At 36.8% G+C, this 144,179-nt stretch overlaps 6 protein-coding genes, 1 long non-coding RNA gene and 3 pseudogenes across 18 annotated transcripts in view; 6 read left to right on the forward strand and 4 right to left on the reverse strand.

The window, feature by feature from the left end:
- LOC137725415 (protein HIRA-like) overlaps positions 1–3,137 on the reverse strand; it is an 8,373-nt gene extending 5,236 nt beyond the window's left edge. Inside the window, exons 1-4 of one of the 9 annotated variants that reach the window (XM_068464080.2) lie at positions 2,924–3,137; positions 1,877–2,075; positions 1,628–1,775; positions 68–346 (exon numbers count right to left, since the gene is read on the reverse strand). In XM_068464080.2, coding sequence (XP_068320181.2) covers positions 68–346; positions 1,628–1,735 — 387 coding nt within the window. In that variant the 5' untranslated portion in view covers positions 1,736–1,775; positions 1,877–2,075; positions 2,924–3,137. Of the gene's footprint in view, positions 1–67; positions 347–1,627; positions 1,800–1,876; positions 2,076–2,923 lie in introns of those variants that run through there. The other 8 variants (XM_068464081.2, XM_088694953.1, XM_088694951.1 and 5 more) reach the window with 8 other exon arrangements.
- Positions 3,138–13,697: 10,560 nt separating this feature from the next.
- Positions 13,698–19,339, forward strand: LOC137725414 (uncharacterized). 2 transcript variants are annotated; one of them, XM_068464078.2, is made up of 7 exons: positions 13,698–13,958; positions 14,065–14,135; positions 14,450–14,582; positions 14,742–14,845; positions 17,462–17,633; positions 17,766–17,906; positions 18,006–19,339. In XM_068464078.2, the coding sequence occupies exons 2-7, from the start codon at positions 14,086–14,088 to the stop codon at positions 19,020–19,022; spliced, it is 1,617 nt and encodes a 538-aa protein (XP_068320179.2). In that variant the 5' UTR covers positions 13,698–13,958; positions 14,065–14,085; the 3' UTR covers positions 19,023–19,339. The 2 variants fall into 2 exon arrangements, with proteins under 2 accessions (XP_068320179.2, XP_088551080.1); XM_088694954.1 differs by having other exon boundaries at positions 13,818–13,942.
- A 9,330-nt stretch (positions 19,340–28,669) lies between these two features.
- On the forward strand, positions 28,670–29,759 carry LOC137726202 (ATP synthase delta chain, chloroplastic). Its single transcript, XM_068465089.2, has one exon. The coding sequence runs from the start codon at positions 28,741–28,743 to the stop codon at positions 29,500–29,502; it is 762 nt and encodes a 253-aa protein (XP_068321190.2). The 5' UTR covers positions 28,670–28,740; the 3' UTR covers positions 29,503–29,759.
- Positions 29,760–30,454: 695 nt separating this feature from the next.
- On the reverse strand, positions 30,455–38,387 carry LOC137725361 (somatic embryogenesis receptor kinase 2). The gene is made up of 11 exons (XM_068464020.2): positions 37,831–38,387; positions 36,877–37,009; positions 36,707–36,778; positions 34,443–34,586; positions 33,632–33,703; positions 33,459–33,530; positions 33,261–33,373; positions 32,592–32,723; positions 32,174–32,515; positions 31,564–31,958; positions 30,455–31,028 (listed from the first exon to the last, which is right to left on the reverse strand). Exons 1-11 carry the CDS (start codon positions 37,919–37,921, stop codon positions 30,714–30,716), a joined length of 1,881 nt encoding a protein of 626 aa, XP_068320121.1. The 5' UTR covers positions 37,922–38,387; the 3' UTR covers positions 30,455–30,713.
- Positions 38,388–43,039: 4,652 nt separating this feature from the next.
- LOC148697145 (uncharacterized) lies at positions 43,040–44,148 on the forward strand (annotated as a pseudogene).
- A 5,407-nt stretch (positions 44,149–49,555) lies between these two features.
- LOC148697146 (somatic embryogenesis receptor kinase 1-like) lies at positions 49,556–100,448 on the reverse strand. 2 transcript variants are annotated; one of them, XM_088694955.1, is made up of 8 exons: positions 99,753–100,448; positions 98,799–98,931; positions 98,629–98,700; positions 96,359–96,502; positions 95,549–95,620; positions 95,376–95,447; positions 95,178–95,290; positions 49,556–49,811 (listed from the first exon to the last, which is right to left on the reverse strand). In XM_088694955.1, exons 1-8 carry the CDS (start codon positions 99,841–99,843, stop codon positions 49,678–49,680), a joined length of 831 nt encoding a protein of 276 aa, XP_088551081.1. In that variant the 5' UTR covers positions 99,844–100,448; the 3' UTR covers positions 49,556–49,677. The 2 variants fall into 2 exon arrangements, with proteins under 2 accessions (XP_088551081.1, XP_088551082.1); XM_088694956.1 differs by lacking the exon at positions 49,556–49,811 and adding an exon at positions 94,527–94,972.
- On the forward strand, positions 70,444–73,469 carry LOC148697147 (uncharacterized). Its single transcript, XR_015963103.1, has 3 exons — positions 70,444–70,651; positions 71,180–71,286; positions 72,492–73,469. It is a non-coding gene; the product is annotated as an uncharacterized LOC148697147 (long non-coding RNA).
- Positions 80,488–81,797, reverse strand: LOC148697148 (uncharacterized; annotated as a pseudogene).
- A 2,005-nt stretch (positions 100,449–102,453) lies between the features above and the next one.
- Positions 102,454–103,876, forward strand: LOC148697149 (uncharacterized; annotated as a pseudogene).
- A 7,486-nt stretch (positions 103,877–111,362) lies between these two features.
- Positions 111,363–112,190, forward strand: LOC148697150 (uncharacterized). Of its 2 annotated transcripts, none has more exons than XM_088693309.1 (2): positions 111,363–111,724; positions 111,832–112,190. In XM_088693309.1, the coding sequence occupies exons 1-2, from the start codon at positions 111,413–111,415 to the stop codon at positions 111,892–111,894; spliced, it is 375 nt and encodes a 124-aa protein (XP_088549435.1). In that variant the 5' UTR covers positions 111,363–111,412; the 3' UTR covers positions 111,895–112,190. The 2 variants fall into 2 exon arrangements, with proteins under 2 accessions (XP_088549435.1, XP_088549434.1); XM_088693308.1 differs by having other exon boundaries at positions 111,365–111,733.
- Positions 112,191–144,179: the final 31,989 nt, after the last annotated feature.

Genomic DNA, 144,179 nt, shown 5'->3' on the forward strand with positions numbered 1-144,179 from the left:
CAAACTATAAGATGAAAGAAATTATTTAGGTGGTCTGACTCCCAAATAGTAAAAGCAATGTCATTACCACATCTGCAGTATGCCCTCTCAAAGTCATTGCAACTTTCCAATTTTCAAGGTCAGGTGGCTCTCCACTGCCAAACTCAGTGGTTCCTGAACCAGGCTTTCTCTCATGAATTAGAATCACTTGGTCATCTGATCCTGACGCAACAAACCGACCATGCTTAGCCCACCTAACGCAATTCACAGAACCAAAGTGATCACGGAGAGTTGCAAGTAGCCTCTGGGCTGATGATTCTTCATCATCCAAATCCCTGCCAAGGGATTTCATGTTCCATACCCGCACCTGTAATTAGTAAAGTGGGGAGGAATAAATCACTTCCATGGTATAACAAATGATATCATGTAAATTTTTGCAACAAATGTCAACATAAAATAAATATAAACGTGACTATGACCAAACTTGTCTAAAACAAGATGTCCGTCGATGACATTATGTTGGTGTTCAAACACCATGTGCAATAAAGAATTATAAAACATAGTTTTATGAAAAATTTGAATGTATGCACACAATGCCCTCAATATTATTGACGCCACCCTTTCAAGTATTTGGAGTGAGTTGTTTTTCTAATTTTTCATGGAAAAGTCTTTTCAATGAATTCTAGTACTAGAATATGATAGCACAAATACAATGACATGATTTACTTCAGGTCCAGAACACTATAAACAATTAAGGAAATAAAAAACAGGAAGTTTATTTTATATTTGTCTAACTTTATGAAAGAAAAACATATATTGTCGGAAATAGCGTCATGGTCTTAAAGAATGCACATAGCATGGACTACAACTAAAGTGGAGATATTACTTTAAAACTATGGTAGACCTTTGCCACACCAGTTTCAGACTTTGAGTAGATGAGTTATGTGCCATACATGAGATTCTACCTCGAACTATTAATGTTTTTCATCTATTGCATTTCAATTTCAATTGCGAATAAATAAGAACTAGTAATGTACAGACAGCACAAGAAGTACTTCAATAACCATTTTTGAAATATGAAAAACTTAGTTAAAAATAATAAAATATATATATAAAAACCCACAAAAGGGTTTCATACTAGTAGACAAGAAACATAAATGAAAACACTCAAATGAAAAATAAAAAATATTCAATAAATATCTGCTGAAACTTTTACCAACACAAACTGGAAAATGATGCAGCCCTACAAACAAGTTATGCTCTAAACCGTTAAAAATTATAATATCCTTAGTTTATGGATTTAAAAGTTAGTCCGCATCCTGCTGCGTAGATTTAGAATGGTGGATTTATATTTGACTACATGGTTTAATTTGTTTTCATCAAACGTTACGTAACATAAAAAATTAGTTTTATCTATCACTGATTCGGAGGAAACCAAAGTGTGATTCAAATAATAAAATTAACCACCGTTTTCCTGCATATTTGAGCTCTGCCCTATTTCAGTTTGTATTTTTTACTAACACAACACAATTCCTAATAAGAACTCAGACCCCTTCTAAAAACACAATCTAAACACATCATTAGATATACATTACAACCTATTTCCTACATTTCCTAAGCAAGAGTAAAAGGAGGAGAGGAATTGAACCTTGTGATCACCCCCACCAGTTGCAAGCCTAAGTCCACCAGGTTGGACATCAATGGAGAAAATTTGCATTCCCTCATGTCTGATCCAACTGGGCTTCTCTGCAATCATCTCTGCTACTTATTTCCAGAACCTAACAAAACAATACCACCTGATGATCCCAAAATTCAGACTACTGGAGGGAAAAAATAAATAAAAGACATATTTCAGTTAACAAACCAAAAATATAAGCCAATAAAACAAAAAAACTACCTCCTTACTTGACATCATATAAAACAGGTATGCAAATTCATGGTTTTTAAACCAACATAAGCCCTATAAAGTGCCTCACAAAGGGCCAGCTGAGACAAAGAAACAAGATCTCGCTCAAGAAAGGATTTTAACTTGTTGCCGTGGCATAGCACCAAGCCAGAAGGTTATGCAAGATTCAGTGGTTTGGAGCTGGAAAACCCTACATTAATGACATATAATAAGCCAAACATTAGTGTTTGGGCTAGAGAAGTAAGGATGAGAAAATCAAGGGATAACTGCTCTTGGAAAATTGCAAACCACGATGAATTTTTTGCATCACAGGAAATATTTTTTGGGTCAATTACTTTTTATTTGCGTAGGAATAGAAGGGATAGAGTTGTTAACATCATAGTTATTTACTCATATGCTTTCTGATTAAAAGAAGATTAAAGAGCACAAAAACACACATCATGCAGGATTCAAAATTTAATAACAAAAGAGTATGTTTGTGAAAGGAAGTAACCCTAGAAGATCCCTTCCTACCAATTTCGCCAATCGCCATAGGATTCTAAACTAAACTGAATCGTGTCACGTGCATGTGCTAACAAGAAGCTTAATACGAATTCAATTGAAAACAAACTTGAGGAAACCAGAGAAGCTTAATTAATAGCAAGGAAATCCTCAGATTTCAATTCCACAGTAAAAAAAAAAACTCCCTGTGCTGCAAAAGGTCGATCACAGGCCAATAAGTAAAAAATACCCATGAAGCATTGTACCTAGAATCCGCAAGAACCCTAAAAATTCAAATTCCAAACCAGTTTGGAAACCCTAGCGTGGGAGTTAGGGTCTGGCATCAAAACAAACGAAATGAGCAGCACCATTGAGCACAAATCGATTAAATTACAAAACCATTGAACCTAAGTTTACAGAACTGAACAAATCACCCAACAAAAAGGAAACGAAAAAACACAGAAAAAAACAAAGGCGTATAAAAAATAAATAAAATAAGGAAGATTGAGAGGATTTGAAACCCTAGAATCGAAAGTTTTGAAGATATTGCTTGCATACCTTTGTGTGGCAGAAGAGGCTGGAGATTTGAGAGAGATTGGGAGATTTGAGAGATTCTGAGAGACTGTTGTGAGAGTGAGGTCCTTTCTTTCTTTCTTTCTCTTAAACGGGTGTTTCTGGTATTTAAACAACGTTTTCAATTTCCATCCAAAATTTCGGGAACGGGATCCCCTACAATTTTGAAATTCAGAACTTTCGGAATCGAAATAATATTGGAAGTTGCGAACATAATTCAAAAGTTTATATATGTTACGAGTGTTTTAATATTCTTAAACTTTTTGGCACATGTGATTTCATGCTTTTATTGATAATTAGTATAGGGTGAAGTATCAATTTAGTTATTGAACTATCACCTCAACGAAAATAAGATTCTGAATTAGTTTTTTTGGTCAAATAAGTCCCTAAACTCATTAAAAATTGTTAATTTCATCTTGACTATTATATTCAAAATTATTTTATCTAATTTTTTGTCAACCTAAGTCACTAGACACAATTTAGAGTGTAATACCGTTCTTTTCTCGCCTATAAGCCCTTAACATTTCATATAGATTGCGAATCTAACGTTTAATTTATCCTCCCAAGTTAACTCCACACACTATTTTTTAATGTAAAATCACTCATCTACTCTCTGATGTGTATCGCATGCAAATAACGTGACTTAAATTCGCGGAAAATTGAGTATAGTAGCTTTGAATATAATATTATGGATGTAATTGGCAGATTTTTATAATTCAATGACTGATTTTTTTGAAGAAAAAAAATAGTTTAAAAATCTAATTTTCACTCAGATGATAATTTAATGACTAAATTGGCAGTTCACTTTTTAGTATATGTTATGCAAATTCATTTTGAGGCATATTAGTGTGCGTTTTACTACTATCTGTTAAAATCGTAATTTACTACGTTTAATTTTTTTCATCTCACTTTTATACTTAGATTTTGATTTTTTCGCCACTTTGATATTTTGTTAACTTAACCATTAACTTTGCTCTGTTAACTAATGACTTGTAAAACTTTAACCCACTAATTCATGTTAGGTGAGCTCACAAGCATGTATGATTCTATCACACAATATGCATGTTGTATATAATAAAATGGCCATGTGGATAATAACAATATTGACTACAAGCATTGCTTATGATGGTTTAGTATATTTATAACATGCAACTTTGCGCGTGGTCATTCACTATTATTTTACAACAGGCGAAATTTATTTGTGGTAAAAAAATTAATTTGTACTTTTTATAAAGTGCTCGTAAGGGCCATGGTAAAATTGTCTGGGTAGATGAGTTGTTGTCTTGTAGTTCATTCTCAAGTGTTGGTAATACTCACCACTTTATTTATCATCGTTAAATGAGTTTAAATTTTGAGATTTATGTTTATTCACTACACAGATCTCAAAGTTTAAATTCAAACAACTGTGATAAATAAAGTAATGAGTATCACATTCACTTAAGAATGGTGAGCAAAAATATTCTCATCCTAATAGTTTAGGTCAGTTGTGCCTTATCTTAAGGATTAAGGGTATGCATTAATTTGAGCTTAAAATTTCCGCACTTATTACAATATGAAAACCAAAAAGTGAATTTTTTTTTTCTTTTTTCTTTTATCACGAAGATAACTTTCATTACATTAAAAACTAGTACATGCCCAAAAAGAACCGGGTAGACAACTACAGAGAAAGTAAAAGGCTCAAGCAAAATGAGAGCGACAACCCCAAGAAACAACAAGAGGCCCACATCAGCTTAGGCTCGAAGGTTGCAAAAACAAACAATAAAAACCCTACTCTCAAGCAACAAAGACCACATCGTCGTCGTTGTCATATCCTTGGAGATAGCCAAACTTAGAATCGAGAAAATAGACACCAGATCCAAGTTCCCTTCACGAACTCCTGCAAATATATACAAACAAAGTAACATATGGATAGAGAGTGAGGTTAAGGGGTATGTAAAATAACCAACACTCGCCCTCGATGGGGATCCAGCATAACAATTGAAGGAGGGGGGGAAGTAAGGGAGGAAAGTGGATCTGATATCCAATATCTAATCGGAGCTCGTCAATCCAGGGACATGGTGGGATGATGATGAAGTATCACAACTAGGGAAAGGGGAGGCCAGAAAAATAAAAGATATAAAGCAGTAAAAGCAGGTAAGGGGCATGAAGCCAGGGATAGTTGAGACTCAGCTAAAGGAAACTGAGATTAAACTCAAGGGAGAACCAAGAATTAAAAAATGAAGGGAGAAAACTGGAAAAGGCGAAGGAAGATAAGGAAGAAAGCTGAAAGGGGAAAAGAAACAAAGGAGATGAAAGGAGAGGAAAAGAGAAAGGGCAAAGGAGAGAGAAATTGAGAAAAACTCAGGAGAAAACAGAGAAGAGAAAGGATAAAAGAAAATAAGGAAGGAAGGAATGAGGGGTGGATGCCTCCGGCACCTAAGCCAAAGGCTAGGGCCAGCGGCAAAAGTTATTGGGATTGTGGTTCACTAAGAGAGTTATAGAGAGAAAATGGGAGACTTTTTTAGAGAGGTGGATTTTTTTTTATGTTGGCTGTATAAGGTCGTGGTTGCCTTGTGTCACAATGTTATGTGGTTATTAAGTGTAAGCTTTAGGGCTTTGTTGTGAAAATAAGTGCAAGCTTTAGGGCTTTCTTGCATTATGAGGTCACCAGTTTGAGGCTTGTTTGAACTTCTTAAAGAAAAGAAATAAGAATCGGTGCCACATAGTATTATGGTGTAGTGGTATTTTTCTCCATTTGTAAGTGTGAGATCTTAGGTTCAATTTTCTACAAAGGCGAATTTGAGCCAAATTATTGTTAGTCATTGCGAGGCCTTAGCCCATTCCTCCACCCCATTGGTGTAGGTAATATCGTCTATTAAAAAAAAATCAGTGACTTAGAAACAAATAATTATGAAATTTTTAATTTTTTTTTTATGGAATATACATATCAATATTCATGGATTTTCAAAGCCTGTTTAAATGCTTCAATCCTTCATTCATATTTCGTCCAAGCTCTCATTGTATTTGTCTTTCTTCTTTCTTTGTTGTACATATGTTTGAGGCTTTTTTGCATTATGAGGTCATCGGTTTGAGGCTTGTTGGAACTCTTTTTTTTTTATTTATAATTTTTATCTTTCCTGATGTATTTTTTATCATACGTTAAGATTTAAGGTGAGAATCTTAATATTTTGGGTAATGTTAGGTAGACTAAATTTGCAAACTAAATGATGTTTTACCACTAAGAAATAAGCACATTAATCAATATTTAAGTAATAATCAAATCATCAGCTTATATGTCATTTAGTTTACAAAATTCAATTTACAAGTTTAATTTATCTAACATTACCCTGTTATTTTATTTTCCAACAAAGAAATGAATTTACTTCATATATGGTCATGGTCTAATCTCATCTAAATAAAAATAATTCACTTCTAATAAAAGCGTTTTCAACCACAATCATTCATGAGTGTTTGACCATGTTTAACATTTTAGCTGTTTTAAAAGGAATTTCAAACAAGCTCCTTAGTACTGGTTTAGTGGTATTCTAATAAAAGCGCTTTCAACCGAAATCACTCATGAGTGTCTAAACTATGTTTAACATTTTAGCTGTTTTAAAAGAAATTTCAAACAAGCTACTTAGTACTGGTTTAGTGGTATTCATGTTCAATTGTAAATGAGGAGTCTTACGTTCAATTCTTATTAAAGACGAATTTGAACTATATTATTGCTACTCATTGTTGTTAGAAGGAAATTCATAATCAACTGAAAACACTTATCTGTATTAGAACCTCTGTTGAGCAATCTTCTGAATGTCTGCATCTCCCCTTGTATCGTTACAACTCTATAGCGTAAACAAATGATCATCTACTCTCTTTCACTCACCTTATCACAACTCTATTCAATAGGGCTAGAAGGGTTATTTCCGTGTGTAGAGTGTGAGAGCAGGGACCTTGTTATATAGTAAAAGAGGTGGAATCCGAGTAGGAAACTTCCCATCATGTAATTCTACTCGAACAAGACTTTTATCACCTAAACTTTAGTATTCATATCTGATTTGGTTTACTAATCGTATCAGGATTACTTTAGCTATAAAATCCTAATAATACACTCTCTTTATTAGCATACAAGTATTATTGAAATCAATCTCTGCAATCCTTAATCTATATGAGATGTTACATACAAGTGTGTAACTCTAATATAGCCTTACGTTCTCCTACTAGAGTCAACACTTGTATACAAAAGACTCAAAATCGAATATTAAAAATTTCCCTTAATAGCCATGAGATCAAAACAATAAAATCCATGATAAACAAACTTCTGTTATGAGCTGATATCCATAAAGAACAAGAAGGAATGACATTTTACAAATTAAACATTATCCCCATGATTACTGTCATGAAATTAACAAACACATGAAGCTACAACAAGATATGAATGAATCAATGTATAATATTAGTCTTATAAGTGCAATCTGTATATCACTAAGCATTTGGTCACCTTAACGACTGAAACCACAGCCAAACTGTAATACTTCTAAAGAAGCCTTTATAATTGCATATCTGCCAGAACACTCAAAAAAGTTGCTGCAAGTATAAACTGACATGACTAAAAGTTGAGAAACTGGGAAATTTTCCATACAACTTAACACAACAACAATCCTTAATAGTTATGATAGACTGTAAAATCCTTATTACATTAAAAACTAAAAAATGAATCAAAAGCGCAATGGCTCCCACGGGTTTCGTAGATTCAAAATCAATTTATAACTCAATTATACACGTGCTTCCTGAAAACTCATATAGCCCTAATTTATGTAAACAAACAAGGACTTCACATGAGCTTAATTAGAAATACTTTAAGCGAACCAGATTATTCCTTAAGATTTTGAAAAGCCAATAAGACATAATGTCCAAATGATAAATTGAATTCAAATTAATGCTCCTGCTAATTTACTAGATCAATAATGAATATATAACTTGCAACATGTTTGCTAAATGATTCATTTTTAAGAGCAATATGAATTGTATCAACTTAGTATGAATGACCTTAATTAAAAGCACATTTATCCATTCCAAACTGTACCAATACACATTCATCTATAAAATTAATATGCATGAACTGAAACACTGAGGTTTGATAAAATCATTATAGCCATTTAAACCAAAGTAATATGCATAGATAGACATTAAGTACTATTATCCTTATTGGCATGGCTTAATTTTTCCCAAGTATGAAACTGAATCTTATCCCAAGGGATTAGGCAATACAAAAGCATTCTTCATCCAAAACTTAAAATTTGAGAAAACAAACTGAAATAAATTTGGTAAAAGACTTCTTCAATATCTATGTTTACAATTGAATCATTAGAAGAAGATAAGCATGTGTCAATAACCTTAAGCTCATTCCTAATGTTCGTACAAAGAAACAAAGAACTGAAGACAGAAAGAAAAAAAAAAATTAGAATATCAGACCTCCTTTTCTCTTAGTAAGACCTTGGTATTAATCAAGTTCCACGTCTATACTTTAGACGAGTTAGACAAAGTTAATTCAAAGTTTGTAAACTATTTACTTTGGAAAAAAAAAAAAAAACATTTTAGATGAAAACTTACTATAAAATTTTAAGTAAAACTTCAATGTAACAAAAATGTGATGTGAGTTTGATCCTCAAAACTTTATGAGCTTGGTCTTATTGGATGAGGCAATTAGTGAGTGTGAAGCTCACATTCTATTAGCAAGATTCAATGAATCAATTGTAATTACTCCACAATTCTCTAGATTAAGTTATGTTTCCGTAAATCATATAGGGAAATGAATCAACTGTAATTAATAGTTTCATCAAATGTATTCTATATATCATATAATTGAAATGAATCGATACAAGGAAATATTCATTCAAATGTATTCTATATATCATGTATTCCTTTTTAATTCTCCCACTTGGACAAATACTCACTAGTCACTATATTTTGTTACTTCAAAATAACTAATACAAAATTGTCGAACAAGGTTTATGCAATGTACTTTAATTTTGTTTACTCTTTCAAGTTCAATTAACCTCAAACAAGTATTTAACAAATTACAAACTTGTCTTTATATATGAAAATAAAACCACTATGAGTCTATCTAATAACTCAAAATGCACCCTAATTGAGGCAGCTAAAGCTACCAACATATAAACTTCTTAGTTAATTAACACATGCAGTCAATAAGAGGACACATAAAAATAAAATTTAGGTTATTTGGTGGTCTTTAAACCTCTTAGTTAATTAACACATGCAGTCAATAAGATTAATCATGGTGGGATTCAAAATACTAGTCAGCTAGTAAAAAGCAAACAAATTGTAGCATATTGGCTAAGGATTGAAAACAGTCATTCGTCCTAACAAATAAGTCTTTAAATTAAAAGCAAGACAACTACACGATTGCACACCACATCAAATTATAATGTATAGCTTTAGTGATATAACTCATGGCACACATGGTGTAACATGTACCATGTTTATGCTATCTGACAATCCAGATAGTAATACCAAAGTGCAAACCCCTTATTATTCCAAAGAATTTATCATGCTTAAAAATACTTCTGCATATTAGTCAATGCATGATATAGATATTGTCTTGGTTAAGAATTCATACCATGCTTTCTCTTCTTAAATCAGTCTCAGTCCATAGTTGTATGAATCTGAATGAGTTCTTGACGAAACTGGAGAACATAAGTACTTATAAAAAGTGTTAACATTTTTAACCCCATAACTATATAGTTTACAGTTTCGACACCTTTGGATGAAGAAATACTGATAACAATTTCTTTTGTTGATAATACTACCATAGCTATGTTTGAATTTCATGTAGCCTTGCTTTCATATCTTTGTGAAAGGAGAAAGCAAAACCTAATTTAAACATATGTATATGATATATTATACCACTAGAATCCAAACCATGAAAAATAAAAATTAAATCAAACCTCCTTTGGAAGGGTTTCTTTCTCCATGTTATGAATTCTAATGCAATTCTAATAATTAGTTCTTTGATCATGTTCAGAAATTACACATAAACAAGAAAGGCTTTAACCAATACATGAATATGCAACATTTAATTTGTTGATCTTGATCAGAGTGATGAAGCTAATAACGAAGCTGATAGGCATCTTCTGGATTTTTGTAGCTTTCCAATGCCTTTTTCCGTCTCTCTACAACTCAATATGATTAGTGTTGAAAAATATCAAGATCAAATTTACCACATTCTTCATTGGAAAATCTTAATAGAATGAGAACAAAAACAAAATAGTATTTTCCCTAATAAGACTTTAGTGAGGACAAAGTAATACACAACCAGTGATGGTTGTTCATGTTTTGTGGCTTCATGATCATAGGTTTTTGAAGACTTCATAAATAACCACTGAACTTCACATTGCAACTTGATTCATGAAAGTATCTCCAAGTATCCATGGGATTAAACAATTCTATTTGTTACAACATTTAGTGGACATTTTACCAAATGAAAGAATCACGAGAATCCAACAAACTTAATTAGATAAACTCATGCTGACGATTTAGTCACTTTCATTGGATTTGAAAATACCGTGTGAACTGAAACTTATTTTCATGCATGTTTTGGAAAATCAATGAATCATGTTATAAGTGACTCAGTCTCATATTTCTTTATTTATAATCAAAATATTAGTGGTGTGCTCTATAGCATGGTGTGGCAAGAAACAAATTTTTTTGCATGTGTTGTTATCAATATCATGCCCAATAAATAAATCAAATTATAGTAGATAACACATACTACTCGAGTTTAATGTTACATATTATCTCAATGATATATACATACAAAAACCTGTGATTCAGTTTGTTGTCTCGAGAGCTCTGTATAATTACCCTATAAATTCTTGAGAGGCATGACAATACTGTAAGCACCCCAAATCTTAATATCAATATTGCCAATAAGCAGTTGTTCATAATCTTTATGGTGTAAGATGCTTGTTGTCATATTTTTTATGTATTGGTATACATTTATGATTCAATTGGCTTACCTTATTGACTGAAGCCAAAACAAAGATTACACAAAACATGTACCACTCACAAAATACCAATAATCTGGTCCATTCTTTAATTTTCAATTTTGTATATATGTCAATCAAGATAACTCTCAATTCTGCTTCTTCCTCCTTTAGTTATCACCACAAGACAGACTAAGAAACTCAAAGATCCCATGCTATAAAGAAAACAGATCGTCCTCTTACTTGTAAAAATCAAATTCTCATTTTTTATTTTCTCTTGGCTTTTACGATGGCAGCATTCATCTTTTATTTTATTTTATATATTTTTAATTTTCTGCTAGTAATTGAAAAGTATTAGGCTTTTGTGATTGTTGGGGAACCTCGATGTGGAAAAACTACATAAATCCCTCAATACCTTTATGAGGTCGGATAACAAAAAACAGAATCTCAACAATGCATATTAGTTTTTGGGCAAATTACACAAAACTACCTTAACTATTGGGTCAGTCACAGTTTCATACTCCATCTTTAAAAAGTGTTAATGGCATACCTCATCTATGAATTTATTACAATTTCATACTTTCCATTAGTTGTCTATTAATTCCTCTATTAAATGCTGACGTGGCTTGAGGCAGGATCCACTTTCTATTAAAAATTAATTAAATATTAACTAAATATTAAAAAATTAAAATAAAAAAAACCAAGCCCACACCTAAATCCCCTTCCCCTCCCCCTTCCCAAAACTTCCCATCACCCTTCTACCTTTTCTCCACTGCGTCTCATCAAACCCTAATTTGATTTTTCTTCATCCGTTACGCCGAGAAATCCGTTGCGGAGATGGACAACGATGACAATTTCAAGCTGCTATTGGCGGAGGCTGCTCTGCCAGTCCACCAAACGAAGCTGAAGCACTTAAAGAAAGCAATTAGGGTTTTCGAAGAACCTCTCGTCGACGAATTGGAGAGCGGCTGAGTGAATCCTTCTGAATTTGAATCTCTAAGCTTAGAGGAATCAAATGAGCCGTCAAGGTTAGGGTTGGGATCAGAAGGTTTGGGCGGCGAAAGGGATTCTAATTACGGATTTGACAGCTTGGGCGGTGGTGAAGGTGAAATGAGTTTTGGTTCTGACGGGTTGGGTGCTGGAGGGGAAATCGATTTTGGTTTTGATGGTTTGGGCGGTGAAGGTGAAATGAATTCGAGTTTTGATGGTTTGGGTGGTGGCGAAGATGGCAATGGAGCTAAGAGGGTTTTGGATTTTGATTATGCGGGAGAGGAATTTGGTGAAGAAGGAGAACATCTAAACCAGGAGATGCCGGAAGAAAGTGGGGATGTGAGTTTTGGGGGGTGGGGAGTGGGGGAACGAGTCAGTGGGGAAGATATGGGTGTGGGTTTGGTTTTTTTGGGTTTTTTTTTAATTTTTTTAATATTTAATTAATTTGATAGAAAGTGGGTCCCTCATCAAGCTACGTCAACATTTAACGGAGAAATTGACAGACAACTGACGAAATGTATGAAATTGTAATAAATTCGTAGATGATGTATGACATTGACATTTTTTAAAGATGGGATATGAAACTGTGATTGGCTCAATAGTTGAAGTAGTTTTGTGTAATTTACCCATAATTTTTTGTTAGTTTTCCTATTCCACATAGATATGAACACAATTTTTAAATAATAGCTAAAGTGTCGATTTCATCATGGCAAGTTGTATCCATTATATGTTTGAAAGCACACAATTTATTTCTTGATTGAAATCTAAAACATGCCATGGACTCTGTTTATAAATTTAAGGGTTTACCGAATAGGTCTTTAGTCGTATTATGAGCAAGGTTTTAAAAAACGTTAAGCGCTAGTCGGGCGGCGGCTAGGTGGGGCTTAGGCGGATTTATGTAAATTTATTATATATCTTGTAAATAAGTGCATATTTACATTTAAAAAAAAAGTTATACTTGTATGGATAATAAAAAGAATGATAAAATGCAAAAATAGGGTAGAATAATACACAAAGCACATCCATCCAATAAGTTCAATATTTAAAAAACAGTAAGCATAAAATCATAATGAGGAGTATTCTTAGATGATAGACTAAATTCTTCTTGTTTATGATCCTTGCATTGGATTAGACATAGTATCTAGTTTATTTCTTTTCTTTGTATGTATCCCCTCAATAGTGCTCTAATTCATTTCACAATTGGATGAACTTATAGTCAATCCATAATTTGCAAATTAGGTACACCATTTCCATAAGTATACCACCATGAAACTAAAAAAGAAAAAAGTACACAATTAATTAAAAAACAACAAAAACAAAACCGCCTAGGCGCCACCTAGGACCACCTAACTCCAGATCGATTTTTCGAAACGATTTGCCCTAAATTTGGGCCGGCCTTCACCACCGAGGTCGATTTTTAGAACACTGATTATGAGTGGCTCTGATACCATATGTTACAAGGAAATTCATAATCAACTAAGAACACTTATTTGAATTAGAAACTCTGTTGAGCAATCTTCTGAACATATGCATCTCTCCTTGTATCATGACAACTCTATAGCGTAAACAAATGATCTTCTACTCTCTTTCACTCTTCTTATCACATCTCTATTCAATGAGGCTAGAAGAGTTATGTCTGTGTGTAGAGTGTGAGAGTAGGGACTCTTGTTATATGGTAGAAGAGGTGGAATCTGAGTAGGAAATTTCCTGTCATGTAATTCTACTCGAACAAGATTTTATCACCTAAACTTTAGTATTCATATCTGATTAGGTTTACTAATCGTATTAGGATTACTTTGGCTATAAAATCCTAATAATACACTCTCTTTATTAGCATACAAGTATTATTGATATGAATCTCTGCAATATGAGATGTTACATGTAAGTGTGGAACTCTAATATATTCTTACAATTGTTAGCTGTGGAATGTTCGGACACAACGCACAGATGGCCCGCGCAAACATAGAGAGGTAAGCGGTACACGCAGGAAGGAAGGGAGTCCTTGTCCATTAAGCAAACTTGTACTTAGCAGGTAGTCGTCTCCTCAGGTACGGATCATAATTCTCAATCATATCCTCGTCATCAAATTCCTTCACTGCAACATCAAAATCCAATTACGCAGAGAAAAGATTTAATCTTTTATTTGGGAACTAGGGATCTGGATTTTCATCGGCCATGTCGATGCTCGATTCCTTCTTCAACAAGGGCTTCAAAGCGGCCAAATGGTACCCCCGTCACTCATCTCTCTCTCTTTCTCAGTTTGTCTCTCTCTTTTTTTTTCTTTTTTTTTTTTTCCCGTTTTGGTTTCGTCTCAATTTTTATTGAGATCGAAATCTTGGATCGATTTGGTACTTCTGTTTGTCTGTTGAGGAAGTGTGAGATTTTACAAAATTTTAATTTCTTAGAAAACCCATTTGAGTATGATATACTGGAGATTTTAAGGACGGGGGTTTGAATTATTTGCGTTCTGTGGATGTGCAATGCAACTTTGAATTTTGTGATTTTGTGATTTTATGTAAGTGTGTATTTCTATGTGCAGCAAAACCATGCTGAAATTGACAATTCCGCGGATAAAATTGTTGAGGAACAGGAGAGAAATTCAGATTAAACAGATGCGCCGCGACATTGCCAAGCTTCTTGAGACTGGCCAAGAGGCTACTGCGAGGATTCGGGTAATACATCTCTTTTCCTTATATTATCTATACTAAGAGATTCTGCTACTTCTGGAGTATATGGGTTGGGTACCCTTATTAGAAACTATGAAGAGAAAGTTTAGTTTGGGTATTTCTAACGATCATTTCGTAATGGTGTTATTGATATTTACATTTCAGGTAGAGCATATTATTAGAGAAGAGAACATGATGGCAGCTCAGGAGATCCTTGAGCTATTTTCTGAGCTTATTGCTGTCCGCCTTCCAATTATTGAATCACAAAGGTTATTCTCTAAACTGATGATTTGCTTGTAAAATGTTCCTGTTCAGTTTCTATTTCTGACTGTTTTTCATAAAAAAAAAAAAAAATTACTTTAACCCAACCTTTTGGTTTAGCATTTCTGTAAGCTTATATTTTCTGTGGTCAGAACCCTAATCTGAAATTGTGTCAATATCTCATATTTCTCTCTAGGGAGGGAACATTTTGAGAACTGTATATATTGTAAGTCTAAAAACTGAGATGATTTGGGGAGCATGGGTTATAGTGCATGCTGCTATGCCTGCTATCTTTTTGAATGGCTAACCGTAGGTTGGTTAACTTGGTTTCACCAAATCAAATTTAATTCAATGTTTGAAAATTTGGAAAATATCTATACATATCTTTTAGTATGGTGAAAGAATGACTGTCAGTGGATTGTATAAAGAAGGCAGATTTAGTTTTAGATTGATGTTTGCTTCCACTTTGTGTAGAATCTCATTCGTAAAAAGCAATTGATATGTTGTAATCCCTTATAAACTTGCAAGCAATTCAGCAATGTGTTAGTGAAAAATCTGGGCTGATCTAGGGTGCATCTCTTGGATTTAGTAACAGGCATGTATTACAGAAATTATGAACCGGTATGATTTAGAAAAAGAAAAAAATTGAAATTTATTGTTTATAATCCTCAGTCCATAGTGTACTCATTGTTTCTTTTCCTTGTGGGGAGAGAGAGATGGCTTTGAAAAAAGACCATTGTTGCTAGAATAAAGAATAAAATTTCTCTTAATCAATTAATCAAATCAAAGGATTTTTTTTAATACTTGAGGGATTGAGCACAGAACCTCTAAAATCCCTTTGCTCCCCCCACCATACATGTTTCCCCACCCATATTTTATCAAAAACTTTTATTGGAGTTTTGTCACTATATGTTATTACTTTAAGATAATCTAAATCAGAAAATAATGCCCATGTCTTTGATTTTGACACCTAACTATATTTTCTGAATAACTTCTTTTCTTTCTTCGTTTCAAGTTTCCTTACAAGACCAAATAAAGCTCTGTTAGTTGTTCCTGTGCGTTAGATTGATGTGACTATTTTTTCTTCACGGCACACCAGACAAACTTAAATCTTCTTGGAGAAGAGCCTTATAAACCACATGTTATAGCAAAAAGGGCAAACAGCCCCTGCATTCCATGTGGGTGTTAACAGAAGCAACCTCTTTAGACTAAGGCAAAAACACACATTCACAAACACACACACATCATTTTGAGATGTACATGGGTGCAGAGGTAAACTCGTTAAGAGAAAATTATAGATGAGAAGAAGAGTCTGCAATGGCATAGCTACATAAATTCTTACATACGAGGCATGGGAGTTTGGATATGATGATATGGTTTCTCATAGCATTTTTTAAGTCAAGAATACATCATTTTATTACCTAATCAGATGTTGCTGTGGCTCATCTGCAAAGCTTGTAATTTGTGGGGTAAAAATTTTAATTTTTAGTGTCTGACTAAGCTTGTAAACTAGCCTATGTTTCTCATGGTAGGCAGAAATTTGACTGCTGCATTTTGGGTTAGATCACAAAAGTTTTTGAAATAATTTGAAAGTGCAATGATCATATTTTCTTTTGCGTCTAATCAATAATATTACATGTTTGATTGGTTAAAGGTCCGAAGTCAAACATTTTTGAGTTTTTGGGAAACCCAAACTTAATCCTTTAATTCACTTGTTTGTTGCCCTGTAAAATAGATGCATGAAAGAGATTCACTTATTTGCAGTTCCATGGAAAACATGCTGCTAACAGGCTTTCTCTCTGTAAGCTTGTTTTGGGTTTCTAGTTTCATATATACTTAATTTGTCTTCTAGAAATAATTGGGGAGAGAAGAGAGAGGAAAAAGAAAATTTGAGAACTAGTGATTGGTTTTTCTTCTTGTGGAATACAAGCACTTTAGCTAAGCTGGACAGATGTATAGGTTTGTACTTTTCTTCCCAAATTGTTACAAATAAAATATCAATACCATCTTTTACCAATATATTCGAGTAACCAAACAGAGTTTGTCATTTAAGGATTGCAATTCAGTCACTGAACCCATCAAAAGCTAGCGGGGAGCACTGAATGCTCTCTAACCGGTGGTTTATTGTTGTGCTTCTGGAATACGGAGTCCAATAGTATCAGTTATAGGAAGTTTGTTTGAGTTTCATATTTACTCTGTCCTTGTTCCTTGATGGAGGATCAGATGAACCTAGTATGAAATTTCCGACTATTAAGACTTTACGAACTGTTGTGGCGATCCAGATGGCATACCACGCATTATACAACCCCAACCCTCATGTATCCCGGGGAATTCCATTAACTCACATTGCACTTCCACATAACCTTCCATGTTATTTTACTGAGGTAGCTTTCGACACGGGCACTTCTAGCATCACATAGCTTATCTGTGTACTTGGTCCTTTACTAGGTTCATATGGTTGATTATTCTCAACCATTTGTCGCATTAAGTGTTGTCTGTGATACTTGATTTACTTTTTTGGCATTAAAGTTTGTTGAAGTCGACACAAAAAAGTTAGTTAAGTTTTGTAATTACTTACATTTTAAAATTCACATACTTTATTTATAACTTTTCGTTTGGTACAGGGAATGCCCCATAGACTTGAAAGAAGCAATATCCAGTGTGTGTTTTGCTGCGCCAAGATGTGCTGATCTGCCAGAGTTGCTGCAAGTTCAAATGCTATTTGCTTCAAAATATGGGAAAGAATTTGTAGCAGCTGCAACAGAGCTCATACCGGATTGTGGTGTCAATCGCCAGGTTTTATGAACTTTCTTTTTGTAGTGTACTCCCTTTTTCTCCCATGATTTTTTAGTCAACTAAACTTGCATGTGTGTTGTGCATGATATTTAGTTTCCTACTATGTGTTTGTGACATTTGGTTTTGGTACAGTTGATAGAACTGCTATCTGTTCGTGCGCCCTCACCTGAGAAAAAACTGAAGCTTCTGAAAGAAATTGCTGAAGAGCATGACCTGGATTGGGATCCTGCTGCATCTGAAGCTGAAATTTACAAACCGCACGAAGATTTGTTGGTAAGCATATATGCCCCTGCTTGGTCTCATTTTTTGCTTGTCCTTTTTCCCTTTTTCTTTTTCACCTATGTCTGCCTAAATCTGTCCTCTCATTGTCAGAGTGGTCCGACACAGTTTGTTAGTGGGTCTAAATTGCCCCTTCCCAAAGAAAAACATGATGAAACATTGCAATACAGCCCGGATCAAGACCAGAAAGAACTGTCTGATTCTGATGATGGTTTGGACTCATTAGACTTTCCTGAAGTACCCAAGCAATCACTACGACCAAGTGCAAATCCAGCCTCAGCACCTGCAATGTCTCCTCCTTTACCAACCCAGCCACACCCTGAAATTGATCATGACTTGTCAAAGAAACTTGGGTCCATTGACAGTCAATCTAAAGAGCCATCCTTTGAGTCTGGAGAAGTGATGGAAGAAAGGTCAGTAGCTAACAATCAGGAACAGTCTCATGTCTCGGTTGGTGCTGTGGAAGATAAGCAGTTTTTGCCATTTATTTCTTCCCCCTCACTTTCTTCTGCGTCATTTTCGACAAGACAAAGCAATCCACCACCAAATCTTTCAAGAACAAGAAGTGAGGTCAATGTTGACTTGCAGGATGTGTTAGCTGCTGCTCAGGCTGCTGCGAACTCTGCAGAACGTGCAGCCACAGCGGCTCGCTCGGCAGCTAGTCTTGCACAGGTCAGAATCAACGAGATTACCAAGAAAAACAGTGAAGAAGTCCCAGAAACTAGCTGTGAAAACCCATTTCATGTGGACGTTCCTAATCAGTCAGATACAAGAGAAAAACCAAACTCCAATCATCTTATCCCTGATGGTGGTTCTGCTGGTGTAATAGATTCTCCGGTACCCCATCAAATCCATTTATATGGCCAGGGATCAGAGATATCAAATGCTTCGTCTATCACTATGGAACCACTTAATGTTGATTTTGATTCCGCACATTCCAATGATCATGCTTCTGAGCATGAACCTGTTCGTCATCAGCCTCAGAGATTGGCTTCAATGGAGGATGACCCCTACTTCTCGTACCCAAACTTATTTACATCGCAAAATTCAAATGTCGGATCTGATGCTCATTCTTCTACAGATAATCCTTTCCCATCCCAAGGGCACTGAGGTTTGAGTATTCATCGTTTTTTCCCACGGCTCAATTTCGCTTTCTTCGATCTTGCTGAGCAGGGGATATGTTTGTACTATCAAACAACTTTTGTTACATGGTGTATTCAATTATTTGTAATTTTGTATAGTAGTGCAGTGTACTTGTTTATGTAAGTTGAATGGTTGTGAGTTTGTGCCTTTGATTCTGATGAGGTGTTCATGGTCGAGAATTCATGGTATGTCGTCTTGGTTACATTTGGGATAGCAATGTACCAATTGTATTGCTGCTCGAAATAATTAGATATATGCAATAAAAAAAGTTTCTTGATATGTTATTTGCTTTGTATAAACGGAAATTTGAACTTGAGTGCAAACAAGCGGCAAACCACGTACATAGAAATAATTATGATATGAACTTATGACGGAAGAAGTCAGGTCCTTTTTCTCTGATAATAGCCTTTATGATGCCAACTATATAGCAGTGCTAGAAGACAATATTTTAAATTACTCAAATTTATAGTATTTCGAAAAAAGAAAAAAGAAAAAATTATAGAGAGTGAGGTTTTAACTTAGATCAAGAGAGCGGATACATTGCTTAGTCAACTAACTTAACTCATACTTGCATATGTGAGCGGCTTTTAAATTTACGAATTTCTTTAGATTTATTTGTACACACATAGAAATATTAAGATTTTAACTATTTAGAAAAACATGCAAGCAAGAAAAAAGTGCAATTTTTTTTTATTAAAGTCCTCATTATATAACTATTTTTCATTTTTTTTGTTTTAGAAAGAGAAAGTACATTGGAGAAATGAGAGACACAAAAGAGAGAAGATGAATAGATGACAATAAATTAATTGTGCTTGTACAATATCGTGTTGGGCTGAATGAGTTCGTTTACCTATTTCATTTAATCGAAAAATACATAGATTTTTTATATTAATTAATTGTTAATTGGGCCATAAATTCCTTCGTAATGAATAATGAAAATGGATTTTCAAATATAAAAGAGTCTGAATTTAAAAAGAAAAAGTTCAATTTCAATAAACTTTGAACCCCACGAATTTAAAATAAGAAAAACTAATGAAAGTGGTTCAAATCTTCGCATTTTAATCAAAATTTTATTTACTAAATTTATTTAATAATAAGAAAATAAATAAATAAATAAAGCAAAAACATAAAAAAAAAAAAAAAAAAACACCACATTAGCTGTGTGCGCATACTCCCAGCCCTTTCCCCTTTCCACTTTTTTTCCTCTATGTTGTCAGCTATCAATAAGAGATATTTTTTTTCTTTTTTTTTTTTCCTTAGAATAAGAGAAAGACTTTAAATTGAATTATATTTTCCAGTTTTGTTTTGTGGTATTGTTTCCCAGTAGTAGTCAAGACGACGAGAAATTTTTCAAGATGCTTGGGACACGAGGTGGTGCACCACGTGTCTCTATATGACACACCCTGACCGAGATCGGAGCGTGCTGGCCGCCACACAACGGTGACGTAGCCATGTGCACGTGCGGAAGCTAATAAAGTAGTAATGTAAAAGTACGAATAAAATAAAACTAGCATACAAAGTACTAAAACAAGTGCTAGTAAGTGAGATACAATTTCAGAGCAGGTCTATAGCAGCCCAAACGAAAACGACAACAATAGTACACCCGAAGGTGACCCTACAATGGTGAGTGTCTGTCAGAAACGCCGGAAAGCCCTCTGGGAAAACCACCGCAACAGCTAAGCAACTAGAACCTGGAGGGGCGCAAAACAAAAGCGTGAGTGGGCAAAAACAAAGCTCTTTGAAAATCATTCGTAAAAATACTTTCTAACCCCTCGCTGTAAAACCTGTATACTTCCCAGAAAATAAACATATACATATATGTATAGGTATGCTAATCATGCTCAAATATATGCCATATACTCTAAAATATGCCATGCCGAAGTCTCATAACAATATGCAAGTGCCCAGGTATAAACATATCAATATCATGTAATCTGGCAGCCGGAGTCACCTAACGTGACCTGTACGGCTGCATATAGAGCTCAAATCTCAATCTCAATATCTGAACCTGCCCACGAGTCGGAACCACCTAAAGTGGTATGTACGACAGGCCTGTGTGTAAATAAGTGCTACGATCACGTGAAGGATGTGCGAATAATCGCGGGTCACCTACGAGTCGGAACCACCTAATGTGGTCTGTATGACAGGCCTGTGCACCTAGCTTGGATCCAAGCTGAGCATAAGGTGTGGGAGGTGAACATCACGTGAAGGACTGTGCCCTGGCCACGGGCGGGAGCACTAACACCGGGGGTGCAGGTTATGAGCTCTCTAACTAACTCAAATTACTGCTGAATGTAAATATGAATACCACTTACCTGGCACTTACCTGTGCGTCCACAACACCCAATATGCATATGTATAAATATATGCAACTACTAATATATCCAACAATGCACGAATAATGATGAAGTAATGCATGGCATAAACTAATAAACATTTATTCAATTTCTGGGAAAATATAGTATATAGGTATATACGGAAAACAAAAGCCCACTCACTGGTACGTGGAAGGGTCGTAGCCCCCCTGCCTCGAGTGACCACGCTTGTCCTCGGGGTACGTGTCACCTGTCCAAAAACTCCAAAACCGGCCAAGCTCGAACCAGGCTATTCTGACGTCCACTTCCGTCCAACGATACACTCCGAGGTTCCTTGGGACCTCACAAACACAACTACAAGCTTCAAAAGTCCAAAAACATGCTAGAATAAGTTTGCATGAATAGTAACTAAAACGGACCTCGTCGAAACGACGTGAAAACGGCCACAACCTTACCTGAAAATGGTACCACTGGACTCCTCTCAGCTCCACGAGCACGAGGGTGGTCTTGGTTCCCTCGATCTGTGATGGTTTGGTGGTTTGTGAGTTTGTCCGTACGTATGGTGAGAACGGGAAGGGAGAGAGAGATGAGAGACAGAGACAGAGAAAGGGTAGAGAGAGACAGTGAATGTGCAGGTGTGTGTGTGGCCCAACACATGCCACAACACACAAAACAACCAACACACGTGACGAAAAACGCACTAGGGGCAAAATTGTAATTTCACACGTACGTTTCGATATTTCCGGGACGGGATGTCACACTATACAAGTGGTGAGATTCTTGTGTTAAAAAATAAAGTTTTCCACCACTTACATAATAACACGTGATGTACCACTTGTATTACGAGCGTAAGGAAAAATTTCTTCAAGATGACACCCAAGCTAAAGAAAATGGATGGAGAGCTACATTTAATTATTGTGTGTATGTAAAAAATGTGAGGGAATTTTAATTTGGTAATTGAAAACAACTTTTTAAATATAATTATTGATGACATAATCTTCTCAAGGTTTTGATCTAAAGTATCATTTATGGGTTCATTTTTTTCGGTGCAATGCGTGCTTTTATAGGACCAAAAAGGGTCTAAGTTACAAACCTTATGAAACTAAACCAAGAATTAGACACTATTTATAAAACTTGACCAATAAGTAGACATTATTTAATAAACTGGACTAATAAGTAGACACTATTTTTGAAACGAAACCAAGAATTAGGCACAATTTCTAAAACTAAACCAATAGGTGGAAATTATTTATGAAACTAAACTATACACTATTTATGAAACTGGACCAAGAACTAGACACTATTTATGAAACATGACCACGAACTAGGCACTATTTATGAAAGTTGACCAATAACTAGACAATATTTATGAAACCAGACCAAGAAAGAGATTATTTATGAAACTGTACCAATTACTATACATTATTTATGAAATTAGACCCAATAACTAGACACTATTTATAAAACATGACCAAGAACTAGGCACAAGAAGTAGACATTATTTATAAAACTAGACCAATAAATAGTGTAGTACCGTTCAGTTTCATAAATAGTGTTCAGTTTCATAACAGTGTCTGTGATAGACGGGCGTCAGGTTATTTTTTTTTAATTTTTTTTATATTAAAATTGTGTCTTTTCATTAAAATTTAAGTTCTTTTATTATTTTTATTAAAATTTAAGGGTTTTTTTAATTAATATTTAATTCTTTTTCATTAAATAAAATTATAGCATGATTTTTGAAAATAAACTTAGTCAAACTCTTTTCATGAAAGGTCCCTTTAAAACAAGAGTGTAGCTACCATAGCAACAGTTGGTAGAACTACTATTTGTAAAATTGGCACATAATTATATTTTTGCTTTGTTTTTGAAAAGGCACATGATTAAAACTAAACAACATTTGATTAAAAATGTAAAACAGGTTAGCCTGGTTCAACTCGACCCATTTAAAAAATTAAAAAATTAAAAACCTAAAAATCTAAAAGCCCCTTCCTCTATTCCGCTTCCTCTTTTCCCCGTCAGATCATTTCTCTCTCGCTTCAAAGCTCCCAACTTCTGAACCACCAACCGCCCAAACTTCAGATCAAAATCAACCCTACCTCACCTGAGCATCATGCACCCGCCTCTCAAAACTATCTCCTTGATTTCCAACCCGCCCCGATTCACACCCAAACCCGTATCTGGATTCACCACATCTGCCTCCACCATCCCGATCGTCATCACTCCCTGCCTTGCTTTCAGCCTCGCCTGCTCTATCGTCGGGAGTTTGTTCCATTCCAACTTCCATGCGCACGACAGCATGATCCCTGTTGTCTCGGTCATCATGTACTCGTGACCCACTACTGACCTCAGGTCTTATCTATGCAAAATATGTACCTTTTTCTCTACAAACGAATTTTTTTTCTATCTGTTTTGGGAATAGAAATAAAAAATAAATAAATTGAATTGTTTTAACTTAAAGAAATCGTATTGGGGTGGTTTAGAGGGAGCAGAATGGGGCGGATATGTGGTTGCTTTTGATGAGGGCTGATGGTTTTAAGAGGGAGTTGCAGATCTTGGAGTTGTGAGGAGAGGGAGAAGCCATGGCTGAGTTTGGGTGTGGTTAATTTTGATCTAGAATTTGGGTGACTGGTGGTTCAGTGGTTGGGAGCTTCGAAGTGAGGGAAATAGAAGAGCTGAGGGGGAATAGAGGAAGGAGTTTGGGTATTTAATTTTTTAATATTCATGTGGGCCATAGGCACATTGCTTATGTAGACGTTATGTTATTAATTAACGAAAATTCATAGAAAAGTTAACAGATGTACGAAAGTGTTTTAGAATTATGATTTTAGGTACTAGATTGAGACAAAAAAAACTTGACGTAGGAAACGTTCAAAACCAAGAAACTTTAAAAGTAATAAATTGAGACTGACCCTTAAGAGTATAACGAGGAATCTAGCGGTGGCTCCTCCAGCTACCTGGATAGCCTCCTAGAGCATTTCCCCGACGAAGTTTGAGGGGAGTCATTTGCCCTTTCTCGTTGATATCCAGCCCCTCTGCCCCTTCTCGTTGCGATCCGACTGGCTCTCAACAGCAACCGGTGCCAGAGAGACCAACAGTGGGATTGGTGGACAGACGGTAATGGTCGGGGGTAGGGGAGAAGCAACGGCAGTGGTGGGTGCCGGAAGGGTGGTAGGGGGTAGCGGAGGAGCAACAGCAGAACCTGATGGCAAAAATAAACATATTGTATGATGTTTAAGTTTCATTTTTTAATTTTCATGAATAATAAACAAGAATATACTCTTTAAGAAATCTGTCACGCAATCAAATTTTCTTCCTTTTCGTTCTTCTTTAACATTAAGGAGAAACAAAATTAAATCAAATAGCTATTTAATTGAAGGTGCATATAAATTGTGATATATATAAAATAATAATACAAAAGAAATACATAGAGGTTGACACAGGGAAGGAGCATGGGTGACTATCAAACTGTTCGATTATTTGACACATAGAGGCTAGCCCGACCTAACATTAAAAATTAGTGTAGAATAATGTATAAGAAAATGCACACAAAATAAAACCGAAACACCAAAAATCTAAAAACTATTTTAAAGTTATCTTCACTTAAACGATTTTATTTTCATTCATTCTTTTTTTGTTTCTTCCCTTCACTCCTACCGTCCTTTTTCATTTCTCTTTTTCCAAAATATCAATTACAAAAAGTTAATACTAAAAAATAAAAAGAATATAGTGATCACGCGGATATTAAAATTCAAACAACATTGAATAGAAATGAGAATATCCAACGCAGGCTACACTAATAATTTGTGATAGGGCCATTCGAAAATGCTTGTCTAACACACACTTATGCTCAAATTGTGCTTTAGCAATTGTATTAAAGCACATCAATATTTTGATAAAAATACAAGTGATGCCTTGACAAACACTAGAAATAACTCGTGCAAAAAGTATATAACAAAAAGCAGTCCAAATACATTTTAAAACCTAAATGCACTTCTAATTTTATCCCAAAAGCGCATTCAAGCACACAAAAAAGAGCAAACACTTTAGTAATCTAAAAAGGATAATTTTATTTGAATCTATGTAACATATTTCCACACTCAGCTTACTTTTTACACCTATATTATTTTTAAAGAAACTTTTAATATCTCTTTAAACCCAAATTTAGTACCTAAACCATCCTCACAAGCCTAGATCAATATGTTTACATTTATCTTTATACCCAAGAGGTTAAAAGAACAAAACAAGAAAGTATGTTAGATTTCATGTCAAGAGTGAACCATTTCATTAAAATAAAGACAAAACTTAGAGAGAGAGAGAAAAAAAAAGGAAAAGAAAAAGATTTTGATTCTGTCAGCCACAAACTTTGAATAATGGTTTGTCCATCACTCTGGAATGGCCAATATGATTCTTGAGTACACATCAAGAACTTTGTGCAATCATAAGATTGATCGAGAAGATCATTGCCATGGTGCCACCACAGCTGCCATGAGGGCTTTAAATCTTGCATCATGCGTTGTGGCTTTCCGACTGAAAAAATAGGGCTCTCGCAAATAAACTAACACTGACTGGACTGGCCAAATGTATCACGAGTTTGTCCAACGCTCATATGAATCTAAGCTTTGGAAGAGGTGTATTGGTTTAAGTCGATTCTTAACTGCATTGAATTTGTTATTGTTTCACCACAAAAAAAAAAAAAAAAAAAAAAAAAAAAAGTGTTATTGGTAATGAGGGTAGAGTTCGTGACAACTAGGCTGTTGAGATCGAACTAAAGTTATCTGCATATTGCTGGTAACCAGCTTGCGTCGAATGACATAAAAAAAAAGTCTCCCTTCAGTTCTTTAGATGTTCTTTTGGTCTTGATACATGGGCTACCACTGCAATTCCAGGTTTGTTAGGTGTGTTGGTGGAAAGCGGTGCAGACAATACCCTTATCTATGAGAGTGTTTTAGGGTTTAGCTATCATGAATACCCTTAGGGGGTGTTTTTTTACCCTCACTAAAGTTCACTGGACTAGACTATACTAAAGATTAGTCTAGTCCCATGTTTGTTTCATGGCTGGACTAGTTTTAATAGGATTAGCCAAGACTCGCTTTCACTAACAACCTCACTAGCTGTTCTTAGCGTGTCCCCTCAAAAACCATCGGACTAGCTAAGAACTTCTTCGTCCTGCTCGAATCACCTCCCCGATGTCGATTTCGACGGCACAAGCTTCGGGCGCAACTTCATCTCCGACAATGACCTCGTCGACTGGGTTATCTCTGCCTTCTTCTCCTTTGCTGCTTTGTTATTGCCTTCGGCTTGCCTCCTCATTGACTGGGTCATCACCACCATGATTGCTTCGCAATCTCAGTAAATCGATATTTGTTTTGGGTTTTTGGGTTTTTTTTTCTCTAGGATTTGCAGGTTTAATTGGTTACTGGAAGGCTCGCCTTTCTTTTTGGAATCTCTGAAGGCTTGGCGAATGGTTAACCAACAAATTCTCTTAATTAAACACAAAAAGTAAGAGATTGATGCATAATTTGATAAAGAGAAAATGATGGAGAAGAGAAACGAGGAAGGGTAAAGGAAGGAAAGGGAAAGAAAATTTTCTTGGGTACATTCATTTCCAGACTTCACTGCCCTTTAATTATTAATTTTTGTTTAATTTTTAAGCCAAAAGTGAATTAGAAATGGCAAAAAAAATATAGTCTATGATTTAGTCCGACACTGCACCAAACGCTTCACTAAGCTAGTCCAGCTTAGTCTAGTCTAAGCCAGTCCAACTTAGTCCCTAAAGTTAGTCCAGTCCGAGACAATGTAGTGCAACAAACGCAACCTTAGCGTCTTAGAGTTCTATACATCCATCCCTTCTTAAGGAACTTCTTTAGACAAAACTCTATTTTTTCCTCTTTTTGGGTGGTAAATATTTCTCAGAACATAAAGTGTGAATCAAACCCATGTGCCTAGGTGATAGGTGTGTGTAACATCCCACATCGACCAACGGAGAAGGAGTGATGTGCCTTATATGTATATGCCCACCTCCATATAGCACGAGACCTTTTGGGGACTCACTGGCTTCGGATTCCATTGGAACTCCGAAGTTAAGCGAGTTAGGGCGAGAACAGTCCTAGATGGGTGACCAAACCGTGAGGGCGTGGCCGGAGCCCAAAGCGAACAATATCGTGTTACGGTGAAGCCGGGATTGGGATGTGACAGGATGGTATCAAAGCCACTCTGTTGTTTGGTGCGAGTGTGCCGACGAGGACGTCGAACCCTCAAGGGGGGTGGATTGTAACATCCCACATCGACCAACGAAGAGGGGTGATGTGCCTTATATGTACATGCCTACCTCCATATAGCATGAGGCCTTTTAGGGACTCACTGGCTTCGGATATTGGAACTCCGAAGTTAAGCGAGTTAGGGCGAGAGCGGTCGTAGGATGGGTGACCCACTGGGAAGTTCTCGTGTGAGTTCCCAGAAACAAAACCGTGAGGGCATGACCAGAGCCCAAAGGGGACAATATCGTGTTATGGCAGAGCTGGGACTGGGATGTGACAGAATGGTATCAGAGCCACTCTACCGTTTGGTGCGAGTGTGCCGACGTAGGGGGGTGGATTGTAACATCCCACATCGACCAACGGAGAGGGGGTGATGTGCCTTATATGTACATGCCCACCTCCATATAGCTCAAGGCATTTTGGGAACTCACTGGCTTCGGATTCTATCGGAACTCCAAAGTTAAGCGAGTTCGGGCGAGAGCGGTCCTAGGATGGGTGACCCACTGGGAGTTTTTGTGTGAATTCCCAAAAACAAAACCTTGAGGGCTTGGCCGGAGCTCAAAGTGGACAATATCGTACTATGGTTGAGTCGGCACTGGGATGTGACATGTGTGTTTATTGATCAATTTTAGTTTTATTATTAATTTTGTCATATACTTGAGGGTAATTATGCAATATGGTAAAAAAACACAATTCATATTTAAAATTTAAGTTGAGTGTAAAAAGAAGTTACATGAATTCAAATAAAATTTTCTATCTAAAAACGCATTATATTATTTTAAAAACACTAACGAATAACAAGAATTAAATTTAACTCGTGTGAACTCTAATAAGAAAGAGTTTCTCCTATAAAACATAGAAAATAAAGGCTATCCTATAAAAGTTATCCACGCGTCAAATCCATATCTCGGTATGTCCTCCTCAAGATATAAGTGGCTATGAACTTCAAATTCCGGATAAAAGCTCATCGCATCTCGATCGTCAATCCCTCTCCTTCTCCACCATCCCAACCGTTCGTCCATCCTCATTTAAATCCCCAAAAGTTTCAAGCCACTTCTTTCCAACAAATCATCAGAAAAAAAAAGAGCGAAGAGAGCCACCCCCATTCCACCTATGGCCGCCCTCCAACACACCCCAATCTCTCTCCAATCCAAAACCACCGCATCCCCACCACTCTCCTCCGCCCTCACCCCGCGAACCACCACTCTCTCTTTCTCCTTCTCCTCCACCTTCTCCCCTATCCACCTCAAACTCTCCGCCTCCGCCCTCACCGCCCGCCGCACCGGCTCCGGGTCCCTCGGCGCTCGCATGAACGCCTCCGCCGCCGCCAGCTACGCCTCCGCGCTAGCCGACGTGGCGAAGTCGAACAACACCCTCGAAGCCACCTGCGGCGACGTGGAAAAGATCGAGAAGTTCTTCGGCGAGCCGTCGGTGTTCGACTTCTTCATCAACCCGACCATCGGCCTGGAGAAGAAGAGGCAGGTACTGGACGACATCGCCAAGTCGTCGGCGCTGCAGCCGCACACGATCAACTTCCTGAACATCCTGGTGGACGCGAAGCGCATCGACCTGATAAAGGAGATCGTGAAGGAGTTCGAGGTGGTGTACAACAAGATTACGGACACGGAGTTGGCGATCGTGAGCTCGGTGGTGAAGCTGGAGTCGCAGCACTTGGCGCAGATAGCGAAGCAGGTGCAGAAGCTGACAGGGGCGAAGAATGTGAGGATTAAGACGGAGATTGATCCGAGTTTGGTGGCGGGGTTCACAGTGAGGTATGGGCAGTCGGGGTCCAAGCTTATTGACTTGAGCGTCAAGAAGCAGCTGGAGGAGATTGCGGCGGAGCTTGATTTGGGTGACATTAAGCTCAATTTATAACTCCACATTTGCTCTTAATATTTTATTTTTTTTATTTTTTATTTTTATTTTTATTTTTTTGGGTTAATGTGTAAAACCATATGTTTTGAGTATATATATATGTCATATGTATGTATGCTTTCTTCTTGGGGAGTTCGACATGGTTTCAGGCAAATTTTGAAGGTTTTTTTGGTGGTTTAGTTAGTTTGAACCTTGAACTCAATGGATTAATTCATTGTATTTGGTGATTTTATATTTAACGTAGTCTGTTGTTTCTATTTGATTATTCAATTTACCGATAAAAATAAAGAGTATGGGTCCCAAACTTTTACGTCTTAGCTCAGTTCTTAAAAGTTACTCCAAGCTAACAAGACTCTTTGCTTTAAGGGTCGAGAAGAAAATGTCTCTCGTACGTAATCTTACTCTTACTTTATAAAAAAAATTATTTCTACAACTCGAACTTACAACATTCAGTCACAAAAGAGCAATTTTCAGTACTCAACCTTGAATTTATAAAAACCTACATGTTTTGGACGAAAATTCGTGAACCTCAGTTACCGAATTTTAAGTTCATAAATTAATTGTAAATTAGGCTGAAGGTTCATGCATCAATTTGTCCAATATCATTAATACTTTTTCTCAAAAGTTCACGGGTCACCATTAATGAACGGTCAGCCACACGCTCCGGCCAGTGGGCCACTTCGGAGCCCCAAAGCTGCTTGTATAGAAAGCCACTATCGCCAGTAACAGCACCATCCTATGAGCATACTACTTTCCCTCCTAAATTTCTGATCGTCAGATCGAATAAACTGAAAAGAATCAAATGACAAAAATTCACAGGAAGTTTGTGAACAACACCATTCTAAATTAATCCAAATCAAATTTCAGCTCCAACTACGGGTCTTGAACTCATTCCGAGATGAGATTGCCGGCGTATAAACGGACACTGGACCGCACGTAAGTACGGAGAGCATAAAGATTAAATCTGCCACAGCTTCTTATATGTATATATAAATGAAGGGCTTTGTCACACTGCAGCAGATGATACAAATTGCACCTAACTAAAGCAACTCATATGCACAAGTGTAATGAATAAAATGCAGAATGGACTTATAAGATACATTAATCGGGATAGCTATCGTCGTTCGGAAAGAAAGAAAAATGTATGTTAAAAAATTAAGTAGAAAATAATTCCTCCCTTCCTCCTTTTACCAGCGTCTACAGCACGAAGGTCACCTTGGACCAGATAACTCCACTGCATGCAAATTTTCGGTTGAGTCAACGATCCAGTCAGAATTTGGGTGAGGAGCTAACTCCACTTCTTGGCGGAGCACTTCGACCTTTTGCCACTCATCCCATCTTTCTGCCAACCCATCACCTTCAAGCATCCTTACAACTTCCGACATCTTAGGCCGGTCCATTGGGGAGCCTTGTGTGCAGAGCAGTGCAACTTGAATTAGCTGCTCTACCTCAGCCTCTACGTAATTACTCTGGAGATCAGGATCAACCAGCATTTCTAGCTTTTTCTCCTTCAGTAATCCTTTCACCTGGAAAAGCACTCATCTCTGTTAGATGTTGTAGAAATTTCGTATGTCTCTCCTAGCAATGCGGAGAAGCCCCTCAAAGATTGTTGATAATTCCTCAATTAAATCAAAAGAGAAGAGAGGAGTCACACAAGGCATGCGCATGAATGGGGAAAATATATGAAACCAGAAAGCAAATAAAAATTGTCATCTGACTCAAAATATACCAAATATGACACTGGATTGAACTTAGACGACACAAATATACGGAAACTAGTCAGACTGCAATTCTCAAGACTCTTTAAAGTTCATGAAGCATTCCTACCCTACCTTAGGCTGATACTCTCTCAATAGCTCTTACTTCCATTCTAAGATTGGATATCATTATCAAGAAATCAGCTTGTTGGTTTCTACAGGTTTACACAAGGGATAAAAAGCTACAATGCAACTTCATAGCTACAGTCCAAGAGAATGTTCAACTGCGGCAGCAGATCACAGCAACAGCGGCAGAAGCAAATTGATATAAAAAGAAAAGAGTAATAATGGAACAGATACATACCCAATCAAGCAACATGACATCATCATCATTTGCAAGGCGAGCAAGATCAAAAGCCCTCTGACCAGTAATAAGCTCCAGAAGCATGATACCGTATCCGAAAACATCAGTTTTCTCAGATGACTTCCCGGTAGACAGGTACTCTGGAGCTATATGTCCAATTGTGCCACGTACAGCAGTAGTGACGTGGGTGTCTTTGTAGTCCATCAGTTTAGCCAACCCAAAGTCTCCAACAACAGCCTCAAACTCCTCATCCAGCAGAATGTTCGCAGCTTTCACATCACGATGAATAATCTTCGGATCACAGTGATCATGCAAATAAGAAAGACCCCTTGCAGATCCCAGTGCAATTCGCTTCCGACTTGGCCAATCAAGAGGCGGTTGGTTTGGAGGGCGTTCTAGAATAATGCACAAATAAAGCATGAATATGACGAGGACATAGAATGGGACAATGTGCATTAAGAAAATAATAAGAAAGTGGAAACCAGGGTTAAGAATTTTTTTTTTTCTTTTTTCAGGTTATAATTAAATAAACAGCACATTGATGTGTCAAAGAAAATTTCCAAAGTAGAGTATCATCCTAAAAGTTTTCTAAAATGCAATGAAGCAATACCTCTTAAACATGAGGCAACACTCCCATTAGCCATGTATGGATAAACAAGTAACCGCTCAGTTGGTGTCATACAGAACCCACGTAACCGAAGAAGATTTCGATGCACAGCCATGCTGATCATCTCTACTTCAGTTTGAAACTGCAACTCCCCACCAGGGGTGCGCTCTTCTTTCAGTCTTTTCACAGCGACTAGCGAACCATCTGCTAGGCGCCCCTTGTAGACCTTACCAAATCCACCTCTCCCCAGAATGTTTTTGTTACTAAAACTATCCGTCGCAACTTGTAATTCTCGTAAAGAAAACCTCTTGAGCTGCCCAAGATGTACTTCAGGATCCTCCTCAGCTGCAAGAGATGAAGTTTAAGTTTTTAAACAAACTATTGAACTGAAAGTGATTCAGATTTCAGTTCAATTACTAACCAGGTACATCAAAGAAAAATTCTTGTGGCTTCCTCCGGCGCCACCATGCAAATGCAATTGCAGGGGCAGCAAATAGTAAAGCAGCACCAGCAGCAACTCCACCAGCTATAGCCCCAGTGGCACTATTACCTCCTGATGTAAGATGAAATAAAGATTAGATGGCAGCTACGCACAATTTTATAAGCCATTAAAAAGGTTACATGCAAACACTTCACCATATTTATAATTTAGAAAGATAGTGCAGTTCATTCAATCTCTGGAAGCCTAGAATGACAAGAACACAAGTAAAATGACGAAATCTAACAACTAAATATGCATTGACCGCCTTTGCAGAGAATGAACGCAATAAAGCCTCCCATAGGTCAGCAATCGCATTCTTAACCAGGGAAAAATATCGAGAAAAAAAAAATAGTACAACAAAAAGAAAACGACAAAAAACTGTCCAAGTAATGTATAAAACTGCAACCACTATAAACAAAACTAGTAACTCCTTGCAAGAGAACTTAACAATAATAACCAAGCTACATGTAGATGTTAAAACTTAAAACATTCTAGTCTAAGACTAGGTAGCGCCTTGGGCGAAGACATGCTATGTCGCTTCTGGAAGAAACATGTTACACGGATCACCTAAACCCCTGAAATCTAATAGTGAACAAAAGGAAAAATTACCTGGTATTGAAATTGGCGGTGGTGGGACAAATGGTGGGGGAGGTGAAAATGGAGGAGATCCTGGGCAGGGGCGACCAGTTACTGGGCCACATAGATTCATGTTGTTAGCAAAACTGCAAATGGGAGAGAACAGTCATTCAGAAATCGTTAACAATAGAGTCAGTAAATGCAAGAAAAGTTTGTACATTAACAAGAAACCTTATGGGAGTGAATAAAGAAAAGGAGCCATTGTCTGGAACTACTCCTGAGAGACGATTATTTGATAGATCCCTGCATTTTGAAATCAACATCAGACCATAGAATCTTGCAACGAACAATACTAAACATGAGATGTGATGTGTGCGAGAGACTGGGATCAGATTGGCACTCACAGTACTTGAAGTGAAGAGATATTAGTCAATGACATGGGAATCGGACCCGCCAAGCTGTTGTTGTTAAGCCGCCTATCCTTGCACAAAGGATTTCAAGAAAATACATGGTAAGATCTACAATCAATCAACGAATATTCCACATTTGAATCAATAATAGACAACAAAATAAATAATTTATGCTAGTCTAACAGAACAGCACAAGCACAACATTTTATATATGTTTGTTTTTTTAGATGAAACGATAACACTTTATTAAAAAAAACAAGAATTACAAAATAGTGGATAAGAAATTCACCATGTTTGTATATGTTTGGACTGAAATGTTTGTACACTTGTTTGTATAATATAATTATGATGATTTTATAACACCACCTGATTTGATATATGTTTGTGTTCGTGAAGGCCCACAAAGATTGAACTTAGGCTCGTTTATACAATCAACATCCCAGGGATTTTCTATGCTCACGGAACCTTAAACCTTTAGTTTGCCTCTTCTACAAATGAAGTGCATGGATTTGTTATTTTATCACTGAATGTACCTTTTCAAATCCAAATTTAGAATCTTAAATGCGAAGCAGCTCATTTCAAAGTATCATGCATATATTATTTTCCTTTCTTCCATTTACCAAGATGAAATAATATGGCAATAAATATTTACAAAATATAATTGTATTTTTCCATGCAAATAAATATTTCTTTCAATCTTTGTTAGGTCATGAGGCTTCAGAATACAAGCCAAACACGCATGACATGGTACTTATGTCTACAATATGGGCATTAAAGAAATAAGGTAAAAGATAAGTATACCCACAGGAATCGTAGTTTTGACAGCTTGCCCAAGGTGTCTGGGATTGGACCTGAAAAACTATTCAAATAAAGATCCAAGCTCACCAAGGTGGTTAGGTTCCCCAGTTCCCTAGGAATTGGTCCACTTATGTTATTACTGTAGAGTTCCCTATCATAAAGGAAAGAAAAAGATTAAGTTTAAAAGATAGTTCAGGAAAACTGTGCAATACCATCAGATGGTTCAGGCAAACAAATGATATGAAAAATCTAGATTGTGGTCTTAAAGCGTGTATGCCAAGAAAAAATAACAATGTTAGATAGTATTAATAAGTTATTTCCAGATAATATGCCAAAAGAACCCAACATTTCCTTCAGGTCTGGGTCTGGGCATACAAAGATGTTATTACAATATGGCTTTCCCCCAAGGATCAGCTGCAACGAACATCCCAAAGAAGGGCAGAAGATAATCCCAAAATCAAATATAAAGTTGTACATAAATAATAGCATGCAAATTTTATCCACTGTAACAACTAAGCTATCACTGAAACTAGTCTAATATCATACAACACAGCTCCTGATAAACAATATTTTTGATCTGGATGAGAAGCAACCAAAAACAAAACACCAGTTAACAAGTTCGCAAACACTGAATGCATGTTAGATGACAAATTTGAGAACATTACGGGACTTAGATACTGTGAACTAAATAAAATTTGACTACCAATAAGGGAAAGATCTCTACATGGAGCCACATCTCATTGGTCAGAAATGACGAGCTACCAGAACTGTGACAAAGAACCTTCAAAGTTTCTGATAGAAGCTTGCTACAAAAGTCTAAATCAATAAATAGATTACAATTTTGGGTTGATCTAAACTGGTCTCAACTTGATTACAAAAGGTTGTATATTTTGCAGTTCATGTCAATATCTGGTTTGGTTTAGCTTTCATCCAGGTATAAAATATACAAGTTCTAGTAGTCATAGAAAAACCTCCTTTAAAATAGACAACACAAGTGCTCATAAGGACAATAAGTGTGATTCTGCAAATGATGAATGCAAGCACATATCCTGCTAACTGGGCAAGAACAGGCTGATCAAAAAGATTGCACTTGCTTCCCCCACCCATGTCTATACTCTGAAATGATTAGCTATTTACATTATCCTATGCAGTATGCAATCATGAGGCTTGCTTTATATTATCAACAAGCTGTCCTCCATAAGTTTGTCTAACTATCAAGCATCATATGGTTGAATTGATTCAACTGTGAAATAAATAAAAAGTATATTATGACGTGTGTATCTAGGGAATAGTTGCTTCAAAGTGACTTTTCCCTATAGATACATCTATTAAATTAAATTTTGGACCTATCAGAATATATGGATTGTGCTAAAGATTCAAGATTCAAAACAAATTTTTATCTGTTTAGACAAAACTTTAGAAAAAAAAGAAGTAAATAACTCATAAAAATTTATTCGAAATGCTTTTTTTTTTCTAGAATTTTCAATATATGTTTGACATCTTCTATGCAAAAATGTTTAATTTTCAATCGTAAGCCTTTTCTACATCCATACGATCTATTAAAGTAGATCGATTTTGCCCATATAATGAAAGCAGATCTAGGTCCATGTCATTTTAAAGATACTTTCGAGATTGAGTAGAATAATTTGCAATAACTTAACTGTACTCATCAACTTGGGAAACCTCATTTTGTTTACCTTTACTTTTATAACAAAATCTAAATGAATACCTATCCCAACACAATGCCACCTTTTTCTTTAAAGTAAGCCCCAACCCATCACCAACCTTCGTAGTCAAGGTTTAAGGGCCTACTACTTACCATTAATACTTCTCAAACTCTCATAACTTTAAGTCCTTCCGTTAAGTAGATACCAGTATATCTAACTGAACTAGAAAAAAATTCAAAGAGCAGGCAAAGTTCTTCACCATCATAGTGCTTGATTTACGTTTATTTGACGTAACTGTATTTGCACATCAAGTTTGCTAACCAATCTGACAACCATGACCCTAATTCAATGTATTAGTATTGCCAGTGAAGTAGCTCAATGAAAGATCTTCCAAATGGAGAGAATATCGTGCCCCCAACAACCTGATAGCCCATGGCCTAGGCTCCACCATGGCGCTAAGCTGATAACTACATTCTTTCATATGCATAACAATCAAATAACTATGAATTAAAGCAAATGGAATGAGTATAACTACAATAAGACAAACAATACTTAGGAAAAGAATGAAAGCAACAGCGCAGAATTAAACTACAAAGTAACTTACAGATACTGTAAATTCTTGAGAAGGCCAAGCTGCGGAACAAGTTGACCAGACAAGGCTGCGTTTCCAAGATCACTGAGATTACACATAAAACAAATCATGAAGAGTATTCTTCCGAAAGGGAGTGATGCAAAAGCATGTTCTTTAAAGATGTCAGGAGTGAGAAAACATACACTCTTATGACGCTATTTTCATTGTTGCATGTAACATGAAACCACGTACAAGGGTTCACAAGAGTAGGATCCCAACTTTGCAGGACATTGTTGGGGTCCTCCAAGTTGGTTCTTAGATTATGCAAGGCATCACCTGTTTGTATAAACAAGAAAAGCAATTAGTTGCGCACCACAAGCCATAAACACACTGGAAAGTCGTAACCTATCAGACCATAAAGTTTGAATTTTGAAGAGCACGCTATTCTAGAATATCCGGAACGAAATATAAAACCATCATGCAGAAAAAACATATAATCCATAGAGATACAAATTTGTGGAATTTGTGGGACTTGATGTACAAAGCAAAACTCAAGCCTCACAATGGATCACAAGCAGAAACATATGATTGAATTCAGGTTTACATTCATAAAGTTCTGTGGGTACAACACTTCATTAACTACGGAAGGCAACTACTACCCTCAAAGTCTTGTTGACTCATAAGACTTACAAAATAGATAGAGGTTTTACACAGAAATCACACATCAAAAGGCCATAACTGGGAAATCAAATAATGGCACTTAATATCAATTGTAGCAACCGAAACACCAATACAAGCCGTAAAATAGTACGATTCTTCAACGCTTTATCACATTAAAGTTCAACTTCCACTTCATTACATTTAATAGTTCTCAAAGCAAATTGAAAGCTTAAGAAAACACTCTAGTATTCAAGATTCATAAATGGCTTTCAAGTCCCAGTACAAGGTATGCGACTAAGTTTAAATGAGCATAACAAATTCTACCACCCCATAAATTTTACAGCAATCTATGTCCAGAAATTCATAATCTCAAGAAAATAAATAAATTTATTAAATTTTTTTGTACTAAAAAGATAACAAATTATAAAGGAAAAAGAATGAGAAAAAGGAAAATCAGCAAAAGTAAAGCTAGCTGAAGAAAGCAAACAAGTACAGACCTTCCATATTAGCAAGCACCATTGTCATCCATAGTGGATGAGCTACCAAGATCAACCAGAGACAAACTGAATTCCCAACCTTTCTCTCCATTTCTCTCACTTGCTTTTTACGAGTCTCAGATCCAAATGGTATCTCACCCCCAAACACACCATCCCAGAAACCCCCCAAACCCACCCCAACTCACTCAGATTACCAAATCCCAGCTCACAAATCTCAACCTAACAACAAACCCACCATTACCCACTTCCCCAAATCACAAAAATCACCCACTCTACCAAGATCAAAACCCTAAGATCTCACCAACAAAAAACAACCAACCAATTAAAAAAAAAATCACAGATTTGCAACCATTCCATTCGCTTTCTCGGCTACCCTTTTCGCGGAACTTCCCCTTTTGCTCGCTCTCCCTCTCCCTCTCCCTCTCCTCTCAGCATTTGTGTGGGATTCTTATTTCTTAATAGTTATCTCTCTCTCTCTCTCTCTTTATTTTTTATTTTTATTTTTATTTTTCTAATTTCGCTTTTTTGAGTGAGGCGTGCGCACACACAGAGAGCGATGAGTGAGAGAGAGTGTGGAGTGAGAGTGCAAAAAGCAGGGAGAGGGAGAGCTGCCCGAACAGTGCTGACCAGTGCCCGGTGGCAGACTCAAAACGGCTTCGCGCTCGTATCGTGGAAAGGGACGTGACCGTGGGCAGGGCAACCCCGTTTCCCATTCAAATCCTGGGCTTGAGTACGTGGGGGCCCACATCATTAGCCACTTCAGATTCGGTCCAACACATAGTTTTATTTGATCATCAAGGAAGTGAAGTGAAGCCAAGCTGTCGTATTACAAGTTACAACACAATTTTATTTGATTACGACATTACTATTATTTTTTTATTTTCCTCTGGATTCTGAGTTGTTGTACACTTTTATATTGTGTCGCAATATTTATGCACATTGGAATTATTAGGCTCTATCTATCCCTGACAGTGTTTTCCTCTTTGTGGCAACCAGGTCTTAATTTAACCTACCTAGGTAAAAAATGAAAAGGAAGGAAACATGCTCAGATAAAACTAAAAATGAGCTTTGAAAAGTTTATGATAAAGTAGTGTTTGTCAGTAGTCGGATAAATAACTTGGAGCAAAGAGAATTACTTCGAGAGTAAAAAGATTATACTGAGGACGTGTTTACCAACCCATAATCGGAATGATAACAAGGAATCCAATTCCGATTACGGCTCATTCTTGTGTTTACTGACATTGGGAGGAATCAAGAGTTTGTGGGACCCACAAGAAAAATGGAATTCAATTCCTGATGTTGGAGAAATTGGACTCCCTCTATGTATGAGGTAATTGAATTCCCGGATGGTGAGGGAATCAGGAATACATTTGCTCTTCCTATCATGACCTCCCATCAATCTGCCCTTCAACGATCTCGACTGCGCCTTCATGAAATCCGAAAGGTAAAGAGACCTTGTGGGTCACATATGAGATCTCATTGATGAACACCAGATCACCTTAGTTCAGGAGGCGATGGACCAAACGGCAGACGCTTCGACACTGACGACAGAAAATGTGGATGTAGCCCCGGGACGATGAAGTTAACGCCGGTATTTCGCGGACGTGCTTCTCGCTTGTTGGCTCATCCTTGTACGATGTTGCTTTGACGATTACGATCGCGACCTTAGCGATGTCGATACTTGTCTGGTCTTGACGGCTTTGATTGTTTTCTAGGTTTATTCTTGCTGGTGGGAAGATGAACGTGGCTGGGTTTTAGGCTTTTGTGTGTGTATATATATATATATATATATGTATATATATGTATGTATTAGAATTTAATTTATACATAGTAATTGACATTTAACTCTACTTTAACTAAATAAATAAAAATAACTAATTAAAACGTTTTTAAAAATAAATATAGAATAAAATAAAACAAAAAAATAAGGGCATTTTAGTAATCATATTGATTCTTATTCCAATTCAGTTGAACTAATAAACAACTTATATGAAGTCAGTTGAATTCCTATTCTGATTCCTAAACGTTTAAGTAAATAGCTTCAATAGGAATCCAATTCTGACTCCTCTTCATTCCAATTCCTCCTCAATCCAATTCCTCTTATTTTGATTACGGTTACATAAACGAGCCATGAAGGATAAATTTGTTCTATATAAGGTAGCAGAAAGATAAAACACAAGGACACTCAACTCATAGCACAAAAAGACTTTAAAGTTTTGTAGCCTACCTTTTCTAAGTTCCTTTTGTAGTTCAGTACATTTGCAATTGTATTTATGTTTTAAGCTCTAATACATTGCTTGTAGTATTGATTTCTTTTAAGAAAACTTCATTCCAAAGCACTTCAACAACTAGAAAAATAGGTGTAAACTTCCTTATCTCATGTGCTTAGTATTTCTTTAGGTTATTACTTTATTGTTGGATATTTTATAAGTATTAACATAATTTCCCTTATGTACTTACATTTTCAAGAATCATGAAGAAGAGTGCACTTTGAATGGTTGCTCAATCATAACCAATGCTTGGAGTGACCCAAAAAAAAGAAGCATAATAAATTTGTATGTCAATTGCAAGGAAGGCACACCATATTTGTTTGTTCTGAGGAATGCTCTAGTGAAGCACACACCGGGGAATAGATCTTTGAATATGTTGACAAGTGTGTTGAAAATTGGGCTTGAAAATGTAGTTCAAGCAGTGACCGATAATGCTCTAACAATATGGCGATGGGCAACGTGATGAAGAAAAAGAGGCCAAACATATTTTGGACATCATGTGCCACTCAAACTTTGAATCTCATGCTTCAAAGGATTGGTAATCTCCCTAAGTTCAAAGGAGTTATTGACAAAGTAAAGACTTTCACTATCTTTATTTATGCACATCATAAAATTTTGGCATTGATGAGAAAGCATACGAAGAAAAGAGACATAGTGAGGCCTGGAGTCATTAGATTTGCAACTTTACTATTATTTTTTTATTTGCAACTTTACATAGTTTTATTTGATCATCAAGGAAGTGAAGTGAAGCCAAGCTGTCGTATTACAACACAATTTTATTTGATTACGACATTACTATTATTTTTTTATTTTCCTCTGGATTCTGAGTTGTTGTACACTTTTGTATTGTGTCGCAATATTTATACACATTGGAATTATTAGGCACTATCTATCCCTGACAATGTTTTCCTCTTTGTGGCAACCAGGTCTTGATTTAACCTACCTAGGTAAAAAATGAAAAGGAAGGAAACATGCTAAGATAAAACTAAAAATGGGCTTTGAAAAGTTTATGATAAAGTAGTGTTTGTCAGTAGTCGGATAAATAACTCGGAGCAAAGAGAATTACTTCGAAAGTAAAAAGATTATACTGAGGACGTGTTTACCAACTCGTAATCGGAATGATAACAAGGAATCCAATTTCGATTACGACTCATTCTTGTGTTTACTGACACTGGGATGAATCAAGAGTTTGTGGGACCCACAAGAAAAATGGAATTCAATTCCTGATATTGGAGGAATTGGACTCCCTCTATGTATGAGGTAATTGAATTCCCGGATGGTGAGGGAATCAGGAATACATTTGCTCTTCCTATCATGCCCTCCCATCAATCTGCCCTTCAATGATCTCGACTGCGCCTTCATGAAATCCGATAGGTAAAAAGACCTTGTGGGTCACATATGAGATCTCATTCACGAACACCAGATCACCATAGTTCAGGAGGCGATGGACCAGACGGCAGACGCTTCGACACTGACGACAGAAAGCGTGGATGTAGCCCCGGGACGATGACGTAACGCCAGTATTTCGCGGACGTGCTTCTCGCTCGTTGGCTCATCCTCATACGACGTTGCTTTGACGATTACGATCGCGACCTTAGCGATGTCGATGCTTGTCTGGTCTTGACGGCTTTGATTGTTTTCTAGGTTTATTCTTGCTGGTGGGAAGATGAACGTGGCTGGGCTTTAGGCTTTTGTGTGTATATATATATATATGTATGTATTAGAATTTAATTTATACATAGTAATTGACATTTAACTCTACTTTAACTAAATAAATAAAAATAACTAATTAAAACGTTTTTAAAAATAAATATAGAATAAAATAAAACAAAAAAATAAGGGCATTTTAGTAATCATATTGATTCTTATTCCAATTCAGTTGAACTAATAAACAACTTATATGAAGTCAGTTGAATTCCTATTCCGATTCCTAAACATTTAAGTAAATAGCTTCAACAGGAACCCGATTCTGACTCCTCTTCATTCCAATTCCTCCTTAATCCAATTCCTCTTATTTTAATTACGGTTACATAAACGAGCCATGAAGGATAAGTTTGTTCTATATAAGGTAGCAGAAAGACAAAACACAAGGACACTCAACTCACAGCACAAAAAGACTTTAAAGTTTTGTAGCCTACCTTTTCTAAGTTCCTTTTGTAGTTCAGTACATTTGCAATTGTATTTATGTTTTAAGGTCTAATACATTGCTTGTAGTATTGATTTCTTTTAAGAAAACTTCATTCCAAAGCACTTCAACAACTAGCAAAATAGGTGTAAACTTCCTTATCTCATGTGCTTAGTATTTCTTTAGGTTATTACTTTATTGTTGGATATTTTATAAGTATTAACATAATTTCCCTTATGTACTTACATTTTCAAGAATCATGAAGAAGAGTGCGCTTTGAATGGTTGCTCAATCATAACCAATGCTTGGAGTGACCTAAAAAAAAGAAGCATAATAAATTTGTATGTCAATTGCAAGGAAGGCACACCATATTTGTTTGTTCTGAGCAATGCTCTAGTGAAGCACACACCGGGGAATACATCTTTGAATATGTTGACAAGTGTGTTGAAAATTGGGCCTGAAAATGTAGTTCAAGCAGTGACCGATAATGCTCTAACAATATGGTGATGGGCAACGTGATGAAGAAAAAGAGGCCAAACATATTTTGGACATCATGTGCCACTCACATTTTGAATCTCATGCTTCAAAGGATTGGTAATCTTCCTAAGTTCAAAGGAGTTATTGACAAAGTAAAGACTTTCACTATCTTTATTTATGCACATCATAAAATTTTGGCATTGATGAGAAAGCATACGAAGAAAAGAGACATAGTGAGGCCTGGAGTCATTAGATTTGCAACCTTTTTCCTCACAATGCAAAGCTTAAGTGATAAGAAAAAAGACTTGAAGATTATGGTTGATGGTGATGAATAGGAACAATGCAAACATTCCAAGAGTACAAAGGGGAAAACAACATATGCTGTGAGTGCACATTTTTGGAATGGGGTCTAATTTTGCTTCAAAGTGTGTGAACCTTTATTTAAGGTACTTCGAATTCTGGATGGGGATAAAAAGTCATCAATGAGGTTATTGTATGGAGAGCTACAAAAAGTAAAGAGGGAGATTAAAGAGGCATTCAAGAACAATGAGGCCAACTATCAACTAATTCTTATTGATGAAAAAAATTAGTAAGCGGCTTGATAGTCCATTAGATTTGGCGGGCCACCTCTTGAACCCTTATTACTTCTTTAAAGATCAAAGCATACAACATGATCCAATGTCATGGATGGGATTTTTGCTTGTGTTGAGAAGTTCTTCCCTGATAACTATGAGGTCCAAAACCAAGTGATAAATGTTGAGATGCATAAGTATAGAGGCAAAGAAAGTGGCTTTGGAAGACATTTGCCTAAGATTGGATGCGTTGAGAATGATCACAACTATAATCCGGATATGAATATTCATTATTAAATTTAGCTTTACTACTTATTTTTCTTTACTAATTGTGTGCTTTTTTTCTTCCTTAGTTGCATGGTGATATAATTATGAAAAATGGTGTACCTAATTTGCAAAAGATAACTATAAAGATTCTCTCATTGATTACAAGCTCATCAAGTTGTGAGAGAAATTTGAGCACACTTTAAGGGATACATACAAAGAAAATGAATAGACTAGATGCAATAAGGTTAAATAATTTAGTCTATGTCTAATTCAATGCAAGGATCATGAACAAGAAGAAAAGAGAGAAGGAGACGAAAGTGGACATACTACTTGCATGATAACTAGTATGGTGCAAGGATGGATTGTGGATGGTGGTGATGAAGAACTTGAGTTTGGTTTGGGAATGGATGGAGAGACATCAGAGGTGGGTAGTTCCCTAGAGCCTAGGAGGAGTTCTAGAAATGTTGAAGTAAGAGAACTTCATGAAGAAGATTTTGTATCAAATGAGGACATGAAAGAAGAAGAAAAAGATGATGAAGAAGCTGAATTTGAGTCCAACACGGAGATAGTCTTGGAGGGATATGGACAAGAAGACAGTGATGCCTAGCTTTGCAACTTTGTAAGTATCCTATATTATTATATTTTCTTATTCCTCCTATTTTGCATTTTATGTGTTTTCAAATTGTGAACTTGTTGGGTACATGTATGTTTTTAAATTTTGGACTTGTTGGATACATGTACTTTATTGTATTCTTCTACTTCTATTTTTTAATTTCATCATTCTTTTATTATCTTATTCATATAGGTATAGCTTCTTTTTTTTTTTTTCTTTTTTTTTTTCGAAATATCAATAGGCACTTATTTGCAATATATACAATAATTTTACTTAAATTTACCTAGACGCTAGGCCCCAGTCGGCTGCTCCTTGCGTCTTTTAAAATCTTATGTATGACGAAGGAATTTTATAAGTAATTCTCTTCATCTTTCTTTGTTGTTGTATTGATTATAACCATCTGATATATAATTGAGATAACATATTGTATGTTATTTATTATTTTCTGTTGTGTATTTAAGTATTCAAATTAAATTTATCTCAATGATATGTTCGAATCCCAACAAACAAACCATGCAAACTTAAATTTGAAAGAAAGCTATAGAGCATTTAATGTTTCCAGCATAGAATATTACTCATGCATGCTCATAAGGAGAAAAATGGGAGAAAGAAAGGATGAACATTGCCAAAAATATAAGCCCCTCCAAAAGCCAGTTGCATGAAATTTTAGGGCAGAGTGCTATTTTTTTATTAGCACCTATCACCAATATAGGCGTAATGGCAATTCAAAAAGATACACTTTGTGGAGCTTTGATGCGTGATTTACTTGACACTCAAATTAAACCCTCGTTTGACAATTGTAGTAGAATGGATAAGTGAGGGATCGTTCTGGACCGGGGATTAGGAGGGAATGCAAATCTCTTGGAAACTGACTCAAAAACGTAAAATAAAGTTTAAAACACTAAACTAGACTCAAAGAATGCAAAATTAAAGTTTAAAACACTAAGACAAACCAAAAACTCAAAATGCTTTAAAAACACAAACTAAATTGAATTCTAACTAAAATGAACATTAAAGAAAAAGGGGGATTGAGGTTTTTACGAAAATTGAAATAACGAAACAAGTTAATAAACTAGACAGAATGTAAATATGAAATTTATGGATGAATGCTAGCTAAGGGGTTCATCTCCATACATGTTACACTTGCATACAAGATTGATTCTCAGTTGGTCTTTCGATAAATTATGAAACTCAACGCCCCGGGTTAATTAGGTCCGCTTAAATTAACCGTCAAGTTCTCCTTAAGTTAATGAATTGGATGGGTTAGCGCAACGCAATTCACCACATTCTCCAAAAGTCCTTTACGTGAAAAGCACAATAAAGATACAATCAAAGATCATTAAGCATTATGAAAACTATAAGTGTTGACGAGGCATTCGTTACTATGGAATACGCATGAAACTTATGCCAAGAATTCGTTTAACGCGATTGTTTATAAGCAACCTCCACTACTTGTGAATATAAGTTCATAACGATTAGGTGAAATTCACTTATATTCTAGCGTCATATTTATGCATGAAAATTAAGCGCGCATTCTTAATAAACATTCATAAATAAGTTATCAATCAAACGGTTAAACAAATTGAATTCAAAACTTATGAAATTCCAACGAAAGGTAATCAAATCAAAATGCAAGTATAAACATTTATTTCGAATCACCCCCTAGCTAAAGGGGGGGTTTATTTCCTCATAACTTTGAAATTAAAGAAACACCTAAACATTCCAACAACTCAAACTTGAATTGTATGAACGTTTAGGCACTCTTCTCTTCCATTCCTCATACGTACAAAACAAAGAGAATTGAATTTAAACTTTGAAATCAAAGAAACACCTAAACATTCCAACAACTCAAACTTGAATTGTATGAACGTTTAGGCCCTCTTATCTTCCTCGTTGTTGTAGCACAAGGTCTAAGGTGAGGTTTGGGGGATTATGGAAATGGTAGAGGAGTGGTTTGGAGGGTTGGGAAGTGGTGGAAATGGAAAGATGGTTTTGGATTCTAAGGGGACTCACGGCAAAGAGAAGGAATGGAAGTGTTTGTGGTGTGTTGTGTATGAAATGAGATGTTTTGAATGATGGGAATGCAAGGGTATTTATAGGAGGAGTGGAGATGTATATGGCTATTTGTTTAAGGTGTTTGTGTGGAGGAATGATGGAGAATTGCATGTGGAATGGCTGCAATGATGAAGAATGAAAGCTGGAAAATAAAAGGGAAAGCTGGAAATCTGAAAATGCAAATGGGAATCCTGAAATGCAAAGGTGGCCACGGTTTTGAGTGTGTTTTGTGTTGGAAATTCATGTGAATGCATGTGAATGTTGTTTGTGTGAAGTGTGTGTGGGTTAAAGAGTGAATGGTGGTGTAATGATGAAGTGTGATGGCTGAAAATGTCAAGGGAAATGCATGTGATTGCATGGCAAAGAATTTCAGGATGCATGTGTGTTGAATGATTTCTTGGTGAGGGATGTGGAGTGGTTGAATGTGGTGCAATGATAATGTTTTGTGGCTGAATTGGTGGTGGAATTATGATGGGAGTGCATATGATTAAAGAGTGGGAGTGCATGTGGGTGAATGTGAAGGGAATGCATGTGTTGATAACTAGGTTAGTGGGTGGAAATCTGAAAATGGCATAAGGGAATGGGAGCTCACGGTTTTGAGTTGTTTGTTTGTGTGAAGTGTGTGTGAATGCATGTGAAGATGCTAATAAATAATGCATGTAGGGTTAGGAAATAAAATCATAACTTAAAGGGAGATGATTAAAGGGTGTTGAAAGGTTTGAAATGCATGTGTTGAATTGGTGGTTGAATGATGAAAGAATAAGTGAATGATTATGATAAGTGATAAGTGAATGATTATGATAAGTGTATGATATGTTAAGTGATAAATGAATGATATGTTAAGTGATAAATGAATGATATGTGGTGATAAATGAATGATATGTGGTGAGTGATAAGTGAATGGAAGTGATAAGTGATAAGTGAATGGAAGTGATAAGTGATAAGTGTATGATATGTTGAGTGATAAGATAAGTGGTTATTGATATGTAGATGAATGAATGATATGATAAGTAATAAATATATGATATGTGGTGATGATAAGATAAGTGTATGATATGATAAGTGGTGAATGAAGGAGTGGAATGTTGGAATGTTATGCACGACTAAGGATATAGGAAAGGTTTAAATATCCTAAAACTAAAAGGAACAAGGTTCCAACACTTTGGTCTTCAATTAGGTTTTTAATTTCGTCCAACACTTTGGCTCCAAGCATAAGCTATCCATCCTTAGCCCAAAAGTGCTCCAAACGTCTCCAAAATGCATCTTTTTGCTCCTTTAGCCCTTTTGGCCTACAAACACACGAAAATAGCTTAAAGTACTAAAATAACTAAAGAAACATAACGTAAATGCACGAGAACAAGCCATTTAAGTCGCATGAATATGCTCCTATCAAGCTTGAAGAGCAAAAGACCCTTGAATCCATAGCTCTAGCATAACTATTCTGGAACCAGCGAGCGTGCCATTCTCAAGTTGCCAAAAATAAGCCTTTACATCACCTCAAGCAATCCTCCTCCATATTCTATTTTTGAACCACCAAAGCCAAATCTCTTAAAACATCAATCTCAAGCTATTACACATCACTAATCAATTAGAAAACGCTTTCCTTGATATCTCATATTTATGGAAAGAAAGACTGTGAATGAGCTTATAAGTAAGTTGAGTTACTCCCCATATTGGCAATTGCTTTTATGATGGAACCTCAACTTTCTTCAATAAAAATGCACACTTTTTACTTTGCAACCAATCTTTTTACACCGGAAACTACTACCTTCCCTTTCTTAACTCTTATAGCACTTTCATTTTGAAAACTATATATTAAACTCATCTAAGAAGGGGGTGTTGAAGATCTTGGAGAGAGAAAGATAATGCATCCAAGCTTCCATCTAAGGGTGTCTGAAGTTGGTCGAAAAAGGCAAAAATACCATTTGACTTGAAAAAATTGTAGAGGCTCAATTCACCTTGTACCGGGCCCTTCAAGGTTAATTATATACTCAATGTCATGTTGTATGAGGGCGAGATGAAGTGAATAGGGTTGTCTTCATTGGAGCTTCGTTGGATTTTGGCTGGATTAGCGGGAGTATGCATTCAAGAACTTAACGTTTTCAACGTGCAGAGAGAAAGTGGTGGCAGAAATAGTTGTTGGCTATATATAGTTGTTGGGGCTAGACATATCATTTTATACTCAACCTGTTAATCCGACTTGACTCATCCGTTAAAATTAGTATTTAGGTGAATGCTTAACTGGTCGGGTTGTTACCTAGTAAACTCGTTAAATAACGAGTCACTTTGGATCAAACCACGAAACATATCAGCACCCATTATTGAGGGTGTCTTGCATAATTTCAATGAAGACTCCACAAAAAAATAAAAAATAAAAAATAAAAAAAATAAAAAAACCAACCTCGTTGACTCTTCGTCTCACACTCTTGTTTTGCTTTCTAGTCTCTATCAACTCTTCCTCCACTTCGTTATTTGGCAAAGGTCACTCACCTTTTCAACCTCTCTCTCTTGTGAAGCTCTGTTACTCAATATCTTCCTGTTTCTGATGCTTTTGAGAGGCAGCTGGCTGTCCTGTTCTCTGTTTTGCCTGCTATCAGTATCAATTGAAAGTTTAAAACCTTCGGAGTCTGTGTTTCGGTTTCTTTGCAGCTTAGTTTGTTTTCTTGGCAGCTTGGCTTGTTTTCTTTTGTCTTGTATTGGCTTGTTCTTTGCTTCATTTGAATTCAAATGAAATTGGTAAGTTTTTCAATTAATTGCGTAGTTTTTTAACATTTACTTGCCCATGTGGGTAAATTTTCCAGACGAGATGAATATTTTGTACCTGAACTCAAAAATTGTAGTTGAGATCCTTCGGTCTGTACTACTATAGATGGTAGACCGATAGTTACTATGGTTTTGATTAGTGTTGGGTTGTAACTTGATTACAAGGTTTTATCATACAACTATTGCCAATTGTAACTTGTAAGCAGTGGCGGATCCAGGATTTCAAGATCGGGGGGTTCCAAGATAAAAGTTCAAAAAAAAAAAAAATATTAGACTAGTTTGGTTCCATAGCACTATTTTTTATTGAATTTGGTTCATTGAATAATTAAAATTAATCAACCACATCAAGTGGCCAAGTGGTAAGGGCGTGGATTTCGGCTCTTAAAATACAAAAAACAGGGAGGTCCCGGGTTTAAGGCTCCGAGTTAGTGAGTCTGCTTGACTGTAGCCATGAGAAAGCTGAAATGCCTCTGTGAGTCTTCTAGGCCCCTAGAAAGGGTGGATAACTATGACTTACCACCAGTTGTCCCGCTTTACAAAGATGAAATTTGTTAACGTAACATATATATTACAATTGGGAGTTGAGACTAACAAAAATTAGAAACCTCTTCTTCTTCTTTGTAAGCACTGCTGCATGCACATCCATGGAGGCAACAAGCCTCTTCGCTGCACGTGCCCAAATTGTTAGAGGGTCCCGAAGGTCGATTACAAGTGTTTCTTCGGGCTTCCGGAGGGTCCCAGGACCTCCCGGGTCCCTATATGGATCCGTCCATGCTTGTAAGACATATCAACTTTGCATTTGGGTACTTTTAAATGTGTTGGACCTCCATACTTGAAATCTTGATTACACATTACAAAAAGAAATTGTTATTGGGTGTTAACGGGTGACTCACTAGTTTAACGGGTTGGATTTGGATGACCCATTAGTTTAAGGGATGAGTGTGGGTGACTCATTAACTTAACAGGTCAAGTGAAACCCGACTCAAACCCAATAAACCCAACCTGTTTATAGGTCTAGTTCGAGCCATTGAGAAAAAGAAAGAGAAAGCTGTACAGCTTTATATAGTTAATATATATATATATATATATATAGTTTTGGAAAATAGATCACGGCTCATGGAACGATCCATATTAGAGCCAATAATAGAAGATCGACTTAATTTAGATCAAACTTCTTATAATCTTCTTAACATTACTCTTTAACAAATGCTTTAATGTTCCTACGTGCATCCTCTCAAAGCACTCAATTTGGCCTAACGATTGTCTCTAAATTTACCCCTCTAATTTTGCGATCGAGTCTCTCTATCTTTGCATGTGTGCGCGTATTTTATTATTAGCAGCAACTTGTTCCGTGTAGAATATGTCAATTTGTTAAAAACACATTAATTAATAGAGTTATCGTGATCTAATTAGCTGCGATGATAGATTAGAGAAAATATAATATGAGATTTGGTGGTGACAATGAGTTGAATACAATTCATCCGACATTCATATATATTCTTTGATAGAGTATGTTGACATAGCTGTTAAGTAGGAGTCGTTACATACATATGTTAGCCCGATTTGAGTTCCCACTTCCCACTGGTCATACTTTTGCTTTGAATGGATAAAAAAAATGAAGCATCTGCAATAGTAAATTCCAGAGTCTAACTAGAATAAAACATGAACCCTCCTACCCCCCTCATTGTTTGTGAAGGCTGTTCCCACAGAAAGACCAAACACACAATTTGTTTTTTAATCTTTTATTTATCTATGAGGGCTCTTTATCCATTTATTCTAAGTTATAGTGGGACATGGAGCTTAACTCAAGACTTTGAGTTTAAGAATGAATGTTCTTAATCAACTAAATTATAGATTTGTTATTTTTTTAAGGTATTTGTTTTATTTTTAAAAAACAAAATTTTAAATTACTTTAATTCATATGGAGAAGAAATCAACATACGAATGCCACGTGACATGATAGGCATGTTGATTATTTGCCAATAATATTAAGATTTAGTAGTATTCCTCTTCATTTCTAAAGAGAAAGTGACTGACACAGCGGGATATATGAGAAAATAGAAAGAAATTCCATCTAGAATCCACTAGCAAGCCCTAGAGTCCACTAGGAAAATAGAGAAAAAAACTCACGTTTATTGAATAATTGTTGAAAGATAACAATTCCAACACCTAAGAGGTTTAAATATTATGCGTCCTAAACATAAATTCAAACTGTAGAAGGACACAACGTTCAAATAGGAAATAAAATGAACAGTTAACAAAGTACTGAAAGTATTCCTAAAACTTTATGGGTGCGTTTGTTTAATATTATTAAGTGCGACTGGCTTGAGTGGGACCACAGTCCCATGTTTGGTGCAGGTTGGGATTAAAGTAGATGAGACTAGCCGGGACTCGCTCAGACTACGGCCTTCACTAACGCATCACTACGAATCCCGTGCTCTAGCATGGGATTGCTAAGACCCCCTATAATCCTGTCTTCTGCATCATTAGCTACTGCGCGCCCCGTCTCCCAAATCAACCTCGTCACCAACTCCAACACCTCGCCAACGCCTCGTGTTGGAAATTTTCTTGCCCGTCGATTTCCAATATATTGAGAAAAAACCCAAAAACCCTAGATCTCCAAATCGAAATCTAAAATATGAACAAACAAAAATTGTAGTCCAACACGTCAAGAAGATGTTCAGCTTGAAGAGATTGGGGCATTTGCAATTGAATTGATGACTTCAAAATGATGTTTAGCTGTGCTCTGTCAACATCTATTCCTTGTCTTCTTTATATCCTTATCTCGAAATTGACCATAGTTATCCTGCAGAACATCTACAAACAAATTACTAACACATCTTGAAGAGATTGGGGCTTTTACAACTGAATCGCACTAGATGATTGGATTCCATTGAAGAGATTGGAGACGGTGGTTGGGATTTTTGGAAGCAGAGAAAAGAAAAGGTTAATATCAGTGAAGAAGAGCAGAGAATAGCTTTTGTGAATGCAAAGAGATAAAAAAAAAATGAAATAAAAAATTATAAAAGTGAATAAAAAATAGCAAAATATTTAATCTGTCAATTTAGTCTGGCACTGCACCAAACACTTCACTATCTTACTTAGTCCAAGCCAAGCCATTCCAACTTAATCCCTAAAGCTAATCCAGTCCGAGATAGTCCGTTGCAACAAACGCACCCTACATGTTGTATGGGATGGTAAACTAAAGATTTGGCCAAAATTGCCCCTATATCACAAGCAAAGTTGTTTAGTATTGTTTCTCGTGTCATTCTCATTCAAAACGACATATTTTACGCCCAGGACGGTCTCTGAGATTTCAGAGGCCCTATGCGAAAGTTATCAAAATGGTCCCTCCTTAAGATAATTTTTCAAAAAAAGTAGGACAATGTAATGATGTTAGAAAATAATAACTTAAATCAGTAGGACTGACTCTTGTAAGTTTAAATCAATAGGACTGAATCAGATTCAACTCTTACGAATTGCGAGTTTAATAGTTAATTATTGCTAACGAATTATTTATCACATTGTATCGTATGAAACCTAATTATTTATTGGATAAATTGTTTTGGGTCAATGAGAACCACAGATTAATTGATTGTGAAGGAAGTGACAAAGTCCATGCAAGAACGATCTATTTAATGGGAGGGGAGGGAAGAAGAAAGTAAATCATGGAAGAGATCATAAACACAAAACTGGAAAAATTATCGACGATAGTGTCAACACAGGAGGAGATGATGAGCACTACTACTGATGATGTGGAAGTAGTTGTATTCGATGCTTATTACAAGCCCAAGCCTCGTAGTTCATTCCTTGAAGCAACAATAAGAGCTCTTTTCAAGTGTTTCGGTGCGGAGAAGATAGAACAAGTTGCAGAGTGCCCAGGTAAATCTACAGAAACTCCCGTTGCAGATACGCCAGTTTCCAATGATCCACCCGTAAATCCAGAAGCTGCTCCTACTCCTCCTGTTGAAACAGACCCGGTGAGTTCGGTACGGTTCTCTCTCTCTCTCTCTCTCTCTCTCTCTCTGCTGTTGAAATAATGTTCTAATTAATTAATTATGTATTACACAGGAAGTTCCTATCCTTAAAAGTAGGCCAGGCCTATCTGACGGGTCTGGTGGTAAGATTAACTAGAGTCTCCAGGGCCTAACTCAAATGGATTGACGAGCTGCAGCCTGCTACATGCAAATTAATAGTCCGCGCACGTATTGTAATACTGGAGAAATTATGTAGACAGCAGACACTGTTTATCTGTATTTCTATCTATTATAAATTTTCTTTCTGCATTTGGTTTGTTGGATTATGTAGTCCTTTTCCTGTACTCCGACAAGAAGTGCATTAATAAGTTTGTACGTACAAGGCATGATCATGCGATGCAGTGCATATGTAAAGTAATGTGTTGATTTGTTTAGTTACAGAATAAAAGAATTCAAGGGAGGTTTGAGATTAAATTATCATTTTTTCATTTTAAATACTAATTAAGGGTATCAATCAATTAGTATTTTGGATTAGTTACCCATTTAATGACATGTCGCACAAGAAACTAATATAAACGCAACTAAATCCCAATGTTAGTTATTTCGTTATCTTGTCACCCATACAATGGCAAAAATATCCTCATCTAGTTTTTAGTTTGCGCATCCTCAAATTTGTTTGTTGCCAATTTTCATTCATATTTATATATTCAGGAATTTGGATAAGAGCAAAAAAGGAGGGCGTTAGGTAGTTAACATCCAGTATTCCGTTTCAATGTCACCCTATAATTTATATATTCGAATGGATAACTCCAATGCAGAGTCATAAATATTTAATAAACCTCCAAACTCGAAAAGTTGTAAAATTTTCGTATGTGCACAACATAATGTTCAATTTTAAAAAATATTTGTTTTTACTACATGTGAGGAAAACATATACATATCATGTTGAAAATTAACTTGGCCCCCCCCCCCCCAAAAAAAAAAACAAAAAAAAAAAACAACATGTATGTATACCACCCGTTATTGTGGAATTGAAAAAAAAAAAGAGGAAGTTCTAACAAAAAAACCCGTCGTACTGTTCACTTTAACAAAAAATCACATTTTTACACTAAAAAATCAAACCTGATACTATTTATTTTACCCTTTATTTTGTCATTATCGTTAAAACTTTCAAGTCATTTTCATTAGTTTTCCTAAATAAAAATTGTTACAAAAGGTATAGAAATGTTATGCTTTAGCAATACTCAATATTACACACTTGCGGCCACATAAATAACCTCTATGTAGTCCTAAAAATTTATGGCGCCTCTTTTTTTCCAACGCTACATCTTGACATGCTCTCTAGTAGGATAACTAAATTTGAATTGATATTAACATTACGACTGTATACAAGTTTTACTCTATAAATGATATTGATCGACTATTAACGATAGCTTTACTTTTTGGACCATATATAATAAATCTCACAAATTAGTCTAGCGCGTAGAACTGATGCTTTGGCTTACACCCAAGCACTAGGTTTCTTTTAGGACATAAAACGATATTAAAAAAATACTTTGATTAATTTAGAGGATGGGAACTTGCATGTAAGAGACTAAGAGAGCTTGCTCTCACCAACTAACCTAAACCACATATTATATATTATATAAATGCACAATAATAGTGGAAAACATGGACAGTTAATCAGAGAGTTCAAACTGCAAGCCAAACGAAATTAGTGAAGACATGACAAATATATAACAATGTTTCTCTAGAGGCCAACTGTCAAATTTGAATTGAAGATTTTCTGTGATTGGAGATCAATATCCAAAAATAGTGCTGCACAACGCTTCTCTACTTAATGAACTGTAGTTGGTGCTAAAGGCCTTGTTCTCCGGTATTGGTTTTATACATCTCAATTCCAGTCAATGCATGCTCGAGAACCGGTCCCCTCTTTTCTCATGTTTATATATTCAAACCTTCGTTGAAGTTTGATCCTCAATAATCCTTTGCGCAGAAGACAAAACGAGAAAGTCGCCAGTTAATGTCATTCTTCTCCGGTCGACTTATTCCGAAAAAAAATAATTTATTATGTATAAACTATGTACCCACGTGCATTTTTATTTCCGAAAAAGAATACGCTGATTAATTTGGCTTCACACTGCCATTGGTCGTATACTTTGTTCTTCCAGAGGAATGAATTCCAATCAACATTACCCCACATGCATCATGCATGCATACACTTACCAATATATATGACCAGAAACCACAATTTTATAGGAAAATCATAAAACCAATCATCTGGTGCCAATGGTATACAACATTTAATAGGATATTGTACCCAACTACTTCTGCAAGGTTTGTATGTATGTATTTGGCCTTTTGCTCTATGTGCTGGTTGGTTCATAGTATTTGACACTTGCAAAAACTGAAGTCATGCTACCCTTTTATCGTTGTATAAGAAAGTAAAAAAGAGAAGAGAGACGAATCACAAGTATATTTAACGAGATATTGGGGAGCAGGGAAGAAGAAAATGGAAGAGTACTCATCATCAACAAAAAAATCAAAAGAGAAGATACTGGATGTTTACAAGAAACCATATGCTGCAATTTCTTTGAAGCAGTGAGGGTACTTTTCAAATCTTTGGGTGTTGAGGCTTCTTCTTCACCTGCAGAATCCTCGGTGATTAATTTCTCTCTCTCTCCCTGTCTCTCTCTCTCTCTGTGGGCAATTTTCTCATGCTGTTGTATACTTGCATGCAGCGCGGAATCGTATGTGCGGACAACCCGCCTTTAAGCACAGGGAGTGGTGGTCATAGTAACTGAGCCTGTATGCATATGCTACGGACTATCTAATATATCTATAGTGGAATACTTAATTAAGCCAGAGTTTTCAATCAGTTTGTCAAAGTTTTATCTTTTTACTAGTGAGGAGTATTAAACCCCTTTTAAAGCAATGTTAGAGAACCCACACTGTATCATGTCTCAAACTTTTTCTTTTCATATAAAATAATGTTAGTCATGTCACCAATTTAATCTTTCTATTATTTATATACATTAAAATTCTATTTGTGAGGAATATTTATATCAAAATACAAAATAATACAAACTAAAAAAATTAAAAAATTCCCTTCTCCATGCACTTGCATGTGAACAGTTGGCTAGTTACTACGTACTTTGATTAAAGAATAGAAGAGCTTGGCTCCTAAATTTTGAGGAGTTCCTCTTCAAAATACTTATTAATCGGTCATCTATAGAACTTCGTGCTTATCATTGAAACTGTTCATATTATAAATTACTATATGTAAGGAACATTTTTGCAATAAATCATTTAAAACTAAGATCGTTTTGTCAATCAATTATAGCAAATAGATAGACGGTTCATAAAGATTTTACCAAATCTGTCTATATGTTTTTATACAGTTCGATGACTAATTAAACAATCTTAGTTTTGATTGATTCTTTGTAGAGATGATTATAATATAAACTAGTTCAATCATATACAAAAAATTCTATGAATAGACGACAAAATATTTTAAGGAGTTCCTCCACAATCCTTGAGGAGGCAAGTCTTTCCTCTTAATGAATAAATTTAATAGAAAACTATATTTTAATTCTTAAATAAGATGAAGTTTAGAAAAATGTTGTATACAAGATTAAAAATTGATTTTAGTCCCTAGACTCTATTTAATGCCAGCATATTAAATGTCTCTCTTTTTTATTTATAATTTTGTTCATAAATTAGATTTTATGAAAATATTGTAAATTTTAATTCTCATTATGGTTAGTATCTTATATAAGAAAATATTTTCGTAAAGATTCGGTACACATGTTTTTGCATATTTTCTTATGTGCCACTAATTCATTACAATATATTTAGGTACGAACATTTCGGTTCACTAAGTTAGTATAATATGTTTAGGTATGAACATTTCAGTACACTAGTTTATTATAATATATTTAGGCACCGACATTTTGGTACACTAGTTTGGTATCATATATTTAGGTATGGAATTTTTTGGTACACTTATGTTTTTACATATTTTCTTATGTGCTACTAATTCACTAAAATATATTTATGTACGGACATTTCGGTACACTAATTTAGTAAAATATATTATAATACGAACGTTTATAGGAAGTAAAATAAATATAATGAATTAAAATGTGATAATAAATAATTTTAATTTTAATGTAATGACATTAAATAAGATATCTATTAAATATTAAAACAAAAATATAATATAAATTTGAATTAAGTACACATTAGAGGACTAAAATCAATATCTAATTTAACATCAGGTTTTTATTGAATTTTAATCTTCTTCAAGGATTAAAGTTCAAAAACCTCTAAATTTAACCACATCAGAATTGACCGAGGTCCAACAACCCAAACGATACATGAAGGACTAGGCCGTCTGTTAACATATATGCTTGAGCCAGATTTATGATGGTAAGACTAAACTGGACATTCCATACCAAAAACAGAGTTCATCTTCATGTAAGATGATTCATACATGAGGTCCCTCTACAACGAAAGACTTCCAAGTACATATGTAGAACAAATCACTATGCTGACTGAAGAGCAGCTCAACAGGTGCCAAAACAGAGAAATCCTGTGCATATTCCGGCTCCATGCTCGGAATCAGTCCCATTATATGTTGTATCGACAAGTGCAACCCACTTCCTTTCAATGGCCTATAAACAATTTTAGCTAAATTCTGATGCATAAAATGTTAAGTTTTCAAATCATTTTTTGGATTATATTAACTTCATTATTTGCTTCCAATTTGGGTGCCTAATGATGTTAGGGTTGTTTAGGTATAAAAGGACGACATTAGCGTTGCATTTTGTTAGGATGCTTCAGTAAGCGTCTAACTATACTGACGAGGAAACTCCTTGAGTATAGACAGAAAGTATCCCGTTCCTCATATAAAGCATTTCCCACTCTCGAAATAGAAATCGCCCACTGTTCGGTAAACATGAATTGATCAAAGTCTTAATCGATTGTATGTGAGAACATGTGTTTTTAAATTTGTGTTATATATGTGTTGTCTCTAAAAACTACCAAGTCTACACAGCGCGCAGGCTGGATAGCTAGTGAGCTAACTACATCCTTAAGTTGAATATGGGGTGTGCCAACTCGTCAACCAAGCTCGGTCAGTGAGTGAATGAACATAGTGGTGGTGTTGAAGGCGTTGTTGACTTTTCGTATCCGAGATATGGCCGAGGAAGGAACTCGTCTCGACATATGGGTTCTAGAGCCTGAAGACAAGACTGCTAGTGACTGCGATGTTCAAGGATCGTCTGCACCGGGCTCGGCTGCTTCAATTATATTTGTGAAAATATAAGTTTGTTGAATGGGTATCAAATTGTATGGACACAAATACTCAAAGGAGATGAGTGTCTTGACTATAAATGTGGTTCAACCATCGAACTGTTGAACTCTAAAATGCACCTGTGAATATCTAATCGTAAAATGGGTTTGGCTTTCAACGTGCCAAACAACGGAACTTGATAACACCTCAACTCGTCGAGAGGCTAATGAGATGATCTCTTCCAACAAGGCTAATGAGAAAAACCCTAGCTGAAAGCACCCTAGTGTGCCACACAAATTTTTTCCAAAAGAGTGATACTGCTAGCACGATCAAATCTTTTACTCCATCATCCGTCGTTGGTGTAGCAGTGTGGATAATCCTAGAGTCATAACACTTGAGGAGCTTCATGTGATCTTCATGCGATCGACCATGTAAAAGAAGAACCAAAGCACATAGATGATTCTACAAAAACGGCACACACATGGCTAAGGAATCTTATAAGTAATTCTCTTCGTCATCTTATTTTAGGGAATTGTTATTGGCACTCCAAAAATCTCATTTTACACTCCACACTTTCTATAATTAGAAAGAAAAATACACTACTTGTGAGGAATGTATAATGGGATTTTTAGAGTGCTAATAACAATTCCCCATTTTTATTGCTTTATCAATTATAATCAACTTATATATAATTAAGATAACATATTGTATGTTATTTATTATTTTCCATTGCGTATTTAATTATTCAAATTAGTTTATCCCAATGATATTCCCCAAACCCAACAAACAAGCCATGCGATAAATTCAAAAGAAAGCCATTGAGCATTTAATGTTTCCTGCATAAAAATATTACCCATGCATGCTTATATGGAGAAAAATGGGAGAAGGAAAGGATGAACGTTGCCAAAGAAATAAGCCTATCCAAATGCCAGTTGCATGAAATTTTAGGGCAGAGTGCTGTCATTTTGTTAGCACCTATCACCAATATAGGTTTAATGGGAAAAAGTAAGGTGAAAAGCAAAAAGAATGATTTGCTAAATAAGAACAATCCAAGAAGAAACACCTTGTGGAGCTTGAAGAGCAAAAGATCATTGTCGCTCTAGCATAACTATTTTGGAACTAGAGAGCAAGCCATCATCAAGCTCATAAAAACAAGCCTTACATTACCTCAAGCAATCCTCTGCAGATCTCTTTTTTTTGAACCACCAAAGCCAAATCTCTTAAACATCAATCTCAAGCTATTACACATCACTAATCACATAGAAAACGGTCTTCTTAAGAGCAGTTCCATCGTGGGCAATAGTCTGGTGGACTGGCTCTCAAACAGGGCCAGAAAGCCTAAGCAACTTGGTCCAGCGTGTGCTGGCAATGGAGCCCGAGCTGGCCTGAGGGAGAGGCCTAGCAGGAGTTGCCAGCCAGAGAGCCCGAAGGGCATGTGACGCAAGGCTGACGTCTGCACGACGTCAACCACATGGTGGACGAGCCTAGACAGAGTCGAAGAGCAGCAACACCCTGATGTGGTGGTGGACGGGCCTGGACAGCTCTTCGCGGAGGTAGATCTTGACGCCGGTTAGACCTAGCATTCAAGTCGTGTTTCTCATGTTCGTGTCATTTTCATGTCATACCCGATAGCTTAACGGGTAGTGTTGTGTAATACCCGTTAAAGTAAATGGGTAATATGACCTGACCCGAAATCAACCGGTTAATATTATCAGGTAATATGACCCGACTCATTACCTGTTAAGAAAAATACATTTTAAATCAATAAAAATGAAAATGAAAAACATAATTTGACCCAAAAAAATGTAAAACATAATACTAAATTAGTATATACATACTAAATTTCGGAGTTGACCCCTTCATGAAAGTTGTAAAACTTTTCATTATGAGTGATTACATTTTTCACACTTCTACAATAATTATTATTAAATTCTACTAATTTTGTACTCAAATAAAAAACACTATTCATGAGATTTGGAGGGTTTTAAAAATCTAAACGACTATGTAACCATCGTCTAAGCGTTGAGGATGCAATTATGAACGTTTATTATGCTTTCACATCTTTCAAACTTATACATTAATGATTATGAATTTTGTTTATTTTGAACACCCTTACAAATACTATTCATGAGAATTTGTATGGTTTTAAAAATTCAAATGATCATATACCCATCCTTAAAGCGTAGAGGATGCGACTACGACTACGAGCGTTTGCATATTTTTTTTCATATTTTTCGCACATGTAAATTAATTATTATAATTTTTTTTAATCTGTTTGGTATTTTAAAATTACTTGATATTTTTATTTTTAATGTGTTTTGACACACCCCGACCGAGATCAGGGCATGCTGGCCGTCACGTGGAAGTGACGTAACCATGTGCACAGTGTAGAAGCTAATAAATAATAATAAAAGTACGAATAAATAAAAACTCAGCTATACACAAAGTAAAATAACATACATGTGCAAGCGTAAGTGTAAGAAACAAAGTTCAGAGCACGGAAGACCTAATGCAGTCCGGAAAAAACAACACTAAATAAACACACCCAAAGGTGGTCCTACACTGGTGATAATCTGTCAGATAAGCCGGGAAAATCCTCTGGGGAGCCACCAAAAGTGCTAGCCAAACTAGAACTTGGAGGGCCGTAAAACAGAAAGCGTGAGTGGGCAAAAACAAAGCTTTTCAAAAACCATTTCATAAACAAAGTTCTAACTCCTTGCCGTAAAACCTGTATACTTCCTAGAAAAATAGAATATATACATATATATAAATCATGCTCGGAAATATGCCATGCCAAATGTCTCGAAATAAAATGCAAGTACTCAGGTAATGCCAAACAATGCCATGTAATCTGTCAGCCGGAGTCACCTAACGTGACCTGTACGGTTGAATCTAGAGCTCAAATCTCCAACTCACTAACTATACCTGCACATGAGTCAGAACCACCTAAAGTGGTCTGTACGACATGACTGGGTGTATAATAAGTACGCTTAAGTGCTACGATCACGTGAAGACTGGGCGAATAATCGCGGGTCACCTACGAGTCGGAACCACCTAAAGTGGTCTGTACGACAGGACTGTGCACCTAACTTGGATCCAAGATGAGCGTGTGGTGCGGGAGGTGAACATCACGTGAAGGACTGTGCTCAACTCTGGCCGGGAGCACTAGCACCGAGGGTGCAGGTTATGAGCTCTCTATGCATCTCAAATCACTACTGAACATAAACATAAACCATAACTTACCTGGTACTTACCTGTGCGTCCGCAGCACCAACACACACATATACATATGCAACTAATAATGCATAATTAAATGGGCAAACATAATGCATGGCATATAAACGTATAAACGTTTCATTTCACTTTCTGGGAAAAACATAAGTATATAGGTATATACGGAAAACCAAAAGCCCACTTACTGGTAAGTAGAAGGGTCGTAACCCCCTTGCCTTGAGTGACTGCGCTCGTCCTCGGGATAGATTTCACCTATATGCGAAACAACTATAAATACATTAATTTTAAAGCACATAACCAACATTACGAAATAACTTCTCATACAATGCTCAAATGGGGTGTATGAATACACCAACGTGATCTACTCAACCTCACGAACATCCCTATATTTTTAGAATAATTTTCCGACGCCTCACGCGCCCCCACGTGCCTCCCACGGGCAAGCACATGCCTGGCACACTGACGGCGTCAGTTAACACCGTCAGGAATATTTCGTTGACCCTGACGGATTCCATTAATGCCGTTAGGAATATTCCGTCATCTTCTCCAGCTAAACTCCAGCGCCGTCGCCGGTGCCGGAAAACTGGGAAAAATTCAAAACTTCGTATTTCACTCGTTCTTCAACCAAATTTCACAAAATTGGTACCAAAATGAAGCTTACAACAAGAGGAACAAATCCATACCACTTTCAAGCACTAAAACCCACGGAATCTCGCCGGGAAAACACCACCAACTCCGGCCAAACCTGCAACTCACGATCCCGACGTCCAAAACCTTCAAACCAACCACCCCGAGCCTCCTAAGGGCCTCACTAAGCTTCCTACAAGCTTGAAATTCCCAAAAACACAAGAATTAACGTGTGCATAAACAGTGACCAAAATCGGGGATCACGAGTTCAACGTGAAAACGAAGGTATCCTTACCTGAAATGGGTATGGTTGAACTCCTAAGGACCTCACGAGCACAACTATGTAATTTGTTTCCTCGATTTGTGAAGATTTCAAGGGTTTAGGGTGTTGTCCGTACAAGAAAATAGGAAAGGGAGAGAGAGAGGGACTCGGGACAGGGTAGAGAGAGAGAGGAAATGAGTGTGGTGTGTGTGTGGTCCAAACTCCACCAACCAAAGCCCAAAAATGACCACACAACGAAAAAAACATACTAGGGGCAAAACCGTCATTTCACCCCTACGGTACGAAAAGTCCGAGACGGGCTGTCACATGTTTTATGATTTTTAATCTCAATTTTTGCCTATAATATACTATTAAAAAAAAAAACTTAAAATTTAAAATTTATATAGAATAATAATTAATAAACAATATATACATATTCATTATATCTATTGTATTTTATAGTACTTTTTTTTAGTAGTTTAAAAAATTAAAATCATCAAAATAACTTTTTTCTTATCGTGTCGAAACAGGTTTCTCGCGTGTCACTCTCGTGTAAACCTACTAAGGACTCATTATTAATGGGTTATTATCGTGTGACCTGATTAGTTATCATGTTGACCCGAAACCCGTTATTTTTGTGTCGTTTACATGTCGTGTTCACGGATCGTGTAAGAAATTGCCAGGTCTAACACCGATATCCCGGAGACGGAAGGCGAGCTTCTCGCCGACGACGACTCTTCCCAATGCCTCATTCTCCTTTCGCAAAACGATGCCCAACCAGAGTCCTCCACATCCGCGACACGTGTCTCGCTCGCCAACACGCCAATCTTCCTACTTATCTGCTTCCACAAGGCGCTGCAGGCTGAGCTCCTAGATCTCTGCCTCGTGACCATCGCCGCCTTGGAGAGTGGATCAAGTGACCTCCAAGACCGCGACTTCATTCTCCTACTTCTACGGCGGTTTAAGTTCCTCAAGCTCGCGTATAAGTTTCTCAAAAGGCAGTTATTGTTTATTAAGGGCAATTACTGTTCAATGGGTGGATTAAATAGTGAATAGCTCTGGGGGGCCTTAGCAACGGTGATGTTGCTCTAATGTGTATTATAGAGTTTATAGAAAGAAAAAAACGAAACCTTTTTCACGCCAGAAGAAACATTTCTCATAATATAACTTCATGCTACAAGCTTTAGAGTTGCCGAAAGCTAGAAGACTCCAACAAGGTATCTTTTATTCCCTTTCCTTCAAGAAGCCATCAAGTTGTTGGCCAGTCAAAACCGCCACGTTAGAACCTATAATCCTATGTCAATTAACATTTCACCAACCTATGAAGGCATAAGAGTAAATGCTTTTTACGCTGCAACCAATCTTTTTACACTGGAAACTACTACCTCCGTTCTCTTAACTCTAATGGCACTTTCATTTGGAAAAAGCTATTAAGCTCATTTAAGAAGGGGGTGTTGAAGATCTTGGAGAGAGAGATAATACACCTAACCTTGCATCCAAGGGTGTTCGAAGTTTTGAAAAAGAAAAAAAAAAAACCATTCGACTTGAAAAAACTATGGAGGCTCGATTCACCTCGTGCCAGGGCTTTCAGGTGTTGGGTTGTATATGAGGACGAGATGAAGGAAATAGGGGTTTGTCTTCGTTGGAGATTCGTTGGTTTTTGTCCGGATTAGCCGGAATATGTAGTCAAGAACTTAACATGTTTTCAACGTGGAGAGAGATCTAGAGAGAGAGAGAGAACATATATGGAGAATTGTAACTATACAATAGGACCGTAATCGAAATACATACATTTGTCTCCTACTCTATGGGGGTAGCAGAAAGAGGAGTTGGCTATATGTAGTTGTTGGGGCCATTGAGAAAAAGAAAGAGAAAACTATGCGGCTATATATAGTTTTGGAGAATAGATCATGGCGGCTCATGGAATGATCCATATTAGAGCCATTAATCGGAGTTCGACTTAAGTAAGATCAAACTTCTTAAATACATATGACTGGAAAATCATGATTTCACGAGGAACGAAGCTTTTGATTAATGAACTTATTTGATTGGATGTTGATTGTAATAGCTATAGTGTCATAAGATGGTGACACTTGTCATTAGTTAAGTCTGTTAGAAGAACAAAAGTTAGTTAGAGGGTATTGTAGTAATTGTTGATGTAAGAAGAGTCTATATAAAACATTGTGTGTAATACTCTTTTACATGGTGTGAAATATACAAGCTTTACATTTCTCAAATTCTCTCTCTTCCTTTCGCATTTCATCTTCTTCTTCCTTAGTTCATTTGTTCATCTCCATTTTACTGTTATCATGGTAGTAGAGCAGGTTGTCTCACGTGTGAAGCCAAATGACCACATGCGCTCCACGTCATCTCGTTGTGTTGTCCACGTGTTAGGCTTGAAAATTCGCCACACATGAGGGGGCGTGTTGAGAATGAGGGGAGAGTATAGTGTCTGAAGATGGTGACACTTGTCACTAGTTAGTTAAGTCTGTTAGAAGAACAAAAGTTAGTTAGAAGGTATTGTAATAATTGTTGATGTAAGAAGAGTTTCTATAAAACCTTGTGTGTAATACTCTTTTACATAGTGTGAAATATACAAGCTTTACGTTTCTCAGATTCTCTCTCTTTCTCTCGCATTTCATCTTTTTTTTCCTTAGTTCATTTGTTCATCTCCATTGTACTGTTATCAGATTGTATGCATCACTTGGCACATGACATAGTACACTAATTAATGTGATTTAAAATTTTGGTGACACTTGTCACTAGTTAGTTAAGTCTGTTAGAAGAACAAAAGTTAGTTAGAGGGTATTGTAGTAATTGTTGATGTAAGAAGAGTTTCTATAAAACCTTGTGTGTAATACTCTTTTACATAGTGTGAAATATACAAGCTTTACGTTTCTCAGATTCTCTCCCTTCCTCTCGCATTTCATCTTCTTTTTCCTTAGTTCATTTGTTCATCTCCATTGTACTATTATCAGATTGTATGCATCACTTGGCACATGACATAGTACACTAATTAATGTGATTTAAAATTGCGGTGACACTTGTCACTAGTTAAGTCTGTTAGAAGAACACAAGTTAGTTAGAGGGTATTGTAGTAATTGTTGATGTAAGAAGAGTTTCTATAAAACCTTGTCTGTAATACTCTTTTACATAGTGTGAAATATACAAGCTTTACGTTTCTCAGATTCTCTCCCTTCCTCTTGCATTTCATCTTCTTTTTCCTTAGTTCATTTGTTCATCTCCATTGTACTATTATCAGATTGTATGCATCACTTGGCACATGACATAGTACACTAATTAATGTGATTTAAAATTGCGGTGATATTTGTCACTAGTTAAGTCTGTTAGAAGAACACAAGTTAGTTAGAGAGTATTGTAGTAATTGTTGAAAGAGTCTCTATAAAACCTTGTGTGTAATACTCTTTTACATGGCGTGAAATATACAAGCTTTACATTTCTCAGATTCTCTCTTTTCTTCTCACATTTCATCTTCTTCTTCCTTAGTTCATTTGTTCATCTCCATTGTTATGTTATCAGATTGTATGCATCACTTGGCATATGAGATAGTACACCAATTAATGTGATTTAAAATTACGGTTTCCTTAACATTACTCTATAACAAATGCCTTGTTCCCATATCCTCTCAAAGCATTCAATTTGGCCTAACAATGGTCTCTTAATTTGCGCTTCTAATTTGGCGATCGAGTCTCTCACTCTCTCTATCTTTGGATGTGTGGGAGTATTATATTATTAACAGCAAGGAATCCCATATAGTAGTTAAAACATTAATTAATAGAGTTATGGTGATTTAATTAGCTCAGATGACAGATTAGAGAAAATATAATACGAGGTTAGATGATCGATTAGAGAAAAAGTAGTATGGGTTAGGTGGTGACAGTAGTATGACCTGAGCTGGGGTCAATGAGTTGAACACTATTCATCCGACATTCATATTCTTACTTCCATAGGGTAGGTTGACATATAGCTATTAAACAAAATCCGTTACATGTTGGCCCGATTTGAGTTCCCACTGGTCATACTATTGCTTTGTTTAGATAAAAAATTGAACCACATGTGGACTGGTCAATTCCCGACTCCCGTGTCTAATTAGAATAACACAATCATTGTTTGTGAATTGTGAACAAGACCGTTCCCACAGAAAGACCAAACAGCAAACACACACTTCGGTTTTTTTCTGATCTTTTATATATCAATGAGGGCTCTTTATATATTTAAACTAATTGATAAGGAACTGAACTAAATGCCTCGAGTTCAAACATGAATATTTTAAATAAACTGAATTACATATTTTAAAGATGAAATTTCTTTTATTTATTTTCTTAAAAAAACAAAATTTTAAAATTTATTTCATAAGGAGAGGATTCGAACATGAGTGCCATGCATGCTGATTCTTTGCCATAATATTGAGATTTTGTAGTTTTCTCTCCACTTATAAGTAGAAGGTGTTGACGTAGTGGGATATATGACAAGGAAAATCGAAAGAAATTCTAGCGCTACAATCCACTAGCGTTTAGAGTTCAACAAAAAAAAAAAAAAAAAAAAAAAAAACTCTCGTTTATTGAATAATAGTTGAAAGATAAGAGGTTGAAATATTATACCTCCAAAACATAAATCCAAACAGCAAAAGGACTTAACGTTCAAACAAGAAATAAAATGAACAGTTAACAAAGTACTAAAAATACCCCAGAACTTTTAATGTTGAGTATTGTTCCTCGTTCATTCTCATTCAAGACGACATATTTTACGCTTGATTTTGACATCAACGATCGTGCTTGCATCCCTTGGATCTTGCTTCCAGTTTTGCACCTTTTGACATGTTCTTCAATCTTCTTAGCCATTTGTTCTACATTAGTGACGGACTTTAATGTTTCTTTAAAGTCTAAGATTATTGATTGAATCGTCCGAGAAATGAATGGTGAAGATTAACTTTAAGAATGACTTTAGAAAATCGAACAGTAAAAAACTACTAGGTAGGTTGGACTACCAAATACAAATACGTCAGATTCAACTCTTATGAATTGCGAGTTTGGTATTTAATTATTGCTAACTAATTATTTATCACATTGTATAATATAAAACCTAATTATTTATTCTTTATTTTGGGTCAATTAGAATAACAGATTAATTTATTGTGAAGGAAGAGGCAAAGACCACGGATGAACGATCTATTTAATGGGAGGCGAGGAAAGAAGAAACTAAAGGAAATCAAGGAAAAGATCATAAACACAAAAATGGAAAAATCATCAACGATAGTGTCAACACAGGAGGAGATGATGAGCACCACTACTGATGATGTGAAAGTACTTGTATTCGATGCTTACAAGCCCAAGCCTTGTAGCTCATTCCTTGAAGCAGCAATAAGAGCACTTTTCAAGTGTTTCGGTGCTGAGAAGATAGAACAAGTTGTAGAGTGCCCAGCCACAACTACAGAAACCCCAGTAGCAGATACGCCAGTCTCCGATGATCCACCAGCAAATCCAGAAGCTGCTCCTTCTCCTCCTGTTGAAACAAATCCGGAGAGCTCGGTACGTTTTTATCTCTCTCTCTCTCTCTCTCTCTCTCTGCTGTTGAAATAATGTTCTAATTAATTAATTAATTAATTATGTACTACACAGAAAGTTCCTATCCTTACAAGTAGGCGAGGCCTAAGTGACGGGTCTGGTGGTAAGATTAACTCGACTTCCCAGGATTGATGAGCTGCAGCCTGCCACGTACAAATTAATCGTCTGCGCAAGTGTGGGAATACTGGAGAAATTATGTCGACATTTGACATTATTTATCTTATATTTACCAAGTATAATTTTTTTTTTATCTGCATTTGGTTTTCTGGATTATGCAGTCCTTCTTTTCCTGTACTCCAATAAGGAGTACAATAATAAGTTTGTACAAGGCATCATCATGCGATGTAGTACATATGTAATGTAACGTGTTGATTTGTTTAGTTACAGAATAACAGAAATTAAGGGAGGTTTGAGATTAACTTAGAGTGCTACTAGACTCATCTTATTGTCTTATTTTTCCATTCACGTTATAATTTCACCCACCATAAAATTACGAAAAATCTAAAACTATCTTTCCACCATTATCCCTGCTAGCTTAAGTTGTAAAATGTAAAAACAAAAAGACTGAAAAACTAAAAATACAAACCAACAGCCACAACACCACCCACCCCAGCCGGCGACAATAAATCAGGCACAATCCCTGCTGGAGGCATCTCCTTTTCTTTTATATGGTGCCCTTGTTTTCTTCTTCTCTTTTATTTCCCCTCTGTCTTCCTATCTCTCTATCTATCTCCCCGCACTAAATCTATATTTAACACAATAAACATCAAAACTGAATTTTCTTACCACGCTTCTTGTAGCAATTGAAAATTAGAAAGAGAAAAAGGATGGAGAGAGTATGGGGGAGACAGAGGGGGATGGAGGAGAGATAAATGGGAGAGAACGAGAAAGAAGGGGAAAGAGAGAATTAAGGTTGGGGTAGGAAGACAGATGAAGGAGGGGGAGGAAGAGGGAGAAACAGACTAGGCTCTTCATCCCTTTTTTTTTTTTTTTTTTTTTGAGAGGAAGTACGATATCATTGAAAATTGAAATACGTACAAATCGATGATAGGGTGCTTACATTGGGCCTCAATAAAAATCTTGTCGGGGCTTTCAACCCGATTGAAGGGAAAAAGAGTGTCCCACACCAAATTAACTACTAGTACTATCCTGCAATAATAATTTAGAAATTGCATACGGAGGCTCTTCGAACCAAGAGACCGGATGATCAATAGTTAGACTAAACCTTGCAAGGCAATGAGCCACCTTATTCGTCTCTCTTCGACCATTTGTATCCTCAAGCAAATGCCCGTAATGACCACACTACGATGTACCTGCATTCTGAATTGCTGAAGTCACCAACAACGCATCCCCTTCCACCTGGACCTGTTACGTGATCCATCTATGCAAGAACAACACTGCTGCCCGTGCAGCAGCAGCCTTAGCGTGTAGTGCAGAGTGCACACCTTCCTCCCTACTCACTTGAGCTGCCATAAAACCTCCATCTGAGTCTCTAACTATCAATCCAAAGCCTCCAATTGACCCCTTTTCATCCCATGCTACATCAAAATTGCACTTTATCCACCCAGAAGCTGGAGTCTGCCAATGAAGTATTCATACCGAGGAGTGTTGCGGTACAGCATCATTCCATTTTTTAAATTCGGCCAACCATGCTTGTGCTTTGATTTGGGTATCCAACGGAGAAACATCAATACCATTCCAAATAAAGTCATTATGTACCTTCCAAATACTCCAAACTAGAATAAGGAGCAGCTCAAAACTTTCCTTAGATACTTTTTGCACCATATGCTCCAGCCACCCGCCAAACCCGTCCTCACTTCCAATAAACGACCGAATTCCCAACGGACTTCCAAACCACACAGCTGCTGCTCTAGGACACTTTAATAATGCATGTTCTACTGTCTCCTCTTCTTGATCTCAAAATCCGCAAGTAACCTCTATAAGTACTCGTCTATTCTTCATATTCACTTTGGAAGGCAACGCATTCATATACCCATGCCATACACAAATTTTCACTTTTCCCGGAACTTTGGCTCGCCATAATGCTTTCCAAAGAAACTTTGTGTTCTCGTTAACCATTGATCCCGTGGGCTCAACATCACCCATTCCCTGGCATGATCTTGCCACAAAATACGCACTCTTAGTTGTGAACAACCCCTTTGGTTCTTTTTCCCAGATCAAAGAATCAGCTGGATGGAATAAGCTCAAAGGGATGCTCAAAATCAAATCCGCTTCCTCCTTCAAAAACCATCTACGCACTAAATTCGAGTTCCACCGGACTCCATCATCCTCCGCCATCAAGGATCTCACCGTAAGAAATGGGTGCACCCCCATCGGTAGGGGGCTAAGGACTTGATAGAAATGCTCCCGTGGCAGCCAACTATCCCCCCAAATGCGAATTCGTAGACCATCCTCCACTCTTCATCTCGCACCTTGAAAAATAATTATCCGAGATGCCGTCACACTGTGCCAGAAATAGGTTTCAATTCGGTTAGGGTTTCGTTCATTTTCAATTTCATTTTCTGATTTTAGTTTTAATTTTAGATTAAATCTCATTATTTTGTTTATAATTCAATAAATTTGTGTGAAGTAGGTTTTCTGTTGGACAGCTCGACTTCTCTCTCTGCGATTCGACTGGTATCTCCCCCACAAAGTCGACAAGAAATTCTTGACAGCTTCCCTATTACCACTGCAAAAGGTCCTTCATATTCCCCCTCATTTCTTCATCCTAAACCCTAATTTCCAAAATTATTCGGTAAATTTTTAATTTTGTACAGGCGTGAGTACGACGCGTATTTCTACAAGGCCTTCAAGGTGTACATCCATCTATGGAAATTTCAGCAAGAAAATCGCCAGAAACTCCTCCCCCTGTTCTGTCATTGATATGACTCAGCTCTGTCTCTCTCATTCTTGAGGTATCTGCCGTTGGATTCCGTTTTTGGTCTGAAATATTTAATTTTTTATTTGAGTTTGCTGGGATTTATTCGATTCAACTGGGGTGGGGTTTTCAATTGTTTGGATTTTTTTTTATTAATTTAGATTTCTGGTTTTTTTTTTTTTTTGTTGGTACCGCAATGATAATTTCGTTCAATTTCAATCTCATTTTCTGATCTTTGTTTTAATTTTGGATTTAATCTAATTATTTTGATTCTTATTCAATAAATTTGTGTAAAGTAGTTTATTGTTGAAGAAGTGGTTGACCTTTTAATTGTGCCTGTTGTGTTAGTGGTCGTTGCTGGACCGGCAAGAAAAAAATTCTACTTTGCATAACGACACACCTGCTTTTTTGCAGCAAGGACCAAAACAAGTAGAAGTGAAGGCTTAACTGTTTGGGTATTTCTCCTAAACCTAATTATTCTTATTTAAATGGAGTCTACTTTTACAGATACGAATTTGTATTATGTTATTCAACTGTCTGTGGAAGTCTTTTAATGCAAGCAATTAGGTTTTCTTTTTCAATCAATTTGGGGGGTTTAGGATGAGAAGTGGTACACAGAATTGGTGTTTTGTAAGAGGACGAGGTTTTTCAATTTAGTCTGGTCAGAAAGTGAATGGAGGGAGTGGTGTGGGAAGAGATGGGAAAAGACTTCCGTGGTTGCTGGCAGCAAAAGCTAAAGGAGCAAAAGGGTTGGAGAAAGGAACTAGGGCGAAGACATCTGTTTTGTCTTGGGAGGAATCTGCAAAGAGGTTAGAGGAAGTCAGTGATAATGGTTCTTGGGGGAGAGCAGCAAAGAGTTGAGATGCAGATAGTAGTAAGTTATCTTAGGACAATTCAGCAAGTATGTTAGAGGAAGAAACAAAGTCGAAAACTGGTCATGCTTATTGGGAGGTGTCAAGAAAAAGTTATCTTAGGAAAAATGGTGCATCAGAGCATGGGAGTAGAGAAGGTAGAACTGGAAGGGGAACTTTGGTAAGGGATCGTCAAAATGATTACCGTGGTAGGGACAGAAGATTGAGGAAAGCCGATACAGAAAAAAATTATGTTAGGAAAAGTGGTCCATTTGAGCATGGGAGTAGGGAAAGTAGAATTGGAAGGGGAAGTGCGGTAAAGGAAAGAACTCCATTAGTTTGTTTTCACGAATAAGCTCTTTCCTTTTTTCATTCCTCATGCACTGAGAAGGCTGTAAACAATAAAACTCCTTCCTCCCCTGTGCCGCGTGAACTAGCGGACCGATTACTAAGTGTGGATGCTCACTCCAGCATGAGCGAACCTTTTCGAAACTGGTTAGTAATGGGCGCCACTATCCCAGCTCAGATCCGTATATTCAGTCATACCGGCCTGGCCCCACTGATTTGTTTTCAATGAAGAAAGAAGAAAAGATCGATGAACGATTAAGCGAGACTTTTCCTTAGAGAACCGACAGGAAGATGTCTATGGTTTAGATAAAACATATTATTTTGCAGTCTTCTGTTAAGATTTTATGTATTTATAGTGTTATGGAAAGATTATTTGTGTTGCTATTCTTTGCTAAAATGTTTTTGCATAAATTTGCTTACATTTCTACTTCTATTCTAATCCCATGTATATTTGCTTGCAGTTCTATCGGAATCTTCTCTGAACCCAGAAAAAATTTAGCCTTCGGACGACGCCGACTGCTATAATCTAAGTGGTTTAGTAACTAATAGGTATGCCCAATACCTCTTGCTGCTTGCGACAACCTTCAATTTCTTTCTCTGTCTGTACATATAATATATATTATCATAACATATATAAACAGATTTATACATACATAAATAAACATGCATACGCTCATTTGCTTGATTTGTGATGCTCAGTGAGCTTGAAAAAAAATTAGGCCCATTAATTTTTTTTAATTTTTATAATATATCTCGGTTATTGAAATTGTATACTGTGTTTGATATTCTGATTATTTTGGCATTTCAGTTTGGATTTGTATTTGATTTTGATTAACAAATTTATGGTAAAACCCCACTAAGAAATTTAGGAATGTGTATTAGGTTTTTTTGGGTCTTCTTTTTATTAAGATTTTACAATGGAGAATTCCAAATTCTTTGTGGTGGAGATCACAGTTTCGATTTAGAATTTTTTTTTGGGTTATGAAATGAGTTGGAATGTTTGGTCTATTCTTTTGTGCACTATTATGGACCAGATGCACAAAGAGGTCGCTGTTTCAGAATTTTAACCCTCCACCACAAATTTCCTAAGAGCTATAAGACGACAAAATGTAGAAGATGAATATTTTTAGAAAAGAGATGAATTAATTCCTTAACTTAGATAAAACAAAATACCTGAACTTGGCTGAACTTCCTTGCCGTCCCTAAGCTTAGATTCCTGAAGTTCGCTGATTGTTTGGTACTCTTGACTAGAGCTTCACTCAAAGTCTTATCCCTTTCCACTTCAGCCATTGAATTCTTAGGTGGTTCTGCTTCTAGATCTTAGCTTTGATTATTTTTCCCGAGTTTACATTTTTTATCAATTTAAATCGTGTTAAACAAACAGAAACATGGTAACTGTCATCAAAAGATTCCTGTTAAAAGTTTGAAAAAAAAATCGAAAATGATACTTATAGCGATTGTAAAACCAGGCGGCGGGAATGCGGAATCGGTTTCCTTGGCGGGGCGACCCGGTTGCTTTCATCCGCGGGCAGCTGCCGCATTCGCAGCCATGGAACGCTGCGTTTCCTTCCCTCTTTTGTCTGAACAAAGGCGAATCTGAACCTCGTCCTCTCCTTTTCTTAATTTTTATTTTTTTTTGTGTACTGAATTTCCATATTTTATTTGAATAATAATAAAAATATTTCACCCGTGTTTTAAAAAAAAAATTATAACAAAAACAAGTCTTATTCCACTGTATAGGGTCGGCTCAATAAATTCTATAACGTCTTAATTTTTGTGATCAACTTCGAATCTTCTACCTTAAAAATTAGAGTTAATCTCCTACTTTAAAAATTAGATAAAAAAAAAAAATCATTGTAACTTCTAAAGGATTAAAATTTTGACATTTACTCGATATGAACTCATAAATGATATCAACGGACATGATTAATCAAACAAATCGATCGAACTGGTTCAATAGGTTCAAATTTTAGAGATTTTTCAATCGAAACCAGTTCGAGTTAATCGATGATTAGTGGGAAAAAAATTGAACGAAAATGTAGGATGAACAAAATATAATGAAGAATCAAAACAATTAACCAGTCAGAAATAAATCTGTCTAATTTTCCAATATTTACTATACTGTATGTGATGATGTTATGTGTATAACACTCACGTAATGTTAGTTTAATTCTCAGAAGCACATAGTTCGCCAGCAAAAGCACCATTACAGCAACTACAGAAGCACACCAACTGGCCCCATTTGCAAAAGCACTTGACTTTTCATCAGAAGGTGCAGGAGCAGGTGGAGATTTGGAGCCTGCATCAGATGAACCCGAGTTGGAACGGAGCCGGAGCCGGGGCTGGAGCTGGAGTCGTTCTTCTTCCCCACTCCGGGGGAGCGGTGGGTCAACCACATTCGAGACTTGAAGAGCCGGGCTTGGGGCTTCTGCCTGAGACAATGCCTCGGGGCCGATCAGACCCGACAGTGCACCTGGTTCAACTGGCAAGATTGCATACGGGACGTTGGCCTTGGGGTCCGTATCACTGCATGGGGATCCTGCAAATTCATGTCGAAAATTGTTGTGAGTGGTTTCTGTAACTCGGTTTGTCTAGGGTACGTTAGCGTATACCGCGAGTACGAACACCTACAAACGACTCATTAGATAGAGTATTTAGACCGTTCATATGGTGCGACACCAGTCAATAGGCCTTCAGTAGGTTAAAATTCCGCTGCGGAAGTAGTAGTCTACTTACTCGTATATTTGCTGGCAGTTTCGGGGAAATCGGTGACAATGCCATCAACTTTGAACCCTTGAGATGACAAGTGATTTGGGCCTTGGGGTTTTAGGGTGTGTTTGTTTGGCCTTATTAAGGGCTGGTTTGGTATTGCTGTGCTTTGAAAAAAAGCTGTTTCTGCTGTGCTATGAAAATAAACAGATGTGAAATAAAGCAACAGAGTGTTTGGTAAACTTTTTTGTAAAAGTGCTTTTCAAAAAAAAAAAAAAAAAATAGTATTATATTGTTTGATAAACTTTAATGTAAAACAGATGTGAAAAAGCCGGTTTTTCAAAATTGGGTTTTGCAGCTTCTTATTTTTGGCTTCTTTTTTTTATCTAAAATTGTGAAAAAAAAGCTAAAGCTGAATGTTTACCAAACACAAAAACAGCTCCCAGCTTTTTTTGATACCAGTTTTTTTCAGAATCACCTCAGTACCAAACCAGGCCTAAATGGGACTGGACTGGACTAGACTACAGTTCCATGTTTGATAAGTGCTGGGACTAAGTTAAGTGGGACTAAAGGAGACTCGTGTGGACTAGAGGCCTCCTTAAAGATTCTTAGCAAGGCCCTCCCCAAACCATGGGATTTGCTAAGATCGGCTTCTTCCTCCTCCCTGTGAGCCCCTCTGTGAGTTCTGGGCTTCTTAATTTTAGATTTTGATGGGATTTAATTAAGATTTGCAGACTATCCCTAGCAAGCTGCTTCGCATCGCCATGGTCATCATCCTCTAAAATCTCGAATCTCATATTTCCCACCACTAACATCAACCACAAAAATTCCCCCATCTCATATTTCCCACCACCAACCATCACCCGCAAAAAATCCCCAATCTCATATTTCCTGCCGCCACCACCGCCATGGACGAGCCATCCGAGAAGCTCCAGAACCTCATGTCACTGAATTCTCTGCTGCTCAAGGAAACCAAGGACCGCCAGCAGCAGGTGGAGTCACTGGTGCAGGGCAAGGTAGATTTGGAGTCCGAGCTGAGTCGATTCCGCCTTGGAGATTGAGCCGCTTGCGAGCGAGTTAAGTGAGTAGAGCAAGGAAAATGTTAGGTTAGAGTTGGAGAAGGGTGTTTGTGGTGTTTTTGTTCTAAGCTAGATGGAGCAAATGATGTGAGATAAAGTTTGAGATTGAGAGGACGATGAGTAGAGAGGTGGTGAAATTGTGAAGTTAATGAGGGAAGTGGAGGAGTTTGTTGGTAGACTCGAGATCGAGAAGGGAACTGAGAAAGATTATGTGATGAAATTAATAATAAATTAATTTCGACAATAAACTACAATATTATTTTCATTATCCTACTTGTTAATCCGACACTGCATCAAACACTTCACTAAGTTAGTCCAGCTTAGTCTAGTCTAAGCAAGTCCAGCTTAGTCCCTGAAGCTAATCTAGTCCGAGACAGTCCGGTGCAACAAACGCCCCCTTATAGTTTTGGGTGTCATTCTTCCTTGGGTTGGTCCGCTTAGACCATTAGGGTACGTTTGTTACACCAAACTATCTCGAAATAGGCTAACTTCAAGGATTAAGCTGTATTGGCTTAGATTAAACTAAGTTAGACTAACTTAGTAAAACGTTTGGTACAGTGTCCGTTTAAAAAGTAGGATAACGAAAAACCATCACATTCACCCAAAAGACCAACAAAACAATTCAGAACAAAAATCATACTTTTACTATATAAAATTATAAAATTTTCATCTAATAAAGAATGATGTCAGGAGCTACACACGATATGGAGTCATCGGATGAGGTATTACGTTGTGTATACAAAATGTATATATACGTTTTATATGACATACAAACTCAACTCAGGATCTTCTCCCTTCTTCCAGTAACTGGTGGACTGGTGCACTAGAATCTTGTGAACTCGAGTCTGGACTCTCAATATCTTTTCTTTGCATAAGAAGATAGCTTAACCTCGTGGCCACAGATAAAGACACACCAACATTCCTCTCTGCACCCAGCATGTGGAAATACATTTGAGGTGCCCACCCATCTCGCTGGTTTAGGAGAGGGAAGGACTACAAGGAACAAATCGAAGCTGTGACAATTCCTATAAGAGCTCCAGCGAAGACGTCCTGCCAATGATTCAATAATCATCCACACGAGAGATTCCCACGAGAGCAGCACATAGTAATGGAAGAAATACAATGCAGGAGCTTTGCGGAATGGCCTCTATGATTAAACACTTTGAACTTCCCGGACAAATACCATGCAAGAAATCCAAGAACTGCAAATAAAACTGAAGTATTTCAGCACAAGGAATCAAACAACAACATTTTTCTGCATTTATTTACATGACTGAGAGATTAAATGAACAATTATAAAAATCAACACTCAAACTCCAAAGCTCTACATCTACATCTAAATTCTTTGTCCTTAATACTAGTTTTCTAATCAAAGGCCCTGCATCTGGATCCAGAAAAATTTCGTACTCCTTCTGATAATTATGCTCTAGTTCCAAAGCCTTGCATCTACATCAAATTGTGGACGTGATAGGAAATAGACAAGAGCACCGCATGCTAAGGCACACAATTCTTTGTCCTTAATACTAATTTTCCAATCAAAATTTGCACCATAATTATCATTTTACTTTCCTCATAGAACACCTAATTATTATTGATATTAATATGAACAACTGTGCAGCCCCCTGCACCAGGCTATTGTCATTGCAAAATACATAGACAAACAATTTGAACGATGCTAATCATCCACCCGACTCGGACCACATAGCCACTACTGATTTATGAAATTCAACCCAAATCAAAAACACCCAAAACCACAAAATTCAAGAAAACTAATATTATCCATAAAATTGACAATCTTTGCTGTAAAAATTCCAAATTTTCACAGTTTTCAAACCCAAAACAACGAATTGATGAAAACCCAATAATAATTTAACGATCTGGAAAACAAAATCGAAGAAATAAATTGCCCGATTCGAAATTTACCAGACTAGGAGCAGATGATGACGAGCAGGAGATGAGGGCGAACGAGGATGACGGAGCAGGAAAAGGAGCGAGCAGACGAGGACGTGTGACGACTCTCTCGACGACGGGCTTGGTAACCTTTTGGTATTTGCGGAAACTTCTGCTTAAAATTCTTCAAAATTGTTCGTTATTAATTTATAGAGCTTTGTGTTTATAATCAGAACCGTTCATATTATAAATCATCCTATAAAGATCACATCTGCAAAAAATCAATTAAAATTAAGGTCGTTTAGTCATTAAACTGTTTAAAAACAAGTGAACAGAATTGGTAAAAGCATTACGAACCGTCTATATATTTGCTACAATAGATTGCCTAAACGACCTTAGTTTTAATTTATTTTTTGCAGATATGATATTTACAGTATGATTCATAGTATGAATGGTTCTGATAATAAGTACAAAACTTTGTGTTTAAAATACTAAGAGTTTTGAGTAGGAATTCATACTCGTCTTTGAGTAGCCAAGTATTATTTGTATTTGCGGATTCTCGCTAAGAACTCCTAGCAAAAGAGATAGTCGGAGAGAGTGAGGGCTAATCTCATTAAACTTAGGGACTTTTAATTAAACACTCTCGGTACTATTCACTTTTAACGAAAAATCACATTTTTATCTTTCTCTGGTACTATTTACTACATCTTTATTTGTCTTTTTCATTAAAACTAAAGTTTTTTTTTGGACTTTTTATTAGTTTTCCTTTACACTTAATCCCTTTGCCTAACAAACATAGGACTACACTTATAATTAGTGTAGTCTAGTCCAATAAAATTTAGTGAACCCAAACAAGCACTACCTTAGGTTGATATTTTGGTAATGCTCACGTTGTTAAAGGTAGTTTCGTAATTTTAAAATTATAATCAATCCATAAGTGTTGTGGTTGACTTTAGTGTTAGTGAGAGATTGTTAGATATGTATACCTTAAAAGTCAATCATAAAATGCAAATTTAGATAATACAAATTATTAAGGAAATTGTTATTAGCACTCCAAAAATCTCATTCTACACTCCAAACTTTCTATATTAAGAAAGAAAAATACACTTGCGAGGAGTGTATAATGAGATTTTTGGAGTGTCAATAATACTTTCCATTATTAATATACTAATTTAATCAAAGGCCAAAATCACTATTAATGATATAGTCTCATTGGTTGTTACAAAAATGTCACTCTTACTACATTTTACATATATATCCCATTTGTACCATCTCTCTAATAGAGATGGAACCCTCATTTGTTAGTGGGCATTACGTCTATTAGAGAGGTCTTACAAATGCGGTATGAAAAATATCATAAGTATAACATTAACTCTACTTGTTTTATTTATGCCTAAACAGTGAGTCCATTGTAATCTAAAAAAGTCAAATTCAATAGACATTTTCTCTTGCATGTGGTTCAATATCCTATTGGATAGTTGTTGAGCTTTCACTCATGCATTCCGAGTTCGAACTTCTCATTTCCTAAATTATTGTAATAGTTTCGAACCCTCCCTCTTCCCTTAATAATATATATATATATATATATATATATATATTTTAAAAGAGACCTTTTCTCTAACTCTCATATCTTAAATTATTTCTAGCTGTAGTATTATCAGATAAATAATGGATAATTTGAAAAAAAAATCGACACACATTATACTCAATTAGGAGAGTGGGTCGTTTCAAATCATTCGTTTTAGAACACTGAAACAAGTGTGTAAGTTCTCAATAGAGATAAAGTGCCATAGACAAAAAGTTCTTGGATGTAGTTGTAAACACGAATATTCCTGCGATGAATGAGACAAAAACACGTGTACAAAATAAAATTTTGTATTAATTTTGGGATTACAATCTCTTTTAGAATTTGATCATCTGATTCTATCTTCGTAGGGTGTAAATTTGTTGATGGGCTGCTAATCTAAAGAGTCGTCGGGGCTCAATCTAGGGATGAATAGTGGTGCAGATTTGTTGATGTTGTTGATCTAAAGGACCGTCGGGGCTTGATCTTTAGGATGAATGAGGATGAACGGATCTTCAAGGGATTTCGAGGCTTGATCTTGATGAATGGTTGTATGGATTTCTTCAAGGATTTGACGAAGAACGAAGAGGGCTTTCTTGATCCTTTGGGATTCTTGGGAATTTGGGAGGTTGGATGCTTGAAAGCTTTAGAGTTTCATAGCTTCAAGGGTTTGGTGAATTTTCTTCCAATTTAGGAGTAGAAAAATGTATATGTCAATTCCCCTTTTGATCATTTAATGGAGAAGCCTATTTATAGACTTTGAGAATGAACCACCACCATCCTTTTTTTTTTGGTGAAGTAAGTGGATGATGTAGGTGAAATGAGTAGAGGTTGTAGGTGAAGTAAGTGTATGATGTAGGTGAAATAAATGGGGATTGTAATTTTAATGCATTGGTCAACATTTATTTCATCGAAATTTTGATGTCTACAAATGCCCCCACTTCAAGGCGCGTCATATACATGTGCTTGTCACGTGTAGGAGATCCACTTTGAAGTCCCTTAATGTAGATGTCGATCCAAGGGCCTTCAAGGTTTGATCTTGAAATGGATTGGAAATTTCTTCAAGGAATCAAACAATTCCCCATCATCACTCTTTCCATGGTACAAAATCACCCTTGTTGCTTTGTCCTGTATAAAGAAATCCACATCATCACAAATAAACCAACATCCATTATCTTTGCATAACATCTTAACAGAAAGAAGATTGACAGTGATTTAAGGCACATGCAAAACATTATACAGAATTAAAGCATTATTTGGAGTTGTAATTGTAGAAGAACCAATGTTCTTGATTGCCAAACCTTCACCATTTCCAATTGTTATCTTTTCATCTCCATTGTAAGAATTGACTTGAGAAAGTGCATGAACATTAGAAGTCATATGGTGTGTAGCTCCGGTGTCTAGAATCCAAGTATCCCCATTTGAGAACCCATGTCCATTGTTCTGTGGTGCATTCTGTCCAATATTAGCCTGTGCAGTCATTGCAGTCAAGGAAGAAGGTGGTGGAGTACCCTGATAACCAAAATTATTTCGATGATAACACTTCGGTGCAATATGTCCTCTTTTCCCACAAATCTGACAAGCAAGGAACCTTGTATTTCCAGTGGCAGCTCTGTGATAGCAATTAGCTGCTGTATGTCCCCTCCTAAAACATATTTGACATTCAGGTGAAACACCAGATCTGTAAGTTGTATTGCCATTCCAGGTATTACTCTTTTGAAAACCACTACCGGAGAAACTGCTTCTATTCTGTGACTGAACATTTTTACCATTGCCAGAAAAGTTGCCATTAAAATTGCCATTGTTACTTCTGTGACCAGATTGATTTCCATTGCCAGAGAAGTTTCTTGAACCATTATTACTTCTATGATCAAAATTACCATTGTTATAATTGCCATTATACCTCTTATTTCCCACTGAAAAATTGCTCTTCTGTACAAACCTGTCACCATTCCCCACAAAGCCAGAACCACCATGAAACGCATTGGAGTGTTCTCCATCATATTCCCCTTGAAACCTGTGAGAATTGGAACTTTCCCCAACTTCGAAACCATTATGATTATTCTGAAAAGCATTGGAACCAGATCCATCTCCATGAACATACATTGCTGCCATGGATGTACTCAAAGACTTCATTCGTGATTCAATATTAGCCTCTGCACCAAGAAGTTAAGCCCTCAAATCTTTATATGATGTAGGAGAATCCCGAGCCAATATCACAGTCTTTATCATTTCAAACTCAAGAGGTAAGCCAGATAGCACAACTATAAGAAAATCATTCTCAGTAATCCTTTCTCCAGCAGACACTAGTTGATCTTTAATTGCTTTAACCCGTAAAAGAAACCTATCCATAGATTCCCCACCTTTTTGGATAGTGTGAAACTCACTCTTCAGTTGATTGATTCTAACCATGGAGACAGACGCAAACCTTTCTTGTAAGGAAGTCCAGGCCTCACACGCAGTCTTACTACCAATAATGTGTTCCATAACATCATCAGATAGCGTAGCAATGAGAAGACTGAGTAAGGCTAGATCCTTCTTCACCCAATCTTTATACGCCACATTAACTTTATTAGTAACTCCTGACTCTGTATCAATAACAAATCTCGGAGGACATGGATCTTCACCCGTGAAATGATCAAAAAGATCGTATTCCCTAAGAACAGACTGAAACTGGAAACTCCATTTAACAAAATTGTCATCCTGAAGCTTTACCGTAAGCGTCCCAAGCAACCCTTCAATCTTGACATTAGACGCCGCCATTTGAATACCAAACAACTAAACAAAATATGTTCTTGAACCCCAAATATGCTACCCTTCTTTTCTTATGGCTATCGGCCTTTTTCTTTCTTCTACGAAAACAACTTCCACAATCAAACAATGGCTATTGGCCTCTTACAAACTCAAATAATGGCTATCGGCCTTTGAACCTGATATGAACGAACCCCTTGACCCTTTTTGACAGAAATCGTTGTGAACTTGCAGCCATCATTAACCTTCAATCGCAGTTCCTTAATCTCCAGCGGAAGAAACGGCACCAAGAATCGTCCGGGTGATTGATACCATGATAACAGTGCTCAGAAAGAAAACCAGAAAATACCTAGAAATATAGAGAGAGAGAATGATAGAGAAAAGAGATGGAAAAATATGATTTTTCAGTGTATTACATTTGATAGATCACTTACAAGATTTATCACACTTATATACCCAAGTGTTATCTTATCTCCTAAGCTTCCAATCCTAACAACTCTAACTAACTAACTATCTTTTATACCAGTTTTACACACCAGCACCATATTACACATTTTGACCATACTACCCTTCTTATGCTAGTCAATACAACCACCTCCACCCGCTGAAGACCACCATATCCATTTCCTTCGCCTCCCCAAAACGCTGTGAACCCACCTCCCCAAATCCCCGTCTCTGCCGCCCTCACCAAGCAAGGCACTCACAGAAGATTTCGAAGAAGAATCCCCAAAAGTCACCTATTCAAATTATGCTTCAGACGCTGCCGTTTCGCTCGTTGACCCGATTACGATTCAGGAGGTGATCTGATATTCTCTTTTAGCCAGCAGCAAGCTGGTCGAATTCGTACACTGCCTCGTCATGTGCAAGTTGGCCAGCGGGTCTGAGTCCATGTCCATATCGGCGGGATGGTTATCCAATATATAGATGAACAATATTTTTCACTTAAACACTGAAATTTTGACAACATTAATTAAATGGATAATGAATTTTATTTGATTGATTTGTTGCAAAATTAATTTTTGAAGGTGATCTTAAAAGTAGATGATAATAATCATCAAGCAACAATGTACAATGCAAAGATAAGCAAAGATGATAAAACGAGAAAGTTTAAGTGAGAAAGTTGCTAGTATCGTTTTTATTAGCTATTATCATTCTCTATCTAATATTTAGACATATACGTCTACATGTGCGATATATATAATAATTAAATTAAATTACCATATTAAAATAATATTTTCGAGCATAATTGGAGTGTCACTTGTCGCTAAATGAATAAGCCTTAGGATTTCTTATCTTTATATAATCTCAATAATTTTTCGGATATGATTTCGAGTGTAATGTGTCGCTAAAGTGAGTAACTCTCCAGATTTCTTATCTTTATGTGATCTCAATATTTTTTTCGGATAGGATTACGAGTGACATGTGTCGCTAAAGTGAGTAATTAGTTGTGCAATAGAATGTGAAGCATTGAAATAAAATGAGCTATAAGATAGTATGGAATGGTGAAAATGATGTGAGAAATGGTGCAGGAATGACTTAGGCATTTATAGAAAGAAAAAAAATTAGAATTTTTTCGTCCAAAAAAAAAAAAAAAAAAATTCAAATTCCAACGGTAACCTGACGTCACCTAGCTGTTGCTAGCTGTCATTAAGGGTGCAACTCAGGCGGTTGGAAGGTCAACCCAATCCTAACCCAACTTTTCCAATTCGGACTCGGGTTCAGGTTGAGTTTCATTCGGGTTCATTTGGGCTCGAGTTTAATTGGGTTAGGGTTTACTTGGGTTTGGTTCGGGTTGCCCAACTTTTTTCAAGTTTAATCTTGTAACAACTTAGTTTCCAAGAATTCCTAAAAAAATTAAGCCAAGTAGCATCAAAGCTAGCTAACTTTAATTTCATAAAATCCATCTACTATAAAGCTTTAGGATTCAGAGACTACAAATATGGGTTGACTAATCAAAGACTCTTATTCCCTAAAAACTTAAGTAATTATAATGGGTAATTTATTAAATAAAAAAAAATATTAGAAAGCGCGTTGGTTTTTGAACTTGGCTTACTTGGATGTAGTATGAGCATTAATTGATATGGGTTACAATCTGTTTAAATTGGGTTTGGTTGGGTTGGAGATGGATGGGTAAATGATCAACCCAACTCAACCCAATCAATGAACGGGTTGAAATTGGGTTGGGTTTGGGCGGGTTATAACTAAACAAAAAAACCATTTGCTCGAGTTTAAAGTTGGGTTGAACATGAGAGGGTTCGAATTGGCCCAACCCAAGTTGCACCCCTAGATGGTGTCAAGCTAACACCAGGTAGCCGTTGGGCTTTGAACAAGCTTGGTTGGAGGGCTGGTTGGCTGGATATGGCCATGGCCTGTTGGCCTGATTTCAAATTTTTGGCTCGGTGAGGCCCACGAGCCCTTTGGTCTAGCCCTCGGTTGGATACGATTTTCATGTCAAAACGAGCTATTTTTTGGCCTATGATCCTTTGTTCGGGTCGGTTGGAGATGGCCTAATGTTATCACTCTACTAAAAAAGTCTAAGTTAGATTTTTCCACTCTCTCCCGGACACTACAATAAGAAGTATTATTTTTATAGGAAAAAAAAAAAAAGTAGAAACCTTGATGAGTCCTTAATCTGTTTAATAATTCTAAATGGCTGTTCTTGAGAGACAAATGACAAAAACCCGATTCTTGGTTCTTGGAAAGCCAAAGTAAAATGCAAAATCCCATATTTTAGCTTATTAGGGTTGGAGAAATTTCACCCTCTCCGCATCAAGTAAGGAATGACCGCGGATTGCGGCGGCGATTTGTAGCGAGTGACAGCGTGAGCCGAAGGGAGGTGAGTGTGTGAATCTAAGATTTGCAGCCGGGAGAAATGAGGAGTGATGCAGCATGATTTGATTTAGTCTTTATTGAAATTTCACAACACTCCCAATTATTAAAGGTTGTTAACGGTTCGCAGGTAGACCTGAAATTACTCATTATTTAATGGGCGATTAATGGGTTCATCCACTAACGACATGAACCATTAAGCATTCCACCAAAATGTTAATTTTAACGGGTAGGCTAGGTCAGGTTAATGAGTTGGTCTAAAATGTCATCCCCAATTTCTTTCACCTATATTATAAAATGTAGAGTACTGCTTGAATACTCCATGTTATATTATAACATGTGACGTACTGCTTGAATACTCGACATGAAGTACTGTTTGAATAACCGACACATGAAGAAATCTCTCCTAGAGTTTAGACTTAGAGTATGGAGGTGGTGAAAAACAGGCATACATGTATATTATTAAATTCTAATTTGAATTTTTTATTTGGTAAACTGGAAATTGTATTCTAGGGCAAAGGCCAACAAAGTACAAAGAGTAAAATACACAAGGGGCCCAGTTACAAGCCGAGAAACCGCCGCAGACCAAAACTCCAACCTGACACCATAGATCCAGCCAATCAAATCCGCAAGAGTGAAGGAGAAGACGACTCCAACAACATCCAAAGACCACCACAAAGATCAGCACAGTAACCAGAAATAGAAGGAAGCTAGTGAGAGATAACCCACCAGCAACAAAGCCACCGAAGACAAATTCATGAGAGGTGGTTGTGCGAACACCCGAGCCGGAGCTCTACGCGCTTCCCGGGAGAATCACGTCAAAATGCGTTGATGGTCCAAAGTTGCAGATCCGAAAATACATAAAGTCAATGATTGTTGGAACCAGGTGGGAAAGATAAGAAAAGGATGGAAGAAAATCATGGAGATTGATGGTGCGAAAAGAAAAAAGAGGACGGGAAAGGGAGATCGGAAGTGATGGCTGAGAAATTTGATTTTTAAAGCACAAAGAGTTGAAGGAAAGGGCAGATAAGAGCGGAAGAAGCAGGAAAAACAGAAACTGAAAAAAGAGAAGGAAGCAAGGAAGAAGGACCACCAACCTTCGTAGCTAGGGCCGATGTCAGAGGGGGAATGGAAAAGTAGAACTAGCCTCGCACACAGGCAAGAAGAACTCTCACAAGACGGAGAGAAGCCTTTACTTTTAAGAGTGTTAAGCTATTCTAATTTGAATTTTTGACAGCGTGTACGAAACGAGGAAGGGTAAGGAACGCACAATTGTAAAACTAAAAACTAAAAACTAAAAACTAGATCAATATTGTAAAACTAAAAACTAGATCAATACATATTGGTTACTAATAAGAATTTTGTAGATAAAGTATATAAAATTACTGTTACATTAGATCGTGGCTGCGTAACAGTGAACAAACTCATTCTCTAAAGGGATTCAAATTTTTTTTAGAAATCAAGACTAGTTGTGGGGCGCGCTCGATATCAAATTTTAATGATATGAAATGTCTATTGTCCAAGTTGTATTTCATACATCATCTTTGTAAAATATTAATCAAATAAAAAAAGTTTGCGACATTTAATTGAGCTCGAAGAAATGGTCGAACACTATGTTTTAAAAAACATTGAAATTTCATAATGACATCCTAATGAGTAAGTTGTTTTGGATTGAATTTATTTTTCTGCAAAGATGATTTATGAATGTAGACTAATTGATGATTTGGGATGGTTAAAATTCAATACAAAAGTGGGCTTCACAACTAATCTTTATTTTTACATATAAAAAGGATTCCTTTTAGAGAATAGGGTCTGTAACAGTAAATACACTCAATGAAATATCTCACATTGCAACTAGACATTTTGAGATAAAGTTTCGTATTGGTACCGAGAGTAAAGTTGGGAGCAAGGGAATGCATTTTGGGCAGGCTAGCTTTGTTACCAATAAATGATAAGAAACATTTCACATCAAAATCAAGATCTGTTATTAAGGCCATTAAATTACTTGGATGACAAAACTCTGGTTTCAACTAAGCAAATGAAGCATTCTGCGTTTGTCAAACCTTAAAAGTTTACACGCTTCCTTTTCATTGCATAACAAAATCCTTATATAGTTCAATCCAGGCAGGTTTGTCAAGGCGGCTCTTAGAAAATCAAATTAAATTTCGGTCCTTATTTATATGAAAAGCAATGACGCGTCTAAGGATATCCATCATGACACTTTTGTACAATGCGTGTACTCCATTGGCACACTCAGAATATTGCAATTGGACCAGAAAATTAGCCAAGTGGTGGTTGCTATAGCCTTAAGAGCATGGAATATTTCAATGCAATTCTTTTTTATCATGTCCCAATTTTTAAGGGGAATGGCTGGATACATTTTCCTCTTATTTTGTTTTATTTCATTTACCATTTTGCGAAGTGGTTTGGAAATTATAATTAGGGTCGGTCTACAATACCTTTTAAAGAAATTTGTACTGGTATCCTTTAATTTGATGGATGATTGTGAACAAAAACGTTAGAGAGAATTATATTCTCCATCTACAATACAAAGGCATATGAGATGGATTTACAAATTCGTACTTAATAAAAGTCATTTTACAAAACCATTCTCACATGCTTATGTAATGGTTGTCGATGACATTTTGTATTCCCTTTTTGTCATCCATTCTTTAATATTCTAGCTTCAATCCCTTGAGTTGTAAGTTCCTCACCCAAATACATCCTTAATTATTACCTAGTATAGTCATTATACGCCACACTCCAGGTGATGCATGTCCCAAATAGTTGCCAAGATTCCAGTGGTATATCATCAATTCATAAGCATCCTTATCAAAGGAAATCATACATATAATATAATATAAAAACTCATGGGCATGCTTGATGTTCATTGTTAGTGTAAACTAATGAAGGTTACTTCTGTTTGTAGCTGATACGTTCATGATCCACAAAAAGAGGAGGAAAAAAAAAATTAGAAATGCATGTGTAATTTTGGTCATGTGTTTTATTTTTCTCCCTGTTGAGATTCGAAGGGATTTCAATAGAGCTTCGTTTCATGGATTTTGATAAATTAGTTTTAAGGTCATCTCCAACCGAGGGTTGGTCAGATGACTCGTTTTAACCCTCTGGCCCTCCAAGATTCTCCAAGATATTAATATTTTAATGAACAGTACATGGCCATATTTGCATTCGTCTCCAACCGAGAGCCAAAGGGTCAGAGAGCTCGTTTTAGCCTTATCACAAAAAACCGTCTCCAACTGAGGGCCATAGGGCCAAACATAATTTATTATTTAAATTTAAAAACAACAACTTAAATTTAAAAACTACAACTTATATTTGAAAACTACAACTAAAATTTAAAAACGACAAATTAAATTTAAAAACTACAAATTAAATTCGAAAACAACATTAACTTAAATTTAAAAACTATAACAACTTAAATTTAATATCCATAATCAACATCATCTGCATTATCCGCTATTGTAGGAGTATAATCAGAGGTAAATAACTACCGTCGGCTCATAATTTCTTCTTTTTTTCCCTATCAAAGTGTTCGAGTGTTCCTTTCTATATTCTTATCATCCATCTCTTCTTGTATTTGTTTGGCCCGTTCTTCATGCCTACACTTCCTTTCTTCCGCCTCAAGGGCATTTTGCTCCGCAATAATCGCAATGAGGCCGCCACTTCATGTTGAGCGGTGTAATCATCATTTTCCTTACCCTTTTCCTTCAACCTTCGCACCTTGTTTCGTCCCATAGCCCTAGGTATGGAACCTTCACCCGAAGACGGATTTTCTACCCTTGTTTGTTGAATGGTTGGAGATCCATCTTCATCCATATCTGCAGCTAAGGATGCAATTCCGAACACCGGTGTAGGAGCTCTCTGTGGTGGATCTTCAAATAACACCCACCCTTTAGAAATTTCCCAACAACTGTGAAACTAAAAGGGTTTCGAGCTGCTCTCCATATACAATTCCTCCGCTTGGCGTACCTAGAAAAAAGTAAAGGAAATTAATTTATGAAATTAAATGTAATTTAATTAAATATTTAAAATAAATTGTGAAAACACTTACTTCGTCATAGTAATTAGCGCCGCTTTCATGTCTACTTGTGGCTGCTAACAATGCTTGATGCCATTTGTTCAAACTTGGCTGAAGATGTTTCTTCCATCTTGAAGAACAACTCTCGTGGTTTCGAATATTCACTGAAGTGGTGCTTTCATAGAACTCTAAGTATTTTTTGGACACACGAATCCAAATACCGTCATTTGTTTGACAATTCCCTCTCACACTATCTTCCGACACCCATCTATAAGCCTTACAAAGAGCTTCATCTTCTTTTCAGGTCCAAGCCCTACCTTTCATTGCAGACGAGGCCATTTCAAAATTATTAAAAAAATTTGAAGGATAGATTTTTGAAAGAGGAAGGAAAATATGACAATTGAAATGGTGTAGGAATGGTGAAAATTTTGTGAGGAATGGTCTAGGTATTTATAGGTAAAAAAAAGGCCCAAAAGACCTAAAAAAAAAAAAAGAAAAAAGTTTGAATCTAACAGTAACTGGCGCCAGCTAGCAACGGCTAGCTGACGTCAGTTATCCGTTGGATTCAAAATTCTTTTTAAGTATTAACCGACAGGAAAAATGATTTTTCTAGCCAGCCCTCTCCGATTCTGTAGGGCCCTCTTAGATTCCATAGCCCTCTGGCCTAGGCCTCGGTTGGAGACGGTTTTTGGGCTATTTTCGGCCCTTTGGACCCTTCGGTTGGAGATGGCCTAAATGTTTCCCAAAGAGTCCACTTAGACTTGAGTGGATTCTCATAAAATTTCAAGGGGTTTTTATCATAGATAGTCCCTGAAATTGATCCCTCCCATTTAGATGGTCCCTAAAATTGAAAATCGATCAATGTAATCCCTAAAAATAGGTGTCGCAAATCAATGTGATCATTTCTTTAGAATTCCGTTAAAAATTCTATTAAGTGTTGATGTGGCATATAAATAGGTCCCACAAATATATTAAATATTACTATGTGAATAAAAAAAAAATCTTTGAATAATAAAAAAAAAAATCTTTGAATAATAAAAAAAAATTTTATTTTTTCCAAAAAAAAAAAAAAGATTGTTCACTATATTTTTTCCTCTCCCACCAAGCAACCACTACAGCCCCACACCACCTTGTCGACTGCACCTCTAGGTCAAGCGACACCGAAAAGGTTTCACTTTGATTATTAGTGCTGGAGAGCACGAGGACCGAGAACGGGGGTGCGACCCATTGGACTGGCTGGAGCCCACAATGCCGATACGATCGCGGGATGAGAGATGTAGGTTGGGGAGGGCATGTGGTTGGGCTTGGAGTGATCAGATGGGTGAAGGTGGAGGTGGTGGTGGTGGTGGTTTCATTGGATGGCGGGGAGAGGTTGGGAGCAGAGGAGGAGCAAGAGGAAGACATTGGTGGTGAGAGGGTGGTGGGTTTGGTGGTCAGTGCTGGGTGGGTGTGGGGCTATATGCATATGGCAATTGCATTGTGTGTTCTTACAGGGCTTGGGTTGATGGCTGTGTCATTGTACGAGTCAGGGTTAGGTTTTTGGGAGGGGAAGAAGATGATGAACATTCATCTTCTTTTTATTTTTAAGTTTTTAATTATATATATTATAAAAAAAACTTATTTGAATATTTTCTAATTCACATGGCAATATTTAATTAGATTTGTGGGATCCAGTTGTGTGCCACATCAGCACATAATAGAATTTTTAACACAATTGGATGAAATGACCACATTGATTTGTGACACCCATTTTCAGTGACTACATTGATCGATTTTCAATTTTAGGGACCATCTTGATGTGATGAGCCAATTTCAGGAATCATTTGTGATAAAAACCCTATTTCAAAAGAAAGAAGTTGAATTTGTTTAAGCACTATGAAATCTCTCTGAATCCATTAATTTTTTAAGTTACTAAAAAAGCACTATCAATATGGAAACTGAGGTTCAAAAAATCATTTTTTAAAATAGTGTTTGTCCCAAGGTTTGTATTTCGTATTAATTAATTCACTTTGTTTGGTACGTCGAACTGCATTGATTATTTTAAAAAGATATACTAATCTATATTAGATAGTCACCGGCGGAGCCACATTAAGGGCTACCTTGGGTTGTAGCCCAGGTAGCTTTCAGTAGAAAATAAAATTTTACATGTAATTTTTGAATGTAGCCCACCATATATTTAGTCACTGATTCGAATTCTCTCAGTTTAATTATATAATACAGTTTACAAACCATCTATTTTTCTGACATTTTTTTTCTCATCGCTTCTTGTACATGTACAAGTTTGAATTTGTTTGAATAACGAAAGTTCTTGGCTCATTTTGTGAAAATTTTCTTAAGCTAGCTGATACTGTAAAAAATATAATATCAAGTTTATTTGTTTATAAAGATTTAAATCTTTAAGCTAGCCCACCTAGTGAAAAATTTCTAGCTCCACCATTGTAGATAATACTGATTATGTTGTCAAGCTACTGACCTGACTATGTCCATGTATAACAGTCCACATTGACAGTAATATCATCTTAAATACTAACTTTGTTATAGTAACATCATTAGGTGTTATTAAGTATAACCTAGCCATTATTTATGCAACATTTGATAATTTTTTACTATTCTAGTGTAACCTTGAACTTTTTTGTGATTTAGGTGGTAAATATTAATTTCATGTTGTAACACATGTAAACGTGAGTACGGAGCCTAAAAGTGAAAAGCGATGATGTATAATTTAATGACTTCCACTAGTAATTTTTTTAAATACAGGGTACCAACAGAATCCCATTATAAAGGACTATCTTGTAGGCTACTCTTTGAAGTAAGTTGAGGTTCCACCATATATAAATGAATTGATAATATGGGACATGCAAGGTTTATTATTTTCCAAATGTGATATTCAAATTCTGAACACGTCCTACACGTGGTAAATTTTCAAGCCTAACATGTGGAGAACATATTTGTGTGCATACATGTGTTCATTGGATTTCACATAGAGGTCAACATGCAATGATACCATGAAAAAAATTTGAAGTTCTACCATAAAACCAATTGACAATATTAGAAGTAACCTAACTATTTATAGTAAAGCACAGACAATGTCAATTTTTTTCCCAATGAATGTTTAGTCTTTTTAGCTCATTTATAAAAGGAGAACATAATAAATTAAACTAAAAGGTAAATCATTTTGTCACATTTAACTAGTAAATAGATTATCCAAATCGCTCATTGCTAACCAAATAACTAAATGATTACCTTGCATTTCCCGGTCGGATTCCTTAAACATGAGCAGTTTTCATCATCATACAACGTGGAATTGTAATAAAATAAAGAATATAGAAGATTAAGGTAGAAAAGGACAGTACTATGTATATAGATAGTATTAGCGAAAGTGGTCCAGAACGATGCTGTGGGTTTTAAAACCGTACAAAACATGTAAAAAATTATGAATATATATACGATAGTCAATACTATTTACATACATGTGAAAATCTACTTACAATTCTATCTACAATAAGGACAAAATAGGAAATAATTTTGTTCTATCTACTACAACCCTATTTAATCATCAAACATGTTTATTATGTGTTCAAAAAGTACACCATCTGTCTATTAAAAATTTGCGACATGATGGATTGATGATAAGAGTATCTCTTGTATTGTTGTCAATTGTTTTTGTGCATATAATGAAAGTGAGGACTTGAAGCATGACCAAAATAACACTTCTATTTACATTTTCCTTGGTGGCCACATCAGGCTTCACCAATGTAATAATTCCAAAACTGAGTGTATAAGAGGTAATTGTGGTAGAAAAAACCTGCCGTCTTCAGTCTTGATGAATTTTTACTGTTTTTAGTCTTGACGAATTTTTATCAACAAATCAAGTAAATACCTTTGATCAATGACCAAAGCCACGTGCCTATTGAGGTGAGGGGAGGAGAGTTTGGCTAACTAGGTATGTGATACCTAAGTCAGTTTTTTTTTTTTAAAGTGTGAGTTTAGGGCTTAATTGCATATCAAAAGCTTACACGAAATTGGTGGAGAATGGGGTACTCATAGCGAGATAGTCGACCACATGTGTCGACGGTCAGTTAGCCAAGTTGTGTCATCTGTTGGAATTATCTCATGAAATCCTTGATAAATTATCTCGAAGATATTATTTAATTAATAATATCTTGGAATTATCTCGTGAAATCCTTGATTGGATTTGATGGTGATTTCTTACTTGATTGAGTTGGTATTGAATGATGAGAGTTTTAACGATAGGATTTGGTGATTAATCTTACCTTTAATACCTTTGACTTTTCTCCTTACCACGTGCATGAGCTTGGAGAAGTCGTCGTCAGCAGCTCATGTCTTCTTGAGGTTGAACTGCGTGTGGAATGGATGTACGTGGACCTTGCCAATGTAATGAGAGCATTTTCGTGTTTTGTTGGTAAAAGTCCACTGTCATCTCCATAATGTTGGGGGGGGGGGGGGGGTTGGACTTGTGCAGCTCTAGAGAGAGAGAGAGAGAGAGAGAGGAGACAAAAAAATGAAATGGACGGATTGTTTACGTGTAAAATGCCAAAAAAATAGACGATCCAAATTCATTTTCAGAAGTGCACCGTGCTTATGAACAATGCTTTAGAATATTTGGATTTTAGTATATAGATTGACTTTCTCAGCTTTTGAAAACAGTAAAGGGGTAGTACGAGTGACCAAGCAATTTTAACAAATAAAATTGTGGCGCAGCTGTCCGGAACAAATAATACTATATATGATCATCTAAGAGCTATATAGTCCTTTTGACTTGAGTAGAAGTGTAGAAATAAGTTGTTTTAGGTTTAATAACAGTAACAACGGGCCAAATGGCTGTTTTTCTGGATTGTGGGTGGTTGACCTGGTATATATTATTTTTTGACGAAAATATAGTCGTCTAATTTTAGTAATATAAAGCCTGCTTATAGAAAAATACCTTTTGTTAAAGAAAATTGGCTGAGCTAAATCGTGAATGTCATTAAGTATAATGTAATACGCAAATGGAGCAGGTAATGTGAGGAGAGTGCATTTTTGGACTCAACCCTCAAGCCATGAGCAGGTCAACTGCCTATTTGATCTTCATCAAGAGGCACGTGATTTCATGGCAAAAGAATATATATGCAGACTACCTTACAAAGTTACGATCCAAGCCAGGGATTAGCAGGTCGTTATTCAAGTTGTTCAATTAATTAAATCAGATGATACTAATTTCCAGGTCATACATAAAGTTTATACTCGAGAGGCTAAAAATTCTTAATTAGTTTAGACTAATATGAATTAACTTCTAAAGAAAGTAGGAGTTTCACCATATAGCTAATTGAGGATATAAGAAGTTGTCCAACTATTTATAAACACATTCAAGGTTCATTCTTTCCCAAGGTGGATTCATATACTCTCAACACGCCCTCCTCACCCGCGGCGAATTTTCAAGCTGAACGGGTGGACAACACAAATGGAGTGATGTGGAGTACGTGTGACCATTGAATTTCACATGTACGTAAAACAAATTGTTCTTATACCATGAAGAAAATGTGGGTTCCAACCATAAAGCCAATTGGTAACATTGGGAGTAGCTCAGCTACTTATAAGCATATACAATGTCCCTTCTTTCTTCAATGCAATGAGATTCATACTCTTAACACTTCATACATAAAATTTGTTAAATCCATACAGTAGCAGTACTTAATTGAAGAAAAGTATAAAAGTTATATTACAAGGATTCAAACAGTACTATACCCAGGAATGGGAAAAAGAAAAAAAAAGGAAAGGGGAGGGAGAAAGATTCAAAACTATTACTGGACCAATGTTAGTCTTGTTATTCAAGTATTAGGGCCTAACGTTGTTACCAGCAAAGCACAGTTGCATTAGAATAAGCACCTATGTTTTACTTGCCTTGTACACTTCGTTTTTCATGTGTTAGTGGTTTTTTTATTTGTTAGGTGCGTACAAATTAAAATGTTCAATCGTGGGAGGGAGTCGTATTAACTAATCAAATAAGCAACTTGGTACGAAGTTTACTCTATAAATTGCAGTCGAGAGGAGATCCAACTTGCAAAACATCTCAAGGGCAACCTGAAGGACACAGGGTGGATAGTTAGGTTTCAGACAAACATCTGAAAATGGGGAACCATAACAACATGGGTTTCCTGGTCTTAGCTCTTGTAGGGTTTATTTTCCTGAGCAAGGCTAATGGCGCTATCCATTATTATGATTTCATTGTAAGTGCTTGCTACATATACTGCATTGAAATCTAATAGTGAACAAAAGGAAAAATTACCTGGTATTGAAATTGGCGGTGGTGGGACAAATGGTGGGGGAGGTGAAAATGGAGGAGATCCTGGGCAGGGGCGACCAGTTACTGGGCCACATAGATTCATGTTGTTAGCAAAACTGCAAATGGGAGAGAACAGTCATTCAGAAATCGTTAACAATAGAGTCAGTAAATGCAAGAAAAGTTTGTACATTAACAAGAAACCTTATGGGAGTGAACAAAGAAAAGGAGCCATTGTCTGGAACTACGCCTGAGAGACGATTATTTGATAGATCCCTGCATTTTGAAATCAACATCAGACCATAGAATCTTGCAACGAACAATACTAAACATGAGATGTGATGTGTGCGAGAGACTGGGATCAGATTGGCACTCACAGTACTTGAAGTGAAGAGATATTAGTCAATGACATGGGAATCGGACCCGCCAAGCTGTTGTTGTTAAGCCGCCTATCCTTGCACAAAGGATTTCAAGAAAATACATGGTAAGATCTACAATCAATCAACGAATATTCCACATTTGAATCAATAATAGACAACAAAATAAATAATTTATGCTAGTCTAACAGAACAGCACAAGCACAACATTTTATATATGTTTGTTTTTTTAGATGAAACGATAACACTTTATTAAAAAAAACAAGAATTACAAAATAGTGGATAAGAAATTCACCATGTTTGTATATGTTTGGACTGAAATGTTTGTACACTTGTTTGTATAATATAATTATGATGATTTTATAACACCACCTGATTTGATATATGTTTGTGTTCGTGAAGGCCCACAAAGATTGAACTTAGGCTCGTTTATACAATCAACATCCCAGGGATTTTCTATGCTCACGGAACCTTAAACCTTTAGTTTGCCTCTTCTACAAATGAAGCGCATGGATTTGTTATTTTATCACTGAATGTACCTTTTCAAATCCAAATTTAGAATCTTAAATGCGAAGCAGCTCATTTCAAAGTATCATGCATATATTATTTTTCTTTCTTCCATTTACCAAGATGAAATAATATGGCAATAAATATTTACAAAATATAATTGTATTTTTCCATGCAAATAAATATTTCTTTGAATCTTTGTTAGGTCATGAGGCTTCAGAATACAAGCCAAACACGCATGACATGTACTTATGTCTACAATATGGGCATTAAAGAAATAAGGTAAAAGATAAGTATACCCACAGGAATCGTAGTTTTGACAGCTTGCCCAAGGTGTCTGGGATTGGACCTGAAAAACTATTCAAATAAAGATCCAAGCTCACCAAGGTGGTTAGGTTCCCCAGTTCCCTAGGAATTGGTCCACTTATGTTATTACTGTAGAGTTCCCTATCATAAAGGAAAGAAAAAGATTAAGTTTAAAAGATAGTTCAGGAAAACTGTGCAATACCATCAGATGGTTCAGGCAAACAAATGATATGAAAAATCTAGATTGTGGTCTTAAAGCGTGTATGCCAAGAAAAAATAACAATGTTAGATAGTATTAATAAGTTATTTCCAGATAATATGCCAAAAGAACCCAACATTTCCTTCAGGTCTAGGTCTGGGCATACAAAGATGTTATTACAATATGGCTTTCCCCCAAGGATCAGCTGCAACGAACATCCCAAAGAAGGGCAGAAGATAATCCCAAAATCAAATATAAAGTTGTACATAAATAATAGCATGCAAATTTTATCCACTGTAACAACTAAGCTATCACTGAAACTAGTCTAATATCATACAACACAGCTCCTGATAAACAATATTTTTGATCTGGATGAGAAGCAACCAAAAACAAAACACCAGTTAACAAGTTCGCAAACACTGAATGCATGTTAGATGACAAATTTGAGAACATTACGGGACTTAGATACTGTGAACTAAATAAAATTTGACTACCAATAAGGGAAAGATCTCTACATGGAGCCACATCTCATTGGTCAGAAATGACGAGCTACCAGAACTGTGACAAAGAACCTTCAAAGTTTCTGATAGAAGCTTGCTACAAAAGTCTAAATCAATAAATAGATTACAATTTTGGGTTGATCTAAACTGGTCTCAACTTGATTACAAAGGGTTGTATATTTTGCAGTTCATGTCAATATCTGGTTTGGTTTAGCTTTCATCCAGGTATAAAATATACAAGTTCTAGTAGTCATAGAAAAACCTCCTTTAAAATAGACAACACAAGTGCTCATAAGGACAATAAGTGTGATTCTGCAAATGATGAATGCAAGCACATATGTTATCCTGCTAACTGGGCAAGAACAGGCTGATCAAAAAGATTGCACTTGCTTCCCCCACCCATGTCTATACTCTGAAATGATTAGCTATTTACATTATCCTATGCAGTATGCAATCATGAGGCTTGCTTTATATTATCAACAAGCTGTCCTCCATAAGTTTGTCTAACTATCAAGCATCATATGGTTGAATTGATTCAACTGTGAAATAAATAAAAAGTATATTATGACGTGTGTATCTAGGGAATAGTTGCTTCAAAGTGAATTTTCCCTATAGATACATCTATTAAATTAAATTTTGGACCTATCAGAATATATGGATTGTGCTAAAGATTCAAGATTCAAAACAAATTTTTATCTGTTTAGACAAAACTTTAGAAAAAATAGAAGTAAATAACTCGTAAAAATTTATTCGAAATGCTTTTTTTTTTTCTAGAATTTTCAATATATGTTTGACATCTTCTATGCAAAAATGTTTAATTTTCAATCGTAAGCCTTTTCTACATCCATACGATCTATTAAAGTAGATCGATTTTGCCCATATAATGAAAGCAGATCTAGGTCCATGTCATTTTAAAGATACTTTCGAGATTGAGTAGAATAATTTGCAATAACTTAACTGTACTCATCAACTTGGGAAACCTCATTTTGTTTACCTTTACTTTTATAACAAAATCTAAATGAATACCTATCCCAACACAATGCCACCTTTTTCTTTAAAGTAAGCCCCAACCCATCACCAACCTTCGTAGTCAAGGTTTAAGGGCCTACTACTTACCATTAATACTTCTCAAACTCTCATAACTTTAAGTCCTTCCGTTAAGTAGATACCAGTATATCTAACTGAACTAGAAAAAAATTCAAAGAGCAGGCAAAGTTCTTCACCATCATAGTGCTTGATTTACGTTTATTTGACGTAACTGTATTTGCACATCAAGTTTGCTAACCAATCTGACAACCATGACCCTAATTCAATGTATTAGTATTGCCAGTGAAGTAGCTCAATGAAAGATCTTCCAAATGGAGAGAATATCGTGCCCCCAACAACCTGATAGCCCATGGCCTAGGCTCCACCATGGCGCTAAGCTGATAACTACATTCTTTCATATGCATAACAATCAAATAACTATGAATTAAAGCAAATGGAATGAGTATAACTACAATAAGACAAACAATACTTAGGAAAAGAATGAAAGCAACAGCGCAGAATTAAACTACAAAGTAACTTACAGATACTGTAAATTCTTGAGAAGGCCAAGCTGCGGAACAAGTTGACCAGACAAGGCTGCGTTTCCAAGATCACTGAGATTACACATAAAACAAATCATGAAGAGTATTCTTCCGAAAGGGAGTGATGCAAAAGCATGTTCTTTAAAGATGTCAGGAGTGAGAAAACATACACTCTTATGACGCTATTTTCATTGTTGCATGTAACATGAATCCACGTACAAGGGTTCACAAGAGTAGGATCCCAACTTTGCAGGACATTGTTGGGGTCCTCCAAGTTGGTTCTTAGATTATGCAAGGCATCACCTGTTTGTATAAACAAGAAAAGCAATTAGTTGCGCACCACAAGCCATAAACACACTGGAAAGTCGTAACCTATCAGACCATAAAGTTTGAATTTTGAAGAGCACGCTATTCTAGAATATCCGGAACGAAATATAAAACCATCATGCAGAAAAAACATATAATCCATAGAGATACAAATTTGTGGAATTTGTGGGACTTGATGTACAAAGCAAAACTCAAGCCTCACAATGGATCACAAGCAGAAACATATGATTGAATTCAGGTTTACATTCATAAAGTTCTGTGGGTACAACACTTCATTAACTACGGAAGGCAACTACTACCCTCAAAGTCTTGTTGACTCATAAGACTTACAAAATAGATAGAGGTTTTACACAGAAATCACACATCAAAAGGCCATAACTGGGAAATCAAATAATGGCACTTAATATCAATTGTAGCAACCGAAACACCAATACAAGCCGTAAAATAGTACGATTCTTCAACGCTTTATCACATTAAAGTTCAACTTCCACTTCATTACATTTAATAGTTCTCAAAGCAAATTGAAAGCTTAAGAAAACACTCTAGTATTCAAGATTCATAAATGGCTTTCAAGTCCCAGTACAAGGTATGCGACTAAGTTTAAATGAGCATAACAAATTCTACCACCCCATAAATTTTACAGCAATCTATGTCCAGATATTCATAATCTCAAGAAAATAAATAAATTTATTAAATTTTTTTGTACTAAAAAGATAACAAATTATAAAGGAAAAAGAATGAGAAAAAGGAAAATCAGCAAAAGTAAAGCTAGCTGAAGAAAGCAAACAAGTACAGACCTTCCATATTAGCAAGCACCATTGTCATCCATAGTGGATGAGCTACCAAGATCAACCAGAGACAAACTGAATTCCCAACCTTTCTCTCCATTTCTCTCACTTGCTTTTTACGAGTCTCAGATCCAAATGGTATCTCACCCCCAAACACACCATCCCAGAAACCCCCCAAACCCACCCCAACTCACTCAGATTACCAAATCCCAGCTCACAAATCTCAACCTAACAACAAACCCACCATTACCCACTTCCCCAAATCACAAAAATCACCCACTCTACCAAGATCAAAACCCTAAGATCTCACCAACAAAAAACAACCAACCAATTAAAAAAAAAATCACAGATTTGCAACCATTCCATTCGCTTTCTCTGCTACCCTTTTCGCGGAACTTCCCCTTTTGCTCGCTCTCCCTCTCCCTCTCCCTCTCCTCTCAGCATTTGTGTGGGATTCTTATTTCTTAATAGTTCTCTCTCTCTCTCTCTCTCTCTCTCTCTCTCTTTATTTTTTATTTTTATTTTTATTTTTCTAATTTCGCTTTTTTGAGTGAGGCGTGCGCAAACACAGAGAGCGATGAGTGAGAGAGAGTGTGGAGTGAGAGTGCAAAAAGCAGGGAGAGGGAGAGCTGCCCGAACAGTGCTGACCGGTGCCCGGTGGCAGACTCAAAACGGCTTCGCGCTCGTATCGTGGAAAGGGACGTGACCGTGGGCAGGGCAACCCCGTTTCCCATTCAAATCCTGGGCTTGAGTACGTGGGGGCCCACATAATTAGCCACTTCAGATTCGGTCCAACACATAGTTTTATTTGATCATCAAGGAAGTGAAGTGAAGCCAAGCTGTCGTATTACAACACAATTTTATTTGATTACGACATTACTATTATTTTTTTATTTTCCTCTGGATTCTGAGTTGTTGTACACTTTTGTATTGTGTCGCAATATTTATGCACATTGGAATTATTAGGCTCTATCTATTCCTGACAGTGTTTTCCTCTTTGTGGCAACCAGGTCTTGATTTAACCTACCTAGGTAAAAAATGAAAAGGAAGGAAACATGCTCAGATAAAACTAAAAATGAGCTTTGAAAAGTTTATGATAAAGTAGTGTTTGTCAGTAGTCGGATAAATAACTTGGAGCAAAGAGAATTACTTCGAGAGTAAAAAGATTATACTGAGGACGTGTTTATCAACCCATAATCGGAATGATAACAAGGAATCCAATTCCGATTACGGCTCATTCTTGTGTTTACTGACATTGGGAGGAATCAAGAGTTTGTGGGACCCACAAGAAAAATGGAATTCAATTCCTGATGTTGGAGGAATTGGACTCCCTCTATGTATGAGGTAATTGAATTCCCGGATGGTGAGGGAATCAAGAATACATTTGCTCTTCCTATCATGACCTCCCATCAATCTGCCCTTCAACGATCTCGACTGCGCCTTCATGAAATCCGAAAGGTAAAGAGACCTTGTGGGTCACATATGAGATCTCATTCATGAACACCAGATCACCTTAGTTCAGGAGGCGATGGACCAAACGGCAGACGCTTCGACACTGACGACAGAAAGCGTGGATGTAGCCCCGAGACGATGACGTTAACGCCGGTATTTCGCGGACGTGCTTCTCGCTCGTTGGCTCATCCTCGTACGATGTTGCTTTGACGATTACGATCGCGACCTTAGCGATGTCGATACTTGTCTGGTCTTGACGGCTTTGATTGTTTTCTAGGTTTATTCTTGCTGGTGGGAAGATGAACGTGGTTGGGTTTTAGGCTTTTGTGTGTGTATATATATATATGTATGTATTAGAATTTAATTTATACATAGTAATTGACATTTAACTCTACTTTAACTAAATAAATAAAAATAATTAATTAAAACGTTTTTAAAAATAAATATAGAATAAAATAAAACAAAAAAATAAGGGCATTTTAGTAATCATATTGATTCTTATTCCAATTCAGTTGAACTAATAAACAACTTATATGAAGTCAGTTGAATTCCTATTCTGATTCCTAAACGTTTAAGTAAATAGCTTCAATAGGAATCCAATTCTGACTCCTCTTCATTCCAATTCCTCCTCAATCCAATTCCTCTTATTTTGATTACGGTTACATAAACGAGCCATGAAGGATAAATTTGTTCTATATAAGGTAGCAGAAAGATAAAACACAAGGACACTCAACTCATAGCACAAAAAGACTTTAAAGTTTTGTAGCCTACCTTTTCTAAGTTCCTTTTGTAGTTCAGTACATTTGCAATTGTATTTATGTTTTAAGCTCTAATACATTGCTTGTAGTATTGATTTCTTTTAAGAAAACTTCATTCCAAAGCACTTCAACAACTAGAAAAATAGGTGTAAACTTCCTTATCTCATGTGCTTAGTATTTCTTTAGGTTATTACTTTATTGTTGGATATTTTATAAGTATTAACATAATTTCCCTTATGTACTTACATTTTCAAGAATCATGAAGAAGAGTGCACTTTGAATGGTTGCTCAATCATAACCAATGCTTGGAGTGACCCAAAAAAAAGAAGCATAATAAATTTGTATGTCAATTGCAAGGAAGGCACACCATATTTGTTTGTTCTGAGGAATGCTCTAGTGAAGCACACACCGGGGAATAGATCTTTGAATATGTTGACAAGTGTGTTGAAAATTGGGCTTGAAAATGTAGTTCAAGCAGTGACCGATAATGCTCTAACAATATGGCGATGGGCAACGTGATGAAGAAAAAGAGGCCAAACATATTTTGGACATCATGTGCCACTCACACTTTGAATCTCATGCTTCAAAGGATTGGTAATCTCCCTAAGTTCAAAGGAGTTATTGACAAAGTAAAGACTTTCACTATCTTTATTTATGCACATCATAAAATTTTGGCATTGATGAGAAAGCATACGAAGAAAAGAGACATAGTGAGGCCTGGAGTCATTAGATTTGCAACTTTTTTCCTCACAATGCAAAGCTTAAGTGATAAGAAAAAAGACTTGAAGATTATGGTTGATGGTGATGAATAGGAACAATGCAAACATTCCAAGAGTACAAAAGGGAAAACAACATATGATGTGAGTGCACATTTTTGGAATGGGGTCTAATTTTGCTTCAAAGTGTGTGAACCTTTATTTAAGGTACTTCGAATTTTGGATGGGGATAAAAAGTCATCAATGAGGTTATTGTATGGAGAGCTACAAAAAGTAAATAGGGAGATTAAAGAGGCATTCAAGAACAATGAGGCCAACTATCAACCAATTCTTATTGATGAAAAAAATTAGTAAGCGGCTTGATAGTCCATTAGATTTGGCGGGCCACCTCTTGAACCCTTATTACTTCTTTAAAGATCAAAGCATACAACATGATCCAATGTCATGGATGGGATTTTTGCTTGTGTTGAGAAGTTCTTCCCTGATAACTATGAGGTCCAAAACCAAGTGATAAATGTTGAGATGCATAAGTATAGAGGCAAAGAAAGTAGCTTTGGAAGACATTTGCATAAGATTGGATGCGTTGAGAATGATCACAACTATAATCCGGATATGAATATTCATTATTAAATTTAGCTTTACTACTTATTTTTCTTTACTAATTGTGTGCTTTTTTTCTTCCTTAGTTGCATGGTGATATAATTATGAAAAATGGTGTACCTAATTTGCAAAAGATAACTATAAAGATTCTCTCATTGATTACAAGCTCATCAAGTTGTGAGAGAAATTTGAGCACACTTTAAGGGATACATACAAAGAAAATGAATAGACTAGATGCAATAAGGTTAAATAATTTAGTCTATGTCTAATTCAATGCAAGGATCATGAACAAGAAGAAAAGAGAGAAGGAGACGAAAGTGGACATACTACTTGCATGATAACTAGTATGGTGCAAGGATGGATTGTGGATGGTGGTGATGAAGAACTTGAGTTTGGTTTGGGAATGGATGGAGAGACATCAAAGGTGGGTAGTTCCCTAGAGCCTAGGAGGAGTTCTAGAAATGTTGAAGTAAGAGAACTTCATGAAGAAGATTTTGTATCAAATGAGGACATGAAAGAAGAAGAAAAAGATGATGAAGAAGTTGAATTTGAGTCCAACACGGAGATAGTCTTGGAGGGATATGGACAAGAATACAGTGATGCCTAGCTTTGCAACTTTGTAAGTATCCTATATTATTATATTTTCTTATTCCTCCTATTTTGCATTTTATGTGTTTTCAAATTGTGAACTTGTTGGGTACATGTATGTTTTTAAATTTTGGACTTGTTGGATACATGTACTTTATTGTATTCTTCTACTTCTATTTTTTAATTTCATCATTCTTTTATTATCTTATCCATATAGGTATAGCTTCTTTTTTTTTTCTTTTTTTTTTGAAATATCAATAGGCACTTATTTGCAATATATACAATAATTTTACTTAAATTTACCTAGGCGCTAGGCCCCAGCCGACTGCTCCTTGCGTCTTTTAAAATCTTATGTATGACGAAGGAATTTTATAAGTAATTCTTTTCATCTTTCTTTATTGTTGTATTGATTATAACCATCCGATATATAATTGAGATAACATATTGTATGTTATTTATTATTTTCTGTTGTGTATTTAAGTATTCAAATTAAATTTATCTCAATGATATGTTCGAATCCCAACAAACAAACCATGCAAACTTAAATTTGAAAGAAAGCTATAGAGCATTTAATGTTTCCAGCATAGAATATTACTCATGCATGCTCATAAGGAGAAAAATGGGAGAAAGAAAGGATGAACATTGCCAAAAATATAAGCCCCTCCAAAAGCCAGTTGCATGAAATTTTAGGGCAGAGTGCTATTTTTTATTAGCACCTATCACCAATATAGGCGTAATGGCAATTCAAAAAGATACATTTTGTGGAGCTTGAAGAGCAAAAGACCCTTGAATCCATAGCTCTAGCATAACTATTCTGGAACCAGCGAGCGTGTCGTTCTCAAGTTGCCAAAAATAAGCCTTTACATCACCTCAAGCAATCCTCCTCCATATTCTATTTTTGAACCACCAAAGCCAAATATCTTAAAACATCAATCTCAAGCTATTACACATCACTAATCAATTAGAAAACGTTTTCCTTGATATCTCATATTGATGGAAAGAAAGACTGTGAATGAGCTTATAAGTAAGTTGAGTTACTCCCTATATTGGCAATTGCTTTTATGATGGAACCTCAACTTTCTTCAATAAAAATGCACGTTTTTTTACTCTGCAACCAATCTTTTTACACCGGAAACTACTACCTTCCCTCTCTTAACTCTTATAGCACTTTCATTTTGAAAACTATATATTAAACTCATCTAAGAAGGGGGTGTTGAAGATCTTGGAGAGAGAAAGATAATGCATCCAAGCTTCCATCTAAGGGTGTCTGAAGTTGGTCGAAAAAGGCAAAAATACCATCAGACTTGAAAAAATTGTAAAGGCTCAATTCACCTTGTACCGGGCCTTTCAAGGTTAATTATATACTCAATGTCATGTTGTATATGAGGGCGAGATGAAGTGAATAGGGTTGTCTTCATTGGAGCTTCGTTGGATTTTGGCTGGATTAGCGGGAGTATGTATTCAAGAACTTAATGTTTTCAACGTGGAGGGAGAAAGTGGTGGCAGAAATAGTTGTTGGCTATATATAGTTGTTGGGGCTAGACATGTCATTTTATACTCAACCCCTTAACCCGACCTGACTCACCCGTTAAAATTAGTATTTAGGTGAATGTTTAACTGGTCGGGTTGTTACCTAGTAAACTTGTTACATAACGAGTCACTTTGGATCAAACCACGAAACATGTCAGCACCCATTATTAGGGGTGTCTTGCGTAATTTCAATGAAGACTTCACAAAAAAAAAATAAAACCAACCTCGCTGACTCTTCGTCTCACACTCTTGTTTTGCTCTCTAGTCTCTATCAACTCTTCCTCCACTTCGTTATTTGGCAAAGGTCACTCACCTTTTCAACCTCTCTCTCTTGTGAAGCTCTGTTACTCAATATCTTCCTGTTTCTGGTGCTTTTGAGAGGCAGCTGGCTGTCCTGTTCCCTGTTTTGCCTGCTATCAGTATCAATTGAAAGTTTAAAACCTTGGGAGTCTGTGTTTCGGTTTCTTTGCAGCTTAGTTTGTTTTCTTGGCAGCTTGGCTTGGTTTCTTTTGTCTTGTATTGGCTTGTTCTTTGCTTCATTTGAATTCAAATGAAATTGGTAAGTTTTTCAATTAATTGAGTAGTTTTTTAACATTTACTTGCCCATCTGGATAAATTTTCAAGACGAGATGAATATTTTGTACCTGAACTCAAAAATTGTAGTTAAGATCCCTTGATCTGTACTACTATAGATGGTAGGCTGATAGTTACTATGGTTTTGATTAGTGTTGGGTTGTAACTTGATTACAAGGTTTTATCATACAACTATTGCCAATTGTAACTTGTAAGCAGTGGTGGATCCAGGATTTCAAGATCGCGGGGGAAGGGGGGGTGTTCCAAGATAAAAGTTCAAAAAAAAAAATATTAGACTAATTTGGTTCCATAGCACTATTTTTTATTGAATTTGGTTCATTGAATAATCAAAATTAATCAACCACATCAAGTGGCCAAGTGGTAAGGGCGTGGATTTCGGCTCTTAAAATACAAAAAACAGGGAGGTCCCGGGTTCGAGGCTCCAAGCTAGTGAGTCTGCTTAACTGTGGCCTTGAGAAAGCTGAAATGTCTCTGCGAGTCTTCTAGGCCCTTAGAAGGGGTAGATAACCGTGGCTTACCACTAGTTGTCACACTTTAAAAATAATAATAAACCTAATAAATCCAACATGTTTATAGGTCTAGTTGGAGCCATTGAGAAAAAGAAAGAGAAAGCTGTGCAGCTTTATATATATATATATATATAGTTTTGGAAAATAGATCACGACTCATGGAACGATCCATATTAGAGCCAATAATAGAAGATCGACTTAATTAAGATCAAACTTCTTATAATCTTCTTAACATTACTCTTTAACAAATGCTTTAATGTTCCTACGTACATCCTCTCAAAGCACTGAATTTGGCCTAACGATAGTCTCTAAATTTACCCCTCTAATTTTGCGATCGAGTCTCTCTATCTTTGCATGACACACCCCGACTGAGATCGGAGCGTGCTGGCCGTCACACGAAGGTGATGTAGCCATGTGCACGTGCGGAAGCTAATAAAGTAGTAATGTAAAAGTACAAATAAATTAAAAACTAGCATACAAGGTACAAAACGAGTGCTAGCATAAGTGAAATACAAATTCAGAACAGGTCTAAAGCAGTCCAAAAGAAAAGTTGCGACACAAGTACACCCGAAGGTGACCCTACGCTGGTGAGTGTCTGTCAGAAAAGCCGGAAGAACCCTCTGGGAAACCACCGAACCTGCTAAGCAACTAGAACCTGGAGGGGCGCAAAACAAAAACGTGAGTGGGCAAAAACAAATCTTTTCTAAAACCATTTAGCAAAATACATTCTAACCCCTCGCCGTAAAACCTGTATACTTTCCAGAAAAATAATCATATATACGTATGTATAAATATGTCAATTATACTCAAGGGTATGCCAATCTTGCTCAACAATGTGCCATGTCAAAGCCTCATAATGATATGCAAGTGCTCAGGTATAAATCAAATCAATAGCATAACATCTGGCAGCCGGAGTCACCTAACGTGACCTGTACGGCTGCATATAGAGCTCAAATCTCAAACTCAATAACTGAACCTGCCCACGAGTCGGAACCACCTAAAGTGGTCTGTACGACAGGCCTGGGTGTAATATATATATACGCTCTAGTGCTACGATCACGTGAAGACTGTGCGAATAATCGCGAGTCATCTACGAGTCGGAACCACCTAAAGTGGTCTGTACGACAGGACTGTGCACCTAACTTGGATCCAAGCTGAGCGTGTGGTGCGGGAGGTGAACATCACGTTAAGGACTGTGCCCTACTCTGGGCGGGAGCACTAACACCGGGGGTGCAGGTTATGAGCTCTCTAAGCATCTCAAACTACTGCTGAATGTAAATATGACTACCACTTACCTGGCACTTACCTGTGCGTCCACATCACCCAATATGTATATGTATCTGTATGCCACTACTAATGCATGCAATGATGCATAAACGATAAAAAATAACATGCATGGCATAAGACAAATAACCCTTTTTACTCAATTTCTGGGAAAATAATTGTATATAGGTATATACGGAAAACAAAAGCCCACTCACTGGTATGTGGAAGGGTCGTAGCCCCCCTGCCTCGAGTGCGCACGCTCGTCCTCGGAATACGTGTCACCTATATGCGAAATAACTATAAAAACGTTAACTTTAAAGCACATAACCTAACTTTCGTAATAACTTCTCATACATTGCTCAAAATGGACAAATGAATATACTAACGTGCTCTAGACAACCTCAAGATCACAACCATATTTTTAGAAAAATTTTCCTCCGCCGCACGCGCCCCCACGCGCCGGCCATGCGCAGGCACGTGCGGTGCACACGGACGGCGTCAACTGACGTCGTGAGGAATATTCCGTTATTTCTAACGGATTCCGTCAACGGCGTCAGGAATATTCCATCAACTCTGACGGAATATTCCGTCACCTTCTCCGTTCAATCTCCGGTGCTGTCGCCGGCGCCGGAAAACTGGGAAACCTGCAACTCAAGTTTTCTCACTCGTTTCTCAGCCGTTTTTCGTGATTTTTGAACCAAAATGAAGCCCTAGACTAGTAGAACACATCCATACAAGTTTTGAGGGCTAAAACTCACGGGATCATACCTGTGCAAACTATCCAAAACCGGCCAACTTCGAACAGGACGATCCCGACGTCCAAATTCGTCCAACGAAGCACTCCGAGGCTCCTTGGGACCTCACTAAGACACCTACGAGCTTCAAAATTCCAAAAACATGCTAGATTAAGGTTTGCATGAACAGTACACAAAACTGCCATTGTCGAATCGACGTGAAAACGATGTATTTCTCACCTGAAAATGGTATGGTTGCACTCGCACGAGCTTCATGAGTTCAACAGTGCCCTTGGTTTCCTCGATCTGCAAAGGTTTGAGGAGTTGTGTGTGTGTCTGTACGTATTAAGGTGAACGGGAAGGGAGAGGGAGATGAGAGACAGAGACAGAGAAAGGGCAGAGAGAGACAGTGAGTGTGAGTGTGAATGTGTGTGTGTGTGGCCCAGCACATGCCACAACACACAAAACAACCAATAATGTCAAAGAAACGAACTAGGGGTAAAGTTGACAATTCACACGTGCGTTTCGATATTTCCGGGACGGGATGTCACATTGCATGTGTGCGCGTATTTTACCATTAGCAGCAACTTGTTCCGCGTAGAATATGTCAATTTGTTAAAAACACATTAATTAATAGAGTTATCGTGATCTAATTAGCTGCGATGATAGATTAGAGAAAATAAAATATGAGATTAGGTGGTGACAATGAGTTGAATACAATTCATCCGACATTCATATATATTCTTTGATAGAGTATGTTGACATAGCTGTTAAGTAGGAGTCGTTACATACATATGTTAGCCCGATTTGAGTTCCCACTTCCCACTGGTCATACTTTTGCTTTGAATGGATAAAAAAAATGAAGCATCTGCACTAGTAAATTCCAGAGTCTAACTAGAATAAAACATGAACCCTCCTACCCCCCTCATTGTTTGTGAAGGCCGTTCCCACAGAAAGACCAAACACACAATTTGTTTTTTAATCTTTTATTTATCTATGAGGGCTCTTTATCCATTTATTCTAAGTTATAGTGGGACATGGAACTTAACTCAAGACTTTGAGTTTAAAAATGAATGTTCTTAATCAACTAAATTATAGATTTGTTATTTTTTTTAACGTATTTGTTTTATTTTAAAAAGACAAAATTTTAAATTACTTTAATTCATATGGAGAGGAAATCGAACATAGAGTGCCACGTGACATGATAGGCATGTTGATTATTTGCCAATAATATTAAGATTTAGTAGTATTCCTCTTCATTTATAAGGAGAAAGTGACTGACACAGCAGGATATATGAGAAAATAGAAAGAAATTCCATCTAGAATCCACTAGCAAGCCCTAGAGTCCACTAGGAAAATAAAGAAAAAAAAAAAAACTCACGTTTATTGAATAATTGTTGAAAGATAACAATTCCAACACCTAAGAGGTTTAAATATTATGCGTCCTAAACATAAATTCAAACTGTAGAAGGACACAACGTTCAAATAGGAAATAACATGAACAATTAACAAAGCACTGAAAGTATTCCTAAAACTTTACGGGTGCGTTTGTTTGATGTTATTAAGTGCGATTGGCTTGAGTGGGACTACAGTCCCATGTTTGGCGCAGGTTGGGATTAAAGTAAATGAGACTAACCGAGACTCGCTCAAACTACGGCCTTCACTAACGTATCACTACGAATCTCGTGCTCCAGCATGGGATTGCTAAGACCCCCTATAATCCTGTCTTCTGCATCATCAGCTACTGCGCGCCCCGTCTCCCAAATCAACCTCGTCACCAACTCCAACACCTCGCCAACGCCTCGTGCTGGAAATTTTCTTGCCCGTCGATTTCCAATATATTGAGAAAAAACCCTAGATCCCTAAATCGAAATCTAAAATATGAACAAACATAAATCGCAGTCCAACAAGTCAAGAAGATGTTCAGCTTGAAGAGATTGGGGCATTTGTAATTGAATTGATCACTTCAAAATGATGATTAGCTGTGCTCTGTCAACATCTATTCCTTGTCTTCTTTATATCCTTATCTGAACTTTGTCTCGAAATTGACCATAGTTATCCTGCAGAACATCTACAAACAAATTACTAACACATCTTGAAGAGATTGGGGCTTTTGCAACTGAATTGCACTAGATGATTGGATTCCATTGAAGAGATTGGAGACGGTGGTTGGGATTTTTGGAAGCAGAGAAAAGAAAAGGATAATATCAGTGAAGAAGAGCAGAGAATAGCTTTTGTGAATGCAAAGAGATAAAATAAAAAAATGAAATAAAAAAATGAAATAAAAAAATTGTAAAAGTGAATAAAAAATAGCAAAATATTTAATCTGTCAATTTAGTCCGGCACTGCACTAAACACTTCACTATCTTGCTTAGTCCAAGCCAAGCCATTCCAACTTAGTCCCTAAAGCTAGTCCAGTCTGTTGCAACAAACGCACCCTACGTGTTGTATGAGATGGTAAACCCAAAATTGCCCCTATATCACAAGCAAAGTTGTTTAGTATTGTTTCTCGTGTCATTCTCATTCAAAACGACATATTTTACGCCCAGGACGGTCTCTGAGATTTCAGAGGTCCTATGCCAAATTTATCAAAATGGTCCATCCTTAAGATAATTTTTCAAAAAAAGTAGGACAATGTAATGATGTTAGAAAACAATAATTTAAATCAGTAGGACTGCCTCTTGTAAGTTTAAATCAATAGGGCTGAATCGGATTCAACTCTTACAAATTGCGAGTTTAATACTTAATTATTGCTAACGAATTATTTATCACATTGTATCGTATGAAACCTAATTATTTATTGGATAAATTGTTTTGGGTCAATGAGAACCACAGATTAATTGATTGTGAAGGAACTGACAAAGTCCATGCATGAACGATCTATTTAATGGGAGGGGAGGGAAGAAGAAACTAAAGTAAATCATGGAAGAGATCATAAACACAAAACTGGAAAAATCATCGACGATAGTGTCAACACAGGAGGAGATGATGAGCACTACTACTGATGATGTGGAAGTAGTTGTATTCGATGCTTATTACAAGCCCAAGCCTCGTAGTTCATTCCTTGAAGCAACAATAAGAGCTCCTTTCAAGTGTTTCGGTGCGGAGAAGATAGAACGAGTTGCAGAGTGCCCAGGTAAAACTACAGAAACTCCCGTTGCAGATACGCCAGTTTCCAATGATCCACCCGTAAATCCAGAAGCTGCTCCTACTCCTCCTGTTGAAACAGACCCGGTGAGTTCGGTACGGTTCTCTCTCTCTCTCTCTCTCTCTCTCTCTCTCTCTCTCTCTCTGTGTGCTGTTGAAATAATGTTCTAATTAATTAATTATGTATTACACAGGAAGTTCCTATCCTTAAAAGTAGGCCAGGCCTATCTGACGGGTCTGGTGGTAAGATTAACTAGAGTCCCCAGGGCCTAACTCAAATGGATTGACGAGCTGCAGCCTGCTACATGCAAATTAATTGTCCGCGCACGTATTGTAATACTGGAGAAATTATGTAGACAGCAGACACTGTTTATCTGTATTTCTATCAATTATAAATTTTCTTTCTGCATTTGGTTTGTTGGATTATGTAGTCCTTTTCCTGTACTCCGAAAAGAAGTGCATTAATAAGTTTGTACGTACAAGGCATGATCATGCGATGCAGTGCATATGTAAAGTAATGTGTTGATTTGTTTAGTTACAGAATAAAAGAATTCAAGGGAGGTTTGAGATTAAATTATCATTTTTTCATTTTAAATACTAATTAAGGGTATCAATCAATTAGTATTTTGGATTAGATACCCATTTAATGACATGTCGCACAAGAAACTAATATAAACGCAACTAAATCCCAATGTTAGTTATTTCGTTATCTTGTCACCCTTACAATGGCAAAAATATCCTCATCTAGTTTTTAGTTTGCGCATCCTCAAATTTGTATGTTGCCAATTTTCATTCATATTTATATATTCAAGAATTTGGATAAGAGTAGAAAAGGAGGGCGTTAGGTAGTTAACATCCAGCATTCCGTTTCAATGTCACCCTATAATTTATATATTCGAATGTATAACTCCAATGCAAAGCCATAAATATTTAATAAACCTCCAAACTCGAAAAGTTGTAAAATTTTCGTATGTGCACAACATAATGTTCAATTTTAAAAAATATTTGTTTTTATTACATGTGAGGAAAACATATAAATATCATGTTGAAAATTAACTGCCCCCCTCCCCCCCCAAAAAAAAAAAAAAAAAAAAAAAAAAAACATGTATGTATACTACCCCTTATTATTCACTTTAACAAAATATCCGCCTTACTATTCACTTTAACAAAAACCCACATTTTTACACTAAAAAGTTAAACCTGTACTATTCATTTTATCCTTTATTTTGTCCTTATCGTTAAAACTCAAAGTTTTCAAGTCATTTTCATTAGTTTTCCTAAATAAAAATTGTTACAAAATAGTTTTCCTAAATAAAAATTGTTACAAAAGGTATAGAAATGTTATGCTTTAGCAATACTCAATATTACACACTTGCGGCCACATAAATAACCTCTATGTAGTCCTAAAAAATTATGGCGCCTCTTTTTTCCAACGCTACATCTTGACATGGTCTCTAGTAGGATAACTAAATTTGAATTGATATTAACATTACGACTATACACAAGTTTTATTCTATAAATGATATTGATCGACTATTAACGATAACTTTACTTTTTGGACCATATATAATAAATCTCACAAATTAGTCTAGCGCGTAGAACTGATGCTTTGGCTTACACCCAAGTACTTCTTTTAGTACATAAAACGATATTAAAAAATACTTTGATTAATTTAGAGGATGGGAACTTGCATGTAAGAGACTAAGAGAGCTTGCTCTCACCAACTAACCTAAACCACATATTATATATTATATAAATGCACAATAATAGTGGAAAACATGGACATTTAATCAGAGAGTTCAAACTGCAAGCCAAACGAAATTAGTGAAGACATGACAAATATATAACAATGTCTCTCTAGAGGCTAACTGTCAAATTTGAATTGAAGATTTTCTGTGATTGGAGATCAATATCCAAAAATAGTGCTGCACAACGCTTCTCTACTTAATGAACTGTAGTCGGTGCTAAAGGCCTCGTTCTCCAGTATTGGTTTTATATATCTCAATTCCAGTCAATGCATGCTCGAGAACCGGTCCCCTCTTTTCTCATGTTTATATATTCAAACCTTCATTGAAGTTTGATCCTCAATAATCCTTTGCGCAGAAGACAAAACAAGAAAGTCGCCAGTTAATGTCATTCTTCTCCGGTCGACTTATTCCGAAAAAAAATAATTTATTATGTATAAACTATGTACCCACATGCATTTTTATATCCGAAAAAGAATACGCTGATTAATTTGGATTCGCACTGCCATTGGTCGTATACTTTGTTCTTCCAGAGGAATGAATTCCAATCAACATTACCCCACATGCATCATGCATGCATACACTTACCAATATATATGACCGGAAACCACAATTTTATAGGAAAATCATAAAACCAATCATCTGGTGCCAATGGTATACAACATTTAATAGGATATTGTACCCAACTACTTCTGCAAGGTTTGTATGTATGTATTTGGCCTTTTGCTCTATGTGCTGGTTGGTTCATAGTATTTGACACTTGCAAAAACTGAAGTCATGCTACCCTTTTATCGTTGTATAAGAAAGTAAAAAAGAGAAAGAGAGACGAATCACAAGTATATGTTTAACGAGATATTGGGGAGCAGGGAAGAAGAAAATGGAAGAGTACTCATCATCAACAAAAAAATCAAGAGAGAAGATACTGGATGTTTACAATAAGAAACCATGCTGCAATTTCTTTGAAGCAGTGAGGGAACTTTTCAAATTTGGGTGTTGAGGCTTCTTCTTCACCTGCAGAAACCTCGGTGATTAATTTCTCCCTCTCTTCTCTCTTTCTTTCTCTCTCTCTCTCTCTCTCTCTCTCTCTCTCTCTCTGTGGGCAATTTTCTCATGCTGTTGTATACTTGCATGCAGCGCGTAATCGTATGTGCGGACAACCCGCCTTTAAGCACAGGGAGTGGTGGTCATATTAACTGAGCCTGCATGCATATGCAACGGACAATCTACTATATCTATAGTGGAATACTTAATTAAGCCAAAGTTTTCAATCAGTTTGTCAAAGTTTTATCTTTCTACATTAGTGAGGAGTATTAAACCCCTTTTAAAGCAATGTTAGAGAACCCACACTGTATCATGTCTCAAACATTTTCTTTTCATATAAAATAATGTCAGTCATGTCACCAATTTAATATTTCTATTATTTAAATAAATTAAAATTCTATTTGTGAGAAATATTTATATCAAAATACAAAATAATACAAACTAAAAAAATTCAAAAATTCCCTTCTCCATGCACTTGCATGTGAACAGTTGGCTAGTTACTACGTACTTTGATTAAAGAATAGAAGAGCTTGGCTCCTTAATTTTGAGGAGTTCCTCTTCAAAATATTTATTAATCGGTCATCTACAGAACTTCATACTTATGATTAAAATTGTTCATATTATAATTTACTATATGTAAAGAACATTTTTGTAATAAATCATTTAAAACTAAGATCGTTTTGTCAATCAATTGTAGCAAATAGATAGACGGTTCATAAAAATTTTACCAAATATGTCTATATATTTTTATACAGTTCGATGACTAATTAAACAATCTTAGTTTTGACTGATTCTTTGTAGAGATGATTATAATATAAACTAGTTCAATCATATACAAAAAATTCTATGAATAGACAACAAAATATTTTAAGCAGGAGTTCCTCCACAATCCTTGAGGAGGCAAGTCTTTCCTCTTAATGAATAAATTTAATAGAAAACTAGATTTTAATTCTTAAATAAGATGAAGTTTAGAAAAATGTTGTATTCAAGATTAAAATTTGATTTTAGTCCCTAGACTCTATTTAATGCCAGCATATTAAATGTCTCTCTCTTTTTTTATTTATAATTTTATGATGTTCATAAATTAGATTTTATGAAAATATTAATTATAAATTTTAATTCTCAGTATGGTTAGTATCTTATATAAGAAAACATTTTCATAGAGATTCGGTACACATGTTTTTGCATATTTTCTTATGTGCCACTAATTCATTACAATATATTTAGGTACGAACATTTCGGTTCACTAAGTTAGTATAATATGTTCAGATACGAACATTTCAGTACACTAGTTTATTATAATATAGTTAGGTACCGACATTTCGGTACGCTAGTTTGCTATCATAGATTTAGGTATGGAATTTTTTGGTACACTTATGTTTTTACATATTTTCTTATGTGCAACTAATTCACTAAAATATATTAATGTACGGACATTTCGGTACGCTAATTTAGTAAAATATATTATAATACGAACGTTTATAGGAAGTAAAATAAATATAATGAATTAAAATGTGATAATAAATAATTTTAATTTTAATGTAATGACATTAAATAAGATATCTATTAAATATTAAAACAAAAATATAATATAATTTTGAATTAAGTAAACATTAGAGGACTAAAATCAATATATAATCTAACACCAGATTTTTATTGAATTTTAATCTTCTTCAAGGATTAAATTTCAAAAACCTCTAAATTTAACCACATCAAAATTGACCGAGGTCCAACAACCCAAACGATACATGAAGGACTAGGCCGTCTGTTAACATATATGCTTGAGCCAGATATATGATGGTAAGACTAAACTGGACATTCCATACCAAAAACAGAGTTCATCTTCATGTAAGATGATTCATACATGAGGTCCCTCTACAACGAAAGACTTCCAAGTGCATGTGTAGAACAAATCACTATGCTGACTAAAGAGCAGCTCAACAGGTGCCAAAACAGAGAAATCCTGCGTATATTCCGGCTCCATGCTCGGAATCAGTCCCATTATATGTTGTATCGAAGACAAGTACAACCCACTTCTTTTCAATGGCCTATAAACAATTTTAGCTAAATTCTGATGCTTAAAATGTTAAGTTTTCAAATCATTTTTTGGATTATATTAACTTCATTACTTGCTTCCAATTTGGGTGCCTAATGATGTTAGGGTTGTTTAGGTATACAAGGACGACATTAGCGTTGCTTTTTGTTACGATGCTTCAGTAAGCGTCTAACTATACTGACGAGGAAGCTCCTTGAGTATAGACAGAAAGTATCCCGTTCCTCATATAACCGCCCACTGTTCGGTAAACATGAATTGATCAAAGTCTTAATCGATTGTATGTCAGAACATGTGTTTTTAAATTTGTGTTATATATGTGTTGGCTCTAAAAACTACCAAGTCTACATAGCGCGCAGGCCGAATAGCTAGTGAGCTAACTACATCCTTAAGTTGAATGTGGGGTGTGCCAACTCGTCAACCAAGCTTGGTCGGTGAGTGAATGAACATAGTGGTGGTGTCGAAGGCGTTGTTGACTTCTCGTATTCGAATGATTATGGCCGAGGAAGGAACTCGTCTCGGCATATGGTTCTAGAGCCTGAAGACAAGACTGCTAGTGACTGCGATGTTCAAGGATCGTCTGCATCGGGCTCGGCTGCTTCAATTATATTTGTGAAAATATAAGTTTGCCGAAAAGGTATCAAATTGTATGGACACAAATACTCAAAGGAGATGAGCGTCTTGACTATAAATGTGGTTCAACCGTCGAACTGCTGAACTTTAAAATGCACCTGTGAATATCCAATCATAAAATGGGTTTGGCTTTCAACGTGCCAAACAACGGAACTTGATAACACCTCAACTCGTCGAGAGGCTAATGAGATGATCTCTTCTAACAAGGCAAATGAGAAAAACCCTAGCTGAAAGCACCCTAGTGTGCCACACAAAATTTTTCCAAGAGAGTGATATTGCTAGCACAATCGAATCTTTTACTCCATCATCCGTTGTTGGTATAGTAGTGTGGATAATCCTAGAGTCATAACACTTGAGCAGCTTCATGTGATCTTTATGCGATCGACCATGTAAAAGAAGAACCAAAGCACATAGATGATCCTACAAAAACGGCACATGCATGGCTAAGGAATCTTATAAGTAATTCTCTTTGTCATCTTTTTTTAGGGAATTGTTATTGGCACTCTAAAAATCTCATTTTGCACTCCACACTTTCTATAATTAGAAAGAAAAATACACTTGTGAGGAGTGTATAATGAGATTTTTAGAGTGCTAATAACAATTCCCCTTTTTTATTGCTTTATATATTATAATCAACTTATATATAATTAAGATAACATATTTTATGTTATTTATTTTTAAATTACTTGATATTTTTATTTTTAATGTGTTTTATTGACACACCCCGACCGAGATCAGAGCGTGCTGGCCGTCACACGAAGGTGACGTAGCCATGTGCACGTGCGGAAGCTAATAAAGTAGTGATATAAAAGTACGAATAATTAAAACTAGCATACAAGGTACTAAAACAAGTGCTAGTAAGTGAGATACAATTTCAGAGCAGGTCTATAGCAGCCCAAACGAAAAAAAAGACAACAGTAGTACGCCCGAAGGCGACCCTACAATGGAGAGTGTCTGTCAGAAATGCCGGAAAGCCCTCAGGGGAAACCACCGCAACGGCTAAGCAACTAGAACCTGGAGGGGCGCAAAACAAAAGCGTGAGTGGGCAAAAACAAAGCTCTTTGAAAACCATTTAGCAAAATACATTCTAACCCCTCGCCGTAAAACCTGTATATTTCCCAGAAAATAAACATATAACCGTATGTATAAACATGCAAAACATGCTCAAGGGTATGCCAATCATGCTCAAGATATGCCATGCTAAAGCCTCAATATGAATGTAAGTGCCCAGGTATAAATCATATCAACATCATAACATCTGGCAGCCGGAGTCACCTAACGTGACCTGTACGGCTGCATCTAGAGCTCAAATCTCAACTCTATAACTGAACCTGCCCACGAGTCGGAACCACTCAAGGTGGTCTGTACGACAGGCCTGGGTGTAACATATATATACGCTCTAGTGCTACGATCACGTGAAGGCTGTGCGAATAATCGCGAGTCACCTACGAGTCGGAACCACCTAATGTGGTTTGTACGACAGGCCTATGCACCTAACTTGGATCCAAGCTGAGCGTGTGGTGCGGGAGGTGAACATCACGTGAAGGACTGTGCCCTACTCTGGGCGGAAGCACTATCACCGGGGGTGCAGGTTATGAGCTCTCTAAGTCTCTCAAACTACTGCTGAAAGTAAATATGAATACCACTTACCTGGCACTTACCTGTGCGTCCTCAGCACCCAATATGCATATATATGTATGCCACTACTAATGCGTGCAATGATGCATAAACGATAATAATAACATGCATGGCATAAGGCAAATAACCCTTTTTAAATCAATTTCTGGGAATATAAATGTATATAGGTATATACGGAAAACAAAAGCCCACTCACTGGTATGTAGAAGGGTCGTAGCCCCTCTGCCTCGCGTGTGCACGTTCGTCCTCGGGGTACGTGTCACCTAAATGCGAAACAACTATAAAAACGTTAACTTTAAAGCACATAACCAACTTCTCGTAATAACTTCTCATACATTGCTCAAAATGGACAAATGAATATACCAACGTGCTCTACACAACCTCAGGATCACAACCATATTTTTAGAATAATTTTCCTCCGCCGCACGCGCCCGCACGCGCCGGCCAAGGCACGGACCTACGCGCGGCCACGTGCCATGCACATTGACGGTGTCAACAGACGCCATCAGGAATATTCCGTTAAAACCCCGGAATATTCCGTTAAAACTAACAGGTTCCGTTAACGGCGTCAGGAATATTCCGTCAGAATTGACGGAATATTCCGTCGCCTTCTTCATTCAATCGCCGGCGCCGGAAACTGGGAAAACCTGCAACTTGGGTTTTCTCGCTCGTTTCTCAATCGTTTTTCGTGATTCTTGGATCAAATGAAAGCCCTAGACTAGAAGAACATGTCCCAACAAGTTTTAAGGGCTAAAACTTACGCGATCTTACCTGTGCAAACAACCAAAACCGGCCAACTTCGAGCAGGACGATCCCGACGTCCAAATTCGTCCAACGAAGCACTCCGAGGCTCCTTGGGACACCACCAAGCTACCTACGAGCTTAGAAATCCCAAAAACTCAATGAATAAACTTTGCATGAATAGTACTCAAATCGGCCATTGACAAAACGACGTGAAAACGTTAGAGTTCCTACCTGAAAATGGTATGGCTGTGCTCGCCTCGACCACACGAGTTCAATGGTATCCTTAGTCTTCGATCTGTGAGGATTTGGTGGGTTGTGGGTTTGTCCGTACGTATTAAGGTGAACGGGAAGGGTGAGAGAGACGAGAGACAAAGACAGAGAAAGGGTAGAGAGAGATAGTGAATGTGCAGGTGTGTGTGTGGCCCAACCCATGCCACAACACACAAAACAACCAATAAACGTGACGAAAACGAACTAGGGGCAATGATGTAATTTCACACGTGCGTTATAATAATCCCGGGACGGGATGTCACAACCTTCCCACCTTAATAGAATTTCGTCCCGAAATTCAAAACAACCAAGTAACAGCCCCAAGTGGTCAAAGAACAATCGAGGATACAAATCCCTCATTCGATCTTCTGTCTCCCAAGTAGCTTCCTCGACTGAATGGTTCATCCACAAAACTTTCACTAGGTTCACCGTCTTGTTCCTCAGAACCTTCTCTTTCCAATCGATGATCGTCACCGGTTCCTCGTCATACGTCAAATCAGGATTAATCTCTAACGGTTGAGGAGGTATCACGTGAGATGGATCAGCAACATAGTGTCGGAGCATAGACACGTGAAAAACATTATGCACTCTAGCCAACTCCGGAGGCAACTCCAACCTGTAAGCTACCTCACCAACTCGTTCTGTGACCATGTATGGTCCGATGTACCTGGGACTCAACTTCCCCTTCTTTCCGAACCGCACAACACCTCTCCACGGTGAAAGCTTCAGAAATACCCAGTCTCCGACATCATACGTTCTGTCCGTAGCATGCCGATCCGCTAGACTCTTCTGCCTGTCCTGAGCTGCTTTCAGGTTAGACTTGATCACCTGAACATTCTGAGTAGTCTTCTCGATAATCTCTGGACCCACTAAAACTCTCTCGCCAACCTCTGACCAACACAACGGTGTGCGACAAGCTTTGCCATACAAGGCCTCAAATGGCGTCATGCCAATGCTCGAATGAAAACTGTTGTTGTAGGAAAATTCCAACAAATCCAACCGCTGGTGCCAAGCGTCACCAAACTGCAACACCGAAGCTCGCAGCATATCCTCCAAGGTCTGAATAGTTCTCTCTGACTGTCCGTCTGTCTGTGGATGATACACCGTACTGTAAAGTAATCTCGTGCCCAAAGCTTCCTGGAAAGCCACCCAAAACTTCGATGTGAATCGTGGATCAAGATCCGAGACAATACTCACTGGGACACCATGATACTTCACCACCTTCGAGATGAACAACTCCGCTAACCGGCTCAAAGAATACTTCTCTCTCACTGGAATAAAATGTGCTGATTTAGTGAGCCGATCGACGATCACCCAAATGCCGTCAAAGCCATTATGTGTACGCGGGAGCTTGTACACAAAATCCATAGTGATATTTTCCCATTTCCACTCTGGAACGGGAAGCGGCTGCAACAACCCAAACAGCTTCTTTCTTTCTGCTTTAACTTGCTGACAGACAGCACACCTACTCACATACTCGGCTATCTCCCTCTTCATACCCGGCCAATAATAAAATGGTCGAATGGTATGATACATTTTAGTAGCTCCTGGATGCATGGCATAAGCCGAGATATGTGCTTCATCGAGAATTTCTTTCTTCAACTCCACACTATTAGGCACGAACATTCTACCTTCTAGCATCAACATGCCATCCGAATCACGAACTCTAAGGTCTCGCCTCCTTCCTTGATTCCGAGCTTGAATTAGTTCTTGAGTCTCCTGATCAGCTAACTGAGCTTCAAGCACCCGATCAACAAGTATCGGCCTAACTTGAAAATTAGCAAGTAGCGCCACTTCTCGATCTTCGGCTTCTAGCCTTACTCCCGTAGCACGCAAGTCCACCAAAAGAGGAACACGACTAGCGTACAACGCATTAATGCGGCCCTGCAACTTCCTGCTAAGTGCATCAGCCACTACGTTCGCACGACCAGGATGATAATCAATCGTGCAATCGTAATCACTAAGCAACTCCAACCACCTCCGCTGACGAAGATTAAGTTCCTTCTGAGTAAAGAGATACTGGAGACTCTTGTGATCTGTAAAGATCCTGCACTTCTCTCCGTAAAGATAGTGCCTCCACAACTTCAACGCAAAGATGATAGCAGCCAACTCCAAATCATATGTAGGGTAATTCAACTCATGAGGTTTCAACTGCCGCAAAGCATAAGCAATCACCCTACCATGCTGCATCAACACACATCCCAGACCATTCAAGGAAGCATCGTTATAAACCTCGAAATCACCACTATCGTCTGGGAGTGCCAAAACAGGTGCATGAGTGAGACAATGCTTCAATTGCTGGAAACTCTGCTCACACCTATCATCCCACTCAAATTTAACATCCTTCCTCGTTAACCTTGTCAGTGGTAAGGCAATCACCGAGAAATCCTTAACGAATCTCCGATAATACCCCGCCAAACCAAGGAAACTTCTCACCTCGGTGACGGTTCGCGGTTGCTCCCAACTCTCTACAGCTGCAACCTTCTGAGGGTCCATCAAAATACCCTGAGCAGAAATGACATGCCCCAAGAACGCAACTTGGTCTAACCAGAACTGGCACTTGATAAACTTAGCATATAACTGGTGTTCCCTCAACCTCTTCAACACCAACGTAAGATATCGAACATGCTCCGCTTTCGACTTAGAATACACCAGAATATCGTCAATAAAGACAATGACAAATCTATCCAAGTAAGGCTGGAATACCTGGTTCATCAAATCCATGAAGGCAGCTGGTGCATTCGTCAACCCAAAGGGCATAACCAGAAACTCGTAATGACCGTAACGAGTCATGAACGCCGTCTTAGGGACATCATCCCTACTAATCTTCAGCTGATAGTACCCAGACCTCAAATCAATCTTAGAGAACACACAAGCACCTCTCAGCTGATCGAACAAATCATCGATACGAGGCAATGGATAACGGTTTTTAATCGTCACCCGATTCAGTTGCCTGTAGTCGATGCACAGCCTCAAAGTTCCATCCTTCTTCCTCACGAACAACACTGGAGCGCCCCAAGGCGAAGTACTAGGCTGGATAAATCCCTTATCCACTAACTCCTGCAGCTGAACTTTCAATTCCCTTAACTCCGCGGGAGCCATAAGATAAGGAGTTAAAGAAATAGGATTAGTACCTGGAAACAACTCAATAGTGAACTCCACGTCTCGATCTGGGGGTAAACCAGGTAAATCCTCGGGGAATACATCAGGGAAGTGTCTGACTACTCTCACATCCTCAACTCTGTTAGGAACAGCCTCATCTAGCACCACATGAGCCAAATACCCCTGACAACCCTTAGTTAACAACTTTTTCGCTCGCAGCGCCGAAATAACACCATGTCTCACCCCACTCTGCTCACCCACGAAGGTAACCACAGGTAGTCCAGGACGGTGAAACGTAACTACTTTCCCGTAACAGTCAATGTTGGCACGATAGAAGTGCAACCAATCCGTGCCCAGAATCACATCAAAGTCCACAATATCTAACGGGATAAGATCGGCTGTCAAAGCAACACCCTTTACGATCACTGGACATCCTGGGTACACACAATCTATGACACAACTCTCTCCTCTAGGCATAACAACCTCTAAATCATACCCTAGAGGTGTGGGGCGAGGTTGCGTTACTTGAGCAAACGTATGAGAAATTACGGAATGTGTAGCTCCACAATCAATTAAGACTCTAGCAAAACAACCAAGAACGTTCAACGTACCCATAATCAAGTCCGGGTTGCTCTGAGCGTCCTGCAGAGAAATATTATGAAGACGCCCATGTCCCTGCTGACGCCCGCCGCGACCTCTACTCGCCTGAACGCCGCGTCCCTGAGCACCACGCCCCTGACTGGGCTGGCCCGACTGTCTCGAAGACCCTGCACTACTAGTGGCAATCTCCCCTGCTGATACTGTCCTCCCTGATACCACTGTGAACCACCCGCTGGAGCTGGAGGATACGGCATATAGCCGCCTGAATACTGGGGATAGCCACCCTGGGAATAGGGATCCTGGGGATACTGATACTGCCTCGGAGCATAAGGGACAGCATCACCCTGATAGTGGTAAGCACCACCTCGACCCGTCTGGCCGTAACTACTAGGACCCTGGATCTGCTAGAGTGGTGCAGGTGGTGGCATAAAGGTCTGCTGTGGTTTCTGCTGCTGCTGACCCTGGGGACAATTCGCCGCTCTATGTCCCACCTGTCCACATGTGAAGCAACCGTTGCTACCACGTCTACACTCACCGAAATGCCGGTTGTTACACCTGCGGCAAATAGGGGCTCTGCCTCGACCACCATCGCCCTGCCTCTGGCCTCTAGCGCCACCAGAAAATCTACCTCCACGACCCTGTCTAGTGGCACTGAAGCCGCCACTCGAAGAACTCGAGCTAGCACCACCCCTCTTGAAATTCTGAGTCTGACGGGGCCCAAGCGATGCCTGACCCTTGCCTTTGTCATCTTTCTTCTGGTTGCCGTCTTTCTCTTCATCAGTGTCGCTCGACATATTCTCGGAGTCCTCGATCCTCAACAGTATCTCATAGAAGTCCAGTAAGTCTCGCTGTGGACTGTAGACGCCATAGAACGCCACTTCTTCTTGGTGCCCAAACGAAAAAGACGGAGCATCTCCGCCGGATTACCAGCGACATCAGGATGGTAACGAGACAAGTCCGTAAACTTGCGATAATACTCATTCGCAGACATCTTCCGCTGTTTTAGCTCGGTAAACTCCTGCTTCTTACGGTCAATGTACTCAGGGGGCACATACCTTCTCCTAAACAACTCCGTAAAAACATTCCAATCAGTCATCTGATCCGGAGTCAACCTACGAAGCTCCTGCTCCCACCAAGCTGCCGACTCCGTATCCAGAAACCATGCGGTCGTCTCAACCCACCTCTCCATAGGCAAGTTCCCCTGATTATGCAGCACACGGAAAGTCTTCTCTATGTGTTCTAGCCAGCGCTCTGCGCCCTCATGCCCCTCACTGCCCTTAAACTTATCCAACTTCAAATTGTACATAGTCTCCAGAGGAGTCCTCTGGGGAGGGCGCATCACTGACTGAAGGGCTGTAGCAAAAGCTTCCCCCAACTGGGTAATATCGGGGGAAATAGGCTCAGAAGAGCGACGGGGTTCCCGACGAGGAGGCATAATTCTGACAGAAGACACCAAAATCATTAAAATACTCACAAGGACACAGGACTGCCAAACCTAGGCTCTGATACCAAACTGACACACCCCGACCGAGATCAGAGCGTGCTGGCCGTCACACGAAGGCGACGTAGCCATGTGCACGTGCGGAAGCTAATAAAGTAGTGATATAAAAGTACGAATAATTAAAACTAGCATACAAGGTACTAAAACAAGTGCTAGTAAGTGAGATACAATTTCAGAGCAGGTCTATAGCAGCCCAAACGAAAAAAAAGACAACAGTAGTACGCCCGAAGGCGACCCTACAATGGAGAGTGTCTGTCAGAAATGCCGGAAAGCCCTCAGGGGAAACCACCGCAACGGCTAAGCAACTAGAACCTGGAGGGGCGCAAAACAAAAGCGTGAGTGGGCAAAAACAAAGCTCTTTGAAAACCATTTAGCAAAATACATTCTAACCCCTCGCCGTAAAACCTGTATACTTCCCAGAAAATAAACATATAACCGTATGTATAAACATGCAAAACATGCTCAAGGGTATGCCAATCATGCTCAAGATATGCCATGCTAAAGCCTCAATATGAATGTAAGTGCCCAGGTATAAATCATATCAACATCATAACATTTGGCAGCCGGAGTCACCTAACGTGACCTGTACGGCTGCATCTAGAGCTCAAATCTCAACTCTATAACTGAACCTGCCCACGAGTCGAAACCACTCAAGGTGGTCTGTACGACAGGCCTGGGTGTAACATATATATACGCTCTAGTGCTACGATCACGTAAAGGCTGTGCGAATAATCGCGAGTCACCTACGAGTCGGAACCACCTAATGTGGTATGTACGACAGGCCTATGCACCTAACTTGGATCCAAGCTGAGTGTGTGGTGCGGGAGGTGAACATCACGTGAAGGACTGTACCCTACTCTGGGCGGAAGCACTATCACCGGGGGTGCAGGTTATGAGCTCTCTAAGTCTCTCAAACTACTGCTGAAAGTAAATATGAATACCACTTACCTGGCACTTACCTGTGCGTCCTCAGCACCCAATATGCATATATATGTATGCCACTACTAATGCGTGCAATGATGCATAAACGATAATAATAACATGCATGGCATAAGGCAAATAACCCTTTTTAAATCAATTTCTGGGAATATAAATGTATATAGGTATATACGGAAAACAAAAGCCCACTCACTGGTATGTAGAAGGGTCGTAGCCCCCCTGCCTCGTGTGTGCACGTTCGTCCTCGGGGTACGTGTCACCTAAATGCGAAACAACTATAAAAACGTTAACTTTAAAGCACATAACCAACTTCTCGTAATAACTTCTCATACATTGCTCAAAATGGACAAATGAATATACCAACGTGCTCTACACAACCTTAGGATCACAACCATATTTTTAGAATAATTTTCCTTCGCCGCACGCGCCCCCACGCGCCGGCCAAGGCACGGACCTACGCGCGGCCACGTGCCATACACACTGACGGTGTCAACAGACGCCGTCAGGAATATTCCGTTAAAACCCCGGAATATTCCGTTAAAACTAACAGGTTCCGTTAACGGCGTCAGGAATATTCCGTCAGAATTGACGGAATATTCCGTCGCCTTCTTCATTCAATCGCCGGCGCCGGAAACTGGGAAAACCTGCAACTTGGGTTTTCTCGCTCGTTTCTCAATCGTTTTTCGTGATTCTTGGATCAAATGAAAGCCCTAGACTAGAAGAACATGTCCCAACAAGTTTTAAGGGCTAAAACTTACGCGATCTTACTTGTGCAAACAACCAAAACCGGCCAACTTCGAGCAGGACGATCCCGACGTCCAAATTCGTCCAACGAAGCACTCCGAGGCTCCTTGGGACACCACCAAGCTACCTACGAGCTTAGAAATCCCAAAAACTCAATGAATAAACTTTGCATGAATAGTACTCAAATCGGCCATTGACAAAACGACGTGAAAACGTTAGAGTTCCTACCTGAAAATGGTATGGCTGTGCTCGCCTCGACCACACGAGTTCAATGGTATCCTTAGTTTCTTCGATCTGTGAGGATTTGGTGGGTTGTGGGTTTGTCCGTACGTATTAAGGTGAACGGGAAGGGTGAGAGAGACGAGAGACAGAGACAGAGAAAGGGTAGAGAGAGATAGTGAATGTGTAGGTCTGTGTGTGGCCCAACCCATGCCACAACACACAAAACAACCAATAAATGTGACGAAAACGAACTAGGGGCAATTATGTAATTTCACACGTGCGTTCTAATAATCCCGGGACGGGATGTCACATTTATGATTTTTAATCTCAATTTTTGCCTATAATATACTATAAAAAAATAAAACTTAAATTTTAAAATTATATAGAATAATAATTAATAAACAATATATACATATTCATTATATCTATTGTATTTTATAGTAATTTTTTTTTAGTAGTTTAAAAAATTAAAATCATCAAAATAACTTTTTTCTTATCGTGTCGAAACAGGTTACCTACGTGTCACTCTCGTGTAAACCTGCTAAGGACCCATTATTAATGGGTTATTATCGTGTTGACCCGAAACCCGTTATTTTTGTGTCGTTTACATGTCGTGTGTAACGGATCGTGCAAGAAATTGCCAGGTCTAACGCCAGCAACGACGACGACTCTTCCCAATGCCTTTTCCTCCCTTCGCAAAACGATGCCCAGCCGGAGTCCTCCGCATCCACGACACGTGTCCCGCTTGCCAACACGCCGATCCTCCTGCTCGTCTGCTTCCACAAGGCGCTGCAAGCCGAGCTCCTAGATCTCCACCTCGTGACCATCGCTGCCTTGGAGAGTGGATCACGTAACCGCCAAGACCGCGACTTCGTTCTCCTGCTTCTACGGCGGTTTAAGTTCCTTAAGCTTGCGTATAAGTTTCTCAAAAGGCAGTTATTATTTATTAAGGGCAATTACTGTTTAATGGGTGGATTAAATAGTGAATAGCTCTGGGGGGGCCTTAGCAACGGTGAAGTTGCTCTAATGTTTATTATAGAGTGTATAGACAAAAAAAAAGAAACCTTTTTCAGGCCAGAAGAAACATTTCTCATAATATAACTTCATGCTACTAGCTTTAGAGTTGCCAAAAGCTAGAAGACTCCAACAAGGTATCTTCTATTCCCTTTCCTTTAAGAAGCCATCAAGTTGTTGGCCAGTCAAAACCGCCACGTTAGAACCTATAATCCTATGTCAATTAACATTTCACCAACCTATGAAGGCATAAGAGTAAATGCTTTTTACGCTGCAACCAATCTTTTTACACCGGAAACTACTACCTCCGTTCTCTTAACTCTAATGGCACTTTCATTTTGAAAAAGCTATTAAGCTCATTTAAGAAGGGGGTGTTGAAGATCTTGGAGAGAGAGATAATACACCCAACCTTGCATCCAAGGGTGTCCGAAGTTTTGAAAAAGAAAAAAAAAACCCATTCGACTTGAAAAAACTGTGGAGGCTCGATTCACCTCGTGCCAGGGCTTTCACGTGTTGGGTTGTATATGAGGACGAGATGAAGGAAATAGGGGTTTGTCTTCGTTGGAGATTCGTTGGTTTTTGTTCGGGTTAGCCGGAATATGTAGTCAAGAACTTAACATGTTTTCAACGTGGAGAGAGAGAGAGAGAGAGAGAGAGAGAGAGAGAGAGAGAGAGAGAGAGAGAGAACATATATGGAGAATTGTAACTATACAATACGGCCGTAATCGAAATACATACATTTGTCTCCTACACTATGGGGGTAGCAGAAGGAGGAGTTGGTTATATGTAGTTGTAGGGGCCGTTGAGAAAAAGAAAGAGAAAACTATGCGGCTATATATAGTTTTGGAGAATAGATCATGGCGGCTCATGGAATGATCCATATTAGAGCCATTAATCGAAGTTCGACTTAAGTAAGATCAAACTTCTTAAATACATATGACTGGAAAATCGTGATTTCACGAGGGACGAAGCTTTTGATTAATGAACTTATTTGATTGGATGTTGATTGTAATAGCTATAGTGTCATAAGATGGTGACACTTGTCATTAGTTAAGTCTGTTAGAAAAACAAAAGTTAGTTAGAGGGGTACTGTAGTAATTGTTGATGTAATAAGAGTCTATATAAAACATTGTGTGTAATACTCTTTTACATGGTGTGAAATATACAAGCTTTACATTTCTCAAATTCTCTCTCTTCCTCTCGCATTTCATCTTCTTCTTCCTTAGTTCATTTGTTCATCTCCATTGTACTGTTATCATCGTAATAGAGCAGGTTGTCTTACGTGTGAAGCCAAATGGCCACATGCGCTCCATGTCACCTCATTGTGTTGTCTACGTGTTAGGCTTGAAAATTCGCCACACGTGAGGGGACGTGTTGAGAATGGGGGGAGAGTATAGTGTCTGAAGATGGTGACACTTGTCACTAGTTAGTTAAGTTTGTTAGAAGAACAAAAGTTAGTTAGTGGGTGTTGTAATAATTGTTGATGTAAGAAGAGTTTCTATAAAACCTTGTGTGTAATACTCTTTTACATAGTGTGAAATATACAAGCTTTACGTTTCTCAGATTCTCTCTCTTCCTCTCGCATTTCATCTTTTTTTTTCCTTAGTTCATTTGTTCATCTCCATTGTACCGTTATCAGATTGTATGCATCACTTGGCACTTGACATAGTACACTAATTAATGTGATTTAAAATTGTGGTGACACTTGTCACTAGTTAGTTAAGTTTGTTAGAAGAACAAAAGTTAGTTAGAGGGTATTGTAGTAATTGTTGATGTAAGAAGAGTTTCTATATAACCTTGTGTGCAATACTCTTTTACATAGTGTGAAATATACAAGCTTTATGTTTCTCAGATTCTCTCCCTTCCTCTCGCATTTCATCTTCTTTTTCATTAGTTCATTTGTTCATCTCCATTGTACTATTATCAGATTGTATGCATCACTTGGCACATGACATAGTACACTAATTAATGTGATTTAAAATTGTGGTGACACTTGTCACTAGTTAGTTAAGTCTGTTAGAAGAACACAAGTTAGTTAGAGAGTATTGTAGTAATTGTTGATGTAAGAAGAGTCTCTATAAAACCTTGTGTGTAATACTCTTTTACATGGCGTGAAATGTACAAGTTTTACATTTCTCAAATTCTCTCTTCTTCTCACATTTCATATTCTTCTTCCTTAGTTCATTTGTTCATCTCCATTGTTATGTTATCAGATTGTATGCATCACTTGGCATATGAGATAGTACACCAATTAATGTGATTTAAAATTACAGTTTCCTTAACATTACTCTATAACAAATGCCTTGTTCCTATATCCTCTCAAAGCATTCAATTTGGCCTAACAATGGTCTCTTAATTTACGCTTCTAATTTGGCGATCGAGTCTCTCACACTCTCTATCTTTGGATGTGTGGGAGTATTATATTATTAACAGCAAGGAATCCCATATAGTGGTTAAAACATTAATTAATAGAGTTATGGTGATTTAATTAGCTCAGATGACAGATTAGAGAAAATATAATATGAGGTTAGATGATGGATTAGAGAAAAAATAATATGGGTTAGGTGGTGACAGTAGTATGACCTGAGCTGGGGTCAATGAGTTGAACACTATTCATCCGACATTCATATTCTTACTTCCATAGGGTAGGTTGACATATAGCTATTAAACAAAATCCGTTACATGTTGGCCTGATTTGAGTTCCCACTGGTCATACTATTGCTTTGTTTAGATAAAAAATTGAACCACATGTGGACTGGTCAATTCCCGACTCCCGTGTCTAATTAGAATAACAACATGCATGAACCCTCCTTCCCCCTCATTGTTTGTGAATTGTGAACAAGACCGTTCCCACAGAAAGACCAAACAGCAAACACACACTTCGGTTTTTTTCTAATCTTTTATATATCAATGAGCTAGGGCTCTTAATATATTTAAACTAATTGATAAGGAACTGAACTAAAGACCTTGAGTTCAAACATGAATATTTTAAATAAACTGAATTACATATTTTAAAGATGAAATTTCTTTTATTTATTTTCTTAAAAAAACAAAATTTTAAAATTTATTTCATAGGGAGAGGATTCGAACATGAGTGCCATGCATGCTGATTCTTTGCCATAATATTGAGATTTTGTAGTTTTCTCTCCACTTATAAGTAGAAGGTGTTGACGTAGTGGGATACATGACAAGGAAAATCGAAAGAAATTCTAGCGCTACAATCCACTAGCAAACCCTAGAGTTCAACATAAAAAAAAAAATAAAAAAAAAAAGAACTCTCGTTTATTGAATAATAGTTGAAAGATAAGAGGTTGAAATATTATACCTCCAAAACATAAATCCAAACAGCAAAAGGACTTAACGTTCAAACAAGAAATAAAATGAACAGTTAACAAAGTACTAAAAATACCCCAGAACTTTTAATGTTGAGTATTGTTCCTCGTTCATTCTCATTCAAAACGACATATTTTACGCTTGATTTTGACGTCAACGATCGTGCTTGCATCCCTTGGATCTTGCTTCCAGTTTTGCACCTTTTGACATGTTCTTCAATCTTCTTAGCCATTTGTTCTACATTAGTGACGGACTTTAATGTTTCTTTAAAGTCTAAGATTATTGATTGAGTCGTCTGAGAAATGAACGGTGAAGATTAACTTTAAGAATGACTTTAGAAAATCGAACGGTAAAAAACTACTAGGTAGGTTGGACTACCAAATACAAATACGTCAAATTCAACTCTTATGAATTGCGAGTTTGGTATTTAATTATTGCTAACTAATTATTTATCACATTGTATAATATAAAACCTAATTATTTATTCTTTATTTTGGGTCAATTAGAATAACAGATTAATTTATTGTGAAGGAAGAGACAAAGACCATGGATGAACGATCTATTTAATGGGAGGAGAGGAAAGAAGAAACTAAAGGAAATCAAGGAAAAGATCATAAACACAAAAATGGAAAAATCATCAACGATAGTGTCAACACAGGAGGAGATGATGAGCACCACTACTGATGATGTGAAAGTACTTGTATTCGATGCTTACAAGCCCAAGCCTTGTAGCTCATTCCTTGAAGCAGCAATAAGAGCACTTTTCAAGTGTTTCGGTGCTGAGAAGATGGAACAAGTTGCAGAGTGCCCAGCCACAACTACAGAAACCCCAGTGGCAGATACGCCAGTCTCCGATGATCCACCAGCAAATCCAGAAGCTGCTCCTTCTCCTCCTGTTGAAACAAATCCGGAGAGCTCGGTACGTTTTTATCTCTCTCTCTCTCTCTCTCTCTCTCTCTCTCTCTGCTGTTGAAATAATGTTCTAATTAATTAATTAATTAATTAATTATGTATTACACAGAAAGTTCCTATCCTTACAAGTAGGCGAGGCCTAAGTGACGGGTCTGGTGGTAAGATTAACTCGACTTCCCAGGATTGATGAGCTGCAGCCTGCCACGTACAAATTAATCGTCTGCGCAAGTATGGGAATACTGGAGCAATTATGTCGACATTAGACATTATTTATCTTATATTTACCATGTATAATTTTTTTTTTTTTCTGCATTTGGTTTTCTGGATTATGTAGTCCTTCTTTTCCTGTACTCCAATAAGGAGTACAATAATGAGTTTGTACAAGGCATCATCATGCGATGTAGTACATATGTAATGTAACGTGTTGATTTGTTTAGTTACAGAATAACAGAAATTAAGGGAGGTTTGAGATTAACTTAGAGTGCTATTAGACTCATCTTATTGTCTTATTTTTTCATTCACGTTATAATTTCACCCACCATAAAATTACGAAAAATCTAAAACTATCTTTCCACCATTATCCCTACTAGCTTAAGTTGTAAAATGTAAAAACAAAAAGACTGAAAAACTAAAAATACAAACCAACAGCCACAACACCACCCACCCCAGCCGGCGACAATAAATCAGGCACAATCCCTGCTGGAGGCATCTCCTTTTCTTTTATATGGTGCCCTTGTTTTCTTCTTCTCTTTTATTTCCCCTCTGTCTTCCTATCTCTCTATCTATCTCCCCGCACTAAATCTATATTTAACACAATAAACATCAAAACTGAATTTTCTTACCACGCTTCTTGTAGCAATTGAAAATTAGAAAGAGAAAAAGGATGGAGAGAGTATGGGGGAGACAGAGGGGGATGGAGGAGAGATAAATGGGAGAGAACGAGAAAGAAGGGGAAAGAGAGAATTAAGGTTGGGGTAGGAAGACAGATGAAGGAGGGGGAAGAAGAGGGAGAAACAGACTAGGCTCTTCATCCCTTTTTTTTTTTTTTTTTGTTTGAGAGAAAGTACGATATCATTGAAAATTGAAATACGTACAAATCGATGATAGGGTGCTTACATTGGGCCTCAATAAAAATCTTGTCGGGGCTTTCAACCCGATTGAAGGGAAAAAGAGTGTCCCACACCAAATTAACTACTAGTACTATCCTGCAATAATAATTCAGAAATTACTTACGGAGGCTCTTCGAACCAAGAGACCGAATGATCAATAGTTAGACTAAACCTTGCAAGGCAATGAGCCACCTTATTCGTCTCTCTTCGACCATTTGTATCCTCAAGCAAATGCCCGTAATCACCACACTACGATGTACCTGCATTCTGAATTGCTGAAGTCACCAACAACGCATCCCCTTCCACCTGGACCTGTTACGTGATCCATCTATGCAAGAACAACGCTGCTGCCCGTGCAGCAGCAGCCTTAGCGTGTAGTGCAGAGTGCACACCTTCCTCCCTACTCACTTGAGCCGCCATAAAACCTCCATCTGAGTCTCTAACTACCAATCCAAAGCCTCCAATTGACCCCTTTTCATCCCATGCTACATCAAAATTGCACTTTATCCACCCAGAAGCTGGAGTCTGCCAATGAAGTATTCGTACCGAGGAGTGTTGCGGTACAGCATCATTCCATTTTTTAAATTCGGCCAACCACGCTTGTGCTTTGATTTGGGTATCCAACGGAGAAACATCAATACCATTCCAAATAAAGTCATTGTGTACCTTCCAAATACTCCAAACTAGACTAAGGAGCAGCTCAAAACTTTCCTTAGATACTTTTTGCACCATATGCTCCAGCCACCCGCCAAACCCGTCCTCACTTCCAATAAACGACCGAATTCCCAACGGACTTCCAAACCACACAGATGCTGCTCTAGGACACTTTAATAATGCATGTTCTACTGTCTCCTCTTCTTGATCTCAAAATCCGCAAGTAACCTCTATAAGTACTCGTCTATTCTTCATATTCACTTTGGAAGGCAACGCATTCATATACCCATGCCATACACAAATTTTCACTTTTCCCGGAACTTTGGCTCGCCATAATGCTTTCCAAAGAAACTTTGTGTTCTCGTTAACCATTGATCCCGTGGGCTCATCATCACCCATTTCCTGGCATGATCTTGCCACAAAATACGCACTCTTAGTTGTGAACAACCCCCTTTGGTTCTTTTGCCCAAATCAAAGAATCAGCTGGATGGAATAAGCTCAAAGGGATGCTCAAAATCAAATCCGCTTCCTCCTTCAAAAACCATCTACGCACTAAATTCGAGTTCCACTGGACTCCATCATCCTCCGCCATCAAGGATCTCACCGTAAGAAATGGGTGCACCCCCATCGGTAGGGGGCTAAGGACTTGATAGAAATGCTCCCATGGCAGCCAACTATCCCCCCAAATGCGAATTCGTAGACCATCCTCCACTCTTCATCTCGCACCTTGAAAAATAATTATCCGAGATGCCGTCACACTGTGCCAGAAATAGGTTTCAATTCGGTTAGGGTTTCGTTCATTTTCAATTTCATTTTCTGATTTTAGTTTTAATTTTAGATTAAATCTCATTATTTTGATTATAATTCAATAAATTTGTGTGAAGTAGGTTTTCTGTTGGACAACTCGACTTCTCTCTCTGCGATTCGACTGGTATCTCCCCCACAAAGTCGACAAGAAATTCTTGACAGCTTCCCTATTACCACTGCAAAGGGTCCTTCATATTCCCCCTCATTTCTTCATCCTAAACCCTAATTTCCAAAATTATTCGGTAAATTTTTAATTTTGTACAGGCGTGAGTACAACGCGTATTTCTACAAGGCCTTCAAGGTGTACATGCATCTATGGAAATTTCAGCAAGAAAATCGCCAGAAACATTAGGGAAGAGGATGTTGGTGGATAAGGAAAATATTCAATTGGTTTTGATCGAAAGTTCAGAATCAGCATCTGAGAATTTCTTGCAGAACCTAAAACTCACAAAAATTCCCAAACATTCAAACATTATAGCCTGTCTGAAATCCCATCCTACAACCTGTTTGAACCCAAGCCTGAATTAACCCAACAATTCGAACTATATTCCTCCATACCATTTCATTCAGCAGAGAAAATAACTTAATCTGCCATTGAACCATTTTAGCATTCAAATTCACTAAGTTCACTCCTCGACTATAATTACTAGTATTAAAATTTGAACGAATTACATCCACAGGGTTTGTTCAGTCCTATTAGAACCTAAGAAAACCCATTGTAGTGGGCATCGTTGGTTGCAAAAACCAATCCTGCACAGAAACCCAAAGACCTGCAACGTCCTATTGAACCCATATTTTATGAACCTTTTTTCTTAAATTTGGTCACAAAACCCAAGAGTCTTACCTGCACTATAGCGATTGGTTCGTAGTCCTTCGCTGACTGCTGCAAATTGGAGATTTAACCAGCGATTTTTGCTTCTTCCTTTGCTGTGGTCTCGCCTTTTGCCGTGGATTCACCACAGCACTCCACTAACCCATAATAGGTAGGAGCATGTTCTTGTTCATCCAACTATCTCATCTTCTCGCGGTAATACACAACACTGACGGCATTGATTTCCTCCAAGACTAATTGTTTTCACAGTTTGTGATTACCCATCGGGCTATGGGATGAATTTTCTTCAGAAGGGGGAACGATTGCATCTTTTTCAGAAGGAGAAGCGTCATTCACAAAGTCCAAATCAAGGAAGGAACTCCTCCATTATTCAAGATTCCTTGGTTCAAAGAAATATGAGATTTTCTTTTAGTTCTGAGCACTGTGATAGTGCACGTGAAGGACTAGGAGACAATAATAAAGATTATTGTCCATCTGAAAGTCAAATTCGCAGGTCCTTTGAGGTGGGCTCATCTTCAAGTAGGCCCAATTCAAAGCCACCTGTAACCTTTTTCTACAAACTTGGTAGCTTCCTTCAATTCAAACTCAGGTGATATTAATTATGTTTACCCTAATAATTTCACTTATAAGGTTGACTTGTGGAATACTTTGAATAATAGTCACAAAGATCAAAAGTGGAAGCAAGGGTTTAATCTTAGGAATTCTAGAGTCAAAATACTTAATTATTTGGATCAATGTAATACTCATTACGGTTTTATATATCCTGATTTGGTACAAAGAGAATTTTCAACTGCAAGAAATTTAAGAGGACCAAGACCATTGAGAATTGAAAAAGAATCCAGTAGACGAGAAAAGACTACTTTTGTGCACAAAAATAGAGGAAGAATTGATCACGCCTGGCCAAGTAGACAAGAAAGAAATCCCCCATCCCTCTATCGATGTGATCAGCTGAACAAGTACTCGTTTTTCACTGATTGGACAAAGCCTTTGTGAATGTGTGGGATATCTGCTGCTAAAAAAAATAAGTGTCGGATAAATTATAAGCAAAGACGTTGGAATGTAAATTCATATGATATCCTGATAATAGTGTTGGATATAGGTTTTATCATCTTGAGAAAGGATTGATCAAAAGTAAAGATGTTACTTTTATTGAAACTACTAATTTGGTTTATCCAATACAAGAATTGAAATCTTTGGAAGAAGAATAAGAAAATTCTCCTACGGATGATCAATATTTCCATCTTGATTCAGACTTGTCTCATGATCATGACATAGACAATGATCAAGTGGGAGACATAAACATGGGTGATCATAACAAAGTCGATCATGACACACACATGGATGACAATCATGATATTATCATGGAAGATATAGTGGGAGAAATGATCAAATCAGTGGGAGTAAAAGAAAAGAGGAACCATCTAGAAGATTGAAAGATTACTTTGTTTTCAATCTTGAGGAGGTAGATCATTTAGTGGGAGATCTAGACCCAAGGAATTATAAAGAAGCAATTGATAGTTTTTGAGTCTGATAAATGGCAACAAGCCATGAATGAAGCACTAGTTCCATAAAGAAAAATGAAGTTTGGGAATTGGTTGATCTACTTGATGGAAGGAAGCCCATCGGTTGTAAGTGGGTACTTTGTAAAAGTACAAATCAGATGGTACCTTGGATAAGTTTAAGACTCGACTAGTAGCTAAGGGTTATTCTCAGAAACTTGGTATAGATTTTGTGGACACTTACTCTCCAGTTGCGAAATTTACATCCATTCAGATTCTTATGGCAATTGTTGCTAGAATGGATTTAGAACTTCATCAATTAGATGTCAAACAACATTCTTAAATGGAGATTTGAAGGAAGACATCTATATGATTCAACCCGAAGGATATCATGTCAAAGGACATGAAAACAAAGTCTACAAATTAAGAAAGTTGTTGTATGGCCTTAAATAACCATCAAGACAATGGTATTTAAAATTCCACCAAGCCATTATGGAAATGGGCTATAAATAAATCCATTAGATCATTGTGTTTACTCTTGGGAGTGCCAAGTTAATTTCTGTATGTTGTCACTATATGTAGATGATATCTTACTTGTACGTAACTCCATAGATATGATTAAAAAGACTAAGTCATATCTGGGATCCAAAACACTCTATTTTGATCAACAAAATTATCTGGATAAAATATTTAAATGATTTAATATGCAAGATTGCAAGTCAGTTAGTGTTTGTAAAGGAATGATGCTTTCCAAAAATATGTGTCTGGTACAGAAGCAAGACATCATTGATGTGCAAAATGCTCCTTATGCTCAAGCAGTTTGAAGTTTGATGTATGTTATGACCAGCACAAGACCTGACATATGTCATGCAGTTGGATTGGTAAGTAGATATCAATCTAACCCCGGAAAGCAACATTGGATGACAGTAAAAAGACTTATTAGATATCTAAAAGGCACTCAAGGAATGGAACTTTGTTTCAGAGTAAATAATCTGGATTTAGTTTGTTATTGCGATGTAGATTTCGCAGGCGACTTGGATAACATAAAGTCAACAAGTGGTAACATTGTATTGTTTGGTGGAATGACTGTTTCTTGGTTAAGTAAGAAATAGGGTTGTGTTGCAAAGTCTACGATGGAAGCAGAATATATATCTTGTAGCATAGCAGTAAGCACTGCAATATGGGCTAAACACTTTATTATTTAAATATGAGTATACCTAAAGAGCCCGTCAATGTGTTTTGTGATAATAAGTTTGTCATCTTTCTGATAAAAAGTGGAGCAAATAGTTCTAAAAGAAAACACATTGATATTAAATATCACCATATAAGAGGAAAGGTAAATGTCGACTACCGACCCTTCGAAGAGATGGTGGCCAATCCAATGACCAAGAGATTGTCTCTGAAATTTTTTCAAAAGCATGTGACTACAATGGGTTTGCAAAACATCTAGATGTGTTGTAGTGTGAGACATGCTACGGGCATCGTTGTATGGTTTCAGGGACTCTTGAAACATGGACAAGTAGATGCGACTCTATCTAGTTCTTTAGTACTTGGTTGGTTAAAGATAGATGGCACTAGCAAGGTAACCAGGTTATAATAAATCGTCTTGAAAGTAAAATTCGTTATAAGGTTCAAGAAATAATTTATATAACAGTATGGTGTATCGTGCGGGACCAAATCGTCATTTGTAACCTGGTACATATTGTTTTTCCTAGTTACTTGGGTATGATGTCATTTTACGAAAGAGTAAAATGTTATCAGATAAAGTGGAATGGTGCGCACCGAGTAAAGAAGCCACATATCTGATGTTACATTCAATTTGTTTATGAGTAATACTCTTATGAAACAAATCAGAATAGGAAACCATTTATGTCATCATAATCAAGTGGGAGATGTTGGAATATGATTATGATAACATGGTTTTCATAATATGTGTAATCATATGTGAAGGTACACCATAACATTGGTGTACTAATATACATATGATTGTAGTGAAATAATTTAATTAATTAATAAAGAAATAATATAATAATATATTTATTTAATTAATTAATTCTGAAGGGATGTGAACAGTTGTATTTTAAAGTGAAAACTTCTCCAGAAGAATACAACTACTCCAGAAAGGTTATTTCTATCTCCATATATTTGTCAAAGCTCTTTATGTCAGATTCATTCAATTCCATTCTTACTTTCTATTTATATCTTCACACCATATTATGATCGATAATCTAAACGACATCTGTTTCCAATCCTGTGAAATACCCAATTTCCATCCCAAACATGGAATGCTATAAAACACAATCCCTCTCTTTATTCTGCCATAACGAAGCAGCTTATCCTCCCTTTGTCGTAATAGTTTGTCAATACTTCTTTTTTCGATCAGAATCAGCGTCGGTTATATACATATATTCTCTTTTTTTGGTTTCTGATGCTATATGATAAGCTGGATGCTGTGGACTATTGTCAAAAGGTTCATCATTCTGTAAAATTCATATGCAATCGACATGTTTTATTGAATTCAGATTAGTTTAGAGGAGATCATATACTTCGTTTTTTCTCGTGCAACATGCATATATACTATACAGGTAGTTCCATGTGTATCCATGTTAATTCAAAAAGTCTTGCATATACATGTACAAAAGCACTCGTTTATATAAAATTAAGTTGGTGATGGTGCATGAAGATTTCAGATCCTGGGTTGTAGATTATGATGTGTCGCGCTCTGTCTATCTTTAATGCAAACAAGCAGCACGACACGAGTAGTGAAATATTTTATACACCTTGTGGCTCACAACACTGAATTAATATTAGAATGGAAGACATATCTAACTCTCCCATTAAGTAATTAGGGATATGGATGTCGAGAAATATATACAATGTATAATGCACATGCTCATTTTATTAGACTTTCTGTTATGTAAACTAGTTTCTCCACCACCGGTTTGCGTTCATACCAATATACTTGTTTATTATTTCATTACTATTTATGGCATATTGTCGTTGTACTCTTATTTTCTTTTCAGTTATTTATATTTTTTTATAAGCAATATTATTATGGGATACTTTGGATGCGGTTCTTAATCCTTAACATTCTTTGACTAAAACCTTAATAGTTTTCAAAGTTTGATCAAAGTCCATTGACTTTGTGCACCTCATTATATTACTATTAATATTTTTATTTTTATAGTTTTGACATTAATTGTTTAATATTTTATGAGATTTATAATCCTATAAATTTAAAGTCCCTCATTATAATACTATTAGAAACGGTTACAATAAAAAAAAAATTCAAACATTTTGATTGAATAAATGGATAAAAACTATGTAACAATAAGAAATAATAAATGGCAAAAGAATGTATCCATAGTGTTAAAAAAATTGGTTCATTTTCCAAAAAAAAAAAAAAAAAAAGATACATTTCACATATAACAAAGTGGTGTATTAATAAAGAAGGATGGGTACATTATAAATAAATTAGGGTACAAATAAAAGATTAAAATTTTTTGAATACAAATGAATTTTAAAAAAATATGGGCGCTAAAATAAATTAATATATGGGTACAAATTAAAACTAAAAAGAAAATACTACAAATTTCAAAAAAAATGTTGCAAATTAAAAGTGGGTACAAACTAAAAATATAAATATATGATACAAAGTTTAACCGTAAAACATAAATATACCATATGTAATTTTTCTATCATTGACTAAATATATAATGTCACGTGATGGTAAACACATGGGTAGAAATACAAATAAAACTTTAAAAAAATATGGGCACCAAAAGAAACTAATATATGGGTACAAATTAAAAATGAAAAGAAAATTGGTACAAATTAAAAAAGGTTTGCAAATTAAAAATAGGTACAAGCTAAAAATAAAAATATATGATAAAAAATTTAGCCATAAATATAGATATACTAATTGTAACATTTTTAACACTAAGAGAATATATTTAAAAATAAAAATATTTTATTATTCAAATAATTAATGATGTTATTAATACCCAAGGACCTTGATCAAAAATAAAAAATGAATAGGGTTTTAATCAATGTAGTAGCAAAATGAAGGATGTGAACCTATTTTCTCCTATTATTATTCTATATGAGGATTAGGCCTGGCAATTTCTGACACGACCCGATAACCCGACACGACACGACACGAAATTAACAGGTGTTTGGGTCGACACGATAACTAATCGGGTCTTATCGGGTAACCCGATAAGCACCTGTTAAGATAACGGGTTGGGTCGGGTATACACGTGGGTAAACACGATACACGATAAGCAGAATATTATTTTTATAATTTTATAACCCTAAAAAAATACTGTAATAATTATATACATTAATTTTACAATTTTATACCCCTAAAAATTATAATAAATATATATATATTAAATTAACTATAAAATTTATAATAATTATAATAATTATATATACTATAATGATTATACCCCCAAAATATTAAGTCTATCTATACTAATTATATATATATATATATATATATTAAATTTTATAAAAACTATAATAATTATTAATTAATAATTTAATATGCATGATCATGCATTGCATATTTGCATGATTTTGCATCCATTGAAATTTGATGCGTCAGGACTCAGATGTGATTTGTTTCCATTCTCAAATTTCAATAATCAATTTATTGCCATTGCCATTTGCCAACTTGCCGCCCTTTTTGAAAAAAAAAATGGAGGGAAAATGAAAATGTTAAGAAAAGTTGAAAATAAAACAAAAAAGTGAGGGAATTAGGGAAAGATGTTGGAGGGAAAAGTGAAAATGATAAGAAAAAGTTGAAAATGAAACAAAAAAGAGAGGGAAAAATGAAAATTAATAGAAGTGGTGAGAAATTTTTTTTTTTTTTTTAAGTTATTAACTTTTTATCACACACATGACTGTCATGACATATCTCACTATTTTTATAATGACACACGTGACACGTGATGTATGTACTATTCCGTGTACCAGTCAATTATAATTTATACGTACAAAATAAATAGATTTAAATCTACTTAATAAATATATATATATATACAGACACACACACGGAACTTGATTGATGGCATACAAATTCTCCAAAACTAATTTCAACGATCCCAACCGTCAAACTTGGTTGTATATGCTTTGAGATCACATCAACAAAAAATCATAAAAAATAAACATTCAGAGATCAAGTAACGGGACAAAGCTTTTCAACGGTTATAAACGAAAATTCACGATTTAACGGTTATTTTAACTCTGATTTTGATGATTTTTTATAACTACACTCCTTGACCCTATATGAATACAATGAATGAATTTGATCTTCAATTTAAAATATTTACACAAGTGGATACCACAAAATCTTTTGTTATACTTAATGAAAGTATAAATAAACTCTAAGTGTTAGTCAATCTATCGTTTTACAAATTCTCCAAAACTAATTTCAACGATCCAAACCGTCAAAATTGTTTGTATATGCTTGGAGATCACATCAGCAAAAAATCACAAAAAAAAAAAATATTCAGAGATCAAGTAACGGGACAAAGCTTTTCAACGGTTATAAACGAAAAATCACGATTTAACGGTTATTTTAACTCCGATTTTGATGATTTTTTATAACTACACTCCTTGACCCTATATGAATACAATGAATGAATTTGATCTTCAATTTAAAATATTTACACAAGTGGATACCACAAAATCTTATGTTATACTTAATAAAAGTATAAATAAACTCTAAGTGTTAGTCAATCTATCGTTTTACGAATTCTCCAAAACTAATTTCAACGATCCAAACCGTCAAAATTGTTTGTATATGCTTGGAGATCAGATCAGCAAAAAATCACAAAAAAAAAAACATTCAGAGATCAAGTAACGGGACAAAGCTTTTCAACGGTTATAAACGAAAAATCACGATTTAACGGTTATTTTAACTCCGATTTTGATGATTTTTTATAACTACACTCCTTGACCCTATATGAATACAATGAATGAATTCGATCTTCAATTTAAAATATTTACACAAGTGGATACCACAAAATCTTATGTTATACTTAATGAAAGTATAAATAAACTCTAAATGTTAGTCAATCTATCGTTTTACGAATTCTCCAAAACTAATTTCAACGATCCAAACCATCAAAATTGTTTGTATATGCTTGGAGATCACATCAGCAAAAAATCACAAAAAAAAAAAACATTCAGAGATCAAGTAACGGGATAAAGCTTTTCGACGGTTATAAACGAAAAATCAAGATTTAACGATTATTTTAACTCTGATTTTGATGAATTTTAACAGCTATACTCCTTGACCCTATATGAATACAAAGAATGAATTTGATCTTCAATTTAAAATATTTACACTAGTGGATGTGGATATCACAAAATCTTATGCTATAATTTATATACTTAATAAAAGTATGAATCAACTATAATATTAATAATTATATACATTAATTTAATAATTTTATATCCCTAAAAAGTAAAAACTATAATAATTATATATATTAAATTAAATTTAAAAATTGATGACCATTGGATCGGCTGAGATTAAATCTCAGTCGTCCATTTCATAATTATATATATATATATATATTTTATTAAATTTAAAAAATTGATAACCATTGGATCGGCTGAGATTTAATCTCAGCCGTCCATTGTGTAGGTAATCAACACTCTCATTATGTTCGATGTTCGATGTCAGCAATCTCAGCCGTCCAAAGTTCCAATACAATTTCATGATGTTCGATGTAAATTGAAGATTTTGTAAATGGAGGTGTAAACTTTTAAGAAAGACTTACAATCTTAAAAACAAAAACTCTTTATCCTTGCACATTTAATATTTGTAATAGATTAGTAGTGTATGTATTATTTTTTTTATTAGGCTTCATTTTCGAGTGTAGATATAGTACTTGAACGAGAAATGTTTTAATGTTTTCAAGTAATATTTATGTCGCAATGTGTGGTATGTGCAAATTTTTAAAAAATATATTTTTTTCTTAACGGGTCATAACGGGTCGGGTCACTTTACCCGTTGGGTAAAGTGACACGACCTGTTAAGGACCGTTAAGATAACGGGTGTGACACGACACGACCCGTTAAGATAACAGGTGTTACACGAAAATGACACGAACACGACAGACACGACCCGTTTGCC

The sequence above is a fragment of the Pyrus communis genome, chromosome 5 (assembly GCF_041283825.1).
Source record: "Pyrus communis isolate YQ-2024b chromosome 5, ASM4128382v1, whole genome shotgun sequence".
Taxonomy (NCBI): domain Eukaryota; kingdom Viridiplantae; phylum Streptophyta; class Magnoliopsida; order Rosales; family Rosaceae; genus Pyrus; species Pyrus communis.

Coding starts and splice junctions, on each gene's coding strand:
- LOC137726202 (XM_068465089.2), top strand. CDS start 28,741: ATGGCCGCCCTCCAACACACCCCAATCTCTCTCCAATCCAAAACCACC.
- LOC137725361 (XM_068464020.2), bottom strand. CDS start 37,921: ATGGAGAGAAAGGTTGGGAATTCAGTTTGTCTCTGGTTGATCTTGGTA. Junction 33,704..34,442: donor CTGTCAAAACTACGATTCCT/GTGGGTATACTT, acceptor GTGCAAGGATAG/GCGGCTTAACAACAACAGCT. Junction 33,531..33,631: donor ATCTCTTCACTTCAAGTACT/GTGAGTGCCAAT, acceptor TTCAAAATGCAG/GGATCTATCAAATAATCGTC.
- LOC148697146 (XM_088694955.1), bottom strand. CDS start 99,843: ATGGAGAGAAAGGTTGGGAATTCAGTTTGTCTCTGGTTGATCTTGGTA. Junction 95,621..96,358: donor CTGTCAAAACTACGATTCCT/GTGGGTATACTT, acceptor GTGCAAGGATAG/GCGGCTTAACAACAACAGCT. Junction 95,448..95,548: donor ATCTCTTCACTTCAAGTACT/GTGAGTGCCAAT, acceptor TTCAAAATGCAG/GGATCTATCAAATAATCGTC.
- LOC137725414 (XM_068464078.2), top strand. CDS start 14,086: ATGTCGATGCTCGATTCCTTCTTCAACAAGGGCTTCAAAGCGGCCAAA. Junction 14,846..17,461: donor CCAATTATTGAATCACAAAG/GTTATTCTCTAA, acceptor CGTTTGGTACAG/GGAATGCCCCATAGACTTGA. Junction 17,634..17,765: donor ATTGTGGTGTCAATCGCCAG/GTTTTATGAACT, acceptor GTTTTGGTACAG/TTGATAGAACTGCTATCTGT.
- LOC148697150 (XM_088693308.1), top strand. CDS start 111,413: ATGGAAGAGATCATAAACACAAAACTGGAAAAATCATCGACGATAGTG. Junction 111,734..111,831: donor AAACAGACCCGGTGAGTTCG/GTACGGTTCTCT, acceptor TGTATTACACAG/GAAGTTCCTATCCTTAAAAG.